Source organism: Crotalus tigris, unplaced genomic scaffold, assembly GCF_016545835.1.
Source record: "Crotalus tigris isolate CLP2741 ecotype Arizona unplaced genomic scaffold, ASM1654583v1 scf7180000019007.31208882:3723066, whole genome shotgun sequence".
Lineage (NCBI taxonomy): Eukaryota > Metazoa > Chordata > Lepidosauria > Squamata > Viperidae > Crotalus > Crotalus tigris.
The window spans coordinates 1-140,876 of NW_024097321.1; the positions used below are offsets into that span (position 1 = coordinate 1).

General features: G+C 38.1%; 2 protein-coding genes and 1 long non-coding RNA gene across 4 annotated transcripts; 2 read left to right on the top strand and 1 right to left on the bottom strand.

Moving 5' to 3' along the window:
* Window positions 1-7,244: 7,244 nt before the first annotated feature.
* Window positions 7,245-50,977, bottom strand: LOC120314822. 2 transcript variants are annotated; one of them, XR_005558533.1, is made up of 3 exons: window positions 50,263-50,975; window positions 35,321-35,590; window positions 7,245-7,497 (listed from the first exon to the last, which is right to left on the bottom strand). It is a non-coding gene; the product is annotated as an uncharacterized LOC120314822 (long non-coding RNA). The 2 variants fall into 2 exon arrangements; XR_005558534.1 differs by lacking the exon at window positions 7,245-7,497 and adding an exon at window positions 31,785-32,017 and having other exon boundaries at window positions 50,263-50,977.
* Window positions 50,978-68,186: 17,209 nt separating this feature from the next.
* MYCT1 (MYC target 1) lies at window positions 68,187-84,963 on the top strand. The gene is made up of 2 exons (XM_039358316.1): window positions 68,187-68,360; window positions 82,805-84,963. The coding sequence occupies exons 1-2, from the start codon at window positions 68,309-68,311 to the stop codon at window positions 83,332-83,334; spliced, it is 582 nt and encodes a 193-aa protein (XP_039214250.1). The 5' UTR covers window positions 68,187-68,308; the 3' UTR covers window positions 83,335-84,963.
* A 17,376-nt stretch (window positions 84,964-102,339) lies between these two features.
* On the top strand, window positions 102,340-114,576 carry LOC120314818 (vasoactive intestinal peptide). The gene is made up of 7 exons (XM_039358308.1): window positions 102,340-102,533; window positions 104,114-104,230; window positions 108,306-108,446; window positions 108,668-108,772; window positions 109,992-110,126; window positions 110,606-110,726; window positions 114,265-114,576. The coding sequence occupies exons 2-7, from the start codon at window positions 104,124-104,126 to the stop codon at window positions 114,271-114,273; spliced, it is 618 nt and encodes a 205-aa protein (XP_039214242.1). The 5' UTR covers window positions 102,340-102,533; window positions 104,114-104,123; the 3' UTR covers window positions 114,274-114,576.
* The last annotated feature ends 26,300 nt before the right edge of the window (window positions 114,577-140,876 follow it).

Sequence of the window (140,876 nt, forward strand, 5' to 3'; positions counted from 1 at the left end):
ATTATTATACAGAAAATAAAAATTAGTCTAAAAAGAAATATATCCAGAAAACTTTTCCTCACGCAACAAAATGATCCCGGAGAATTCTCTTGTGTACCCTTAATATTTTCTGAGTACAGTTTTATTTTCCTTATAGCATATAAAGACACATACAGTCACTTTGCGTGAAATGAGTATCCGTTTGATGAATGAATGAATGAATGAAATAGAAAAAAGGCGCTTCAGGTATTAGTCTTCCAATATATCTTTACTTACAGTGAAAGCAATATTTCTTATATATATTCCTTCCCAAGCAACACCTGTAAGAGATTAACTAACTGTATGTCTTTATATAGCAAGAATGGTTTTTATTGGCCTAATTTTTCTCACTCAATTTTCCCCTTATTTTCTCACGTTTGGTTTGTGCATTTCCTCTTAATGCTTTTATTTTTGTTTTTATGTAGCACCTCTCTTCAACTTGTCCTTCCCAGGCAAACATTGCTGGAGTATAATTGTGGGACAAGCAATGTTTGGAAATTTCGTCATCTCTCTAACCCAGTCTTTCAAATATTGAAAACACCAAAAAGCAATACAGAGTTCTTCTACTTTAAATGTCAGCAAGTACTGCAGGACACACACATATCTGTACCACACATATTCTCTGTATCACACACATTCTATTTTAGATTTGGAATAACTTTGGAGATGCATTCCCCAGTAGGATATTATTCTACCTTAATACTTCTACCTTTTGCTCTGTGGCATAATAACTATCTGCCACAATCACAATATTGAAATATTTTTCTTACAATAATATCTAAAATAGCACAAGAATTGGTGAGAAACTAAAAGGCTGTAATGAGCAACAGTGATGCCATTTTGCAGGGAGGGGTAGCTCTGTCAAGGATAAATGAGCATGTCAGAAAAGTTACACGAAAGGAATATTATAGATGTAGCCATTGTTGTTTAATGCAGGCACTGTCTCTGTAGCCCATTGTGGCTAACCATCAATAAGAAGGGAAGGGAACTACACATGAGGCTTCATATTCAGAAAGAGTATATAGCTTTTATGTGTCTCTCTATGTGTGTTTATATGCCTGTATCTCTGTGTGTAATTGGTTAATGCCATATACTCTCATTGTTAAAGATTGACTTAAACCTTTGAATTAGAGAATAACTGCTCAGCACTGCTTATTTGTTGATTTGGGCTGTATTACAATGAACAATTTCCCAATCTTCTTGCTTTTTATTGTACCCTGGCTTGGGAACAAACTTCCAACTTCTAACAACAATGACCTCAAATTATGTTGTTGCAGCAGCAAAACAGATTCCACTTAAGAAGCAAATATTATTTTAAACCTGTCAATCTAAGACTGAAAAGTCTAGATGGAAATACGACTCTTAAAATATGAACTTTATGCATAGCTAGGCTGTAAATTTGCTTAGCTTTTCACTAGAAGGGAAAGTGCAATGGAGATGATTTTTTAAAAAGTATACTGTCCTATAACAGAAGCAAACAAACAACAGGCCCTAAATCAGAACCAAACCAACAATATGTTTTGAAACAGTACGATGTTTCCATTTTCGTATGATACATCAAGATACTTTTCTCAGCAGCAAAAAGCATGAGGCCTATGAAGAGAATGCAAGTTATTCAGCCACATTTGGCTAACAAATCAATTTTGTAAAATTCAATTTTTTACTCTATGTAATGTTCAACTTTCACTAATTCACATATATGATTAATAATAAATCATCAGTTCATATGCCCTCACCATTTATTGCACCCATTTCTCTTCTTATGTTCCAAGATGCCAAGTGATTTGACTTACCTCAGCACTTGGCTTAATTCAAGTAATGATTTCTAAATATATGCAGTATACATTTTTTCCTTTTTTTTTGCTTCTCATTAGCTAATAGCACATACCAGCCATAAAACTTTAAAAGTTTACCTCATTATTAGTATAAATCTATACCTTCTACCTTTTTAGCTGGTTCACTTCCTAGCGATTAAAGCTAGAAAGTTGGAGGTCAAATACAAGTCTCCTTTTTTAAAATGTTCAAATGACTAAATATAACAGGAGAGATATAATATTCCTGTCCTTAAGGGCCCATAAAACTAAAAATATACCCACCTCCCCTCACCAATAGGTTCATGTTTTTGTTGCAAGGTATGATACTTTCTGATACTTGCTGCCTCCATTCCATAAATTCCATAAATATAAGAGCATATGGTTGCTTATTTTGGAAATGTACGAACTGTTTCAATTCTAAAATGATTCCAAGCAGCGTGCACGAGGTGACAGAAATATAATACAAATACAACATATTATTAAAGTAATAAATCATTATTCAAAATCAGCAGTAAATCACTCATCCATCTGTGCCAAGAACCCACTATATTAAAACACTAATTATCCTCCTAAAGGACTTCTGAAACATGAGAGGTAGGAAAATGGGAATTACTTTAGCCTTGAACTGATAATCTGTCTCAAAGGAAGCAAAGCTACTCAGACCAGGCCTATTTCTTTTTGCCCCAAGATGTGTGGGGAGAAGGACTGCAGCAGTCGTTTCTTGGAGACTTAGACTTAGCCAGGATCTATCTGGGAGAGGCAGCCTTGTATATGCACAAAACATGCACTACAGGGTTTTGTACAAGCATCTCTAGCTGCATTTAAAACCACAGAGTTAGGGCAGCTCTCATATCAGCACACAAGCACAGGAGTTGCTGGATTTTGTATCACTTGAAGTGATCTTCAAGGAAAGCCCTATATTAAGTGATTTAGAGTAATCTAGATAAAACTAGCAAGAGTAATAGTGACCCTTTTCAGTGCTTCTTGTTCTAGGTGAAGCTGCAGCTGATACCCTAAACACTGCTATCCAAAGGCCTTTCTGATCATTGCTACTTTTATGTAGATCTTAAATGGGAAAGGGAAGGAGACCAAGCCTGGGATAACCATAATGGAGTACTGAAGGGCCTGATTTCTCCCCCTCAATTCCAGGCTGCTTCTCTCTTTGATTAGTTTCCATCCATTGTTTCTTGTCTTGCCTACTGGTGCTTTGGAGAATTAGTTGACCCCCTCTTCTTTGTTGCAGCCCCTCAAATACCGGAATACTGCTATCGTGTCACTCCTAGTCCTTCTTTTCGCTAGACTAGCCAAACCAATTCCTGCAACTGTTCATCATGTTTTGTCTCCAGGCCCTTATTGTCTTAGCTGCTCTTCTCTGCACTTTTTCCAAAGTCTCAACATCTTTTTTATAATGACCAAAACTGGATGCAGTATTCTAGGTATGGTTAACTAAGGATTTATAAAGCAGCACTAATATTTCACGTGATCTTGATTCTATGCCATTGTTTATACCACCAAGGATTGTATTAGCTTCTTTGGCTGCTGCTGCACACTGCTGGCCCATCCACTAGGACTCCAAGCTCCCTCTCATAGTTGCTGGTTTTGAACCAGGTTTCGCCTACTCTGTACTGTAATTTCTGTCAAAAATAATAAAATGCAATGATATTATGTAAGAAGTATTGATATTATCCCAATAACCTTAAACATATGGTTTGTGATTTTCATTTTAACACCATGATATTTTAAAATTGTATAATGAAATGTAAAATATTATTAATGATTATTTCTATGCATAATAGCGAGCATAAAAAAAGGAACAGGGAACCTTTTAAAAGGTTATTAAATTGATTCCCCACCTCTCACTGGTATTTATCAGTTTAATTAATGCTAATTCAGAAATGTTTAATAAGTAAACATGTGGAGTGTGATAACTTGGCAGTGGTGATGCTCTCAAATAACATGGTTTTAAGAGTGAGTAGGAATCAGACGGGCACATTTATTGATGAAATAAAATTAACCAGGATAATAAAAAATTTTAAAAAGCAAAAAACAAAGCTCCAAGAAGAAAGTGCATGAAAATACCAAATGCAATTCAAAGTGCAAAATATAAAAGCTGTTACATTATTATACATAAATATAAAATATTTATATAGTAAACATATTAAAATGTTATAGATAAATACTAATGGAAACTTCACTAGCAAAGAGAGACCAGGAAATTGGTCTTGGAAGCGAGGTAAAAAATTTAGAGAAAATGTCAACCCACTCTGCAGCCCTTTTAAAAAGCTAAATAGGCCATGTAACATTAGCAAAGAAACCAATACTAAATTTGCCAGGGTTGTCATGTCTTTATAACTATCTACAGTACGATACAGTCATACTTACAATTACTGTAGAACTCTGTATAATATAGACTGCTGTTTCTCAAAAGGATTGAAAGAGTAGAGAAAGATGGCCAAAGATCTCATTTTAAGAGGTAAAACAAATTCATGGAGGATATACAGGTAGTCCTTGACTTAAAACAGTTCTCTTAGTGACCATTTAAAGTTACAACAGCATTTTCACACATATGAACTTTGCAGTATCCCCATAGTCACGTGATTTATATTTGAATGCTTGACAACTAACTCACATTTATGATGGTTGCAATGTCCTGGGGGATCATGTGATCCCTTTTTGCAACTTTCTGACAAGGAAAGTCAATGGGAAAACCAGCTTCACTTAACAACTGTGTTACTAATTTAACAACTGCAGTGATTCATTTAACGAATGTTGCAAGAAAAGTCATAAAATGGGGCAAAACTCACTTAACCAATTTCTCACTTAACAACATAAATTTTGGTCTCAATTGTGGTCATAAGTTGAGGACTACCTGTATCTTAATTCTTACTCCTTTAACATCTAGATCTAATGGTATGGATGGTCCAATATTCAATGTACCCTTAATTGAGACTTTTTTATCTTAAGTTCCAATAGACATTTCCCACTGAACTCAGAATCAGAAGATGGATTTCTCCAGGTTTTATCCATAATCAATCAATTCCAGGACACCCAATACAGCCCAAAATTCAGTCCTCTATATCTGCTTTATTTAAGAACTATATTAACAATTCAGTTGGTTCTTCCCTGATGATAAAGCATAACTGTCATGGAAGATTTATGTCTCTTGTTTATCTCTTCCAAGTTCCTGTCTTATCTTTATGTTATGTTTTTTTTCCTTGGCTTCACACCTCTCATACCCTCTCCTATTTTGCTTTATGTTATGAATTCCAAATTTCTATCCTCTATTATGGATTCCAAGTATAACAAATCTGTTAGTGAGTACTAACCGTAATCTCCAACTGCTCTAAATATCCTCTAAGATCAGAGACAACATTTCTTCTGAAATGAAACCTATGAATGAACATCTTTTGGAACAATCTGCCCCTGATATATGACTGTCCTTTTAGAAAGGTAGTTAAGAATCAGCATCTTTCCATGAGTGAATTCCAGTGTAGGTGAATTGGCAATGAGGGGAGACATTAACCAAGGCAAACGCTGAAGAACCAAGATGGAACCTCTCCAGATAAGGAGAGAACTGGATATTACCCACGTGTGCTCCTCAAAAGGAAACCACAAGACAATGGTCTCCCACAGGTTTGAATGTATTCCATGAATGATCAGGTTTGAATGAACTCTATTCCCAGAGATCTTTAAAGAATGGATTCAGAGTTTAGCAGTTACAATGTCACAATGTTGTCTGTTTCTATGGATAGATTATGTCCACAATACATTAATGAAGGAATGACAAATGTGAAACAAATTTTGCCTGATATTAGAAGCAGAAACACTGGATAATAAAAAGCATAGTTTATAAGACAAAGAAATGACTAGCCAAGAGAATGATCTGGATAGGGACTTTCTACTGGAGATACAAAAGACGTTGGTTAAAGTTTGAAGATTAAATGGAAATACAAATGATAAACCAAGAGAAAAATCCAGATAACAACTTTTATTGGATTTACAAAAGAGATTGGCTGAAACCTCAAAGGAATCTTTGAGATGGGAAAAATAAAAACTGAAAAGGGAAAAAATTCTATGATAGCATCAGAATGAATTAAAGACCATGGTTGTTAGAAGTAAGAGGAAGGAAAATAAAAATGGATTATTTGACCAAGGTTAAAATAAGACATGTTTCTATAAAGCTCTGGGAACTCTTTTCAGACTTTTCATCAACACTAGGACTGAAAATTTGATGACTGATGGACTTGCATGGAGATAAGGCCTGGATAAATGCATTCCCAATTGTTTGAGTTGTTATGTATTTTAGATGGGTTGCCATTGTATTGTTTTATCTGGCTTTATGTATTATACTGATTTTCAATGGGTGGGGTATATTTTTGTTGACATTTGTATATACTGCCAAAGGTCATGGTGAGTTGGGTGGCACTGTGTGTGTGTATGTGCATGTGTGTGTGATAAATAAAATAATTGGACAGACAGGACAGACAAAAATTCTTCATGGTTCTATGGGATAAATTAATCAGAATTCCAATTTTCTGAAGATAAGATGAAATCAGTACTATGCATATACAATCTATACACCAGCCAGCAATTCCTCTTGTTGTCATTTCACATATAGCTCTGTCATGTTTAGCAATAGTAATAGTACTTAGACTTATATATTGCCCCATAGTGCTTTATATCTCTCTCTGGACAGTTTAAATGCCAGCATATTGCCACCAACAATTGGAGTCTTCATTTTACTGAACTCGGAGGGATGGAAGGCTGAGTTAACTTGGAACCCCATCAGGACTGAACTACAGACTGTGGGCAGAGTTAGCCTGCAGTACTGCATTCTAACCACTGTGCCACCAGGGCTCTTGTTCCAGGGCTATTTCTCCAAAAATATTCTCCAGAAGATTGGAAAATTATCCTGAGCCATTTTTAAAATGGAAAAATTGCCTTCACTGTTGGATTCATTCACTACATGTTCCCAGTTTCATCCCTCTAAAAAGTGAGAGTATGATTTCAATAATGATATTTGTTCTTAATCTTATTAAAAGATGAGGGAAGTATTCAATAAGCGAATGAAAATCCACAGCTTGTTTCCAATCTCTGAGCAAAGATATGGCTACTTTCAATTTCTAAGCAGGAGTGTGAGGTGTTAAAATTTCAAAAACTAAAAGCAAAATTTTGTATACTTTCTAGAAGAAAATACTATTATAATCTGATATTCTGAAAATACAAGCTGGAAAAATTCTGGTATCATTTTGTTTGCTTTTTAAAATCAACATAATTAATAATTAATCAAAACAATTACACTTTTCTAAGATTTTTTTTTAAAAAAAGAGAATAATAGTTTTGTAACACAAGTACATATAAATTTTCCTTTTCCTTTTTAGTTTCCTGTCCAGCATTATTCAGGAAACACATGTTGTAGTGATAATAGCTCTTTCTTTTGCTATACAGTTTTGGTTCTAAATCACTTCAAAAGGCAGAGCAATATTATCCATTTTATCCAGTTTTCCTTCAGAGATAATGCTCTCTTTTTACAAGTGGTAGATCTTGTTTCTGATTTACTACTTAAGCATTTTTACTATATAAAAAGCAGAATAATGTGTTACCTTGGCTAGATGTGTGTTGATCCACTTTGTGAAAGTCCGCTTTTGCACAGATTCTTGTTCATCTTAAAAAGGAAGAAAAAATGAAAAGTAATGATAAATTGGTCTTTCAGATACATTTCTCTATGTAAAGGGTCTTCAAAAATTGGCCCTTTTATGACCTGTGGACTTCAACTCCCAGAATTTCTCAGCCAGGCATGCTGGCTGAGCAATTCTGGGAGTTGAAGTCCACAAGTCATAAAAGGGCCAAGTTTGAATACCCATGCTCTATGTCTTGAGCAGACATAATCAATTTAGCTCCTTATGATGCATGTATGGTAAGAACAGAGGAAGATGGCACATGGCCCTCTGTAGTTTTTATGTCAGTACCACTACAGGTAGTCCTCAACTAATGACTGGTCACTTATAACAGTCTTTCCCAGAGCTATGTATGATTAAGTTATAATCATTGCACCTACCACTGTAGAGGCTGCAATGAGAAGAGGCTGCCCCAACATTCTGTGACTTGACATAGCTCTATGGCAGCCATTTTCTCAAACAGGGGATGTTAAAATATGTTAAAGGCTTTACTGTAAGCCTTTAAGCAAAATCACAACTGATTTAACTAAAGCTGCAGAACATTTTAGTTGGTCCTGTATCAGGCTGAATTATTTATTTTACCTTGCTTTTATTTAAGCTGAATAAACTATACCTAGGAGACTTTACCACATACTAAACAAATACCAAATACGCTGCAAAGCAGCTTATTGTATTATTTTTTTTAAAATATCAGGTAACAAGACATGAATAGGAGAAAATTATTCCAGCAACCAACAACTTGACACTGAAAGTTATTAAGCTTGAGATCTTAACATCCTGCTCAGATTTAGCTGTCATTCGTCAGAAAAGCACTTGCTGAGTTCCTCCATATAAGAAATATTGTTCTCATTCACAAGAAGCCCTATTTTGAGTTCCTTAAATAACATTTCCGTGTGTGATAATCAGCTTTTTATACACCATTTGATAGCTTCATTCCCTAGGATTGCTGGTACTTCAACTTCACTTTGAGATCAGACAAAGCTCTTTACATCCACAGGGGATGAGGCCAAGCTGATTTTCCTTGAAAAATTGGAATTTATCAGCTTATCCTCAGAATTCTGAGAAACACACTGTTTTCAAATTTTCTTTTGAGCAGAGCCAAAATAAAATTTACTTTCTGAAGCAGCTTGTTCTAATGTTACTGTCATTTTGATATAATGTCTGGAGGTTTTCCAAAACTTGGGCAATGTTATGCTATCCATCCTTAATTAACTGCTTGAAGGTCACAACAAAAATAAAGTGCATTTGAGGGAAGTATCCATCGCTTCTTTTCTCAGCAAAGTATATAAGTAGATAAAAGTAGATAAAACCAGTACAGAAAGCACGTGATTGGGACTTTGGCTAATTAAAAGGGTAAAATCATCATAACCATTTTCATTCATTCACTTCTGCAATTGTCCTCAGACTTTCCTTTCTTAAGCTCCCTATCTCTATCAAAACTGAAATCATTTGGTTATAATTTCAATAGTTAAGCCTATGCCTTACCCATGGTAGATTTTTTATGAATCTCAACTCTGATAAACATATAACTGATTCAGAGTGACTGCCTTAATGTATAATATCTCAGTGCATTCCCAGAGTTCAAAAGTCAAGTAATGAATTAAAATAAACTAACTGAACTAGGAGCATGCACAAAGAGGAAATCATCTTTGCCCCCTCCCCCAATTTATTTTTTTTTGTTTTTTCGGCAGACAATTACCATATTTAGATGTTGAATAGATACATTAAAATCTCCTTCTAGTCAAGCTTAGCTCTTTGTGTATGTAAGGACACTTCCACATACTTTTCGTGGAAACAGTATAGAAGTGATTTATTTATTTCTGGGATGTTGTTAATGTGATATTTCCTAATGGTCTCTCATCTAACTAAGTAGGTCTGGCTCTGCTTAACTTTCTGAAGTTCGCCAAAGTCGGTTGCAATGTCCACGAGTAAAATGCCTTCTATAATGGAGAACTTCTATTATAGGCAGTGCTCAACTTATAACAGTAGTAGAACTCGGAATTATGGTCATAAGTCTTCACATCATTAAGCAGGTCATCATGTGGCCACACCCAATGTTATGACCTTTTTTGCAGTAGTTGTTAAATGAATCCTTTTTTATCCAATGGGCATTTTTTGCCGGAACTGGAAATAAATGTCACAAACTGGCAAAAATCATCAGAAATTGCAGTTACGTGACCATAGGCCATTGCAAATGGCCCAAAGAGTCAGCTGATTGCCAAGTGCCCAAAATGTGATCATGTGGTTTATGTGGCCATCATAACTTCAAAATGGGTTATAAGTAGCTTTTGGGCAGGGGTCTGTTGTAACTTTGCATGATTACTAAGCAACCGGTCCTACATCAATAATTATCTGTAGAAAACACAGATTTTTTTTAGCATAGTTTTTAATGCTGTATAATTTCTGTATCCCAGTACAGATAGTTGATCCATGACCACAATTGAATCCAAAATTTATATATTGCTAAACGAGACAGTTAAGTGGATTTTGCTCCATTTTACGACTTTCCTTGCCCCAGCTGTTAAGTGAATCAATGCAGTTAAGTTCGTAATACATTTGTTAAGAGAACCTGGCTTTCTCATTGACTTTGCCTGTTAGAAGATTGCAAAAGGTGATCACATGAAAGAAGCTTCTTTCTCTTTCGGAGCATAAATAAAAAAAAACAAAAAAACCCCCTAAATTACTTTTTTTCCTGACCACACTGTATTTTCATTGACTTTGATACTTTGAAAACTGTCCTATAAACAGACTCTAAATCAGACAGAAGATTTTACCAAGGAAACCAGGGAAATTCCTTTCTAGGTGTTGCCATGACAATAAGCGTCTCTATCATTGCTTTCGTTCTTATTGCTTTTCAGCGAAGGGAGCAAGTTTCGCAGGTTTCCTTCCTGACTAATAGCACTGCATCCATAGCCTGTTCAGTTGATCAGGATCTCGATATAACTGGGCCCTGAAATACGCAGGTAAGAACTTAAAAAAATAGTTCTTGCCTTGATCCGATACCAGACCTTAATACTAGGGAGGAAAACAACAAGCCAATGAAAGGAGAATCTAGTAAATGACCCTGTCTAACAAAAATGAAACACAAGTATAAAAATTAGGTTCATATTTTATAATATTCATAATCATTTAACAAATATCTTCTATTTGAAGAATGGAATATCTAATATTAAAATAATCATAAATGCTTTATGTATAGTACATAATGTCGCACAGAATCGAGGCTTATTTTGGAAAATAATGACTGAACCAATAACTCATGTTCTGAAAACATTACACAATTATTTTCATAAGAAAAATAATTTTCTTAATTTTTTTAAACCCAATTGTAGCCCAACACTATGGTTCAATACAGATAGTCCTCAACTTACAAAAGTTCATTTAGTGACCATTCAAAGTTACAATGACACTGAAAAAAGTGACTAATGACCATTTTTCACAGTTATAACCTTTGCGGCATCCCCATGATCGTGAATCAAAATTCAGATGCTTCACAATTGGTTTATATATATGACCGTTGCTGTGTCCCAAGGTCATGTGATCACCTTTTGTGACCTTCTGACAAGCAAAGTCAAGGGGGAAACCAGATTCACTTAATAACTGGGTTACTAACATATCAACTGCGGTGATTCACCTAACAACTGAGGCAAGAAAGGTCATAAAATGGGGCAAACCTCACTTAACAAATATCTCACTGGCTCAAGGTTGACTCAGCCTTCCATCCTTCCGGGGTAGGTAAAATGAGGACCCAGATTGTTGGGGGCAATGTAAATATATATATACATTGTTTACTGGTGTACACCGCTTAGAGAGTGCTTGCACTTAAAGCGGTATATAAGTCTCATAAATAAATAAATAAAATAAATAAATAAATAAAATCTCATTTAATAACAGAAAATTTGGGCTCACTTGTGGTCGTAAGTCAAGGACTACCTGTATATCAGAGTGGAATGGTTAAAAGACATGAAACGGAAACTAAACATCAGCTGATCCAGAATGCAGTAGCACATAGGAGGCACTCCATGATGTACCCATTTAACATTGCAGCCATATGAGCTGCAATGGCCTCTCACTAGGCTTCCAGGTGCAGTTCACAGTGCTGGTTGTCCTACATGGCATGAGGCCAGTGACTTGCAGGAACACCTCTCCCCAATGGTTTCTGCCCATCCCAATAGATTCAGCAGAATGGGCATGCTCCGGGCCCCATTGCTGAAACAGAGTCACTTGGTGGGTCCCCAGAAGCATCCCTTCTCTGTTATGTGGAATAATTTCCCCTTCTCTGGCAGCCCCATGTCTGCTTGCCTTTTAGAAGGTCACAAAGATCTGGATCTTGCTCCAAGCAAGAATTATGAACCAAGATATGAATGGACTTAATGGACTTCTGTAGTGGGTTTATCAGTTATGAGACTTCAATGTATTTTTTTTCCCTGTAAAGGATTGTGACTTTGGTTCTGGTTTGTTCATTGCCTCAGTGCTTTGCTCAAAATACATAAAACTGTGCCAAGTCAGTGTTGATTTCTGACATCTGTCTGAATGAATCCCTGTAGATTTTTGGGGGGGAGATTTTGGAACTGGTTTGCTCTTGCCTTATTCCTACAGCTGAGGGAGTAATGGCCCAAGGTCATCCAGCTGGCTTCTTGTCAAAGATGGGACTAAACCGTATGGCTCCCAGTTCCCATCTCAGTGCTTTTATCATTAGACCACCTGGCTCTTAAATATACTAATATTGATGGCATTTTTACTAACTGTACAGAATATGATTGTCCCAGGAACAGTTTACTCTTTGAGATAAGATTGTAGGGTGGTGGAGCATTTTGAGTAAATTAGTTTATTTAATTTATAGTAAATCAGCACTGACTACATACATGAATATAATATTCATGCTGGTTTTACTCAGTGATTACTCTGGATATCTTCCAGCTTTCTGAAAACGAAACTTACTATGTAATATATTCACAACATAATAAAAAAATTGAGAAACTGCAACTGACAATCTGAGTGTGTATTTTGAATTCCAGATGCTGCAATGTGTAAATTCTAAGCTTACTTAAATGAATTAATCTAGAAAACAATTTTTCCCCTTTTCTAACAATATAAATAGGTGTTTACTGCACAATGCTGTATTTATTGTGGTTACATTCTAGTAATAGTTTAGCATGTATAAACATTATAGATTTCATTGTTAACTCTTACCAGAAATGAGTGAGTTATAAAAATACTTAAAATGAACAATCTACCTATTATTGAGCACAGGTGAAATCAATGATTACTACCCACTGATGGAATCAAATAAACAAGGGAGTGCATTTGTTTTGCTTAGGAAAAAATTTCACTCTGGGATTTTCAACATCAGAAGTTGAAGATATGTACTGTAGAAGAAGTGGCACAATACTAAAAAAAAGTATTATGTTCTACATCCTGAATTTCAACTTTTGCTTTACTATGCATGTTCTTCTATCTAGATTGTCTGTATGCACAAGTAAATAAAATAGAAGAGAATATTTGAAAATCAGGGTTGAATTGTAGAGTCTGTGGTGCTCTTTGAATGTTGTGGTTTATGTTGCAGAGGTTTCATTACCAAACTAAGTAACATCATCAGTGATGGTAGTGAAATATCTGCAAGAAAACCAAGCTCAGAGAACACTAAAGACCTGGCACAAAGAAGTATACATGCACATAATTGCAATGTTTATTTAAATAAGTAAATGTCTGCTGCAGTTCAAAATATTTCTTGAATAGGAATGCACCTAGTCCATTATCTTTACAAATTATCAACTTTTGATAGAAGTATTTTATCTGTTCTACTGTATTTGATCTATTTACAACTCAAGAATGCATCAAAATTATTTGCACTGTGAATTATTTTTTAATGGAACTGAATCAATGTTTACTTTCTGTTTTAAAGTGCTATTTTGATAGATTCCCAAGTGTACATTACCCTATCTAAATAATAGTCTCCTATTTTTTTGAGGCTATTGCTACCAATTACAAATTAATTCAAGCAGATCATTCATTGTTTTTGAAAATGGAAGTTTGAACAATAACGGAATATTCTGAAGGATGTTTAGGTAAAAATATAACAGCAGAAGTTATTTTTTCCAAGGTACCAATCGTCACTTTTATTTTCTGGTACAGGTAGTCCTCGATTTACAAAATTCATTTGGTAACCATTTGAAGTTACAACAGCACTTTAAAAAGTGATTTATGAAAGTTTTTCACAAAACCATTACAGCATCACCATGGTCACATGATCAAAATTCAGAAGCTTGGCAACTGATTCATATTTATGACAGTTGTAGTATCCTGGGATCATGTGATCATCTTTTGCAATCTTCTAACAAGCAAAGTCAATGAGGAAGCAAGGTTCCCTTAACAATGGTATTACGAGCCTAACTGCAGTGATTCACTTAACAACTGTGGCAAGGAAGGTCGTAAAATGGAGCAAAATTCCCTTAACTGTCTCATTTAGCAATATAAATTTTGGGCTCAATTGTGCTCATAAGTCAACTTTCCTGTATTGGGATACAGAAATTATATACAGTATTAAAAACCACGCTAATTTCAATAATGTGGAGTTCTAGGCTAAAGAAGTTATGCATAAATGCATACAAAAGCCATTCTTCACCATAGCTCTGACACAATGCTGATATATTTTATGTAACTTATATGAAATGATAAACAGCCTGTTTCTAAGTAGCAAGGATGAATCACAGAAGGTAGAGTGATTTTATATCACTTCCTCTGTTGTTGGAAACAAAGACTATCAAACCACAACTCATAGTCAGGATATAGTTGTTGCCCACTTTCATGGACCAGCAAGAGATAAAAAGATTTTCAGCACATGCTATATTTCTAGATAATGGCAAACATACTTGTCTATTTTAGCTTCCTTATATTTCTTTTACTTCAAACTATAGAGGGCTAAATAGCTTTGACAATCAACACATAAAACAGTAATATAAATGAACACTTCCAAGAAACTGCATTTTAAGGACTCAGAAAAACTGAACTCAAGGTGCTATTGTGGAATTTTGAAAACCTTGGAACATTAGGGATCAAATCATTTTTAAGGAAATATTTTAGTGCTATAGCATAATATCTAAATAATTAAAATAAACCCAATAGTTATATTTTATTTACTTTTTTATTTATATATTAAATTTCTATGCTGGCCAGCTCACAGAGGTGACTCTAATGGGTATAGTTCTGTTCCCCACTTCTCTCATCCTTTCTTCAATTGGAAATTGAACTTAATTTTTAAGAGATAAGAAGGACATTTTGAATGTTGAAATGAAACCAGAAATTAATAGAAAGCAATGTTAAAGTTACACATTTTCTAATTTCTGAGCAATCTTCAGAGGTGACATGGCACAAAAAGCATATTTCCCTGTCTATATTATATGTAACAAAAGCATGGATTACAATGGCTGCATTTTTTTTAGCAAGTAAAGGTCACAACAGACATGTCAATCAAACTTTTAAAGACATGCATGACATTTATAAATATTTGATCATTCACCAATAGAACCAAATCCAATCACATGCTCAGTTATTAAATTCATCTGGGAAAAAAATCATAAAAAGATGCTCTCAATATGAATAAAAGCAATGACAGATTTGACTCCATTAGCTGATTTTGGCCAGTCAGCCTACTGAGAGTTTAGTCAACAAATTCCCATAGTGGGAAGAATTCTGATAAAAATCGTAATGGTTGTGCATGTGAAAAATTCACATGATGAATGAATGAATTGAAACATCTGCAGATATGTGTGGGGAACAACAGAAGTAGTTAGTAATCTTGACTTCTGGAACAGAGAGAACTGAGAATTATTTAAATTAACTAAGGTAGGATGTATCCCTTGTAAAGATGGCAGATGCTGCTGCCTGCAATGCTAATGGGATGCCAGATTTGTTGTACAGCTGCATCTATTCACAGTTCAAGTGTCAGTCATGTTAATTTGTGTGTTTAATTTTACAAAGTCATAACCTATCCAGTACTTTTTTAACAAAACTAAACTTCATAGTGCTGTCTGGAATATCATTTGTGAGACAGTTAAGATCCTGATTTTCCTAACAACTACTGTATATATTGTACCTTTTCATTTCTCAGTGTTAAAAAAGATTTTCTAACTGTCCTCAATTATTTGAAGACAAGCTGTTCTTTCAGTATTTAGCTAATGTGGGAAAGTACTCTTTCTTATTGTCACTGTTAGAAAAACAAACAGTATTTCATAAACAAACATGCCCAAACATGTCTTCCTGGACATAATGCCATGGTAGGCAGAGCACAGATATTTTATGCTTCTATTGTATGCTTCCAGTACTTCTGAGCTTTGTTAGCACTCCATGTATCAACACTTTTATTTGCCATACAGAATATGATGGATTTAATCTTTCATAATAGAATACTTTCTTGGATAATATAGTGCCATTTTGTCAAATTTAAAGTATCTTGACTCTCTGTGTCTAAAAGTAGATGGAACTGGGGGGAAGGGAAAGCAAAAGAAATGGCATCTTAGAAACAGATTAAGCATGGTACACTTGTAAATGGCTAACCATTTTAGTAGTTCTATAAAATATAACGTGAGATAAAAAGCAAATCAGTCAAGATATACTGAATCAGGTACCATGGAAATATATATTTAGTTCAACAAGTTTAATGCTCAAATAGACGTCTTTCTAGTAGGTTAGTATGCTTTTACTTCAATGGAAGCTTTATTCCACAAAACAAACATTGGGAAGGGATGGATATAATACAAATTGGGATTCCAGTTAAATAAATGGAAGCGATTAAAGTTTCTTAATCCACATATGGAAGCAATCTGGACTGAATCATGACGCATGTAGTATACTTTAAAAAAAAAAAACCTGGTGATTGTACAAATGGCTTCCAGTTAGGGGATAGGGGCATGACAAACTGGATGGAGGATTATCCTATTCAGATCCTAAAATGATTTCCAAAATATCCCTTTTAGGGGAGGGAGGGAAGGAGGGAGGGAGGGAGGGAGACAGACAGACAGGAAGACAGACAGACAGATAGAGGATAGATCTCACTGACAAATTATTGTCTCTGCTACCCCCATGATTCTCTGAAACTAAAATTAAAAAGAGAGAATGTGATTTCAGAATTTTCTCTTTGTTTCTAACGGTAAGTGAAAAACTGATTGTAATCTCAAAAATAAATCACTTCCTGCAGTTTGAATTATATGATTCAGTCTTAAAAACATTTTACCAGAAAACTCCCCAATGCTCTCCCTGCCAATATTTTTGGAATTGTATGAAGATTTAACATGGAGAGTCAGTTCAATTAAGTTCAAAGTGATGTAATCAAATCCCTACATCAAACTGATTCACCAACTCAAATCATCAAAATGCTTTAGTGAATTCATGAACTAAATTGACTGAATGGTTTAACATTTCTAAAATGTTAAAAAGACGCCATGGAAGAAGATGAGATTGTAAGATTTAAATAATTTATATGATTGTTTTGGACAGTATTTAGTTTTAGCTTACTCTATGAGAGAATTGAATAAATATTTAGCCCTATTTTTCTATATGTAATATGATATATTTCTTGGCCACATCACCCCAGTCCACTAAACTGTTTCTCTAATGATGTAGAATAGAGGAGGGATCACCTGGTGATCTAGTTCCTATCCCTATTTTTGCTACTGCTATGTAAAAAGGTTTAAACATGGAATAACTAAAGCTACTCCTTTTGAAATTGTCCATGCTAATTACTTATAGCATTATATTCAATGCTCTGGAAAACCAGAGATAATGTAGATCATTATCCACATTATTCAAACACATCTCAATGTAGATCATTGATATTAAGTTCTGTATCCTTCTAATCTCTTGCTTGTTCATTTCCTTCTCTTTCTCCCTGGTTCTTGCACCATTATTCTTGTTGTGTTTGCTGATGCTTAATGAATAAACATCAACCTATATTTGTTGCTAGCTGAGCTGAATGGTACATTTGCTCTAATCTAAATATAGGACTTATGGAGAGTGTTTTGGTTGCCAACTAGAGTGGAAATTATCTCATAATTTTCAATTTTAAATGACTGAGATTAAACACTGATGAATCACTGAGAGGAAACTACAAAGGTAGACTGAATCACTAACTGAGTATTTGCAATCCACATACAGAGAACCCATAAGCCGTATTTTTCACCATGATTTCTAAAATAAGTCATAGAAGCTTAGTCTACAGCTAACTATAAACTGGAAACAGATTCACATTTTACTGCTAATCTCAAAATAAATCAGGAACACTATAAATTTTTCTACTGACTTATTCTAGTAGGAAGTGAGATAATGTGTTTGTTGCGTCCTTGGCGGGAAAACAGACACGAGAAGCAGCTGGAGTTCTCAGTTTCTTTTATTCAGCGTTCAGCTTACAGGAAGATGGCTTCAGCCTCGCCCAAACGCCTCGCAGCCTCTTATATAGGCAACTCCCGGGTACAAGGGTTACTTTTCCCGCGCCAGCACCCGCGCATGCGCACGGCGCTGGCGACAGCCTGGCTGGTCCCGGGCAGCTTTGCACCTGCCCGGGACTGCCTGCAAACGCCCGAGCCGTTTGCAAGGCTCGGGACATAACACCCCTTTCCCCCGGGCTAAAACTACTACAAACATACAACATTTATTTTATATGACATTTTGCTCCCCAGTGCTCCCACTGTTTACTGGCCTTTGCCTTGCCAGCAATGTTATGTAGTCTTCTAGGTACTTAGGAGATTTCTTTGCTCTCTGTGACCTTCTTAGCTGTGGGTTACTGGCATAAGTCCCCTGACTGGAGGGAGGCGTGAGCCTGTTCTCTCTATTGTGTCCTGGTGTCTTCCAAGGACTGTGCCCCGATGCCTGGCCTTCTTGCTTGCCCACCGGGCTCGTCAGGCCAGGGCTTCTGTTACTTTGTGACCTGGTTGACCTACCTAGCTGTAGACCCTCAGGCCCCTTGAAGTGATAGCCGCTGCTGGGCGTCTCTGTAGAACCTCCTAGGTCAGTCCAAGACCTGTCAGGAGGCTGTCCAGTCCCTGAACCCCATTCTGTGTTCGGGCTCGTGTGGGTTTCTGTACTTTCCCCAAACTCAGGTGTTCCCTGATTTGTGCTAGGGTTGTTGTAGTCGGGACTTGGTTCCTCGACTAACTCTGTGTATGTTTGACCCCCTGTAGGATTTGGGGTAAGGTCAGGCCAACCTTGGGAATTGTGTGCCAGTTCTCTTGCGGGGAATGATTTGTTGGGATGCCCCCGGGTATCCTCCGTTGCTGGAGTGCTGTGTGATGTGTGTGGAAAGTGAGTATGCCCCCGGGGTGACTCCCTGGCTGGAGTAGGCGTGAGTGCCTGTTGTGTGGGTAAGCTCCATGACTTTCTTTTCGGAGCAATTGCAGAACCCTTGGGACGAGCCGTTTGTGGCTCCCTCAGTGGAGGTGGGCAGTAGCTCTTGCCCTTCCCTTTGCTCCAAAGGGTCCCCCTCCCCCCCTGGAAAAGACCCAGGAGTCTCAGCAGAAAAGTCTCGCCTAGAGCGAAGTTGGTCGATGTGCCGACGCAGGACACGACCGTTGTCCAGGGCAACCTCGTAGGAGAGAGGACCTGTGATCCTGGACACAGAAGCGGGGACCCATGTATGACCAGGCCCGTAATTGCGAGCCCAAACCGGGGCACCCACAAGTAGTTGTCTAGGTGCCCTAGGATGTGAGGTAGATGAAGGCAGTCTGTCCGGATGCAACCGGTCAAGTCTAGTAGTAAGTTGGCGCCCCAACGAAGTTCAGCTGGACTTCTCCCTGTAGAAGTGGACGGTGTGGTGCGATAAGAAAGGAGAAAGTCAGCCAACCTGTGATGCCAGTCCCCGTAGGTGAGTCTCTTCAAGGCGTCCTTTGCGATGCGCACCATGCGTTCAGCCATACCGTTGGTGGACGGGTGAAAAGGCGCAGACGTGGCATGACGGATCAGGTTTGCCTGTAAGAAAGCTTTCAGGCGTTCTTCTTGGGGTTGTGCCCTTCGTCGGCTCAGACACACAGCTGCAATATGCCCCTGCTTGCCGCATGCCCGGCAGGTAGCGGAGCGGAACTTGCAGTCGGTTCTCCTGTGGCGACCTCCACAGCCGATGCACTTGAGCAGAGCCGAAGAGCTTCCCTTCTGGTTCTCTTCCTTCGCGGGGTGTAGACGGTCGACTTCCTCGTCCGGATCCTCCTCGGAGTTTCGTCGGACGTCTTCCTGGTGCACGGACGCACCCTCTGCACTGTTTCTGATCGGCCGCATGTTTTTGATGGCGCCGCCTGCTGCTTCTTCTGCGGTGACTTCCCTTAAGGCGTCTTGGAAGGATAATTCTTCCTTGGCAAAAAGTCTCTGTTGTAGCTCTCGATGCCTTAGCCCGCACACGAATCGGTCCCTCAGTCGTTCCTCGAGGTCCTTGAACTCGCAGGGCTTGGCGGCCTTCCGTAGCGCGGCGATGTATTCCTTGGCTGTTTCACCGGACCGTTGATCCCTCTGCTCGAAGGTGTGGCGCCATGAGATAACGGACACCTTGGGGTGGAAGTGCTCTTTCAGCAGCTTCTTCAGGTCTGCGTAGCTTACAGACTCTACTGGAACAGGTGCTACAAGATTTTCTGCGATTTCGAAGGCGTCTTGGCCGCAAACGCAAAGCAGGGTGGCGGCCTTCAAGCTATCTTCCCTCACTTGGTTTGCCTTGAAGTAGTTCTCCATTCTGGATACGTAGGACTCCCACCGCTCTGGATGTGAGACGTCGAATTCCGAAAGCCTTCCGATTTTCGCCATCTTCGGATCTTCAGGAGACGGGTCTATCAGCCAGCCTACCCCCGAATGCGCACCGGATTGGCGGGCAGCTGCCGAGTCGACGCCGTTCCTCTTCCGCCGCTCAGGACTCCTTGGGTAAGCTTACACTTTTTCCTTTCCAGGTAGTGCAAGGCATCCCACCCTCGTCGCCAGTGTTGCGTCCTTGGCGGGAAAACAGACACGAGAAGCAGCTGGAGTTCTCAGTTTCTTTTATTCAGCGTTCAGCTTACAGGAAGATGGCTTCAGCCTCGCCCAAACGCCTCGCAGCCTCTTATATAGGCAACTCCCGGGTAAATGGGTTACTTTTCCCGCGCCAGCACCCGCGCATGCGCACGGCGCTGGCGACAGCCTGTCTGGTCCCGGGCAGCTTTGCACCTGCCCGGGACTGCCTGCAAACGCCCGAGCCGTTTGCAAAGGCTCGGGACATAACAGTGTTCTTGGCTATTTTATTTAGATGGTAGAAATAGAATTCACTTAATCCTTAGAGAGTGGTCTCCATGTTTTGTAATTCTCCCCCCGCCCCAAGATCCATAGCACTGTAAGTGAAGAATTATTACCTAACTCTCTCTTTCCTTCCTTTCTGCCTGCCTGCCTGCCTCCCTGCATTTCCCCTAAACTGCTTTTCAGTGTGACATATGAGCAAAGAACACTACTTGGCAAAAAAAGAAAGAAACTCTGTGGAACATGTATACCAGGGGTGTCAAGCTCAATTTCACTGAGGGCCGCATCAGCATTGCAGATGCCCTTGGGGGGGCGAGTGGGTGTGACCAGAGTGGGTACAGCCTACTGGATGGGCGTGGATAGAGTGGGTATGGCCTACTGGGTGAGCGTAGCCAGTTCTACATCATTCACGTCAAGGGGGCCTGTGGGGGCCTGGGCAGGAGTGGGACAGATCTGAGGGTCTCTGGCAGAAGGGGGTGGGAATGGGGCAAGTGCCAAGGCATAGTCCACCGGGGCAAGTGCCAAGATGGCCAACACAAAATTGTACATTGGCTCCTGGCTGGCCTGGGCCAGGGCCAAGGCAGCGGGGGCTGTTCCCTCACTGTTTCCAGGATGGCTTCGCGGGCCACATGAAACCACTTCGCGGGCCGCATCTGGCCCCTGGGCCTTGTGTTTGACATGTCTGATGTATACTTTTCAGCCAGAATAAGATTTTCTGAACCACTCAGGAATGTCACACTGCACAGCCATATGATTTAACAAGTCTGCCAACTAATATAAAATTCATTATTCAAACCACTCACCCTATAACAATAAGCTAATACAAAAACTTTTGAAATATTATATTGAAAATATTTTGGAGAGAATAAGAATAAGCTTTTCTATTAAGTTTGAAAAACCTATAAATAAAAATATATTAATACATTCTAAAAGATGGTACCTTGGGAACTAATTTGGGAACTCATGTAAATCTGATCCCTGTCATCTTGGTTTTATGCAGCATTTTATAAGTTTGAGGAAGCACATTTGCATGCTGTTAGAGGACATTTTCCATTTGCAGAACAAAAGAAAATGAAGGTGTCCTTGGTTTCTTTTGCCTGCCTTTATTTATGGGCAGATCAATACAAATATCAACAGTAGAACTGATTATTTTAGGCTTATCAAGTGTGACTTTCCTTCTTAAAATAGTCCCTAAGTGAATAACTTCTAAGTAGTGCAGAACTGATTATTTGAGACAGTGAAGTTTAGCAAAGAGAGGCCTACATATCAATTGGGATCAGAGAGGGCAACAATCAGGGAATGACTGTAGTCAACATATTATCACAATGCAAAGTGCAAAATCAGGACACACATCATTGTATGAAGTGCACATAAAAATCCTGAGTCATGTACAATGTATTTTTAATCAGGACCAATCTTGACAGTAAAAATGGAATTCTGGAATATTATAATAACGTGCATTCATGTAACAGTATTCAATATTCAAATACACTACTTTAAAAAGAATCTGCAGTATACAGTTACCACAGTAATTATATTTTATGTTCTAATTTGGCTATGGAACATTGTTGATGGGTGGAGATCTATGGAAACTACCAAAAAACATGACAATGACTTCATCTTTTGTTCTTGGATTCCCTTCAATGTGTGTCAACATTTTTACAGTATACTTTAAAAACATAGAAGCAAAACAAAGTATAATAATATATTTATTGCATTTCGCAATAAATATATTATTATACTTCACAACTAACAGAAGACAATGTAAAGTCAAGTTTAGGACTCCATATCATCATCTGCATTTTAATAGATTCATTGTAAATTTACAAAATTTAATACTCAGTATAAATTTCTTCATATTTTTTGGCAGCAAATTGTAAATCAATGCAATAATAAAATATAATAAATACTGTACATTTCCTAAAATTAAGCAGCCTTTCAATTTTTTAAAAATGCACATAATTCAATACAAGAACAACAATGATTTTCACCTTTACATTTACAAGATTTAGTGTATTAACTATTGCAAAACTAAAACCCTATCAAATAATCCTATGAAATAATCACTGATTATTAGTAAACCATTCCTTTTTTTCCTTCAACAAATTTATAAATTTAATACAAATGGAAATATGTTTGGATTTTTATATTGCTATCCTTTCCATATACTATTACAATTAATAGCAAATAGCCTTGAAAAATGGAAAAATACAACATTTCTTGGGTTCTCTTAGTACAGTGAGCTATAAACTAATGTTAAGATGACCAACCATCCTCCTTTAGGGAGGACAGTTCTCCTTTTGTAAGTTCTGTCCTCTCGAAAAAAATGTCTTCCTACATGTCCAAAAAAAAAAAAAAAAGCAGGGCTTTTTTTTTCTCATAGAACGCTCAGAACGATGTTCCGGCACCTTTTTTTGATGGGTTTTTTTCAACTTTTGCATGAACTGTGCTACTTCCCCTATTGGCTTTCGAAAGCCAATAGGAATTGCTGCTGAGTGCGCCAAAACACCGGGGCGGCAAAATTTGCACATGTAAGTTGTCTGCAGCGAAGGCGAATTGGCAGGAACTTTGCACCCCTCCCTGCTACCCAACTACACCATCTCCTAGTTAGTCCCGAAGATACCTGCAGGAGACAGGAGCAGCGATGCCACAGTAACTTCCTCTTGATCTTCGGCCCTGCTAGGGCAATAATGGCTGCGGGCGTAAGAGGCAGAGGCTGCGGGGCTGCTGCGGGCTGGGGTGTGAGGGGCGGCGGTCGCCGGCTGCCCCCCGTGCTGTGGGAGCTGCGGGGCCTGCTCTACACGGGGCTGTGCAGGGTAGGCGGTGTGCTGGCGGGGCGACTGCAGGCGGGGTGTGTTGATGGCGGGCTGCCCCCCAGGGCCGGAGCCGTGCAGCTAGTGCTTTGGGAGCTGCGGGGCCCGCTCTACATGGTGGGGCAGCAGTGCTGGTGGGGCAGCTGCAGGCAGGGGCGAAGCATAATTACAATATAAAACGTTATTGTTACAAATGTTTTTTATTTTGCATTTATCATTTTATAGTGTATTCTGTATTATTGTTGCAATGAATAAAATGTTTCTTTTATTTACAATATTTTTTTCTTCAATTTATTTGTGTCCTCCTTTTCATTGTAAAAAAGTTGGTGCATCTTAGAACATGAAATTGATTTTCTTAGCCATTTGAAACAGGATTCCTTTTGGTTAAAAAAATAGTTTTACAGTTCATGAGATTAAAAAAGGCACACATTAAAGGATAAGGCACACCAAGATCTTCTATAGTTTTATAAGATTAGGACCATGATACGGTAACTTATTTGTGAACTTGACACAACAGATTTATCACATAAAGATTATCCATCCCCATCTCATTAGCTTGAAATTCATACAGACATTTGGATAATGTGGGTAGACATCTATACATACTTGGCATGTTTTAAACCTGAGTCTATCATTGCCTAGATCAGGATTTTTTAAGCTGTGTTTTCAGAGGAGAATTTAATGGGCTTCAGTGAAAGACTAAGGGCAGAAAAAGAATGTACTTGAACAAAAGTAGGGACATCCACTGCACATTTTTTTCTACAGTGAAAAGGATAGCATTTCTCAGCTAATGTTCAAAAGCATTTGTTTTCATGATGACTCATTATTTTGTGTGTAGCTGAAAGGCAGAAAGCTGATCCAGGAAACTGGTATTTTTAACTAGCAGGTTTTGTGGTCTGAAAAAGTTTTTAAAAAATTTCCCAGAACTAATACCTATAAAATACACCAGATATAGATTGATACGGTTGTGCTATGTAGTGATTACATTATAGGCAGAAAACAGAAAGCAACAGTCAAGGTGTCATTGGTAATAAGGTTATGCTTTGATGGGTAAATTCTCAAATTAAATAATTTGGAATGGGGAACAACTCTCAGCAACTACATAAATAAATTATCACGGACAGAATCCATCCCAATTTGGTTGTTCAGGTCTTCCAATGGTTTATTCATTACCATTGTAATTTTTAATATTTTTAATATTTCTAATTTCATAATTGGTCTTTTTCCACCGGAAGGAACATTGCAATAAGATAGCCAATCAAAATAACCCTAATATCAGGTTTAGATCTCTTTTTCATTATGTATCTGAAGAACAGATAAGCAGCAGATTGTTAAATATATTATATCTCACTCAATCTGACCACTTTATATCACTAGCATAAGAATTATTGTGTATGACTGTTGGTTTATCAAAAAGCTCAGAGAAATGACTCAGCTGTAGAGATATCCAAGCAGAAGTGGGATTCAGCCAGTTTGCACCACTTCGGCAGAACCGGTAGCTAATTTTTTGTTGCCCAGGCTTAGAATGTAATGGTGGTGAAAAATGAGGACTGAATCTGTCCAACTGCAAGCATGAACCCATAGCATATTTATTTCTTTACCCTTACTGCATCCACGAATCCTCATCCAGAAATTTTGTTTAGGGTAACTTGATCCACTCTGTGAAAAAACAGTGGAGTTAACTATTCAACTGGATGTTAGGACATGTTTTCCAGATTCTTTGAAGAAAAAAATATTCACATATTGGAGTTAAAAGCATCTTGGACTGTCATTTCTTATGAAACTATCAGAAACTATTATTTCTGCTTCTAGAGACCAATAAAACAGATTGGTACTGGGCTGTGGACCATAGGTTGGAAATCCCTTCCCTAGATGGATTGTTCTCCATCTGAAGGATGGAGAGCCTGGTCTCCTACCCTTGGGAGCTATCTGTACTGAGCAAGACCTGAAGAGGTGAAGCATATGCTTCTCAGAACAGCTTAACTAGCAGCTGCCATCCCATCAGACACTGGTTGGCTTCCCCGGGAATAAAATTTTGCCACCAATTGGGTTGTTTGTTTTTTATTACAAATCCTTACAGCTTCACTTCTAACTTGCTTAGCAAGCAAATTGAGAATGATAGGAGTTGACATCTTATGAAGGGAATTAAGAGCTGATCTTGGGGAAAATGCGAGAGAGACATTAAGGACAAGAGATTACACAGTCTGGAGACTGAAGGAAGCATGAGGAAGAAATTCAAAATAACCTGTCCTGGTTTGGTTTAGGACAAGATGGGACAGAAATAAACTTAGGCAGGCTTTCAAGATTTTCTTAAAATACTCTGCAACAATAAAGTAGCATTCTTGCAATCCCTGAAGTGTCTGTTTCACTATTCTGAACCTTTACTGGCCTTGCTTCAAGGACAGAGTCCAACACAATGTGCATCCAAAAGATTTTATCCCTCAGAGGCTTAACATATATTTTTAAAATCTATTCTTATAACAAAACTAATTTGATTTTTTTCCATTACTGTAAGATTTTATTGAGAATATTTAAACTTTCATTATCTTTTGAAACTGCAGAAAATATTGCAGAATGCCTTTTTCAACTCCAGTAACTATACTGAATTTTCAGCCTCTGTAAATCTAATATCCCAGCATGAATTTAATATTGTTTGTTTCTAATTGTATTTATTTCTTATGTACTATTAAATGTTTAAAAAAGGGAGACTATTTTGGATATTTTATAATAATTTCCAAATCACTAAGCCTGTGGTGGCGAACCTATGGCACGGGTGCCAGAGGTGGCACTCAGAACCCTCTCTGTGGGCACGTACACCGTCGCCCCAGTCCTAGGCCTTCAGCTGGGTTTTATAAAACCTTTTTTGCTTTAGGCCCCTGCTGCCGTGTGCAAAAAAAAAAAAAAAAGGTTCAATCAATCAGTCAATTTCAACTTCTCATGAGAAAAAAAGATCTTGCAAAGTTGGAATTGATTGAACTTTTTAGTCCCACCCAGTCTGCCATTACCACCACAGCCATGCCCACCCAATGGGCCACACCCACCCAATGGGCCACACCCACCTGGCACCCAACAATGCATAAGTGGGTTTTAGGTTGCAGCTTGGGCACATGTCTCTAAAAGGTTCGCCATCAGTGCACTAAGCCTTTGTGTGTGAAATAGTTTTAAAAAGCAGAATAAAACCATTGCCCTTTTGGTGGTAGTATGAAGACATAACTGCCTATTTATTCTCAAAATATTTTATTGTATGTGCATTTCTACCATGTGATGAAAATTAAATCCATAAAAGATATTTGTAGTTGGCAGTTGTCATAGTTAAATTCTATCTAATTACTGGAAAAAGCAGTAGCTTTTAGAGCCCAACTGGATCATAATAAACCTTTAAAAAAACCACATCTGCAAATTACTGCATCACAGTTTAGGCTGAGATGTTGTGAACTGCCAATTTCTATTTATATATGAGACATCGCAACTATGTCTACCAGCACCTAAAAGTTCAGACTAAGCATTTCTTGTCTTTCTACTATTCTTGACATAATTTGGAATAAAATGAGTACTCATTTCTACAGACTAAATAAATTGCAGCAAACTTTCAGCTCTGAAATTTTCCATGTAACCCTTCTCCGAGAAGAGGCAAGTAAATATTTTCTTGAAGGTTAACTAAATCGTATTTTGTATTTTGCTCAAATTTTACCAACTCTGTTTAATTTCAAACATGCTTTGCTGAAACAAGCTTCTTTCATGCTCACCATCATAATTAGTCAGGTTAATTATGTTAATAATCTTGGTCATGCCACACTCTTTGTATGTATATTTGGCATCAATTAATAGGAAAGATTTTTCTGGCACCCACTTCATGTAACCTTCCATTATAGGTAAAATCTTGTGACAATTCATTCTCATGATGAATGGAATGGAAACAAGTATACTCACTTTGGCATTCATGATTTATACCGCGTTTTAATGATGGAATTTTAGTCCAAAACATATAGAAGGCACCAGTTATGTAATCAGCCATGCTTAACATCACATCATAATAATTCATTCTAAAAATACTTTCCTTTAAGTTACATGTATTTTTTAAAAAGTGATATCATTTTAAAAGAAGATTCATAAAAAAAAAACAATGTGTGTGTGTGAGAGAGAGAGAGAGGAAGAGGGAGGGAGGGAGGGAGTGAGAGAGAAAGAGAGAGAGAGAGAGAGTAATTTGCCAATTTTCTTCGAAACTTGCCGTATTAAGGTTCCCCTTGCCTGCCCATATAAACTAAGCCAAAGTATATCAATAATCCAAATGCTTATTAATATTATGAGAAACAAAACAAAATAAAGAAGACCTTGACAGAAAAAAGGGAAATACAAAAGGCAGTAAAGGCATTTGCAGTAAGGTGCCAGCTGCAAAGAAAAAAAAACCCTTAAGGTTTTGCTCTCTAAAATGCTGAAGATGTTGGTATACTTGTAAGATCTTCCAAGAAAAGATACTATTTATATCCAAAGCTTAATATTACTGAAAATTTATTTTCCTTGTTCTGCTTGTCTGAAACCCCAACCAGAAGAGACAGAGAACCTTATTCTTTTTGTAAGGTTTACATCATGCTTTAATGTATCACTTAAAGAGTTTGATATTTATATGTTCATAAATTTTTGCTCTTGGTCTGGGGCCAGAATGGAAGTGTGCCATTCTGGGAGTGGCTAGTAGACTAAATAGAAGAGCCCACCCCCACTCTATTGTGTATCTTAGCTATCTATTCCTTTGTTAATTTTAATGTATTTGTCTTACTGCTTTAATCTTTTATAATATCATTTTATCAGACTGTAAACTGCCCAGAGTCATGTGACAGCGAGAAGGGCCGCAAATAAATTTAATAAATAAATAAATAAAAATAAAACATTTCTCAAAATATTTTATGTATATATTCTTCCAAGTTTTAATAGATGTATTTTATGTACCTTGTATTTTATATACAGAATACCATAACTCCAGAAAATTCATTATCACCATATTGCAATAAAGTCGGCCATTTCACAGCAATACAGGTAATCCCTGACTTAACAACAACAATTTCTATTACTACGTGATGTAACCTCCCCATCAAAGGCCCCTCACAAAACTCCCACTGATGAGTCACACCTGACCTACCACAAGACCAATTATAAGATTCACACCTGACTCATCACAAAACCCATCACAAGACCCTCATTTGCCACACCCACACCTGACCCATTACAAGATTTGCTGACCACATGAAGCCCTTATAAACAGAAGAAAACTGATACTGACTTCCCCTAAACTCCGCTGAAGATGTTATCTAGCCCGATAACGAAATGTTCGGAAACCAACCCACAAGCTCGGAGAACGAACCTTCACCCTCAAGTGATGCAATCATAAAGTGGCATGTCACATGACTGCATTGCTTAGAGACTGAAATCCCAGCACTTCCAGTTGTGAATGTAACTCGATACAGGGGTCATTAAGTGTGGGAAGTCCCACCTAAGGAGCACAAGGATGCTGCAAGGGGATGGGGGAAATGCCAAACACCAGGAAGCCCAAACACCATGACCAAAGCATCTTGCCCCAGCTCAACCATCCTCACTTCCCTGCACTAGTGAAATGGGATGTGATTTTATATTCTTATATATATGCTGAATTCTGTATGGATTTTCTGACTAATCATTAATTTATAAACATTAACATATAACTGACTATTTATGGTTTCTAAACTTCTCACATTTAATATTAATCTGGGTTGTTCTTGTGGCATAATCAAAAAGAGAAAATTATATAAAAAGGACTGTTAAACTATAATGAATCAATGTATCTCAGATCATATGTAATCTTCTTAGTGTCATGGTTCTGACAGATGAAACTTCAAAAGAACTTCGAGGCATTGTTTATCTTAAAGAATCTTTATTTTGATTAGCATAACATCGGCACTGCATAATCAAAACCAAAAACTGAATTCCCCTCCCCTGAGCACATAGTATCAAAGCACAATTCCCTCCTCCAATTGACAGTCATAAATCAACATTTCCCAATTAGCTTGAAGTGCAGGTTTCCTCTCCAGTTCTTCAGACCTTCAGTTCTTTATCAGCTCTGGTTACAATAACCTTGTTTCTCACACTAGGTCCAATGTTGTTATGTCTAGCTGGACTCTCATTCACATTCCCCCTCCCAGCATCATCTAACTCTAAAAGTAAAAGGTAAAAGATGGCTACATTTCCATCTGTTGTCAATGCAAAAACATCTGATGTTAGCAGCGCTGACACTTAGTCACTGAACCAGCTTTATGCTCTAGCAATAAAGATGAAGCTAATAGGAATAGTTCATAATACCTAATTTAATTTTGCTTAGTTATAAAATATTTCAAACTAATAAGGTATTTTTTAAAACCAGGACACTTATATCCAATTTTAAACTATGCAAAGCAGCTGACTAAAGTGTCTTGCAACTTCACACTCAAACTATTTAATAATATTGCAACAGCTGCTTTAGTCATTTGTTTTCACACTTCTTTAATTTTTACTTTTATTTACAACCAAATCACATCAAGATAGCTTTGTGGTTTCTTGTAAGCTATGATATTTAATGTAAACATGTTTAGGAATCAAAAACATAAAAGGAGGTTAATAAATATTCTTGGGAGAATATTTTTCTTACTACTTCATGTGTAAAATGTTAAGAACATTTCCTGCTACTAATTACACTCATTTCTAATCACTACATTCTAGATCTAGATTCCCCAAAGTTGACTTATACAAAGTAAAGAAGGAATTAGCATATTTAAACAACTTTAATGATATACTTTGTTCTGCAATATAGATTTCCATGCTAAGTTTGTTCATCATGCAACAATCATGGTTTTTAAAGAGTGCATAGTTATTTGTTTTTACGATTTAGAAATAATGATTTATGCATCATGCTAAGCCAATCCATCACCCAATAACTTACTAGAATATTGTATGAACTTGAACATTGTTATTTGTGTTTCATCAATGTGCTACTTGGTACTGGCAGTTCTCTACAATTCTTCTGTCTAGCATGTCATGTTCTTAGATAAACTGAGCCAATCTCCTTTTTGCCCTTTTCCTTTCTATCATACTCATATTGAGTTGCTAGCTATGTTTAGCTTTTTCCATAAAAAAATATAGACCTTGGTTTTCTCTTATCAGTATGATGCCTGAGTACTTTGTTATATTTTCTTGGCCATTATATTATACATTCTTACATTAGAGCTTACGGCTGAATTGATATCTATAGCAGTGATGGCGAATCTTTTAGACACCGAGTACCCAAAAATCGCCCCACCCCCCACCCTCCCCTGCCCACCCCACCCCCACTCTGCTCCCTGCCCTGCCCCCTGCCCCACCACCCGCAGGGCCACCTATCACCTCCACAGCCCACCACAGATCGCCCTGGTGGCCCTGCAACACCATAGTGGCCATGCCCTCCGCCCGCGCCCCACAGCATCATCTGCATGCGATGGGGCACGAGGGCGAAGTCTTGTCCCTACTGCCCAGCTCCCATGCCCTTGACTGTGCTGCTCCGTGTGGGCTGCACCTGGGGGCGACTCTCCTCCAGAAGGGCTGCTGGTGAGGAGGGTCTAAGGGGGGGAGGCAGTCCTGGGGCGACAGCGTGCGTGCCCACAGAAAGGGCTCTGAGTGCCGCCTCTGGCACGCATGTCATAGGTTCGCCACCACTGATCTATAAGATCACACCATATAACATCTATAAAAACAGAATTTTGAAATCTAAATTCTAGCCTATAATTCCATAGTTTTGCGTTTAATGCTACTAAACATCTTGCATAAATAATGACAGTATAATCAGTTAAATCAATGTGAATAAAACTATGATTAATATAAGAAATAAACCATATGCAATGGGTCACCTTTGGTAAAAACATAAAACAATTCTATGAATTAAAATCTATGTACCTATTGAGATTTTGTAATCAATTTTAAATATGCTAACTCATAAATTAATTGAATGAGGCTTGTTATTAGCAAGACTGTTATTTGTTAATCTTTCACTCTTTTTTGTATTTAACAATTAAGTATGTCATCTGCCCTGGGAAGCAGACAACGATCTAATGTCAGCAGCAACTTACTAGTGTTCCCATACAATATATATTTTAAAATAAACAAAAATGAAATAGGTGTTTTATTGTGTATTACACAAAATTATACTGGTATATAAAATCAAGTATAAAGAATAAGTGATTTTTTTTTCATTTTTGTTTAGAGAGCTTCTTAGAATAACAGAATTAGGCAAATGGATTCAAATGCCTTACAAACCACAATATACAATCAGTTATCTTTGGCCTAATAGGGTACAAATTGTCATTTTCAGATTTATAAATTCCGTCTCCAGTTTTATGTTTGATGTCTCCAGAAGATGAAATTCCTAAGCCAGAAACAGTCTGTTCTACAGATTGTCTGCTCATCAATAATTCAGGACTATAGACTAAAAAGAAAAGTATTGTACATAAGCACAACAGAAATGAAATCTTTTAAAACTCCTGCTTGATCTGCTTGACTTGCAGGAGAAATCAGCTATTACAAACTGAACCCTTTTTGTTTTGAGTAGTGAGAAAATAAACAAAAAGATTTAGAATATACTAATAAATAAATGCCTGTATGTCTCTCCCATCTTTGTTCTTAAAACAGTATGAATTATTTAATAAATACTATTCAATATGAGTAATTTGAATTACAAATTAGAACCTTTCAAATATTTAAAGAAACCAATTTGTAAATATACTACAAAATATTATCCTCAATTTCTTCTTCATGGCCAACAATATTCCAATAGATAATGACAAGAATTTAGAAATCTAGGGGACTTCCGGTGGATCTGCGCGTGCGATGGCGGCTACTTTGTAGCGTCCTCCTGGGAAAGTGTTAGAACCGCTATGAACAGCAGACATGAGCTGTTCTGCGGTTCAAAATCTCCCTCCCGGGCAAAGGGAGGGAGAAGAGTATCATCTGAATAGTGGTAGAGCCTCTTATGCACCCCAAGGAGTTCGGATTGTCTGCTCTTCCCAGCTGTTTTTGTCTCTAGGGACAAAACAAGCCGCTGCAACCACCTCCGCGATTAAAGTGATCTGGTGAGTTTTCTTAAAAAAGCGGACAGAGCTGAGTAGAGGATTTTGTTTTTTCCGATCTTATTTGGATTTTAGATTTAAAGATTTACTTTTATTCCCTCTTTTTGTTTTCTTCTTTGGTTGAAAGGGAAAGTAAAATGGCGATCGGTAGGCTTTTTGGTGTTTTTTTTTTTTGGACTGGAACGGAACGGAATGGAACGGATTTGATTATTTATAATGATTTTTTGATGTTGGGTTTGGATTTTAGGAGGATTACTTTCCCTTTCTGTTTAACTTTTTTTTATTTCTTGAAGGATTTTTTTTGTTTTTTGTACTTTAAAAAAAAACAGAACGGATTTTTTTTATTTAATTATTTTTTTCTCTTTTCTTTTCCTTCTTTTTCTTAACTTTTTTTATTATAATGATCTCCTTTTGAAGGAGTTTTTGATTTATTGGAGTTAATCTCTCTTTTTTTGCTTAATTTTTCTTTTCCCTTTTTTGGGGGTAATTTTTAAGAAGGAGTAAAGATTTTCTAAGATGGCTCCAAAGCGTCCAGTAATTCCCACAGCTCCTAAGGTGGTTTCTTCTTCAGTGATATCATCAGTGCAACAATCTAAATTAATAGCTTCACCCTCTCCTTTGGCACAGTTATTAACGGTAAAGGATTTGCAAGATATAATGGGAAATGCTATATCTCAAATCAGGGGAGAAGTGAAAGAGATTTTAGTGGAAAATAATAGGAGGCAAGATATAGTTTTGGCTTTAAAAGGAGTTGCCTCTGTTCTTGAAAAGCTGAATTTTCGTGTAGAAGAGGTTGCAGACAAACTGGAGCTGTTGGAGGGAAAATTTGAAGGCATGGAAAAAGAGATGGAAAATTTTCAAATGAGATTCTTATGCTTCAATATAGAGAAATGGAATATGCTTTAAGAATTAGAGGCTTGAGAGAGTCTCTGCAAGGAGTTCTGAGAGAGATGGTGGCAAATGACTTTGCTGTGATTTTGGATAGAAAAAAAGAGGAAATATTTAGTGAAATTGAAAAAACATTTAGAGTTAACTCTGTGGTGGCAAAGCAAAGAAAACTGCCAAGAGATGTAGTAATTTATTTTGGGAAAAGATCCCTGCGTAACGAAATTATACAAGCTTTTTACAATAAGAGGTTTCAGATTGCTTCATAAGACGTTATAATTTTAAAGGAGAGCCCATCTAAAATTTTAAGAAGAAGAAAGGAGTTTGCTTTTTTAGCAGATGAACTTAAAAAGAGGCAAATGTTGTTCAGATGGGATGTCCCGACTGGAATGGTGGTGAATTATCTGGGGACATGTTATAGACTTAATACTGTTTTCAAAGCAAAAGAGTTTTACACTTCGGTCCTGGGGGTATGTTTATCGCCACCTATTATGTCTAAAGCTTCGGAAGAGAAGGTGGCAGAATTGCAGTCTGAAGAGCCTATATTGATGAAAATTGCGAAATTTCAGACTGAAGGGCCTCAACAAGTTGAGATGAAGGAGCAGAGGATAACCTGTGTAACACATAAACGCAAAGAAAAGGAGCAACAGAAGAAGGAGGTTAAGGAAGCCTCACAAGTATTGGTTTCTGAGTCTGCGGGAGAAGCAAGATTTATAAACTTTTTGGAGCAACCTTTAAGGGCAGATTTCCAAGCACTTCTCTCGAGGTTTTTGGACAAGAGAGATTGATAAAGAATGTATAGATTGTTTTCAGGTTATTGATAGATTACAGTTCACTGTGGATGGAATTGGTTATTGGTAAAGAGGAGAGAATATTATGGAGATCGAATGAAAATTTTAGATAAGAAATTTAAGTTTAGCAATTTAAGGAGTATTCAAAAGAGTATCTTGTTTTAATGGTATAACTAATGTTCATATGTTTATTTTCGTGTTGGATGATAAAGAAAGAGGGAGAGATTAGATTCTATATAATATAAGTATGATATTATGGAGATTGAATGAAAATTTTAGATAGGTAGTGCATGTTTAGATATCTAAGGAGTATTTAAAGGAATATTTTGCTTTAAATATGTATAAGAGAATTTTAATGTTATAAGTAATGTTTATATGTGTGTTTTTGAGGGTCTTTATAAAGGATGATGGATAAATTTTAAATAATATAAATATGACATTAGAAAATGTTTAGAGTATTTTATAATGTGTCTAATGATTGTAATCATAATTTTTTTTGCTTTTTATATATTGGTCTTAAAGTATTTTATAATTTGTTTAATTATTGTAATTAATTGTTTATGGTGTTTAAATTTTTTTCTTTTAAGTTTTAACTAAGCCTGTACTCAGCTCTGGGAAGGTTGGGGGAGGGTTGGGGTAGGTTGGGAGGATTTGGGCAGGGGAATTTATTTTTTTTTGTAAAATTTTAAAAATTTTCAATAAAAAAAAAGAATTTAGAAATCTAAATAGGCAAAATTAAAGACTAGCAAACCTCTTCAAAACTAAGTTTCTTCAAAACTAAGTTCTCTCTATGTCTGTTCTTATTATTCTTTGTTTGTCATATCAAAATTTAAGACTATGAATGCTAGTGTTGCAGGAAGGACTAATCAAATTTTAAACTCTCAGGTTAGATGCTTAAAGTATTTAGTCTCTTTCTAGACACAACAGATCCCTATTTTTCATTGAAAACTCAAAAGAAACCTTTTATGTTCTGTTTTAATCACTTACCTTGGAGTCTCTGCATCACTCCAGCAATATCCCGGGATGTTCTTCCTCCTAATCTTGAGGATGCCATTGCGCCACGTGGCAACGGTGTTGTTTTTTTCTGCATGATTGTCTATCTGAAGTGCAACGTTTCAACAGTTCTCTTTATAAAGCATCATTAGTTGCAGAATGGCACGCCATAGCAAGTCATGGCAGCTTTAAATGGTAGGCATATAACTGTCTGGCTTGCCACTGTTTTAGGACTGTTCTCATTCAATTGCTTGCAATTCAGGCCTGAAAAGATATAGAAATACACAAGAAAGTTTGAGAGAACACCTGTACTTTGGTATTAAAAACACCTCCTCTTACTTTCACTGGATCAGATATTTAGAAATCTGATTGATTGGCTACCATGTGACTAATGATTTAATACTATGAATTGCATTGGTAAAATAGAACAAGAAATCACGCCCTATATCAACACTAAGATTTACAAATTTTTGTGAGCTAATATGTTTGAGCAAACCTTAGAATTCACATTAATGCAACACAGTCGGTTAAAATGTGAAGTTTAATGTTATTACTGCAGAAAGGTTTAAGTGGTTAGAAAATGAATATACTAGAACACACTATTTAATGGAGATCTCAATTATTTTGAGATTGCAATCCAGGCTACTGTAACAACAATACCAACACATTTTGTAGCTTAAACAATATTTATTTGTTTCCAAAAAGTGATCGATGCTTACACATTTTCACAGAAAATTTGTTATGGTCTGAAATACTAGGTTGTTTACTTAGGAAACTCTCCTGGTTTCCTATCCTAGGTGAGATGAGACCTAGCAGAGATACTGAACAAATGCCTCATAAAAATCAATATAATGATGCTAGAAGAAAACAAGTTCCTTCGAAAAGGTTCACAGGTTATAAATGTCTTCATTCGCTTTACAATTTCACATGCTTTTACCACATATTTGCTAGCCTTAGGGAAGTGGTAGGACTATCAGGTAAGGAGTGTGGGGGAGCTGGAGAGGAATGGAGGAACCTGGGGAAGGCTAGGGAGCCTGACACAGCCTGCATGCAAACTCAGGGAGGCCATGGAAGACCTGATGCAGGTCGTTCATGAGTCGAGGGAGGGCTACTAGAGGTTGCACACAGACCGGAGAATGCTACAGGCAGAAGTGATCCTGGAGCGATTTGCAATCATCACTGCTGGCTTCCCCATTGATTTTGCTTGTGAGAAGCCAGCAGGGAAGATTGTCAGTGGCAATCTTGTGACTGTAGTTCTTTGCAAAGTTGTAACCGTGAGCCTGTCACCTGAGCACCCAGATTGCAATTGCGTGACCCTGCCCCCCACTAGAGCTGCAAATAGCCAGAAAGTTGAGAACTGGTCATTTTTTCAGCGCTGCTATGCAGATAGTCCATGACTAACGACCACAACTGAGCCCAAAATTTATGTTGCTAAGCGAGACATTTGCTAAGTGAATTTTGCCCCATTTAGCAACCTTTCTTGCCACAGTTTTTCAGTGAATCATTGCAGTTGTTAAATTAGTAACGCGGTTAAGTGGATCTGGTTTTCCCATTGACTTTGCTTGTCAGAAAGTTGCAAAAGGGGATCACATGACCCCGGGACACTGCAGCCGTCATAAATATGAACCGGTTGCCAAGCATCCAAATTTTTACCACATGACCGTGGGGATGCTGCAACGGTCATAATGTGAAAAACAGTCATAAGTCACTTTTTTCAGTGCTGTTGTAACTTTGAATGGTCACTGAATGAACCGTTGTATGACAAGGACTACCTGTAATTTTGATCAGGCACTGAAAAATGGATACAATTTGAAGATTACCTGTATTTATTTACTTTATTAAGATGAGCTGTTGATAGTTAATTTTTTTCAAGTTTATCCACTTTACTCAAGTGTACTAAGGGTCTTTACCACCTGCTACTACGGGTCTTCCCCACCCACCTCCTTTCTCTCAATCAACAGAAAACTGTACTGGTATGAAACTGCTGACTTCCATGTTTATTTCTATCCAGCCTCCACTGTCTTTGTTGCTAATCACTGCTTAGTCCTGCTAGCAAAGCTGAACTGATTAACACCTTATGGCTGGTTAAAACAGTTTAAGGAAGGGCTGAAAGGGCAGTGCCTTTGTTAGATACTACATTTATAGCAATACTACTAAGAACGACTTAAGATTAACTCACTTATGGGCTGCGGATAAGATGAGGGCAATTGTGAAAACAAGACAGAAAATAAACTTTTTCAGGACACAATTGTGCCAGCATTACGTACAAACAACAACAACAACAACAACAACAACAACAGAATTGGAATGGATGTTGGAGGTCTTCCTGTCCAACCCCTGCTCAGGCAGGAAACCCTATATACCATTTCAGACAAATGGTTGTCCAGTCTCTTCTTAAAAACTTGGAAATTACCAGGACATTATAAATTTATATTTAGTCTTGTTTATATTATTTTATTTGATACAAAATACAACTGATTTTATAAGATGAAATATTGCATATACATGTGGCCAATTCTGTATGGTACATAAACTCCTACAGTACTTTAAAGCTACTCATTAGAAGAGTCACAGGTAATTAGAATATCAGATCTAATGTTAACTAATCCAACTCCTTGTTCAATGCAAAAATCTACTAAACCATCTCCAACAGGTGGAAATCTCCAACAGACAAGATTTTATCTCAGGGATTTCTTGAGTCAGCTGAAGTATTCAATTTCAACTCCTTTGACTGGTCTAGCCTTCTATTTCAAGAGAAAACAGGTCTACAACCTCTTGCACATGACATTTTCTATTTTGCAAGTTAAAGAATATTTTTATAGGATTTTGGTTTTTGGTTTTTTTGCATGATAAACTCTAGCTCTTTGATGATTCTTCATAGGGCTTAGATCTATTCCAGCTATCAATCTGGTATCCTGTGAACCATCTTTAGATTTTATATATCCCTTTTAAAGGGTAACGCCCGTAAGAGGACATAATTTATTTTTATTTATTTATTCATCAAATTTATATAGCCGTCCATCTCACCAAAACCGACTCTGGACAGTGCACAACAATGAATACTGCTCCATTCATTGCTACCTAAACCCTTTAAAATATAAGGAAACTGTATGAGATAGTTAGCCACCTAACTCTTGAGTATACAAATAAAGCAACCAAGGAAATTATACTGTAAATTGCTGCCCATTAGCTGGACTCAGTGTTTCTGATACACTGCATTGCAGCACATAGCCCTTTTCAATTACTGTGTAATTCTATTCATTCATGTTCAGCAGATGGTCAGCTAAAACCCCTAGATCCCCCCTTCACAGCCAGGTTTCCCCAATCCTGTGTCCATGTATTTGACTTTTCCTGCTGCCTGATCTTACACCTAATATAACTGAGTATCATCCTGTTTGGATATGGCCCAATGTTCAAGACTGTAGGGGTCATTTTGAATCATGATTTTGTCCTCTAAACAGTTATTGCTTGGCATCATCTGCAAAATTCATAAATATTTCATCTTCTAGGTCATTTAGAAAGTTGCTGAACCACACAGATTGATAGGCCATTTACAAGCACCTTCTGGGTACGCTCCAGCCTACATTTATACATCCTATCCTCAAAAATATCATGAGGTACTTTGTCAAACACTTTACAGGTAGTCCTCATTTAACGATCACTTGAAGTGAATGAGTGGCTGCAATGGCCCCGTTGGAGCTGGTTGGTAGGAGGAATTGGAACCAAGACAGGGATGGCATGTCTCTCCAGGGACATCCGGAGAGCCCAGGGGCTGAGGATGATGCAATGCCAGGCCTGTCTGGCATTGGGGGAAGTACTCGACCAGACGGGGAGCCACCTGCTTTAATGAAAACAGGGGAGAATTGGCTACCAACAATCAGCAGTGAGAAAAGGCAACAGATCACCTCCAATGAGGAACAGTTACCTCCCTCACCAGATATGCAGGCTTAGAGAGCAAAGCAGAAGCACAGAGGAAGCAGCCCTGCCCCTCCACACAAGGAACATCTGGTTAGGTTTGGGGTGACTTAGCCAGATGCAGGGGGAAGCTGCATTTGTCAGGAACAACCATTTGCTTTAGCATGCGTGAATTACAAAATGTGCTTTGTGGACTCTGAACCTTGTTTGCAGACTTCACTTTGTGGACTCTGAACCTTGTTTGCAGAGTCCACTTGTTTTATGGACTCTGAACCTTGTTTGTGGATTCAAGACTTCCTCTTTGCCTTGTGGATCAGCTCTGGCAGCTACTAGACATAGATTGTGGGACAGGGTTGCACTAACTGTGGATGGCTGCCTTTGGAGAAAGTTGGGGTGGAGCTTTACCAGCACCATTGGAGGGCCATCTATCACTATATAGCTGTGCAATAAACAGACTGTATTGGTACCTGCACCTGCCAGCATGACTCAGGTCAGAACAGTGGTATTTACAACTAGTTCTGGCCATCCAAGCCCTCCCACAGTCCTGATTGTGATTCAGATGCTTGGCAACTAGCTTGCACTTATGACAGTGGCAGTAACCCACAATCATATGATTACCATTGTGATTTTCACTGTTGGTTTCCCAGAAGCAAAGCCAGTGGGAAAGCCAGCAGGGAAAGTCATAAGATGCTCTAGTAAGTCACTTATACCCTACTCAGCAACAGCCACTAATAGCCTTGCCACACTTGTACCTGTCATGATCTAGGGATCAAATAATCATATAGTTCATATAGTTATGAAAAAGGTGCTGGAACAGGACCTCTAAAATGTCAGCCTCAAGAGACACAAAGCCAAGAGGCTGATCAAACATAGGCCTCACCTGAGCAGCTGGAGAAGATGTTTAAGATGATGTAAGCCCTCCCAGCCCCACCCTAGGCAAGTAGAGAGAACAGGAAATCAGACATTTTCTATGAAGGTCCTTGACAAACAAGTAAATATATCTCTTGATTAGTAACAGCTGGTTGCAGATTGATTTAAGAGGCAGTCTTGACCCATGATCCCTCATTGAAAGTAACTGTCTAATCTCTGGCTATTGTATGTGATGTTTGTTTGGAGTCTGTGGTATTCCAGATGAAAACTTTAACTAGGCTCTCTGAATCTTGGACTGGATTTTGCGCATTTTTCTGCACACTCCTGTTAAATGCAACCTTTCAGGGAAGCTCTTTTTAGAGACTCTGTTTTGGTTTCCATTCCTTGTCTGCTGCTATCTCTGTGACCTTGAATAAACTACTAATTACCATAGCAACTGTGTGTGTGAGCTTGCACGCATTTGAAACCAGAAGCTGGATATAACCTGTGCACCCTCCCTTGTCTTGCTGGTAGTCTCCATGCTCTTCCCTGCCCAGCAGCAGCCATCTACCTGCTTGTAAGCTGCTTGGGACTTGCTTAATGACCTCACTTAACAAGGACAATGGGGAGTGCCAGAATTACTGTACCAAGCATCACATTTTATGACTGCATGGCTTAGCAATGAAGATTATGGTCCCAATTATCATTGCTAACTGAGGATTGTCTGCACTGAGCAGTATACTACATCCAAAGAATTTCCTTGGTTTATATTTTCAAATAACTATAAATTTTGTCAATATTTTAGGTTGACTTCCGGTGGATTTTGCGTGCGTGATGGCGGCTACTTTGTAGCCGTCCTCCTGGGTAAGTGTAAGAACCGCTATGAACAGCAGATATCAGCTGTTCAGCGGTTCAAAATCCCCCTCCCGGGCAAAGGGGGGGGGTAGAGAGTGTCTGAATAGTGGTAGAGCCTCTTTCGCACCCCCCAAGTTTTTTTTTGGGGGGGGTGAAAGGAGTGCTCCCACGGAGTTCAGACTTGTCTCCGCTTCCCAGCTGTTTTTGTCCTCAGGGACAAAACGAGCCGCCGCAAACACCTCCGTGCTTAAAGAGAACTGGTGAGTTTTTTTTTTTTTAAATGGACAGAGCTGAGTAGAGGATTTAGTTTTTGCTTTCTTTGACTTATTTGGATTTTAAGTTTTAAGATTTGTTTCTATTTTTATTCTCTCTTTTTATTTTTTTTCTTTGTTGAAAGGGAAAGTAAAATGGCGATCGGCAAACTCCTCGGTGTTTTTTTTTCTGGAAGTTAGAATGCTGACCGGCAGGCTTTTTGGTGTTTTTCTTTCTTTCCTTTCCCTTTCTCTTTTTATTTCCTTATGATTGGAATGGTTGTTTTTGGTATCTCTAAGTATTTTTTTTGGAACGGACTTTTTTTATTTAATTATTTTTTTTTTCCCCTTCTCCCTTTTTTTTCCTTTGAACTCCCCTTTTTTTTTTTATTGTAATGACCCTTTTTTGAAGGACTTTTTTTCTGTTTAATTTTTTGTAATTTTTAAGAAGGAGTAAAACTTTTTTTTAATTCTTTTTCTCTTCCTTTTTTTCCCTTTTTTCTTTTTATTATAATGACCTTCTTTGGAGGGAGTTATATTTTTGAAGGAATTTTTATAATTGCTTAAGAAGGACTAAAGGTTTTTCTTTAAGATGGCTCCAAAGCGTCCAGGGATTTCTACAGTTTCTAAATCAACAGTTTCACCCTCTTCTGGGGGTCAGCTAATAACTATGAAGGACTTGCAAGACATGATGGGAGATGTTATAATTCAAATTAGGGCAGAAATGAAAAAGATTTTAGAGGAAAACAATAAGATCTTGAGACAAGATTTTGTTTTGGCTTTAGAAGGTGTTGCTTCTGTTCTTGAAAAGGTGAACTCCCATGTGGAAGAGGTAGCTGAAAAAGTGGACATAATGGAGGGGAAAATTGAAAGTATGGAAAAAGAAATGGAAAATGAGATTCTTATGCTTCAATATGGACAAATGGAATATGCCTTAAGAATTAGAGGCCTGGGAGAGTCTTTGCAAGGAGATCTGAAGGAGATGGTTGCAAAGGACTTTGCATTGATTTTGAATAAAGAAAAAGAGGGAATACTTAATGAAATTGAAAAATTATTTAGGGTTAACTCTGTGGTGGCAGCACAGAAGAATCTGCCAAGAGATGTGGTAATTTACTTTGGTAAAAGATCTTTACGCAATGAAATTGTGCAAGCCTATTATAAGAAGAGATTTCAAATTGCTTCACAAGATGTTATAATTTTTAAGAGATCCCATCTAAAATTTTAAGAAGAAGAAAGGAGTTTGCTTTTTTAGCAAATGAACTTAAAAAGAGAAAAATTTCATTCAGATGGGATGTTCCGATTGGAATGGTGGTGAATTACCTGGGGACATGTTATAGACTTAATACTGTTTCTCAAGCAAAAGATTTTTATACTTCGGTCCTGGGGGTATGTGCATCGCCATCAATTAAGTTTAAAGCTTTGGAAGAAAAGAATGTAGAATCACAGTTTGAAGAGCCTATATTTATGAAAACTGGAGAATCTTTGTGTGAGAGGCCTCAACAAGTCCAGGTTGAGGAGCAGAAGACAACTTGTGTAGTATATAATCCCAAAGAAAAGCAGCAACAGAAGAAGGTTAAGGAAGTTTCATATTTAGTGGTTTCTGAATCTCTGGGAGATGTTAGACCTACAAAGTCTTTGGAGCAATCTTTAAGGGTGGAATTGTTGCCTGAAATGGAAACTGGGAAATCTCAGTCTGAGGGGCATCAACAAGAGAGGAATGGGCAGAGGATAACTTGTACAACTTACAATTGTAAAGATCAATACAAGGAGGAATTTAAGGAACCCTTATTGGCTTCGGAGTCGATGGGAGATTCAGGAATTTTGGAGCAGTCTCCTAAGGCAGAACTTGCAGCATTTCTTACGAGTTTGATACAAGAATGGAGAAGGGAAATGGAAGAATGGAAGAATGGAGAATGGAAAAAACTGGAATGTGAATAATTAATAATATTAATATAATTGAGATTGATAAGGATGTAGTTTTTTACGGATGGAATTAGTTATTGGTGAAGATTGAAATGTTTAATGTGTTTATTAACTTTGTTGTTTTAAGTTTTGAACCTTTAATGATAATATTGTTTAAATTTGTGTTTTGAAGGGATTATAATTTGCTTATTTTAGTGAGTGGATTCTAATATTTTAAATTTTAAAAATTTGTGGTTTTGGAGGGAGTTTATATAGAGTGATGATTGTATTTAGATTTGTTTAGGATTTAAAAGTGTTTTTAGTTTTTAAATATTATTATTAATATTTTTAAGACAAAATAATTTGTTTAATTAAATGTGCTTAGATTTGTTTAGGACTTATAGGTTTTTTAAGTTTTTGTTTTTTGTTTTTTTTTTTTTTTTTTCTTCTTTTTGGATAGGAGAGAAGATTATGAAGATTGAAGGAAATATGTACTTACTTTAAGTTCTTTAAGAGTATTTAGCTTTAATGGTATAACAAAGATTTGTATGTTTATTTTTTCGTTTTAGGATAAAGAAAGAGGGAGAAATTAGATTTTATATTATAGATATAGATATTCAAAGAAAGTAATGTTTAAATTTGTGTTTTTGGAGGGAGCTTATATAGAATGATGATTGTATTTAAATTTGTTTAGGTTTTAAAAGTGTTTTAAGTTTTTTTTTTTTTTTTTAATTAAGCCTGTACTCAGCTCTGGGAAGTCCAGGGGAGGGTTTGGGAGGTTGGGAAGGGGGGGGGGTGAGGTAGGGGGGGGTATGGGAAGGGGATTTGTTTTTGTAAAATGTAAAAATTTTCAATAAAAAAAAAAAAAAATATTTTAGGTTGTAATTTCTCTCGCTCTGGAGACCAATTTGATTAAAATAGCTAGGTGAGTTTTTAATCAATTTGAAGAGATGTCCCACTTCAGCCATATTAAGAATCATGTTCTCAGAGATGATAGATGCAAATAAGGCATTAAACAATCTTATGTCTCGACCTTCCTGCGAGATCAAAAGTTTCCTTAATTCTTTGTTGCTGTTGTTTTTGTTTGTTTTGGACATGCTTCCCAAAAATCTTTATTCCATTTTGTATTATCTTAATTTCATGCTGAACTACCTGACTCAATTCCTACCAACTCACTCTTCATCTAAACAGGTTTCCTAAAGCTTCCGGTTTGCATTTTTTTCAGATGAGTTTATGCTTTCATTTTCTAATTTCTATAATTTCCCATCCCTATTGGTTTTGTCTATATAATAGGATAAATGGCCTTCCTTAAATCAAGATGTATGACTGACTTGGCTCAGTTTTTTTTCTCATAGATATATTGAATCTAAATGTGATATGGTTATTTTTTCCTAAGATGCCTAATATCTTAGGTTCACTGCCCAATAGAGTTTGACTGTTGTCATTTAAAATCTGGTCTTTGAAATAAAAAATAATTTTATATACTCATTATGGTTGAAAAATAGGGATTTTTTTCTTGTAAAAGGTAGGCAGATTATTCTAGGTGAACAAGACTGTTGTTAATGACTCACAAGTCTTTTACAAAGGCAAAAATAGAGTCTATTCACAAGTTATAGTCACCAAGCCCAATCCTGCATTTCTGGGATAAGATGAGGTGTAAGTAATCAGTTATTACAATAATTGTGTTACATGATGCCCTTTAGATGCTTAAATTAAATGACTGAATATTCCTGATACTAATTTAAAGCAATTATCTTCATTAGAATGGAAATTATGTTCATCATCACATGAATAACGTGCAAATGGACATCTGAGTTCACACAATATTTTTCTCCAGTCATGTTTTCTTCTTACCCCCAATAATCTGGAGACACAGGATGAGAACAAGGTGATCAAAAATATTAGCAGGTGTTTAAAAATAATGAAACGTGAAATATAGCATATTTCATTTATGAGTCACAGAGTGGGAAAGAGATATTTGGGCCATCAAGTCTACCTCCTTCCATTCCAATACAGGAATTCAAATTAAAGCATCACCAAAATGTCTATCTGGCCTCTCTGTGATCATATCTATTGAAGAATTTATCACCACTCTAGGTAAACTGCTTTTTCCATTAGGAATTTTTCCTACCCTTCTCATGAAACCTGCCTTCCATAATTTATGAACATTATTCCATATCCCATACTCTAGAACAGCCTTTCTCAACCATTTTATCCAAAGGAATCCAGGAAAAGAATGTTCAGGTCTCAGAGAAGCTCATGCATAAAAATATGAAACCACAACACAATTCTAGCATTGCATGGTGCATGAAGTTCAAAAAACTATTTTTTTTCAATCCCTATCTCGTGAGAATTCCTAGCAACCTCTTGTAAAACCTAAAACTTCCATGGAGCCCAGTTGAGAAAGGTTACAGGGATGGGCAATTAATGTTCTCAAAGGCCACATGAGAAACTGGGACTGTTGTGGAGAGCCAAATCAATAGGACCAACACATTACTGTGAAGATGTGTAGGCACTCATGCACATACATAAATTGGAAAAAAAAAGTAGCAGTCAAATTCAAAATAAAAGCAATGCAGTTGTGTTGCCTATATGCCATTTGCTTATTTACATTCATTTCTAATTTCAGAGTGATTTTATGCAGGGCTGACAGAAAGAGCCAAAGGGCTACATATGCTCTGAGGCCTATAAAATGCCCAGGTCAGCTTTAGAATAATGCAGAAACAAGTCAGGCCCTTCCTTCTTCAATGTGACATATTTTCATGTATTCAAAAAGTGCCATCATCTCCCTAAAATTATTCCCTCTGAAGGCTAAACATATCAAGCCCTTCAGTCTCAATTTCCATTCCTATTTGATAAGCAGAGGAGCATATAATGCCTTGTGGCATCATGTCCTAAAGCAGTATCAAATGCCTGAAAATAGAGACAATCTAACTTGCTGTCTATACATATATCACTGCCTATCTTGACCACCTTTGGAGAAAGGCTTTGCACACAATTGCACATGCCATAATTTAGCCCAAGAGCCAAAATACTATACTGTTACAAAGTGCTACTCTGTATATTGTTGATGTCCAGACCTCTTGACCACATGTTGTTAATTCAGGACAAGATAATCATGCTACTGTACCAAACGAACATAAATCCAAACCAATAACATTAGTTTTGGCACTGCATTAGTAAAAAAAAAAAAAAAAAGATTCCTCCAACCATAATATAAAATCAAAGGAGTGCTAAGAGCTTCAGCATATTAAGAAGTTCATTTATTTTCTATTGCTACTCATTGGTAATAATCTTCAAACCTTTTGATTTATCTGTAATTTTTTTCTCCACAAGCAGTGAAAGTATAAAAGCAATTTCTAGTGCAAGAGCTATGTCGGAACAAAATATCAATACAAAAAGTATTGTGGCAATCAGGGCAAAGAATTGGTTTATTATAACATAAGCTTTTCTAAAGATGGAAATAGAGATTATACCCTAACAGTAAACGAGTCTCACACTCACGTGCATACAAAAACACAAGTTCAGCAGTGTTAAAATTTTCTAGCAACCTGTTCAAGTGTTTTAAGTTTACCAAAAATGAAGGTTTAAATTAATAAAAAATATTATTTTCTGCCCCTAAGCATGATTACTTCTGGTAATACTAGTAATTTCACTAGTATTTTCCTATGACCTAAATACTAAATTCAAAGGAACACATGCAAGTAAATATATGACTGCAGCCATAAATGGTAATCCCGCTATTATAGCCTATTTGTCATAATCAAAGATGATTGATGCAGAAATGTATGGTAATAAGACATAATGTGAGAATTACATATGAATATTAATAAGGCAGCATATGATAAATTTGTTTCTAGTACATATCTTGAGATAGAGGGTTAAACACAGTTACAGCACTTAACAATTTTTTTCTCTTACCTTTCAAATAGAAAGTATTTTATTTTCCTTAACTAGGGCACATATTATATCATCTTACATAATTTAATAATACAGGTAGTCTTTGATCTACAACAACTTGTTTAGTGACAGTTCAAAGTTACAAAGGCACTGAAAAAAGTGACATGACCATTGTTCACAGCTACGACCTTTCCAGCATCCCTATGTTCATGTGATCCAAATTCAGATGTTTGGCAACTGATTTATATTTATGACGGTTGCAGTGTTCCAAGATCACGTGATCATCTTTTACGACCTTCTGACAAGCAAAGTCTATGGAGAAGCCAGATGGACTTTTAACAACCGTGTTACTAACTTATCAACTGCAGAGATTCATTTAACAAGAGTGGCAAAGAAAGGTGGTAAAATGGGGCAAAACTCACTAACTGTCTCAGTTAGCAACAAAAATCTGGGGCTCAACTGAGACTGTAAGTCGAGGACTGCCTATATAGTGGAACTGAGCTGAGACTTAAAATAACTGAATACATTTACTCTGAATTTGAGGGAACCTCTTTCTGCCCTATTATCCCAAGGTGGTTTAGGAAGAAAGGCATTCAGAAACAATTCTTTTGTTCTTTTTTATCCTTCTTCCCAACTCCAGAGAATGTTTGAAAGGAATTATGTAAAAGAGGTCAAAATTCTGTCAGTCTGACAATCAGAACAAAATGTGATCTAGTTTGGTATGGTAAGACAAGTCAACAAAAGAAAGACCAAATTCAAAAATGACCCAGATTTGGTTGGAGGCTGTAGAGCAAAAAATCCAGAAACAAATTTCACAGTGCATCACTGTGGGAAAGGGAGCTGGCATTGGCCACAAGGTAATAATGATGATGATGATAATAATAATGATGATGATGATGATGTTGGAAGGGACCTTGGAAGTCATCTAGTCCAACCCCTGCACAGGCAGGAAACCCTATACCATTTCAGACAAATGGCTGTCCAGTCTCTTCTTAAAAACTTCCAGCGTTGGAGCATTCACAGCTTCTGGAGGCAGGTTGTTCCACTGGTTAATTGTTCTGTTAGAAAATTTTTCCTTAGTTCTAGGCTGCTTCTCCCTTTGGTTAGTTTCCTTCCGTTGCTTCTTGTCCTGCCTTCAGGCGCTTTGGAGAATAGCTTGACTCCCTCTTCTTTGTGGCAGCCCCTGAGATATTGGAAAACTGCTATCATGTCCCCCCTCGTCCTTCTCTTCATTAAACTAGGCATGCCCAGTTCCAGCAACCATTCTTTATGTTTTAGCCTCCAGTCCCCTGATCGTCTTTGTTGCTCTTCTCTGTACTCTTTCTAGAGCAGCGGTTCTCAACCTATGGGTCGCGACCCCATTTGGGGTCGAATGACCATTTTACGGGGGTCGCCAAACAACGCGATCTGCCATTTTTCCCCCTCAGGGGGCGGCGCCGCGCATGCGCGCCGCGTCCGTGTGACCAGGGGTCGCCGTATAAAAAGGTTGAGAACCGCTGTTCTAGAGTCTCAACATCTTGTTGATCACTGTTCCATTATAAGCTCCTCCCTTCAGGTCACATAACCCCAGACAGGATTGATTGAAAAGAATTTCAGTACAGTAGTCATGATCTGCATGTTTTCCCTAATTTGTTCTTTTTCTATAAATGGCTTAAAACAGAATTTAGAGATACCCAGTTCTAATCTTGTTTTAGTCCAAGGGTGGGATTGTTTCATCTCTTTTTCACAGAAGCAGCCTATGTTCAATAATTATCTCCAAATATCTCTTCACAGTAGCTAGTAGATAAATATATTGGTTCCCATATTGAGGCCTCAAAAGTTCTATTAAATTTATTATTTATACTAAGCAACCTATTTCTATTTTTAATAAAAACATTTCCTTGTAATGTATACTTACTTCCAATGTTTATTTATTTATTTATTAAATTGGGTACTTACTTTCATTCACCCCACTGAATTGGATATGAACTTACTTTAAATAAGCATACAGAATATCAGCTTGCATTTCAGCCATGTGAAGCTCCAACTTAAACGTAGTTATTCAGAGATAATTCTTGAGACTTTCAAACTTTATTAATGGTTTAACTCTAAGTTAGGGATAGTTTTGTGTTCTTCAAAAATATTTTTTTGAAATCTGTTAGGGCCTCTCCCCTTATTTGGTAGATGTTTTTCTACTGAAAATTATTGAATTAATTATAGATGCTGACTCATATTAGTACTGTTTTGTGTTTTAATCACAACAAAAAACTCTAAACATAATAGGTGTCCACAACTCTGTGTCTAAAAATAAAAAGACACATAAATGCTTTTGAAACTTTGATAATTCCTGAAAATTACTTAAAAGTTATTTTATAGGTGGAGCTAGTTACTACTGTTACAACCTTCTGTATATTACATATTACAGTAATTCACAGATAAGGTTTTTTTTTAAATATTAGTTGATAAAAATGTTTCATGGATGCTCTGATCAAAATAAATTTAAACAGCTGAGATAACATTCTACAAAGCTGAATTGCATTAAATGGATTGATCTTTGAACTTTCAGAGGCAAGTAGGTCAACAATTAGATGTCAGTTACTACCTGTATGTCTGCTTAAATGTGAATATGCATTACTAGTCCCATCTAGTACCAATCTAACACTTCTTGTTGAAATTCAACAGCCGTTTAATAAAACGAAAATAAGCAGGGGGGAAAGTGAGTCAGTTCTTCCTCAGCAAAAGTTGTCCTGTTTTCAGTTACATGAGTTGAATGCAAAGATTCAGAACTACAGGTGCATCTACTGTGCAACTGCCCATCTTGGCAACCTTCCTGCCTCTCCTTTTTTTTTTTCAAAAAATTTTTTTTACTCAATTTGGAACCCAATACTCCTACACTCCGGATTTAGTTTTACAACCCAATTACGTCAATCATCCTAAATACATTATTTTCCCCCGCATTCCCTCGCCGTTAGCCGTTCATCTTGGGTCCAACTAGACACGGGCTTAACTGCTTTGGGGAATCGCTGGAGCAGCGATAGATTAAGTGCTTTGGGGATCGCTGGAGCAACTATAGATTTCGTTTACGAGGTACAGTATATCACATGCACGCGTGCACATTTCTAACCGCAACTCACTCAACTCCGGAAATGCCCAAAGCGCGCTGTACCTGCCCCAATTCACACGCTCATCTCTCTATCCTTCACGGACATGACAGCGCAGAAAGCAGAAGCATCGTCTCGCAAGCAAGGCAGGCAGACAGAAACCGCGAGCTCGCATCGCCTGTACCTTCTTCACGTTCCCGGGCGGCTGGCGGCGGTTGCAGTCCCTCGCTGCCTCTCCAAACTGTCCTCTAAAAACAACAAGCCTGACCCACCACGTCCCGCCTGAATCTCCCAGAGCTCCGGTGCGGCCGGAAAGCCTCGGACAGGTTCCCTGGTTACCGAGGGCAACAATCCTACCCCAGCGACAGCCGCGTTTACATACAGAGACAGACACAGACACATACAAACGAACGCACAGACGCGCGCGCGCAGCCACCGAGAGGTGTATGCACTACTGCACCTAGCAGTAGCCAGCGGGTCTCGGGAAGCCCCGCCTCTTTCTCGCCGCCTTCAGCGGAGTACGCAGGGCTCTTCCTCAGCTGCTGGGTGGTTTTTTTTTTTGTTTTTTGTTTTGTTTTTTTTTTTACTTCCGCGTCTGGAGGGAGGCTAGAAAGGAAGGCAGGAAAGGGAGCAGGTGCGTGCGCGTCTACTGGAATGGAGGGAGGGAGAGAGAGGTGAACTCGGCGGCCGCTCCAGGATCCGGCCGAGCAGAGATGCTGCGCCAGAGTCAGGCCAGATGGGCCTGGGCGGGCACGCGCGAGGCAGGATCGGGGCGCCCTCTTTGAGTCCGAGGACCCGAGCGCGCGCCTGCCCGAGAAAGTCTGCCTCTGGCCATTCGCCAGAGGCAGACTTTCTTGCCAGGAGCAGCTATTGGGGCATTTGTGCCTCTCTCTCTCTCTCCCTCTCTCTTCCCCTCACTTTCTCCCTCCCTCCCCTCCCCTCTCTCTCTCTCTCTCTCTCTCTCTCTCCCCCCTTACCTTTCGCCATCTCCCTCTCCCTCCCTCCCTCCGTTTCCCTCCCTTCCTCTCTCTCTCTCTCTCTCTCTCTCTCTCTCTCTCTCTCCCTGCCTCCCACTCCGCAAAAATATTCCCCAGCCCTCTTGTTAATAGAAGGGTTTAGCCGCAGCGCGTACGGCCGAATTTGTGGAAAGGGCGAGCGTGTAACGTGTCTAGGGGAAAGGGTGATGTACTGTATACTATGGGGGCGGCGGCGGAGGAGGTGAAGAAGAGCCTCCATTTTTTTCAAGGACAGAACCTCTCACGTGATCGAGCTAAAATCGAAAAGAAGCGAGTTACGGTTTGGGTAGCAAACGTGTGCCTCGCTTCATGACGGCCCACCCAAAAGGAACCTGTGCAAAAATGCAATTCATTTCTTTTCCCTTGCACTTGAGATGTCAGATGCACATCACGTATTTTCACTCCGCTTAAGTCGTGACATCTTAAATCTCATACATCTTAAATCTCACATACATTTATAGGTAGACCTGGCGATGTCCCCTGATCTGGCTCTCGTGAAACTTATGCAGGTAGCCCTCGACTTAAACCACCACAATTGGGAACATAATTTCCCTTGGTAAGCAAGGCAGTTGCTGAGTCTCATCCAATTTGATGACCTTTTTTGACATGTTGTTAAGTGAATTGTTGCAGTTGTTAAGTGACTCACACAGTTATTAACCAAACTCAGCTGCCCCCATTGACTTTGCTTGTCAGAAGCTAGCTGGGAAGGACGCTGCAGCCATCCTAAATAAATGCTAGTTGCCAAGTACCTGAATTTTGATCATGTAACTGGGAGGATGCTACAACTCGCCTAGGTGCAAGGACCAGTTGTCAGCCACTTTTTTCATTGCCACTGTCGCTAAAAAAAATGATGGTAAGTCGATCCACTCTGCAGCCTTCCCTTTCTGAGATTTTTTTCCCCCAATTTTGTATTTGCTTATTTTGCATTTTCTATTTTTTCTATAAAATTTGTTAAGATAAATATATATTTATTGGTAATAAAACTGTTCTGCAGATGGTTGTGTTTCTATACTTTCATATGACATATGTTCTTGCAATGCTTGATAAAAGGATTGCTTGACTGCCATGAGTTCTCAGTTCCAGTCAAAACTATTGGGCTATTTGGATCATCATCATCATCATTATTATTATTAATCTGTGTTTTCCAATAAAGCACTTCAGCCAGAGATTCACTCATTTGTGATTTTAAAACTATACTACTAATACTGGAATATGCTTTATTGGTAGTTATTACGATAATTTGCAAGTACTCCTTGCTATAGCTAGAGATGCCTTACTGGGAACATCTTCTAAAACAGTATCCCTCAACTCTCTTAATGGACACATCCTAGTAGTTTTCTAGGCAGCAATACAGAAATTTGTTCTAGAATTTCCCAATTTTGGTATTCCTTGGGAAGTCCCAACCAAGAACTAACCAGGACAAACTCTGCTGGGTCTTCCAGTCCTAACAATTTCCCACTTTGTTAGTGCTGCCACCTACTAAGCGGGATCAGATCCAGTTTCCCTACTTGGTATGCTCCAGATGTTTGGTTACCACACTCATCAGCATGGCTGTTGCTCAACTGGAATATTCGTTCGGCACCATTCTTAGCAGTATGAGGAATCTAAAACATTCCATTTGAGTTTTAAAACTAACTTGTTACTCAGAAGCAGAGGGGAGGTGGGAGGTAATCAACTAAGGGAAGCTGTCAACATTCGGAAGGGATGGTATTGTTTGCCTCGAAAAAGACAGTGATTGGGTGTCTTTGGAAAAGGCTGTTCCTGTGTTAGACAACTTCGACCCAGTGTGCGGCCTTTCCTTTCTGAGATTCTCTTGCCCCTGACTTTGTTTTTGTTTGTTTTGCATTTTCTATTTTTTCTATAAAACTTGTTAAGATAAATATATATTTTAATGATCTTTTAAAATCGGAGTTTAGGTTGGTCTGAGGTGGAATTTAAGCAGGTCATTGACTCCTGGTCCTCCTAAATCTCCTGGTGGCATTTCATACTACTGGCCACACCTATAAAAGTTTCAGGCCACCCAGAAGGGTTGAGATTCTATTTTATCACTGAATATAGTAGTTGTTTATAGCATGTGTGTGATGGAACACTTTTCTTTCTCCACCTCTGTTTAACATTTGCTGGGAGAGTGTCAGCTAGTAATTTGAATTGAGATTTAGCAATACATCAATGATATTCTAGCTGCTGATGTAATGGAAATCCAGAACTGGTGTCTGAAGGCTGTGAGAATTTGAAAGGGAAAAAAAATATTTAAAATTGAATTCGAACTAGAAAGAATTAACAGAATGACAGAGTTGGAAGGGATCTTGGGGATCTTCTAGTCCAGCCCCCTGCTCAAGCAGGAAAGCCTATACCAATAATGGCGAACCTTTTAGAGACTGAGTGTCCAAAATCCAGCCCTGCCTCACCCTGCCTGCCCCAGGCCACTCACTGCCTCCATGGCTCACCACAGATCATTCAGGCAGCCCAGCAGCACCATATGAGCCATGGCCTCTGCCTGCACCCCACAGCATCAACTGCATGCAATGGAGCGCAAGGGCGGAGTCTTGTCCCTGCTGCCCGGCTGACATGTTCTTGGCTGCTCTGCTCCGTGCGGGCCACGCTCAGGGCCAACTCTCATCCGGGGGGGGGCTGCTGGTGAGGAGAGAACCGTGGGGGAAGTGGGGCTGGGGCAACAGCGCATGGGCCCACCTCCTGCACATGTGCCATAGGTTTGCCACCATTGCCGTATACCATTTCAGACAAATGGTTGTCCAATCTCTTATTAAAAATCTCCAGGGTTGAAGCACCCACTGTCTGTCTCTTTCGACTCCAGCAGTAACTCTGGATGAGATAGCATTACTTGGGAGTAGCAGGTGTGTAACTTGAAGGTTGTTACAGACTTAAACAGCTACTGCTGAATAAGATGAAGACTGTTTATTTAGAGAGAAACCTTTGCTCAGCTTTGGCTTTCCTGGAGAATGAGGTCCTGCTTGACAACATCAAGTTATGGTCCTGTAAACTCCCAGTTAGATTACTGAAATATGGCATACATGGAGTTACTTTTGAAATCAACCAAAACATGCAATTAGTAATTTGCACTTTTTGCAGTTAATAGTCCCTGTTCACACATAATACTACTGCTGAGGCTTCTACATTAGGCTACCAGTAGTGCTGTTTTTTTTTTAAACTTCAAATTACACATTGCTTGGCACCAGCCCAAATACAGGATTTCAAATAAATCCTGCTTGTACAAGTAGATGGATCTTGAATGTGGTTGTTTTTCTAATTGTAATTTAAGATTCGGGTTGACTATTTTTAGGATTAGCAACTATCCCTTTCACATTTCTGTTATTTTAACTTTATTTAATTTATTGTACACTACCATTAATTTATGTGGATACTGATTTATGATATATACATAAAATAATTGCAAATAAATATACATAAATCCTTTTTTTGAGTCTCCAATGTGTTTCTGTTGCCTTTGGTTGTTGACCCTCTGGGTCACATTTTTAGAGGGAGGGATTAGGAAAAGTCATCTCCTCCCTCTGCCCCCCTCCTATAGTGGCTCCTTCTTTCAGATGGGAAATGTATTCCATTAATAGAGAGTAATCACTGATTTGTGGATTCATAACCTTTATAACATTTAGTTGGTGGATCAAAATCCCTACTGTTTGGGGATCTAGTATTAATTGACTAACTATTTAAACTGTTAGATCCAGATTTGAGTTCTGTGGAATTCTACTTGCATTCTTAGAAGCTGGTGAGTGGAAATATTTGCCAATTTCTCATTCCATCTGTACTCCTCTATGCTTGATTAGACACTGAAAATGAAGCTTAAATACTTTGGCCACCTTATGAGAAGAGGGGACTCAGTGGAAAAGACCCTGATGTTGGGAAAGATTGAAAGCAAAAGAGAAGGGAATGGCAGAAAATGTGAGGGTTAGAGAGTGTCATATACACAATGAACGTGAATTTGGGCAAACTCTGGGAGACAATAGAGGACAGGATCATGAAGAGTCAGATCGGATGTATCTTAGCAACTAAACAACATGCTTCCCAAAAAGTAGCTCCAGAAGGCTACAGGATCTTCTAGAAAATTATAAGGCAGATGCCTTATGTAATTGGTTAATGAGATTTAGAAAATGTATCACCTGCATAGGATTCCAAGGGTTTTTTTTCTACAAGTGGAAGGAGTTATGAATATAAATCTAAATTTCAGCCATTGTGGCCAAACAATGAATGGTAGATATTAAGACAGGGTCCCCAATCCCCAGGCTGCAGCCCACTAGTGAACTGGACCGTGCAAGCAGTGGGCGAGCACATATGTGCAGTTCCTTTGGCATGAGTGGCAGGCGCTTGACCTTGTGCGCAAAGCTCCATTGGTGCAAGCGGCACACATGCGCACATGCTGCATACACAAATGGAGCTATGTGCATTTGCACATATGCCTGCCATTCATACAGAATCATTCCCTCTCCCCCACACACTGGGCCGTCAAGCCGGGGACTGCTGTATTGAGCCATATGTGAAAAGAATATCTTTGCTCAGGTTTTGATGATATGCCAATTTGTTCAAATATAATAAAACCAGCTTAATACATGATTAAACATTTTTGAATAATTTATAATCCATAGCTAAACATTCTTCAGCATTTCAGTCTTCCACTAGTTGAGTAGTCTTCAAATTATGTATCTGTGTGCTACTGATGGACCCTGAAGACTAAGCTATCATTAATTATTCCAGTACATCTTGTTTTGTTCTTTTTGTCCAGAATGCCTTAATTGTAGATTAAGCAACTCTTAATTATTTTCTGCTAAGGATTATTCACAGTTCTGCAGGCTATGAGGACAACAGTTCCTTTGTCCAGTATTTACATAACTTTGAACTATCTTTTCAGTGGAGTCCTTTTCAGTTCCTCTCTTTTAACAATCAGTCAAGCGTTGGAAAAAGGAAGCTGCAGTAATGGGTGATTAGTGACAGGTGGAAGTGTACACAAGAGCTAAAAATAAAATAACTAACCTCTTTTCTCTGACTCTTGCTTATGCGTTGGAAGCAAGAAAATACTTTTTCTTTTATCATATTTCACTATTTGTGACAAATAGCAAAGTTTCCAATGCTTTGTATTTCACTGGCTGTATTTTGCATAACATAATTTGGCCCAATTAGCCACTCCTCCAATTAAAAGACTCACATGCACAATCTCTGGCAGCCCAATCAGCTGGGCAATTCCTGAGCCCTCCCAGGCATCAAAACCAATCTTCAATGTTGCCATTTCCCTGGGTTTCCATTCCTTTTGGCAGAATGTTTTGCTGAAATAGAAAATCTATGGTAACTTCATTGTGGGTCAGTACTACTGTGGATGGAGTGACTGGGTTTATCAATTCCTTTCGGCCTTTTTTTCCATGCTGCATGTTACCACAGGAGTGTAAAATAAATAAATAAATAAAACCAGGCGTTGTGTTCTTAATGAAGGCCCATTTTGTAGTGCCTGAAACATTTTGTCTTTATTCTTAAAGAGAGTTTGGGCGACCAGTTATCTGAGAAATCAAATATTTTCATAATGTAAATTATATGGAAGCAGTTGTTTTAGTTCCAAGCAACCCTGAAGCTAGAAATAACTCCTCTGGGTTCATTGTCTATATCAGTTAACTAGATGAGATGAGGTAAGACAAGACAAGATGATTGGCATGTAAATTTAATGCAATATTTGTGTGTTTTAGCAGAGAACCTATGAGCTGTATTGTGGAGCACTTGGCTCAAGACCTGAGTGCATCATCCTCTAAAATAGTGTACATCCTCTAAAATAGTTGTCATTTTTCAATCTTGCTTTTTATGCAATCTCCACATTGACAGGCCACATCAGCTAGAAGATTTAATATGATATGCCAATAACAGCGTATGCTATAGAAATGCCTGAGTGAAATCTATGTAAGCCTGGCACAGACCGAGATAATTAAATTAACATAATAATCTTGAAGAAGATCCCCATGCTGCACTAACCACATGGGATTCTTGAGAAAACATACAATTTTTTCCAGTACCTGGTCTCCTGTTGAGCCTTACTCTAAGGAAGGTTGATTTCATATTGCCTAAATTGCCTGTTTCTAAATATTTCCCTCAAGGCTATCTCCATTGCTCTCTGCCCACAGGTGCAAAATAGAAATAGAAAAAATAGACTATGGTTTGAAATGTTTTTATTCTTGCATTTCATTTTTGATGGTCTAAGCCAGTGTTTCCCAAACTTGACAATTTTAAGGCATGAGGACTTCAACTCCCAGAATTCCACAGCCAGCAACGCTGGCTGTGGAATTCTGGGAGTTGAAGTCCACATGCCTTAAAATTGTCAAGTTTGGGAAACACTGGACTCTAAGCTAAAATTATGATCTCTCTCTCTCACACACACATACACAAATATATTTATTGCTTTTGCTTTTGTTGTTTGTAGGCATTAATCCTTTGTTCGATACACAGAACTTCAAAATGGCTATAAAATCAATATAATTAACAGTAAATAGAGAACAGAGAACAGAGAAAAAGGATCATGGTGGTTAGCTGTAAATAACATATTGTGCACTACATGCCTCATTTTACCAGATAAACCATATGTAGTATTTAAGTCAGGAACTGACATATCAGCTGACATACCAAAATGTGTAATAAAATGTGCTGCAGGTCATAGTTTCTGAATCCTAAAGAAAAGTAGCAATATATTGCCACCTTCTGGACAATAGTGAAGTCATTATATAACAACTCTAGCTAGGAATTGAAATTACCTGAAAATAAATCCATGTGGACATTTTATTTTTTATTTAATTGTTTATTAATTTTTATGCTATCAATCTCCCTTACAAGGGGACTCTGGGTGGCTTACAGTTATAAATTTGTTTCAAAATAAATATTCTGAAGACCCAATGGAAGAAAATGCCACTGTATTCAATAATATTGATGACTGACTATTGATTTGTTGAAGCAGAGCTCTTGTTATTAGTTCCATCTCAACTCCCAATATTTTGTTTCATTTGATTCAGGGTGATAATTCTATCATATAAACATTTTGCCTTTTAAACAAAATTCAGTTACCATACCTGAAAGATGTGTTGTTTAAGTGAAGGGACTTGGAGTGCTTTCACTTTACAGGATTTCACTTTCACTGTATCTGATGGGCGTAAACCAGGGGTCTTCAAACTTGGCCCTTTTATGACTTGTGGACTTCAACTCCCAGAATTCCTCAGCCAGGCATGCTGGCTGAGGAATTCTAGAGTTGACGTCCACAAGTCATAAAAGGGCCAAGTTTGAAGACCCCTGGCATAAACCATGTAAGATAGGTAGTCCCTCATAGCCAGGCACTGTGACTGAAGAGTCTTCTGGTTTTGGTTTTGTTGTAATAACAAATACCTTGAAATACATAAAGAAATGCACTGACAACTAATGTAGCTCACAGAACAGAGGTGTAATATGATCCAGCTCATCACTGCTCTCATCACTGAATTCTGGATCAATTGAAATCTCCAAGTGATCCTCAAAGGTAGCTTGATGTAGAATGTGTTACAGTAGTTGTGCTGTAAGGTGACAAGACATGAGTGTCTAGAGCAGGGGTAGGCAACTTTGGCTCTTTTATGACTTGTGGACTTCAACTCCCAGAATTCCTGAGCCAGGTTCAGGTTCAGCAGCCATCTGTTCTTCAAATAGGAGCTATGACTCCAAGAGAATCCCAAGTTGTGCACCCCACTCTTACTAGGGATGTAACTCCATAAGTAAAGATAGAAGATTGGGACAAAAACATCAAGAGCTTCACTTGGCCAGCTTGGGATTAATTGTTGTGATTCCTTGCAGCTGAGTTTGAGGACTCAGGTGAGAAGGAGGGGCCTGAAGTGACATTAGAGTCAGAGGATGGCTCTGAGGAGCTCCAAGACTCACAGTCTGAGGAGGAGCCTGGGCCCTCTAATCGCACTCAGGCTGAGACAAAGCTGTGCTGGGAGTCTGAGTTGGACAGTGATGAAGCACAGCTGGGAAATATCCAGGATGCACGACAGCACTGGCAAGAAAAGAGAGCAGGACAGAGGAATGCAATGGGGCAGCTCCAAAGGCAAAGGAGCAGGCATTAGGAAAGCCACGCCTTGGCTGCATAATAAAAGGGAAGGTGTGAGGTTCTGGTTGCCAAAGGCAACCGTTGGTATTGAGGATTGAGTTTCTGTGAACTGTGTTTGTTTGCCTTGGACATTGACTCAGGTCTGTGAATAATAAAAGGGGTTTGGGTTTTTCCTGTGGTTCCTGCCTGCTTGATTGGAAGAGGGGTTTCTCCTTGTGAGCATAACAAGGACTCACGTGGATACTGATGCCAAATCCCAAACTGGCCTATGCCTTCACACAGTGATTTCCTTTAGATGTTAAATAGAAGGGGAGAAAATGTGGAGGCCTGTGTTACCCCACAAAGGAGAGAGTTCTTCATCCCACCAACACTGTGTGGAATTGACCATGAAAGAAGGAAATGCACCTCTATAAAATGATGAGTCCAATTCCCATATTCACCAAAAATATTTGCTAGGACTTCCAACGAAGTGGCAGTGCATATACACACCATACCAGTGAAGCTGGAGGCAATCTTTAAAGCAGCCATAGAAGATTTAAGACAGAGAGCTCTATAAAGCACCATCTTTGAATGCTTTGCACTGCTTTGGGAGCCATGTAGCATAACCTCCAATCTCTCCACCTTACCCCTCTCATTTATCCATAACAGCTACTGTATATTTAATTATTTAGGCAGCTAATCTCCATCTGTAATTGTGAAATTTCGTAGAATTGGAATTCAGAAAGTAGAGAGACTAGTCCAGTTCTGTCTGCCTATACGTAAAATAAATACAGCAATTGTTCAAAACACTGGTGGCAGATGGTAACACAAATAGCTTTGCAGTGCTGAGTGAGTTAAGCATCTGTTAGAGAACAGGAATATATATATTTTTTGTAGTCAAAGATTTAAATAATAGAATTTCAATACCGTGTTTCTCCAAAAATAAGACCGGGTTTTATATTATTTTTTCCTCCAAAAGATGCCTTAGGGATTATTTTCCGGTTAGGGTTTATATTCGGGGAAATACGAAGCTAAATGTGTCCGTCTGGCTGGCAATCTTAACTGGGGCTTATTTTGGGAGTGGGGCTTATATTACGAGTGTCCTGAAAAATCATGCTAGGATTTATTTTCCGGGTGGTTCTTATTTTGGGGGAAACATGGTACTCTCTAAACTGTAGTTCAGTGGTTTCAGACTACAGCAAGTGTTTGTCAGCCTTGGCAATTTTAAGATGCGTGGATTTCAACTCCCAGTTTTCCCCAGCCAGCCAAGGATGAGAAACCCTGGGTTACAGAATGACTTCAAAATAAAGTCAGCAATTTCATCCTTGCTGTCCAAAGATCACACAATCGGCTGCTAGGTGAGTCAGTGAAATGAACGCCAAGAATCCCAGCAACCTGTGGCTTCCTGGGTTGTGCCCAGTGGTGGGATTCAGCTGGTTTGCACCAGTTCAGCAGAACCGGTAGCTAATTTTTTGTTGCCCAGGCCCAGAATGGGCTTCTGGAAGCGGCATCCACACAGAGAACTGGTTGTTCACATATTTGAATCCCACCACTGGTTGTGCCTTAACATCGGACAGCTTTCTTTGACTGCATCAAGGCACATTCACTTTAGTTCGAAACAATAATAAAAAGAAGAATTAATCATTCTTTAAAATTTTTTACTCTTTTCTTCTATCTAATAACCAAGGAAACGTACCCCAGAAACTCCAGTACCTACAAAAATCACAAAACAATATAATCCGTTAAAACCAATACTCACATTAATAAATGCAACAGTAAAATAATAAACAAGCAAACACAAACAAACTTATCATCATCCCCAGCAGTGAAATATAAAGCTGTACTTCAGAATAATGCTTTGTATCTGTGTAACTAGAAATTCAGGGTGCAACTATGGTTGTAAGCCAGGAGATGCCACTCTTGGTGCAACTTCCATTGTGCCTCCTCTCAACAGGGTTGCAAAGGGAAATACGATCATGACATTAGTTTCATACACACACATGCACATGATTTGTTTGCAGGTATGATGTCCCCACTTACCAATACCCATTTGATGCTGATCTCTCTAAATGATTCATTTCAATTGCCTCACTTGTTTTATCTAAAAAGATTGAACACTAATAATGTAATCAGCTGGAGCAGTTGGCAACTGTGAAAGAGACAATGCATGTAAAGGAAAATCCATATGATTATTAGTAAAGATGGTAGCAGTTTCCATAGATATATGCATGCTTCATGGAAGGGGCTAGCAAAGTGACTGAGAAGCTATTCTCTACACTTTGTATTTTTTATTAAAGGAAAGAGATAAAGTGAGACAGGCCACTTTTGATCTTTTCTAGGGTCTGCAGACCAGACCAGTCTTTCTCATATTATTATTATTATTATTATTATTATTATTATTATTATTATTATTATTATTATTATTATTATTATCATCATTGCACAGTCGGCCAGATGTTCAGACTGGATTTGGCATTTTGTCTACCTATCGAGTCCTTACCCAGGACCTGGGATAGGCAGATGTGGATGTTTGATGGTATTACAGGTATCGTCGCAGGATGGAAGCAGTTCCTAATAAGGCCGCCTTTTGCAATTGACTAATAGCGAATTTGTCAATGCCAATGGTGTTCAAGTGGTGCTCCAGTTGTTTTGGGATTGCACCCAAGGAGCCTATGACTATTGGTACTACCCTTGCTTGCTTTTGCCACAGTCTTTCTATTTCTATTTGTAGGTCTTTGTATTTTGTTATCTTCTCCAGTTCTTTCTCTTCTATTCTGCTGTCTCCAGGCACTGCCACGTCCACTATCCAGACTTTTTTGTCTTTCTTATCGACAATTGTTAAGTCTGGGGTGTTATGTTGCAGGTGCTTGTCTGTTTGAATTCTGAAGTCCCAGAGCAGTTTAATTTTATCATTTTCTATGACTTTCTCTATTTTATGATCCCACCAGTTTTTGCTTACAGGCAAATGATATTTTTTGCAGATCTTCCAATGCACCATTGTTGCTACTTTGTCATGCCGCTGCTTGTAATCAGTCTGTGCAATCTTCTTGCAACAGCTTACCAAGTGGTCCACTGTTTCTTCAGCTTCTTTGCATAGGCGGCACTTACTGTCTGTTGCTGTCTTCTCAATTTTGACTTTGTATGCATTTGTCCTTAAGGCTTGGTCTTGTGCAGCCAGAATTAGTCCCTCGGTCTCTTTCTTCAATTTTCCTGCTCTTAGCCATTGCCAGGTCTTTATTATTATCTGCTTTCCCAGCTATTTTTTTCATGTATTGGCCATGTAGTGCTTTGTCTTCCCATGCCTCTATTCTGTTCTTCATTTGGTCTTTCTTGTAGGCCAGTTTGGTCTCTCCAGTAGTCAGTAAGCCTTCCTGATATACTAATTTCAGTGCATCTTCATCATTGTTCTTCAGATATTCTTCCAAAGCCATTTTTTCTTCTTCAACCATCTGATGTACTTGTAGCATTCCACGCCCACCTATTTGCCTTGATAGATAAAGTCTATCAATGTCACTGCGTGGATGAAGGGCATGATTCATTGTCATTATTTTTCTGGTCTGCCTATCCATTGCTTTTAGTTCTGCTTGAGTCCAGTCCACTATTCCAGCTGTGTACCTAATGACTGGGATTGCCCAGGTGTTGATTGCCTTTATGGTATTTCCTCCATTGAGTTTGGATTTTAAGATCTTCTTCACTCTCTTGATGTATTCACCTCTAATCTTTTTCTTGACTTCAGTGTGCTTGATGTTGTCAGCTTGAAGGATACCCAAGTATTTGTAGTACTCTTCCTCATCCAGACTCTTAATGTTATTTTCGTGGGGCATCTTGATTCCTTCAGTTTTCACTATTTTTCCTTGTTTGATAGTAAGTGTGGCACATTTGTCCAAGCCAAACTCCATTACAATATCTTGGCTATATATACGGACAGTGTTGAGCAGCGATTCTATTTCAGATGATGTTTTTCCATACAGCTTCAGATCATCCATGTAAAGGAGGTGGGATAGTCTGGCAGATGTTTTTGATGTTTGATAGCCATGTCCTGAGTTATTCAGTATTGTTGACAGAGGAAACAGTGCAATAACAAATAGTAATGGTGATAATGAATCTCCTTGAAATATTCCTCTCTTGATATTAACCTCTCCCAGCTTCTCACCATTGATCTGCAACTGTGTCTTCCATTGTGCCATCGATTTTTGCACAAATTTTCTGATGTTTCTACTTACTCCTGTTATTTCTAGGCACTTGATTATCCAATCATGTGGCAGAGAGTCAAATGCCTTTTTGTAGTCAATCCATGCCACATTCAGGTTGGTCTTCCTTCTCTTGCAGTTTTCCAAGATCATTTTGTCTATTAGGAGTTGATCTTTTGTTCCTCTGCTATTGGGGCGGTTTCCTTTCTGCTCAGGTGGAAAGAGATTGTTTTCAACTAGATGCTGTTGTACTGCATCAGCTACCACACCAGTTAGTAATTTGAAAGTTGTTGGTAAGCAGGTAATTGGCCTGTAGTTACCTGGTGTTGCCCCTTTTGCTGGATTTTTCATTATTAGGTAGGTTTTCCCAGTTGTTAGCCACTTTTCAATTTCTCCTCCTTGTAGTATATTGTTGAACTGTTTGGCAATGAGTGGGTGTATAACAGTTAGATGTTTCAACCAAAACCCATGCAGTTCATCTTCACCTGGTGCTGACCAATTTTTGATTTTCTTTGCTCTTTTTTCTACCATTTTTGTTGTTATTACTAGTTCTTTCATTTCAACTTCTGTTTTATTTGCATCCACCTCTTTTAACCAAGCTGCATCCTTGTTGTATTTCTTTGGGTTATCCCATATCTGCTTCCAGAATTGCACTGTTTCTTCCTTGTCAGGTACTGACTGATTCCTTGCAGTTTCTCCATTGATGGATTGGTAGAAACGTTTCTGATTGGATTGAAATTGGAGGTTCTGCCTATAGTTTGCAATTCGAGCTTCATATCTACTGATTTTCCTGGCTATAGCTGTTATTTGTTGCTTTATTATTTCCAGTGCTTCCTTGATCTTCCTTGTTTCTAAGTGGTATTTCTTGATTAGGTATTCTTTGGTCTTCTTGTTCTTCAGCTTCTTTTCTTTCATCTGTTCTAGCTTGCTTGCATGTGATCTTAACTTGCTGATCTTATTTTCTAGTCTAACCTTCCATTTTTGTGGTGCACTGTTTGTTTGTTTTTCTTTTTGTTGATTTTGCATCCCAGGTATTCTGTTATAACTGCAGCTGTGCTGTACATTAGTTGGTTTGTTTCTTGCAGTGAATTGGTGCTTATACTTGCTATTGCAGTATTTGCATCTTTTAATGCTTGTGCTAGCTGTTTCTTTGGAACAAGCTTCAATGCAGGCAGCCTTATTCTGTTGTTTTTGTGCTGTTCTAGATGCTCAGTTATTCTTTGTTTCAATTCTTTTATTTCTTTAGTTAGAGGGTTTTGTTCTTCCTGAGGAAGAGGTGCCTGGTTTCCAAATGAGAACAGTTGTATATCTCTGCTGGATTCTTTCACTGCCAACTCCCCCTGGTTTGCCTCTACATTCTGAATTACTTCTTGTAAGGCTTTGATTTCTTTGCCCTGGGTAAACCTTTGCAGTTCGTCCAATTCTGTTTCTGTGAATACTTTATTTCGTGTTATAAATCGGCGTTGATCTGCTAGTCTCTGTTCTGTTATTTCTGATTCTGGATGTTGTTCTTTCCAGAACTGGTGCATTCGTTTTAGATATCCTCTCTTGTTGGACTTGATCTGTAGTAACAGATCATTATTTCTTTGTTTTCCATTACTGTGTATCTGCGACGGGTAAACACCTTTTCTTCCAGTAGTTCTGCAGCTGCTGGCCCTGGTTGCTCAGCCAACAGTCCTGAGTCCTGTAACCCATTTTTCACCAGATATCCAGGAACTCCAATATCTAGCGCGGACCTTGTTAACCCGGGCGACGTCCGAGCCGGTATGGCATTCTGCAATTTACGTCTCACCATATTTTTTATGGGAGAGACACTCTTTGTCTGACTCCTCTGATGAGACCTGTCCAGTATGGTTGAACCTCTGGCATAGCTCTCATCTTCCTCAGAGTACACAAGCCCCACAACCACGTCAAGGTGCCTCACTTATTATTATTATTATTATTATTATTATTATTATTATTATTATTATTATTATTATTATTGATCATCGCACAGTCAGCCAGATGTTCAGACTGGATTTGGCATTTTGTCTACCTATCGAGTCCTTACCCAGGACCTGGGATAGGCAGATGTGGATGTTTGATGGTATTACAGATATCGTCGCAGGATGGAAGCAGTTCCTAATAAGGCCGCCTTTTGCAATTGACTAATAGCGAATTTGTCAATGCCAATGGTGTTCAAGTGGTGCTCCAGTTGTTTTGGGATTGCACCTAAGGAGCCTATTACTATTGGTACTACCCTTGCTTGCTTTTGCCACAGTCTTTCTATTTCTATTTGTAGGTCTTTGTATTTTGTTATCTTCTCCAGTTCTTTCTCTTCTATTCTGCTATCTCCAGGCACTGCCACGTCCACTATCCAGACTTTTTTGTCTTTCTTATCGACAATTGTTAAGTCTGGGGTGTTATGTTGCAGGTGCTTGTCTGTTTGAATTCTGAAGTCCCAGAGCAGTTTAATTTTATCATTTTCTATGACTTTCTCTATTTTATGATCCCACCAGTTTTTGCTTACAGGCAAATGATATTTTTTGCAGATCTTCCAATGCACCATTGTTGCTACTTTGTCATGCCGCTGCTTGTAATCAGTTTGTGCAATCTTCTTGCAACAGCTTACCAAGTGGTCCACTGTTTCTTCAGCTTCTTTGCATAGGCGGCACTTACTGTCTGTTGCTGTCTTCTCAATTTTGACTTTGTATGCATTTGTCCTTAAGGCTTGGTCTTGTGCAACCAGAATTAGTCCCTCGGTCTCTTTCTTCAATTTTCCTGCTCTTAGCCATTGCCAGGTTTTATTATTATCTGCTTTCCCAGCTAATTTTTTCATGTATTGGCCATGTAGTGCTTTGTCTTCCCATGCCTCTATTCTGTTCTTCATTTGGTCTTTCTTGTAGGCCAGTTTGGTCTCTCCAGTAGTCAGTAAGCCTTCCTGATATACTAATTTCAGTGCATCTTCATCATTGTTCTTCAGATATTCTTCCAAAGCCATTTTTTCTTCTTCAACCATCTGATGTACTTGTAGCATTCCACGCCCACCTATTTGCCTTGGTAGATAAAGTCTGTCAATGTCACTGCGTGGATGAAGGGCATGAATCATTGTCATTATTTTTCTGGTCTGCCTATTCATTGCTTTTAGTTCTGCTTGAGTCCAATCCACTATTCCAGCTCTGTACCTAATGCCTGGGATTGCCCAGGTGTTGATTGCCTTTATGGTATTTCCTCCCTTGAGTTTGTACTTTAAGATCTTCTTCACTCTCTTGATGTATTCACCTCTAATCTTTTTCTTGACTTCAGTGTGCTTGATGTTGTCAGCTTGAAGGATACCCAAGTATTGCTAGTACTCTTCCTCATACAGACTCTTAATGTTGTTATTATTATTATTATTATTATTATTATTATTATTATTATTATTATTTTAGAAAAGTGAAAAGGAAAACTAGTCTCTGATTGTTGGTATTAAACAACAATTTAACATTTTCTAATTGTTGGTTAGACAGTATTAGCTTACTCAATTTTGTTTTCTCTGATGAAGAAAGATTTAGTACTTGCAAACTTTCACATATATTACTTATACTTTTGCAAAAGTAGTCTTCAGTTTACCTGTTGAGTAAAGAAATATGAGACAAAAAGTAAATAATAAATAATTCGACAGTGTTTAGCTAAAATGTGAATATTTCCAATAGGATTTAGAGCAGTGGTTCTCAACCTTTTTAATGCCGCAACCCCCAACCGGTCATCAGCTGAGGACTACTCAACCGGTCATAAGTCGAGGACTACTCAACTGGTGCAGCACCATTTGCAGAATGGGACTTTTCGCGGGCTCAGCAGGGCAGAGACAGCCTGGACAATTCCTATTGGATTTTGATATCCAATAGAATTAGACTCTATTCAAGAGAGTCTATTCTATTGGCTTTCAAAAGCCAATAGAATAAAAGGGAGTAGCACAGCTAAGGAAAAGGGGGAAAAATGGCAGACTGCGTTGTTTGGCGTGAAATGGTCGTTCGACCCCAAATGGGGTCCCAACCCACAGGTTGAGAACCACTGTTTTAGAGTTTCTTAGTCTTTTATCTATACTTCTTTCCTGCAAAGTAGGCTTTCTGATGTTTGAATGTTTATTATTTTTTTAAGTTATGGTTGTAAATTTAACTGCATTATAAATTGCAATTTAGTGCTTAGTGAGCCTTTTTTAGTGCCAGCTGTTGGTGGAAAAATGAGGTAAATAAATGCATTCCTCAGTGAGGCACATGGAATGGTTTTGTGTTTATTTTTAATTAAAATATTATGTTTGTTGGAATATTTTGAAGCTGATCTCAACCCTCCAGAGGGGACTTATATAATTAATATCAAAATAAAGTGTACCAGCACTTAAACTTTCCTATTACAGCAATTAGAGCGGGAAAAAACCCAAAGCAAAACAAAATAACAAGAAGAGCTATCTTATTAGGGACCCAATCTCAAACACAAGAGAAGGAAAATGCAATAAAAAAAAAATAAGGTAAGCACAACACCAGATAAAGTTTTAAAATGGCTCCATCGTCATGAAGAAAATAGTAAGTCCCCTGTGTCCTCTTGCTCATGTCAGAGTGCAGGATGAACCGCTCCATTTATAGAAATATTCTGGAGGAGGGATGGAAACCTTTCTGCCTCTCTTAGAGATGAGCTGGATCCAACAACAAGCTGAACACAAAAGATTGAGATACTGTTCACACTTGATACACTGACTAGCCAAGGAAATGACGAGAAGGAAATTGTTCCCTGTCTCAGGAAACATGTGGCAACGCAAGATAAGGGAAACAGTTGCTAATTGGAGTATAAAAGCAGGAAATCTGATACACTGATTTCCTTTCATGCAAACAGAACAAGTTTGGGGAATGTGTTAACGAATTTTTTTGTTTTCCCAAATCAAAATTCTAATACACTCCCCATTTACTCTGAATACAACACTTCTTAAAATTGCTTTCTTTGTCCATCTTGAATGCTATGGATAACAACGGCACAAGCCCTGAGAACTTCTGGCCCCCCAATTTCTGGAGTAAGTATCCTAGTTGACTTGTTTCTTATACAAACAATGTGGATAAAAATATTTTCTATATCATATGCTTCTCTGAATTCTCTCTGCTATGCAATTAAATGGTATCCAGCATAGATAGTGTATTCAGTATAAACCAGAATATTTTATGATTAAAAAAAAGCATTTGCAAAGTAGATTTTTTTTTAACATTGCTATCCCACTTTTTGGAGTAATAATAATGACAACAATCATAAACTGGCCAGATATTGACAAATTACCAGTCTTATATTAAGCTCAATTTGTTTCTAGATATAAATGTGTCACGAACCTTCAAGGGACATTTCATGCTGGCAGCAAAAAAAGCAGGATTGCTACTTTCCTGTTCATTAGATCTACTGAGGTGAATCCAGTAGAGAAGTAGGCTATTTTTTTGCCCACAAACTAAGAGCCTAAACTGAAAACTATAAAAATAATGGAATATTTTCAGTTGCAATCTTGTTTTTTAAGGCAGGGATAATTTGTGATATTCTTAGGCATCCTCATTACTGTTATTCTTTCTCTGCTTTTATCCAACCAGCGTGGCATCAGCTGGCACTTCTGTTCAAGAAGGTATTGTCGTTGTTTGTTTTGGAAAGTATGGCCATATTTCTCGGTTACTGGGCCCACCTATTGATTTATTCCAGCTGCTTTGTTGCTCTTATACTGTGTTCTGCCTTTTGTTGTCCTGGGCAAAGATCAGACAGAAACAGGCAAGGAAGTTGTGGGCTGGTGATCCAGAACCACACTGCCCTGTCTTTGCCAGTCTTGGGAACCTGTAAAGAGATGGATATTTAGACAGGATGTTTGATGCATAAAGAAGCATGGCCAGTGAATGTGCTCTTACTATAAATAATATTGATTAGTAGTCATGAAGGACCTTTATTTTGAGCTCTTATTATTAAACGCTTCAGATTAATTTTCATTCTGATAGAACAGAACAGAATAACAGAGTTAGAAGGGACCTTGGAGGTCATCTAGTCCAACCCCCTGCTCAAGCAGGAAACCCTACACTATTTGATAGAAAACTGAGCTGCACAGAGTTCGATTAATTTACTTCACTGAACATGGGACTTATTACAGCATTGTCTGAAAATCTTGTTGCAAATGAATACAACCTATTTTGAGGTAGTAGGTGTGAATAGTAGCTATAAAGGGAGCTTGCCCATCATGGTCGCAAATCATGACAGTTGTTAAGGGAGGGACCAAGGGATTGCCTTGCTTAACAACCTCAATCAGTGTTCTCCCCATACCAATCATTAAGCAGAGGACATGGTGCTTCAGGGATAGGGGAGACCCTGAGAAGCCTAGCGCAAGCCCATTGCAGCACCTTCTCAGCTTCCCAGATATCATGTTTTGGAAGCAGAACCAGCTGATCTACACCTCGGCTTCTCTATACATTACAGAGGCTGCATGGCTGCATGACACTGTCCCAGAAGTGTGTGCCATTTTGCAGTGACCATAATTTATTTGCAGAAACTCCCAAAATGGCATCTGCTTCCAGGATGGCACATGCGGTCTCCATGTAGGAAGGTCCTTTGGTAGATCAGCTGCTTCCCGAAAGAGATCTATGAAAAAGGTAAATGACCAAAGTGTGACAGAGGATCAGGAGGTGGTTGTGGGACCCAGAAGGGTGGGAAGCAAGTCCAAGGCCTGAGGGGAACCAGCAGAGAAAGATGAGGAGGAGTTTGGGGGGGAGAGGGTTACTGCAGCATCTCTGAAGTCAGTCGTAAGGTGATTGGATTCCCAAGAACTGAAAATTTGTTCATGTGACTATAGGGGCATTGCAGGAACCATAACTACAAGCAGGGGTGATAAGTCCCTTCATTCAGAGCCATTGTGATTTCTAACTGTCGCTGAAAAAACAATCATAAGTCAAGTACCACCTGTAATGTCTTCTTTGAAAGCATCTCCAAGCATCAAGGTAATCAGTCATCAAAGAAATGGAAGAACAGAAATTCTATTAAGCATAATACTTGTCAAACAAAATGGCATCAGGCATTTGGAGGGAGCTAGAAATTCAAACAATGACATGTTGAAGATCATCAAGAAGACCACGAAGTACAGATTGTGAGAGATAATTATCCTGCTATACCCTGTCGTGGTCAGCTCTCACCTGGATATTGCATTCAGTTTTGCACAACTCACTTTAAAAAAGACACTGAAAAACTGGATCAGGTCCAGAGAAGGGCTACCAATATATTCTCCCCTAGTCCCATTTGTGTTAGAGTTACCATTTAAGACACTTCCGTGTTGCAAGGATTAGCCAATGACATCACCATTGCTGTGGGGGAGTGCCTCTGGGGCTCCTTGCATGTCTCCATCAAGGAGCTGGAGCAAATGACAGGACTCACCCTGCCACGCAGTAGTACTTTGGTCTCAAATACTGGCTTGCCAAGCTCCAACCCAGGGTCCAAACCATGTGATCCACCATGCTTTCCTACCAATATAGTGAAAGACTGGAAATCAAGTCTTAGAGAAATGGCTAAAAGTTCTACAGCTTGTAGAAAAGAAGGTTGAGTGAGGTTACAATAGTTGTCTTTAAATATCTGAAGTGCTGTTACATTATAGAGGATTCTGACTTATTCTTACTTGGTCCAGTGGATAAAATTAGAACTAAAGGAATAAAACTTCATGGACATCAGGAAAACCTCTTGACAGTGAGAGCTGTGGATCAGTGTAATAAATTTTACTGCAGGGTTTCTTCACTGGAGATTTTCAAACAGAGGCTGGGTAGTTATCTATGGAAGATATTGTAAAGAATCCTGCATTGTGCAAGGAGTTGGACTTGATGTCCTCTTAGGTCCCTTCCAACTCTGTAATTTTATAAATATCTTCCTTGTAGGTGACTCCTTGAAAGAGATGGACCTTTTCCTGGGCTGATTTCATAAGGGAACTTTATATTTCCTATCCTCCTGACCCTAGGTGACTACTATACAAGGTGTAGCTCCCTTAAGAAGGAGGCCACAGGTACAAAGAGGATGATCACTCTACTTCTATTACATGGTTCCTCACTTCAAGTCCAAAGTCCAAGTTTGAATATTGCACATTGATAGAGAAAAACTGTTGAGTTTTGTGCTATGTGATATCTTTGTGGGTATTTGAAGATAACTGAGTTTCAGTCTTCTCTTCTGAAAGTTCCCAGTTTCTTCATTTTCATAATAATAGAAGTAATAAAATACTTTATTGGCCAAGTGTGATTAGATACTTGTCTCTGGCTCAAATGCTCTCAGTGTGCATGCAGAGCAACAGAGTAATAATAATAATCATAATAGTGACACCAGTAAGAAGGGATAGTAAAGAAGATGGGATACAGTTGTACAACATTGGCAAATAGATGTAAGACAGCACTGTAGGTGTTCAGCAATATGATGGCCTAAGGGAAAAAACTGTCTCTGTGTCTAGTTGTTTTGGCATGCAATGCCCTATAGCAGTGGTGGCAAACCTATGGCACGCATGCCAGAGGCAGCACTCAAGCCCTCTCTGTGGGCACTTCTCTGAACTGCTGGTGGTTGGCTGCGGAGCCCCAGAATGCGCCAGTCGAGGGGCCGGCAGGCTGTGACTGCTGACGGACACTGTTGGCCCCCATGCAGTCGCTGGCCTCTGTGTGCGGGGACCAATGGTGTCAGGCAGCAGCTTCCCCGGCCCCTGCTTTGCCTTGCCCTGAGATAATGGCACCCCCACCCTGCCTCGCCTCACCCCGCAGGACAAGCCTCCTACCCACCACCCCACCTGCCAGAGACCCCCTGGATCTCCCCCAACCCTGCCCGGCTCCCACAGGTGTCCCTCCCCATGAGCAACATCAAGGTGACCACACCTACATTGGCCATACCCACCCAGTCTGCCATGACTACACCCACCCAATGGGCCATGCCCACCTGGCACCCGGCAATAAATAAGTGGGTTTTGAGTTGCAGTTTGGGCACTCGGTCTCTAAAAGTTTTGCCATCACTGCCCTATAGCAGCATCCCAAGGGGAGAAGTTGAAACAGTTTGTCTGAGATGTGACGGGTGTCTGGGTATCTTTCTCGACTTTTCTTGTCCATTCTGTCTGAATCTTTGAGACGAATTAGAGATGAGGACTAGATAAAGATGAATAGTAAAGATGAGTCTGACTACTTGAGAATGAATGGGACTTTTATTTTGCACAATTTGGAAACGATATTTCTGTAGATACAAGCTAAAATTACATTTGCTGACTCATATTCAGTTTGCAAAACTATTTCCAAGAACTATTAGCAATCCATGTATCATTTGCTAAATCTGTAAATTTGATTTCTGTCTTCTACCTGAATATTTTCACTTCATTTCTGTAAGTTGTCAAGATCATTTTGATTTTATTTCTGTGTTCTAAAATATTAATATGACGCTCCATGAGATGTCATCAAGTAATTTGGCAAGCACTGTTTAACCTCTTTGTCCAGTGACAAAAAAAACCCTCCACAACTCAGTGTCTCAGACAGAAATTAAAATAAATCTTATTTCTAATTGTGAAGGACCAACCTTACCCATTTCTTCAAAATAGTTTGTACTGCCATTTTTTTCAAAGAAAAAGGGGGGAAATGTTTAAAGCATCTGTTAGATGACATGCCTCAAAGGCATGAATTAAATGCAAGTGGCATTAAAGAACATAAGGACAACCTTTGTTCAAACTCATAGTAGAATGTCACTGAATGCAGACTGTTAAAGTTTTTCATTAAGTAATTCAGCTACTCAAATGAAATTAAAAACAAAGCATGCACACAAGAGAGTGAGAGAAGTCCCCTCCCCTTATCACAATTCAGTCAAGGATGCCACCTTTGTTTGTACAGGTTTCTATGTCTTAAAAGCTGTCTATCACACAGCAAATAAGCAGGAAGTAAAAATGTCTACTTTCTCAAAGGATCTGCTTGCTAATTTCACATGCAGAGTGTCTGCTTGCTATGATAAAGAGGCAGGATTTCTGCAAGATACATTGAGTCACTGATGATTTCCATAACTTCTGTTGGTCCCATTCAATTTATAAGATCCTATAGATCAGTAATTCTCAACCTTTCTAATGCCGTGACCCCATAATACAGTTCCCCATGTTGTGGTGACCCCCAAGTGGGTGTGGACACCAATAAGAGGGAGTAGGACAGCTAGGGAAAAGGGGAAAAAATGGCGGACAGCGTGGTTTGGCGACCCCCGTGAAATGGTCATTCGACCCCAAATGGGGTCCCGACCCACAGGTTGAGAACCACTGCTATAGATGTTCATGGCAAACATGCATAGATCTGAACTTTAGGTAACAGGAACTACCAAAACTGAAAGAGCTCTTCAGTGATGCCTACAGGAGATAGAAGGGGGAAAATGGTCACAACTACATTGTCATTCTTTGCAGATACAAGAGGTGTTTCATGGAGGCTGGCCATGAAAGAGAGGAAAACTATTAGATCTCTTCCTGTCCCCTTTAGTTCTACCCTATTATGTCAGGGGAGATGTCCAGAAGGTGGGGAATTTAGAAATGGGTTGGGGAGGAGATAGCTCTGCTTTGCATAGCAGGGCATAACTCTGAAGCTCAAATGGCTATGTTATTCTGTTTAGACACAATCAGATTCAGAGCAAGTGTGACTAATTCTTCCCTGCTGCTGAACAGCTATAGTTGTCAATAAAGGGGGGGGGGGAACACATGAATTCAAACACTTGCTGAACTGTTCCCAATAGCTTTTGGTCTAGCTGTCAGAAGTTAAGAGGTGCTAGGATGCAACAGAAAAGAAGGAAGCTACAATTATAGTACTGATTACTTGACTGACTGACTGCATTTTTGCTGCCAGATTCCAAAGATGACTCCCAACAGCTTACATCAGAAAAATGACAACATATAAAATCATATAGGTGAAACCTGGCTCAAAAACTGTAACTGTGACAGGGACCTTGGAGTCCTAGTGGACGATCACTTAAACATGAGCCAGCAGTGTGTGGCAGCAGCCCAAAAAGCTAATACAGTCCTGGGTTGTATAAACAGAGGCATAGAATCAAAATCATGTGAAATATTAATACTGCTTTATAAAGTCTTAGTAAGGCCACACCTAGAATAATGCATCCAGTTTTGGTCACCACATTAGAAAAAAGATGTTGAGACTTTGGAAAAAGTGCAAAGAAGAGCACCTAAGGCCCCGGAGACAAAAACATATGAAGAACAATTGCAGGAATTGGGTATGGCCAATCTAGAGAAAAGAAGGACTAGGGGGGGCATGATAACAATTTTCTAGTATTTGAGGGACTGCCACAAAGAAGAGGGGTTCAACTTATTTTCCAAAGCACCAGAAGGCAAGACAAAGAACAATGGATGGAAAATAATCAAGGAAAGAAGCAACCTGGAATTAAGGAGAAACTTCCTAACAGTGAAGACAATTAATCAGTGGAACAGCTTGCCTTCAGAAGTTGTAGGTGCTTCATCACTGGCAGTTTTTAAGAAAAGACTGGACAGCCACCTGTCTGAAATGGTACAGGGTCTTCTGCTTGAGCAGGGGGGTTGGACCCTTCCAGCTCTATTCTGATTGATTGATTGATATACATAATCAAAAAAATCATCATGCACTGATGGCATCGGTGGCCATTCATTCTGCAAATGTTGCTGCCTAATAACATGGACTATCTGACAGCTATTGCTATGATGGTGAATAACATATTTTATTCTTTAAAAAAATCAAAGTTTTTCACTTCAAAGCTTCAGACTCAACATCTGTTTGAGCAATATTAGCAGCTTCCATCCCATGACTTGTATGTCCAATTTAGGTTTACCAGTTCATGTTAATACCAAAGGAGCATACCAGCAGCAGCTGTTTGTTTTGGGGCTTATGATGCAATTACATATCCTATGACCTATGGTATGGCAACAGATGTAACGAATATAGAACAAGAAAGTCAAATTGGGGGACAGAAAGTGGGAAGAGAGAATCTGCATCGAATTTATTTTTTAGATGAAGATAGAATCATTTTCCATTTTCCTACAAGCTGATCTTCCATTTAAGAAGACGAGCTTAAGGAGATGCCTCATTGTTCATGGAGATTCTCAGTCATCCAGGTCATAGTTATCCCAAAGATGCTTTTTCACAAGAATAGAATAGAATAGAATAGAATAGAATAGAATAGAATAGAATAGAATAGAATAGAATAGAACCTTGACAGTCTTCTAGTCCAGCCCCCTGCTCAAGCAGGAGAATCTATACCATCTTAGACAAGTGACTGTCTAGTTTCTTCTTAAAAACCTCCAGTGATGGAGCCCCCACGATTTCTGAAGGCAAGCTGTCCTCACTGTTAGGAAGTTTTTCCTTAATTCCAGGTTGCTTCTCTCTTTTTCAATTTCCAACCATTGTTTCTTATCCTGCCCTCTGATGCTTTGGAGAATAATTTGACCCCCTCTTCTTTGTGGCAGCCCCTCAAATACTAGAATATTGCTATCATATCGCCCCTGTTTCTTCTTTTCTTTAGACTAGCCCAACCCAAGTCCAGCAACCATTCTTCATATGTTTTAATCTTCAGGCCTTTGATCATTTTAGTTGCTCTTCTCTGAACTTTTTCCAAAGTCTCAACATCTTTTTTGTAGTATGGTGAACAAAATTGGCTGCAGTATTCCAGCTGTGGTCTTACTAGGGTTTTATAAAGCGCTACTAATACTTTGCATGATCTTGATTCTATGCCTCTGTTTATACAACCCAGGATTGTATTAGCTTTTCTTTGAAGATGTTTCACTTGTCATCCAAGAAGCTTCTTCAGCTCTGACTGGATGGTGGGGAATAGAAAGATTTATACTCCTGCAGATAGCTGTTCATTTGCATTCTTTTAGTGAGTCGTTAAAGCTACCTGGAGGCTTATCTATATCTTCAGGATCACCTGAGTAATGTAAATGGGTGTGGAACTGTTCCTGGAACTGTTGAAAGAACTGTATTGTAGACTGGAGATAGATGATGTTGTCCCGTCCCCCCCCCCCGTTGAGAGATGGCTGTTCAATTTTGACATAGATGGCTTCTTTGACCCCTCTTTTAAACCAGCGGTCCTTTCTGTCCAAAATGTGGACTTTGCTGTCTTCGAAAGAGTGTCTTTTAAATGAAGATGGACTGTCCTTCTGCATTTAAAAGACAAAGGCCAGTCAAAGGCTGCTGCGCAAGCAGTATGGGTGCCTCTAGAATTGTGCATGTAACACCTCTGTTTTATTATTGCTTCTGACTTCAATTCAAGGTATTGCTTGTCACATTTAAAGTTCTTCATCCCAATTTGTCCCACCCAGTCAGGCAGGAAGGGCATCCTGTGGATTCTGTCAATTAAAGAATTTTGACTGACAGAATGTAGGAAGAGGCCCTTTCCACTACCCCCCCCCCACCCTTTGGAATATCTTATCCCCAAAGATGAAGTGAGCCTCTACTCTCCTGGCCTTCTGGAGGAGTGTTAAGACCCGACTTTGCCAATTAGCATGAGGGTCTTAACAGAATAAATGAAATGAAATAAATGAGAAAAAAAAACTCCGTAAATATGTGCAGGCCATAATTTATCAACCTTGTTTTCTAAATCAATATATTGATTTATAAAAATAAATATATTGAAGAAAAAGAACAAAAAAGAGATAGTTATTTTTACTTTTAACATGTAATTTTTAATCTTGTTTTTAAACTCTGTTTTTAACTGTGCGTTTGGTCACATTTTTATATTATTTTATGATGTTGTTTGTAAACTGCCCAGAGTTACGTAGGTGAAGTAAACAGCAAATAAATAAAATACATTGTAAAATGTTGAGTCTTTTAACTTCAGTTAAAGATTAGGGAGATCTGGGAAAGGTTATTATGGCCTTTTCTGCTATGTGATTAATATTCTTTTTCATGATCATTCCATCATTTAAAGCAAAACCTTCCACAAATCACACAAATTTTATAAATGAATTAGAAATACCCATTCATGCATAATAAGAAAAAAAAACCCAGAGTTTATTTTACAGTTCCAATTTTTAAAATGTATGGCTTTTCACCATGCCTAAGGTGGAGGGGGTCTGGAAAAAAACTGTTGATCGGATTTATAATGTATTTACCAAATGTTTCAGCAGGATATTTTGCAGACTGCAGTGCTGTTGAATTTCCTTGTTATTAAGGGACACCTGAAGCAGCCTGGCTCCACAGCAAGCTTCGTGCTTGCCAACTTTTGCAAAACCTCTTTTTACTGGTGGCTGCTCAACAACAGCAGGAAACTGCTACTTCCATCTAATTTAATTTTGTATATAACCGAAAATAATAAATCAAGATCTGTTTGAATACAGACACCATTTTCTAGGAGAGGAACATAGGTCTTGATGATGTTTCTGTAATTTTTCTTAGAGCACTAATATTTTAGTGCTCACACATATTAGTTACTTTTTATTTTGATTGATAATGTACTGACTGATTCTCTAATGATTCTATTTAAATAATGCAGAAGGAAATGTCTGATGTTGAATAGTGGTTGAAATCCAAAGAAACTATCCAGGCCCGAGCATTTTAGTATAAGGCCCTTCAAGACCCAACACAAAATTACAATAACATATAGTACAAAGACTCAGTCTATTCTGAAAGTTATGTAGAAAATAAAGTGCAATTTGGCTTGCAAAAGTAATGTGGGCTGCATTACTTTAGGGCAGTGGTTCTCAACCTTTTTAATGCCGCGACCCCCAACTGGTCGTAAGTCGAGGACTACTCAACCAGTCGTAAGTCGAGGACTACTCAACTGGTGCAGCACCGTTTGCAGAATGGGACTTTTGGCGGGCTCAGCAGGGCAGAGACAGCCTGGACAATCCTATTGGCTTTTGAAAGCCAATAGAATTAGACTCTATTCAAGAGAGTCTATTCTATTGGCTTTCAAAAGCCAATAGAATAAAAGGGAGTAGCACAGCTAAGGAAAAGGGGAAAAAATGGCGGACTGCATTGTTTGGCGACCCCCATGAAATGGTCGTTCGACCCCAAATGGGGTCCCGACCCACAGGTTGAGAACCACTGCTTTAGGGAAAGCAGCAGCTTCTGAAATAAATCCTTCAGCCACTGCGTACAATGAGAAGTTAACAATTTTGGGGGAAGGCTGCCATCTAATGGCCATCCTGATTTTTACAGCTGAAATAGGGAACCCAACTATAGTGCTAAAGTTGCCAATGAAAAGAAGAGATCTTGCCTGTTTGGGGGGCCTGGATCGTATGTTGCTACTCAGGATGTTTTCAAATGTATCTCAGTAAGCAGAACCATATCTAGGCTAGAAATGCTTAAGTAACCACTAGATAGCAATAAAAAGAAACAGAAAATTCGGTTCCTGCTTTCATTAAATGGTCATCTGGATTTGGGCAGTGCAGATATGAAAGCACTAACACTTAAATGGTGTAATTATCTTGCGTGATTAGTAGAATTTCATGAGATAAAGAAATGCTCTCATTTTCCATTTGTAACCTGTAATTTTCCATTTGTAATCTGTTTCCCCCCCCCATCACTTCTGTCTTGCTGAAAAATAAAACAGTTTTACTGTACAGTGGCATCAGACAGGTAGCATTAGGAATGTTAACAAAGAAAACTTATCTGTTACATTGTTGTCTAAGACGAGATATAACAAGCTTCTGAATTACATTAGAAGGCTAAGGAAACCAATTTCTTTCTAGATAATAGCATTTGTTACTATTTCATACAGCTTTAAACACCTCATTGCTTTATTCAAGCATATTTCCAGTAGAGGGCAGTGTTGCCATAAACATATCACAGAGAAATGGTTCGTTGAACATTCTCCGATTTTTAGGACCCTGTATAAATCCCTTAGATGATAGAGGACGGAAGACCTGGAGGAACATTGTCCATGGGGTCGCGATGGATCGGACACGACTTCGCAGTTAACAACAACAACAACAAATAAATCCCTTACATTGCAGAGCAAATTGATCGAAGGATCTTGTGGCACATATTTGTTTTATCTAAACAGTTTTGCTGTAGTAGATTAGCACGCCTAATTTCTGCAAAGTGAAAGGTGAATTCTACTCATGAAAGGCAGTCAATATTTTTATTTCCTTTTTAAATTCCTGGGTCATAGCTAGTAAACTATCGTGCGCAAGTGATGCATATTAAAGGTGGTGAGTTTAAATGCACAGCTTTAAATGCAAAAGGAACAGAGTTTTTAAATGCTATTGCAAATTAGAGTAGATTTATATTTGTTTGGTTGGATCAATGGTTTGGCAGTATACACAAATAGTGTGTTTAGTGGCTTGATTTGTGATCTCATTAAGCTTAATTTCCACTGTAGCCACTTCCAACAGAACAGTGTTACATTTTCAGACTTCAGACTTTTAAAGTAGCATATTTATTACAGCTTTCCTAAAAAATTGATAACTGCAGTGCACTGTACCTAAGGCTACTTTTGTAGAAAGTTAAAAAACAATGTAACAGCAAATAGCAAGGCAACATTATTGACTAGAAGTGGGTAAAGCAAAAGGAACACCTCACACTTTGGGTCTTTAGGATGTTCATTAGCTCCTGTTCATTTCCAGATGCAATTCAAGATGCTGATATTAAGTATAAAAGCTCTCCGTAGTTCAGATCCCAGGAGCTGAAAGACTGCAGGTAGTTCTCGGCTTAACCACGGTTTGTTGAACGGTTCATATTTATGACCGTTGCTGTCTCCCGGGGTCATGTGATCTCCTTTTGTGACTTTCTGACTGGCAAAGTCAGTGGGGAAGCCAGACTCACTTAAAACAACTGGGTTGCTATTAGTAATGCAATAGCAATTATATTATTGCATTACTGTTACTGGTGGAAAAACAAGATATAAATGAAGCAAAAAAAAGGAACTGATTGTAAATTTGATAATGGCAGCTAGATTAGTGATGGCTAAATATTGGAGACGGAATTGGGTTAGTCAGAGAAATGAGTGGTGTAATGAAATATGGAATGTGGTAATGATAAATTAACAACAGACATTAAATTTTAAAAGGGGATGATTAAAGAAAATAATTATAATGAAATATGGGAGGATTTTATAAAAACAGTGTTGGTGGAAGGCAAAGGGAATAAACCTACTCAAGAATATAAATATGCTGTTTTGGAGGTGATAAGGGCACATTGAAATATATTGTATATTGTTAGTTGTTATATGAGAAGAAATACAGGTAATAAAAATATTCTCCGGAGGGTGCACTGTAATATTTGTATTTTTATATTGTTTTTTAATTTAGACTAATAATAATAATTGATGATGATGATGATAAAGCTGGAAGGGACTTGGAGGTCATCTAGTCCAACCCCCTGCTCAGGCAGGAAACCCTACACCACTTTGGATAAATGGCTGTCCAGTTTCTTCTTAAAAACTTCCAGTGTTGGTGCATTCACTGCTTCTGGAGGCAGGTTGTTCCACTGGTTAATTGTTCTAATTGTCAGGAAATTTCTCCTTAGTTCTAGGTTGCTTCTCTCTTTGATTAGTTTCCACCCGTTGCTTGTTGTCCTGCCTTCAGGCACTTTGGAAAATAGCTTGACTCCCTCTTCTTTGTGTCAGCCCTTGAGATATTGGAACACTTATATGTATTATGTTTGTATTATTTGTATTTGAATAAAAACAAAAAAAAACCAACTGGGTTGCTATCTTATCAACTGCAGAGATTCACTTAACAACTGTGGCAAGAAAGATGGCGCAAAACTGACTTAACAAATGTCTTACTTAACAAAAGAAATTTTGGGCTCAGTTGGGGTCATAGTCAAGGACAACCTGTACCACGTCCCATAGAATCCTGCTATATATGAAGGGCCACTTTAGTGCTCCCATTTATGATGGATGAAGAGCGCCTATAAAAAGCAAATATTTTCAGTGGCAGTTCCTAGACTTTGAAATGGATCATCATTTGGAGTTACTGTCATAGTTTTTCAAGCCCACAGAAAGGTATTTTATTGACTTTTTAAATAATGTGCTAATGCTGCTAGTTTTAAACTTTTTACTGCTGCTTTGACTTTCTGAAATTGCTTTATAGACTGTTTTAGCTAATACTTTGGGCTGCATATTTTATACAGTGTATTAATGTGTGAGTGTGTGTATAACTATTATATTTTATCTTATTTTATTTGATATGATTCTTAGACTAACCGTTAAAGAATAAACTAAATGACTTTTATCAATTATTTTACCCTGGAGTTCTAATTGTTTGAAAGTTGTTATAAACTGCACTGAATTTTGTAAGGAGAAATGGTATAGATATGGGAAATGGTACAGAAATATTTTAAATAATAAAATAAATAAAACAAAGGAGAGCTCTTTTATTTGAAATCATGCTAATTTATTTGTGCTTTCCTCATAGCTTAGTAAAACTTTTGAATATAAATGTAAACAATTTCATATTTCTCTTTAAGAGTACATATTTTCTCAGCTATCCATATTCCCAAGTTTATTTTCCCCTCTCTTTTCCTTATTCTTAATTTATTATTTTGTCATTGCAACAAATAAGGGAAAAAAATAAAAAAATCTATCTAAATAAATACATCAACAAGCCATGAAAAATATAAATGACAGGGGGCACTACCTTTAATATAAATTAATCTTTAATAGAAATTAATATAAATAATCCATCATTTTAAGATAAAATGTAGCAAATATCTCATTTTCGTTATTTGTCTTCAACATATTCATTTATAAAATAAGTTTGATGAATTATGGCCTGTATATATTTATAGAGTTTTTTCATGTCCATATATTCCATTAAGTGACAAGAAACTTAGCAAAATTAATAATTCTAGAGCAGTGTTTCTCAGAAATTCTCTCAGAATTCCTTAGTCAGCATATTGCATCCTCCTTCCTTCTTAAGTATATTAAATCTATAAATTTTCTCCTAATCTGGAGTCCTTTAGCTCAGTAGTTCCAAACTTTCTTTTTATGTGATCACTACAAGATTACTGAAAGCTTTTAAAGGACTCAGAGACCATGACACATGTTTTTTCTCTAAATTGCATCAACATTTCCCCTAATTTGATGATGATGATGATGATGATGATGATGATGATGGGTGGCTGAAATCTTACAAGATTATATCTTGACAATTTGCAGCCAAAGCTTGGGAGACAGTCAATTTTCAGTATGACTATTAAAAACAAAACAAAAACTATTTTTTTAATTTGGCCCCAGAAAGGACTAATCCTCATGATTCTCCAAAGATTTTAGATTGGCCTGGAAATCTTTCCTCTCTGTATATTGGGAATAATTCTCTGGATTCTCAGTTAGCATAATTATTGGCCAAGGTAGGAAGGAAATCTTTGAACTTTTAATCTCAACGCATCTAAAGAGAAATAGGTTGGACAAATCTGGTCTATTCATTTGAAAAAAATCATTTCTTCAGGAGAGCTGTACTTACTATTGACCACTGCATGCTTTTTGCAAAAATGTATTTTTTTTTCCACTGAATTTGTGATTAATTGTCTTGCCATTGTTTTTCCTTTCTAGATCAAATAATAATAGCATTTTCGGTTTCTATGGTGATTGGACTTGTCATTGGAAGCATAATCTGGGCCCTTTTGACTTGCCTGTCTGGCCGCAGAGCCAGTGCCCACATTTCCCATTGGAGCAACTCATCATCCAGCCGACGTACCAGAGCTGCTCATGGATGTGTTGCCAGCAGGCCTGGATTCTACCGCAACAGCAGCTGTGAGGGCCGAAGCAATCTCAGTTTAGCTAGCCTCACCTTCCAAAGGCAAGCATCTTTAGATCAGGCTAACTCTTTCCCAAGGAAATCAAGTTTTCGGGCCTCTACATTTCATCCTTTTCTCCAATGCCCTCCGCTTCCTGTGGAAACTGAGAGTCAGTTGATTACTGTGGTCCCCACCAGTACGACCACCACACTTGCTAGCACTCCCACCAACAGCTTTTCTCATCCAGAATTCACTTGGCCAAATAACAGTCTTCGGGTCTGTCATTCAACACAAACTCCGCCTCCCGCTTATGACTCTATCATAAAGGCTTTTCCAGACTCTTGACTTCAATTCTACGATTTTCTGTGGGCTGTGAAGATATCTGGGAAGCTTACTGTGGCCAAAAAGAACTACAGTGCTGGAACAGAAAGAATATAGTGAAACCTGAGCAGATGGCGTGGAAACTGGATGTTCTTCAGCTTTGAAGATCTTTCTCACAAGTGTAGCTATGTCTGCAGTGTTAATGCATTTTTATAACTAACTTTGCTTGTTGAGCATTGTCTTTCATTTAGACAATACAAAATGGCTTGCCGTAAAGACCCAAAGCATAAACACAATGGTAAATATCCTGCTATTAATTAGAAGGTAGCGGTGTTTTCTCTTTTAAGATGGGATTTTAATTTCAAAGACTTTTCCCTGGGAATGTAAATTTCCAGACTTGATTTCTCCTATGACTTGTATATCAGTTGCCAATTTGGTATATGAATGCAGGGTCTTCACTTACTCTTCAGCAGAAATCTAGGTTACTTTATGTATTAGTTTTACGGAACCAAAAGGTTTTTGATTTATATGATTAGAAATAGCTACTTCAAATCACACCCTGATTAAGACTAGGAGCTAATTTCCACTTCCCTCGTGTAAATTTTATTGAGTCTAGACATTTTTGCTTCTGAGGAACTGAGGAACTGCTGTTAGAAAACCAATGCAATGCCCTACATTTCTTTTTGCTTTTTTTTTTCAACCCAGTTTGAAAATTACTGTGGGATCTTTTTCCCCAAAGGAGAAAAGTATTTCAGAGAAACACTGGTATAGCCTTGTATAGATTCCTGTACATATTCCAGTAATGAGGAAGCTGAGAGGTATGTCTTTCATTATGCCCTTTCTCTGGTCGTTTGCATCATGCAAGGCCTTCCATGCCTCACTTCAATCCGCATTCTGCCCATTTGCAACAGCCTTCAAACGTGTTTGAAAACATCAGTTTTAAAAAAAACCAAATGACTCTCGAGGATGGGAGTAAAAAAGGAAATATGTTGAGATCCCTTTTCCTATGTGTGATGACTTGGAAATACACTTCATATACACCTTATGATATTTACAGAGTAGAGTACAGAATAGCAGAGTTGAAAGGGACCTTGGAGGTCTTCTAGTCCAATCTCCTGGAGACCCTATACTAGAGGTCCCCAATCTTTTGGGCACCAGGTACCGTTTATGTGGAGAGAAGCTTTTCCACGGACCGGAATATCCACAACTTTGGCAGCATTCTGCTGAATTTAAGGGAGCTTGGTGCTGAACATGGGCACAAGGCTGTAATCTTAGCACAATTTCACCCCACCATGTTCTGTATTGCCAGTCCCTCCAAAAACAGTTGAAGAAAACTTGCCAATCTCTTTTTTGAAATGCAGAGAGCCATAATTTTGGTCCAGCACAATAGCTGAACTTTTACCCTCAAAGGGGGTTGGAGAGCAGGAGAAGCAAAATAGTTGGAAGGCAGAAAACGCTTCCTGAAAAATAGCAATAATAATAGCACTTAGACTTATATAGCGCTTTATAATGCTTGACAGCCTTTTTGCTAAGCCAGTGGTTCTCAACCTTTTTAATGCCGCAACCCCCAACCGGTCGTAAGTCGAGGACTACTCAACTGGTCGTAAGTCAAGGACTACTCAACTGGTGCAGCACCATTTGCAGAATGGGACTTTTGGCGGGCTCAGCAGGGCAGAAACAGCCTGGACAATTCCTATTGGCTTTTGAAAGCCAATAGAATTAGACTCTATTCAAGAGAGTCTATTCTACTGGCTTTCAAAAGCCAATAGAATAAAAGGGAGTAGCACAGCTAAGGAAAAGGGGGAAAAAATAGCGGACTGCATTGTTTGGTGACCCCCGTGAAATGGTCGTTCGACCCCAAATGGGGTCCCGACCCACAGGTTGAGAACCACTGCGCTAAGCGGTTTATAGAACCAGCATATTGCCCGCCCCAACAATCTGGCTCCTCATTTTACCAACCTTCGAAGGAGGGAAGATTGAGTCAACCTTGATGATCTTGCAGCACTTCCAGTGAAAAACTCAGCATGGCTGCAGTTTCAGATATCTCACAGCTGAGCTATCAAACCCATTCCCAAAAGTGAGCCTATATCATGAGATCAGGTACATCCGAAGCGCATTCTGACTTGTCCCTGTGTGGCATGAGAAAAATGAATGGAAGAGTTTTCTCAAATATTTCTTTTCAGAACACCTAGACATGCAAATGCCATTCTTTGTTGTTGAAGAAGAGGTTTATTTTTCCCAGGGCTTCCTTTACTACCAATGAAAATGAACTCTAATGAACCTACTGTAAATCTAAAGTTGCTTTCTCTGACCACTGTCAGCTTTAGTTGGGTGATCTGAAGGAGATGTGCCTGCATTTGCTTGAATGACAAGATCTTTTTTGTAGAATTATGCTCTATTAAACATTCAAATCACATTGAAAGATGTTTTTATGTTCAAGCAAGCTTCTGTCATTCAGACCCCCCCCCAGCTGAACATATGAAATATGGAAAAAACGTATAGTAGGGCCACTTCTGGGACTGAGCCCTTGATTTATTCATACCTGAGAAGGGCAAACTCACCTTCACATCCTAAACTGCTTTGCCCATGATTGAGAAATAGCAAGTATGCATGTTGGTATTAGGATGTGCCTATCAAATCACATACTTCCCTCTGGTGTGAGTGTAATTTGATCTTGTAAAAGGACAATGGTCCTTGTTAATGCTAGAATCCTTTATGCATTATAAAAATGGGAGCCTTTTATTGTCCAATGAGCTGAAAGGTATTCTCAAGGAGAATGCTAAATACTTGAGGCAAGTATTATTTTTTTTTTTTGCTGATCATGAAGAGTAATTTAAAATTACAATTGATATTATTCTACATGTAACTTCTAATTTTCATAAGCAGCATATGGGAAGATATTTTCCCTTATTATAATTCAGCCCAAATACTGATACAAATCTCCCTTTATGTGTATAGTCAAGTTAGGAAAGCTGAAGTATACATTCTTTATTTCATAACAATTTGTGAAATAATTGATATATGTTTAAAACTTGTTTGAATCTGTATTTCATGAGTGCTGTGGAAATGATGCAATTTAAATAAACTCCTGACTCTTGTATCTGTGTTGTAAGTTGATTATTTTTTCTACATTATATTTTAAAGGAATTTTACTTTGGGAAAGGGAAGAGATAGGTATTGCATTTTGTTAGATCCCCAAACACTTACAATTCTTTCCCTAGCACGGCACTGACACAATGTCTCTGATGTCTTGCCCTGTGGTGTTCTTTTTAGAATACTTGAGGCAAGTATTATTGTAACGTTACACCTTGTGGTGTCATTTGCAATACATTTCTTCGAAAAGTCTTGATTTGCTATTATTATTATTTTTTTGCAGGAAGGTACCAAAGGATAGAAAGACTAGTGACTTGATCGGTATTCAGATCCTTTTCGGTTCCTAACTTTCTGTGCTTGTTTTGTTTATTTTGGCTTACATGCTGCTCCATTTCCAAAATAGAGGAAAAGTGATTTGTCCAATGGTATTTTCCAACTGTGGTTAAAAATCATGGTACTTTCTCATTGTGCCTAAAAGATGGTATTTTTTCACAGTGCTTAAAAATCACGAAACACAAAATTCGGTTTCTCTGATACATTTATTTTTTGGCAAGTATAACTTACAACTATAGTTTCAACATAGTTCTAAAGATCCACTTTCTTTTCCTTTCACAAAATATTTGAGTTTTTGCATGTATGGATGATCTAATCCAATTTCCAAGAAAGGACAGAAACACAAAATTGTTTATTGTAGAGGCAGAACCAGTGATACATCAACAGATATGACTGCTTCTAAAGAAAAGTCACATGGTTTCTGACACCTAGGACAGGGGCAGGCCTAGCTGATTTTCAGTGGTGCTGAATCAATCATCCTGATTTTTAGGACAGGAAGGATATGGCAATTTGGTGGTGTCCACCTTCTGAAATCATAGCAACATGACTGATTTCAGAAACTGGGTCTCACAATGACCCCTCACAATGACTGCAAAACTTTTCATAGAGAAGCAGAGGCTTTGTTGTATAAGGTTACCAGATAGCTGAATGAGGACAAATGAGGACAAAGGATGACACACTAATTGTTTCACTTTCATGGCATCTGTTACAAAAATTACAGGGAGAAAAGGCCCCAAAACGTAAACCTGCACATACAAGTATATGAAAATACTTTTCCAACATCAGAAAGACTCGTTTTTCAATTGCACAGAGTGCTAGAGGCATATAACTGATTAAGGTCTTGTCAGTTTCCCCTCAGATGGCTGGCTCAGGAATTCTGGGAGTTGAAGTCCACGAGTCATAAAAGATCCAAGGTTGCCTATCCCTGGACTAGGAGAAGGAAACTGGCTACTGCCAGCCTGGCATTTCTGAAAGCTTCACTGTGTTCCTGACCCAGGGCAGCATCATCCACTGCATGACCACTTCACATGCAAGAGTTCTGGAGGTCTAATGTGATCATCGTGTAAAAGGAGAAGAGTTTGAATATTTTCAGTTAAAGTTTTCTGTTTTCGAGTTTTGTCAATGCTTAAGAAGTGAGGGTGAAGAGAAATGAATCCAATCATATACCTCGGTACTCATCATTAATTGGTTCCAGAACACACAATAAGTACCAGACAAAATTTTTCCCATAAGGAATAATGTAGTGAGTCACAAGGCAGCTGACACTGACATGTTCTGGCTTGTGTGTTGAGTACCAAACCAACAATGGTGGAAAAAATTTCACGACAAAATGCATTGAGTACCAAATTTGATGAGTTTCAAAGCAGTTAAGTACCAAGGTACTACTGTACTATTAAAAAATTTTCTTTGATTAAATGGTTCCAGGTGGAAAAGTGGGCTGTTGCTCCTCAAACATGTGCATAAAATACCCCAGGTACAAAAAAAAATCTATTGTGCGTATGATGTTAAAAAACACATGCAGTAAATTGGAGCATAGTTCATTTGTATTAACTAAAGTTATTCCAGAAGTCAATAGACCAATCTTTTGGCATGCTAATTAATTAATGGCAGTCTAGCACAAGATCCTAGATTTCAGGTAGTCCTTGACTTATGACCACAACTGAGCCCAAAATTTCCACTGCTGAGATAGTTGTTAAGTGGGTTTTGCCCCATTTTACAACCACTCTTGCCACAGTTGTTAAGTTAGTAACATGGTTCTAATGCGAATCTGGCTCACCCATTGACTTCCCTTGTCAGAAGGTCACAAAAGGTGATCACATGTCCCCGGGACATTGCAACCGTCATACTGTAAATTTGAGCCAGTTGACAAGCATCTGAATTTTTGATCATGTAACCATGGGGATGCTGCAACAGTCATATGTGTGAAAAATGGTCCTAGGTCACTTTTTTCAACGCCATTGTAACTTTGAATGGTCGCTAAATGAAAAGTTGTAAACCCAGAATTACCTATAATATATTAGAAAATGAAAATACTATCAGTATGTGGTTGGCTAAATGTCTATGGAGATTCTCAGTCACCAAGGTGTGGTTGGCTGTTTGAAGGGCAGGAGGAAGAGCCACTACCAAGGCAACAGTCAGATAAGTGAGACTTGAGCCAGGACCAACAAAAGGAAAAAAAAACGTGAAAAAAAATCTCCAACAAGCTGCTTCTTAATTCACACAAAGATAAAGTGACTTGCAAGAGTCTGCTATTAGAGCTGTTTACGGGTATAAATCATAATCATAATCATAATATGGAACTGCTTCCATCCTGCAATGATATTTGTAATACCATCAAACATCCACATCTGCCTATCCCAGGTCCTTGGTAAGGACTCGATAGGTAGACAAAAATGCCAAATCCAGTCTGAACATCTGGCTAGCTGTGCAATGAATAATAATAATAATAATAATAATAATAATAATAATAATAATAATAATAATAATAATAATAATAATAGTTGGAAGGGACCTTGGATGTCATCTAGTCCAACCCCAGCCTTGGTTTCTTAGTCAAATCTATCTGGTTGGGCTGACAGGATGGTTCCCGTTAAAAAGAATATGACATGAGAGCTAGTGTGGTTTAGTGGTTAAAGCACCAGGCTAGAAAGCAGGAAGCCATGAGATCTAGTCTCACCTTAGCCATGAAAGCCAGCTGGGTGACTTGGGACCAGTCATTCTGTCTCAGCCCAAACCACCTCACAGGGTTGTTCTGAGGAAAACTAGAGGGGGAAGGTGTGTAGGATATGTTCACCACCTTGAGTTATTTGTAAAAATAATAAAGGCGGGATTCAAATAAATAAATAAAATAATAAACAAGAACAGGGAATAAAAAACAACAAACTGGACAAGAGCAAAACAAAAAAGAAAAAGAAAAACACTGCCACATCTTCTAAAGGAGCCTCCAATCAATCTCTCTAAAGCAGTGGTTCTCAACCTTTTTAATGTCGCGACCCCCAACCGGTCGTAAGTCGAGGACTACTCAACTGGTGCAGCACCGTTTCCAGAATGGGACTTTTGGCGGGCTCAGCAGGGCAGAGACAGCCTGGACAATTCCTATTGGCTTTTGAAAGCCAATAGAATTAGACTCTATTCAAGAGAGTCTATTCTATTGGCTTTCAAAAGCCAAGAGAATAAAAGGGAGTAGCACAGCTAAGGAAAAGGGGAAAAAATGGCGGACTGCGTTGTTTGGCGACCCCCGTGAAATGGTCGTTCGACCCCAAATGGGGTCCCGACCCACAGGTTGAGAACCTCTGCTCTAAAGGCTGAACAAGAAGCAAGACTCTTTGAAAAAGCAGGTGGGGGTGCCATCTGGATCTTAGGGGAGAACTTTGCTCCAGAGGACAGACACTGCAGATAATTGTGGTTACACCTATATCTTGTACACCAAGGTTTCTTTGAATGTATTAATCTTTAGCATATAAAGCCAATCTTTTTTTAAAAATATTTCATCTCTAGACCAAGGGATTCAGAATTTCTTATTACATCTATTTGTAATTTTACATGTTCTTAGGTCCTAAACAAAAAAAAGTACTTTTCTTGGATAACTGATTACAAATATCATTTTAATAGAGCAAAGCTGAATTGCAATAAATTACAATCCTGGTATAAAAATATTTTGCAGATGTTGATGTATAATTGATGGAAAAGTCATCAGGTAGATTATCTGAACTTAGATAAAATTGGATTTTTAAAGTTCACGAGAAAATCACTACATGTTTTTTTGACTCATCTCAGTTACTTCTTTTTAAAAGTAAAATGAAAACTGCATTTACTGGAAGCTGCCCAGTTATGCATCAACCCGTGCCAGATTTTCGCCTACAAATACTTCAGGAGATTACAAATGCTAGTGATATGATTCAGCTTCTACAGCAATTAATGAAAACAGAGATAGGAAGTATCTCTCTGGCAAAGCCAAAAGAGTAAAGTTAATCAGTTCATGTATGGGAGAGAGGGAAAGGGAGAGGGCATTAAATGTGATTCAAAGAGTCCATATATTCTCTTTCACATAATATAAATTAAATACATATTTATGAAATGTGAGTGTGACACACCACTAAAATGAGGAGTGTCTCTACTTGTTAAAGACAATGGGAATGTGACATTTGGAATTTGGGTCCTATCACAAAGGGGCAATCCTCAAAGCTGCTGCTTCTGTTCCTTTACTGTAACATCATTTTTCTTTATCCCATACCCCAAGAGAGGAGGTCATCTGACTGCAAGCCACCAGGTTATGCAATAAGACAGGCTTTTCAACCTTTTCACCCATTGTACCACTTTTGAGGTATGGCAATATCCGAATACCACCAGTCGCCTAGCAAGGTGCCAAAAACCTGATGACCCTCCCCCAAAAAAGGAAAAAAAGTGATAAATTACAGGTAGTCTTCGAGTTACAACAGTTCGCTTAGTGACTGTTCAAAGTTACAATGGCACTGAAAAAAGGACCCCCAAGCCACAGCTGAGCAAGACACCTGCCTGCCTACCCAGCGGCGCTCTTCCTCCTGTCCTAGGTTTTCATTGTTGTGAGCATTTCTGCTAAGGATTGGCAGCAGGGATGGGATGGGGGGGGGGTGTTTGGTTTTTATTCCCCCCATCTGCTGGGTGGTTGCAACAGGTTTTGGTCACTTTACATGACCCTGGGACACTGACCATCATAAATATGAATCAGTTGCCAAGCATCTGAATGTAAATCGCAAGACCCTGGAGATGCTGCAACATTTCAGCTGATCGGCACTTCTTCTGGACTCAGCAGAAGTGCCAGGATCAATGCCGAGCTCCAGCTGGAGCCTGGTGCTGATCCTGGCACTTCCACTGAGCCCTCACAGCCCCGAAGAAGTGCCAATCAGCTGAAAGCAGCACTGATCCTGGCGCTTCCTCTGAGCCTGACAGCCTGCAGCTCCAGCCGTCTCTCACTCAGGCTTATGCGGTGCTGCGCTGGTTCAGCTCATTCCCCTCCCCTGCTACCACTTTTCTAGGATGGTCATGTACTACCTGCCAGGTGCCAATGTACCACAGGGGTTACCTGTACCACTGGTTGAAAAGCCCTGCAATAAGAAACCAATAGGGAGTAGCAGAGGGATCAAGGCAAGACATGTATAATTAAAGCAAACTATTATTTTTCAAGACAAGCATTCTGTAGGCTTCAAGGAGTAACAGACCACAATAACTCTCTACTCTCCTATTTGAGAATCAACCTGGGGGTTTCCTTTGAAGTAGAATAGACTTTTGTGCATCTTGCTTGTGAGAGATTTACCACTGCAGCTTAATGCGCTTTTATTTCGTTGTTCACCTTTAGTCTGTCTTTATGAAACATCACATTTGCATATAAATGATTTAGTAAGCATGATAAGCCCAGATATCTGAATAGCAAAAACTGTTCTATAAATATCATATACATTTCATAGTGCAAATACATTCCAGGCTGTTTCACTTCAAGAAAGAAAAGAGGCCACCCTTGTGACTATGGAGAAAAACAAAGGCGTAATTTGTTAGGTAGGAGACTAGGGAGGAAAGAAAAAAGACTCAGATCCTTTATGGTTTCTGGAACTGTAGATTCAAATGATGCTAAGCCCTCACGTCTATCAAATCCACTAAAACTAAGGTAGTTCTAAGGCAGTGGTTCTCAACCTGTGGGTCGGGACCCCATTTGGGGTCGAACGACCATTTCACGGGGGTCGCCAAACAACGCAATCCGCCATTTTTTTCCCCTTTTCCTTAGCTGTGCTACTCCCTTTTATTCTATTGGCTTTTGAAAGCCAATAGAATAGACTCTCTTGAATAGAGTCTAATTCTATTGGCTTTCAAAAGCCAATAGGAATTGTCCAGGCTGTCTCTGCCCTGCTGAGCCCGCCAAAAGTCCCATTCTGCAAACGGTGCTGCACCAGTTGAGTAGTCCTTGACTTACGACCGGTTGAGTAGTCCTCGACTTACGACCGGTTGGGGGGGTCACAACATTAAAAAGGTTGAGAACCACTGTTCTAAGGAGATGGGGAACAAGAAAAGCTCCCCATCCTGTGTAAGATAGAATATTTGAAATGACTGGGTTTGTTTTTCCTTAAAGACATTTTGCTTCTTCAGTTCAATACGCTTTCTCATGAACTGAAGAATGAGGAAAGGAAATGTCTTCAAAGAGAAACAAAGTCCAGGTGCCTCTTGAAAAAAGCACCTTTGGAACAACCATGACCTGGATGATTGAGAATCTCCATAGATGAAATGACTGGATTGATTTTCCTTTTTATTCCAAGTATAGTTTTAAGAATTAATTCATTTTTTTAGATTTCCCCACAAATCGGTCCCCTCCTTGGGCCTTTAAAATGTTAAAAGATTTGTCTGAGAGAAAAAAAGTCAGAAAATGGTCAGATCCATGCATGACTGCTGTTAAAAATATCAAAGAGAGAGAAAACGTTGGTAGATCTAATTCTCTTTTATTGCTTTGTTTGACAAACCAAGTTGTCTGTCTCAAACTTTGTGATATTGTGTGATATAGTGATAAATGAACTGATGCAATGCCATTGAAAAGATATAAAGCTGTGGATACTTTGATGGAGACTAGACTTATAGCACTGAGAAAAGAGAACAATCGGCATTAAGGTGGATAGGCTCAATTACAGTAGTGATGGGTGCCCCATTGGAAGGGCTGAAGGACCAGGTTAGGGACAGATCATTATGGAGAAAGTCTGTGTGTTTCTAAGAATTGACAATGACCTTATGGCATATAATCAATTAATCAGTCAATCAATCAGACCTATAATATTAGCCATTTCTTAAAGATCAGTTGAACCTCTGTTTTCCACTTTGCCAGTCGAAACCTGATCAGGATTCACAAACTTCTGTGGCCTCTTGTGAGTTCTTTAACAAACTATTGTGTGTGAACCCAGCTCTGTGGTTTGAATCATGCAGCATACAGAAGTAATTAATTTCCAATAATATAGATGATTGCTTTGATCTAACAATGCATGTGGCATCAGATACAACATCTACTTCTAGCAAGGGTTTAGGTAGATCTTCCTAGTCTTCCTTAGGTCCCTTACTAGTCTTCCAGGCCCTGGATCAACGTTGTATTATTATTATTGTTGTTGTTGTTGTTGTCTTAGTCTCCTTTTTATTTGTTTATATTTATATATTTCAGTCAAGATGATGAAATATTTAACATTCCTCTCTCTTATTTTCCCCACAACAATCTTGTGAAGTGGGTTAGGCTGAGAGAGAGTGTGTGACTGTCCTATAGTCCAGGGCTTTTCAACCAGTGGTATGGGTACCACCTGTGGTACATTGGCACCTGGCAGGTGGTACGTGACCATCCTAGAAAAGTGGTAGTGGGGGAGGGGAATGAGCTGAACTAGTGGCAGCACCGCAAAGCCTGAGCGAGAGATGGCTGGAGCTGCAGGGCTGTCAGCGGAAGCGCCAGGATCAGTGCCGCTTTCCAGCTGATCGGCACTTTTCGGGACTGTCAGGGCTCAGTGGAAGCGGCAGGATCAGCGCCAGGCTCCAGCTGGAGCTCGGCGCTGATCCTGGCGCTTCTGCTGAGCCCAGAAGAAGTGCCGATCAGCTGGAATGTTGCAGCATCTCCAGGGTCTTGTGATTTACATTCAGCTGCTTGGCAACTGATTCGTATTTATGATGGTCACAGTGTCCCAGGGTCATGTGAAGTGACCAAAACCTGCTGCAACCACTCAGCAGACGGGGGGAATAAAAACCAAACACCTCCCACCCCACCTCCCCGCCAATCCTCAACAGAAATGCTCACAACAATGAAAACCTCGGACAGGAGGAAGAGCGCCAGTGGCTGGGCAGGCAAGTGTCTTGCTCAGCTGTGGCTTGAGGGGCACTTTTTTCAGTGCCATTGTAACTTCAAACAGTCACTAAGTGAACTGTTGTAAGTTGAGGACTACCTCTATTTTATCACTTTTTTCCTTTTTGGGGGGGTCATCAAGTTTTTGACACTTTGCTAGGCGACTGTTGGTACTCGGATGTTGCCCTGTCCTAAAAGTGATACAATGGGTGAAAAAGTTGAAAAGTCCTGCCATAGTCAACCAACCAGCTTTCATGTATAAAGTGGGACTACAATTTATGGTCTCTTGATTTCTAGGCCAGTACATTAACCAGTGCACCAAACTGGTTCTTGTTATATCTTCATATAATGATAGAACTACCACAAATACTTTCTTTCAACTTTTTTCATTCAATAAAACTGCATTAAACAATAAATTAATTAGGGGACTTTTTTCAATAAATAAGTTCCAGTACTCAATGGAGTTGAGTAATACTCTAGGGTAATACCTTCATATACCAACAGTATATGATCATAAATGACCTATTAAATCAGGAAATAGACACTTTTGGTGTCTTGTCAGTTGACACAAAGACAGTGAGGAAGCTGTCACATTCTGCTTTATTGTAGTATTGTAAATTAAAACAAAAACAAAAAAAAGTATGGTGACCTGTCTAAGACTGGGTTGGAGGAAGCTTACTCATTTTGATCCTCTAATGTGAAAGCAGGGTAAAATGGAGAAAAAGTGCCTCCTGTAGACAAGCCCCATTCTTTTGTGTCCAGTCAAGGGCTTTGTCTCTGTGGGAAATGGCATGAAAGGAAAGGAAAGCTTCAGTTTCTCCTATTTATGGAAATAATTTAAGGAATTATTTTAACTCTAAACAATCCTAATTCTGTTTTAAGACAACCTTCTCTAACCCTATAATTGGCTGGATTAGGAGCCGTGGTGGTGCAGTGGTTATAATGCAGCATTGTAGGCTATCTCTGCCCGTAGCCAGCAGTTTGATCCTGACTGGTTCAAGATTGACTCAGCCTTTCATCCTTCTGAGGTTGGTAAAATGAGGAACCAGATCGTTGGGGGCAATATGCTGACTCTGCAAACCACTTAGAGAGGGCTGTAAAGCGCTATGAAGTGGTGTATATAATGTAAGTGCCATTGCTATTGAAAATACACATCTGTGGGGGCAGGCAAGGGGGCCACCCATTATGTGAGCAGCCCCATGCTGATGCAATGCAAGCTCTGTCACTTTTGTACATGCATTGAGACATTGCATGCCCATATGAAAAAGGTGGAGCTTCCATTGTGATGATGCAATGCTGCTCATGTCATTTTAATTGAAGTGCTGGATCCTGTGCTTAAAATAGCTGGAGCAGCTGGACATATTGTAGTTAGCTAATATCTATAGTTCCGGAGGATGTTTCTTCAGAGTCATCTCCCAATTGCTTCTCAAAGGGCAGTTGTATCACCCCTACATGCAATTATATATTAACTAACTCTCTCTCTCTCTCTCTCTCTCTCTCTCTCTCTCTCTCTCTCTCTCTCTGTATATATATAAACACACACACACACACACACACACACACACATATATATATATATATGATCCCTAATTATGCTAAAAATGTGAATCCTGGGTAAATCCATATCATAGAAATAAAATAGTCTGAGCACCAGCACAATATTAAAACAAAAACTGTTTAATATAAAAGTTAAAGCTGAGCTTTCGTCGGCCAGCACTACCGACATCATCAGAGCATAATGCAAGATTGCTGGGAGTCCTTTTTATACTGCTGGGCAGCTCTGCGCCTGGCTCTTTGATCTAGTTATCGGTCCGTCCATTTTCTCTACTTGGTTTGTTCTTAAAGGGCACACATCTCTTACTATACTGGTGCTTTCCGCGGTTGCTGTTTTCTTTTCCTTGGATCCAATCACTCTCTGTCTACTAGTGTGAGCCGGCTGCTTTCGCTCACTTGCCCTTGTCCCCTTTTCTGGTTCACAAATTATTGCACAAGGTGTAGTAAATGTTGCAAAATGATAATATCTATAGTGGCTTCCCCCTTCCTCCTCAGTCTCTGTCCCTGAAACCTTCTTCAGAGAATCACAGATCCCAACAAAGTAGATTTGGGGATACATTGCAGACTGAAGGTTGCACAAGAGGTATAGGACAGAGACAGGGACAGTAGCAGCTTCATCTACCCAATGCCTCATGGCATGATTGAGTACAAACCAACCAGAGGAGGTAGAAGCCCACTTCATCAGGGTGTTTCATCAGAAAGTTCAATGATTGACCACCCTGTCAATCCAGACAACTCAGACCAGAATAAAACAAACAAGAATCCAATAAGACGTTCCATTAGAATGAATACGAATCTGGCTGTGGGTTTCTCCCATGCATTCAACTGATGGAGTAAACATTGTAGGGACATGAAAACTTACTGCTATCCATAAACCCTTGGTGCTTAATCCCGGATGTCAGAAAGGACATTTAAATGTATTTACTAGGATCAAAAGAGACAGAAATAGATGTTTCTTTTCTGTTAGTGCTGGACGTGACATTGATCTGCAGGTTGATATAAATGGTCTTTCAGTGTAAGAAGAGCAAAAAGATTTGGAAAAGAGATAACATTTGAAGAATATTTGGGAGGAGGAGCTGACACACATGCCACAGCTTATTTACGAGTGATAAAAGACAATTCAAGGTTAGCATCCTCAGTATGGATCAATTGTAGGTAGGCAGCAAAATGCATTTCAGATACCAGGAACTGATTAAGGAGAGTGGTAGAAACTAAAAGTTATAAACATTCATTCCATGGTCTTAAAGTCATGTCCAAGTATACTTTTGGGAGAGGGGCATGGATTGATTTTTGGAAGTTATCAAAATAGTATGCCTTTCCTCTTTATGCGTAATGACTATGGAATTGACCAAGTTTAATGCAGAATGCCTTAAAAACCTTACTACATGTAGTCCTTGACTTATAACAGTTCATTTAGTGACCATTTGAAATTACACGGCACTGAAAAAAGTGACTTATGACCGTTTTTCACACTTACGACTGTTGCAGCCTTCCCATGGTCACGTGATCAAAATTCAGATGCTTAGCAACTGATTCACATTTATGATGGTTGCAGTGTCTTGGAGTCAAGTGATCATCACTTGTGACTGTCTGACAACCAAAGTCAACTGGGGAAGCCAGATTCACTTAACAATCGTTTTACTAACTTAACAGCTGCAGTAATCCACTAAACAGCTGTGGCAATAAAGATTGTTAAATGGGGCAAAAATCACTTAAGAATTGTCCCACTTAGCAACAGAAATTTGGGGCTCAATTGTGGTCATAAGTCGAGGAGTACTGGTACTCCATCCTAAGAAAATTATACCCTTCTACTCTTTAATTAAGTATATTCAGAGGGTACTACCCTGGAATCAAGAGCCTTCCCTGTGATGGTTCCAGGATTCCCCCTCCTCTGATGTACAGTTTTTCATCCCTTTTAAATTGTACTTGAAATGTAGTTTTATATTCTGGTATTCCCTTTCTGAGGAGCACTTTATTTTATTTATTGATGGCTGTTTTCATAATGTGGCATAGAGTTTTATTGAACGGCTTGTTGATTTTAACTAAAGATATTACTGATAATTTATGTTGTAAATCCCGCAGGCAGTTTTGCCAGGAATAAAACACTTAATTTAATAGCTAGATGGTGCTGTTAAGCTATATGGAAGCACAATTGTTCCTTTCTTTGCATGCTTTCTGAAAGCCGTGGAACTTAATTTGTGGCTATTAGCAAACGGAAAAGTGACAAATATGCTGCTATTCCTCTTTTTCTCCTCCCTGTTTGATTCACTGTGTTCTTTAATTTCTTATATTCTCTTTTCATTAGCATGTATCTTTTTACTTATGGGTGAAAGTTTGTTCTTGAGCCTGTGAGTTGGTTTCTGAATGTTGTTACCAGGTTAGATAACATCTTCAGCTGAGTTTAGGGCAGGGGTGTCAAACTGCCGGACTGCGGGCTGGATGCGTCACCAGGAAACCACGCTCACCCCATTGCCGGCAATGGAAAAAAAGCTCTGATACGTCGCACGACGTCACATGACATCACAGTTTGACATGTCTGGTTTAGGGGATGTCAATGCCATTTTACTTGTGTTTGCTTCTATGTCTATCACCTCCTTGCTAACTTATTCCATGCTCTTCTAATAGTCTTTAAAACAAACAGAAAGTAAATATACAAATAATTAAATGCAGGTTATTAGTCCATTTCTGTATATGGCTAAAAACAACTTCCATTTACAGAGGTACATTAATGTTGACCATGAAATCACATCTATCCAGCCATGGATATTAGCCATGAGAGCTAAATGAAACATACACATTGAAAAATGTGTACCTCAGTACAAGAAACTAGACATGTATAACAAGCAAGAGTTCTCAAAGACCGCAATAGGAAAGAGGATGCAGAAGATTTTCTGTTATTATGTGAATCATGGAAGAGTAGGATATATTTATTAATTTAATTAGTAGGGGAAATCTAGAGGAAATCTATTTCCCTTAGATTGTGATCTTGATTTGAATCCTGACAGCTGCCACCTTACGCTATGCTTGTGCTAAATTACTATGCGGTGACAGACTGCCATGAACTGTACAGAGGGGGGAATGCTTTGGGAAACGAAAGTAAACGCTGTATCTCCTTGAGATGTTGCCTCAAGATTACCCAGTTGGAAGAAGGAGGGGCTGCATATGCTTGCACTGTCTGTTTAGGAAAACAGATTGCCTGAATTAGATTGGTTACACCGAGGGGAACAATGAGAGACAGTTAAGGGAGGAAAAAGTAGAACTTTGGGATTTTGGCAGGCCATTTTCAGTTCTGACTTTGCTTTACTGCAATACACCTAACCTCTAATTAATTATACCTCTCTCAACAAATGGAGCCAAGGATCATTTCTAATTACAGGTTTAAGCTGTGGCAGGTTTGACAAATCCATTGTTTACCCCACCCTCTTCTTTTTTTCTCTTTCCACTTCTTACTTCCATGTGATAAGGAGAACCTGGATGACTGCAAGAGATAAATTCTGTTCCCCTAAGATAGAACAAGTTTTTTTTTTTATTTTCCCTACCAGTCATGAAATAAGAAGAGAAACAAGCTTCCTGGGGAATTAGTATTTTGTAAACACTCTGGTTTAGGTCAGAGCTGTCAACTTGGAAAGAGATTTCCAGACATTTCTTCTAAGGCTTACTTCATTTAATTTTTACATTAAATGAATTAGAAAATATGATTAAACATCACTGAACGTTCTCCACCAAGTTTGTCTAAACTTACAAACCCATGAATCATAGGCAAAATAAAAAGTTGAAAACTTTATGAGAAGGAAGATCTTCTCTGTTTGGTAGGCTTTGAGACGAAACTGATTTAACTTTGGAATATGTTCTTCTAATTTCTTTGGTATTTTATTTATGAGTATTTGAATTTAACTTTCAACATTTACTGGCCAAACATTTGGTGGAAATTAGTTTTCCACTGAAAAAAAGAAAAAAAAAATCTCCAGTCCAAAGTAATTGCTTAGCTTCATGCTTATTTTTTTCCATTAGAATTGATGGAATTTAGTATTTTAATTTGGCTGGATCATGCTTTCATCTTGAAACAAAACTAATTAGTGACTGTTTATTGCAGCTTTCATAAGTGGTTTCTTCATGAGGGTTAAATTCAAAATATACATTTTGTGGGAGTGAACATTGGAGAGGGAAAGCACTTGTTCATGATTGGTTAATTGTGTAATATAGATATCACATACTTATTATTTCTAAATATTAAGACCATAATTGTTTAAAAGAGTATCACAGTTTTCTATTTTTATTCCAGATTCGCCACAAGTAATATTTTTATCTCATTAATTCACCTCTTCTACCTCAACGTAAAATCAAAGATGCTCTTGATAGAATTAATCTAAGCAGTTTTTCCTAATTGTCTATCAACTGTGGCTTTGTCCTGAAACCCCAGATTAGGAATTATTTGTGAATACTAAATACCCAGCTACATACAAACACACACACACACTTCAAAGCATTTATATAAAACTGTACCAATTAACAATGTAACTTGCAATAAGGCCTCTGTTGCTATGTAGGGTGATACTTGCATTCCTTTGTAACAAATATGTCAGACAAAGGAAATACTGCTGATGCTACTTGGGACAATTTCTTCTGTCAGGTTTCTCAGATTAGGGGAAAAAGTAAACCTGACTGAGCCTTACATGCCTAACTTGTGGATATGTGTGCTTGATGAAATTCCCATCATTAAAATACAACAATTTATTTTATTGCTCTAACAGATACTGTCCTGAACAGATAAACATTACGGTAGCTGTAGGAATTACAAAATTCCCTTCCTGGTGGCAACCTTACATTTCAGAAAGCCTCTCTTTTATGCCTCTAGAATATATTTGCAAATGTATTGAGAAAGTATTTTGTTTAAAGTAGTAGGTACATTTATATATCATACATATTTTCATCTGTATCTCAAATTAATTACATCTTTATTCTATGATTAGACATTTAATAGGAATTAAATGAACATTCTAATGTTCATTTAATTCATTTAAATGTTTTAAAGGAACATTTTCTTGAATTCCTGTTATTTTTGTTGCTGTTGTTGTTTTCTTTAAATTGTTTTAGGTGTGACTAGATGATTCTAGCAAGTCTGATGTGTAAATTTAATAATAAATTACCATTATTTGGTTTGACTTGTAGATACAAGGTCCAGTTTATGTTCTATTGATGGAATGATAAAAAAAATACTGTAGTTAAAATGAGAAAGCAGATGATGACAAACATTTATACCTGTAGGAATACACCAGGATTCAAAGCATGACAAATATCAGTCATGTTCCATATAAACTCAGCAGATAGCTTAAACTTACATTTCAGATCTTAGAACAATTGCGATGGCATTTTCAAAGAAATAAGCTACATATAACTCTAGAAAGACTAGAACAAATATTCTCAAAATATTCAAGAGGGTTTAAGTAACCATTTAGCATTGTTACTTGAATATGGCCTACTGATAATTCCAAAAGAAAGAAAGGCCAGTCCTCTCTTTAATTCTGTTCATGAACCATAAAAATTAAAAGGGAACATTCTCTCTGGTAAAACTGAGAAAAGTAGGGAATTCTACTGAGGGAGATAATCCTTTTTCTTCCCCATGCATCTTTAAAGTCACATATAGATTACTCCAAGACTGTTTTGCAAGCTAGAATGCTTGGGCTTATTTTCATATCATATTTGTTTAATTTCCTAAAAATCATCTTAATATATACTCCAACTCTGGATCACGGCATTTAAACAAATGCAATGCTATTGAATATATATCAAATTTCGCTCAATTCTTCTGACAGTTCTGATGAACGCTTGTAACCATCTTTTTTTCTCAAGGGAATTTGGAAAGGGGTACCCATCACAATTAATATTAGTTGATAAGGTTTCTGTCTTACCAGCCTAATTCCACGTTTCCTAAAGCAGTTGAACACTTTGCCTGGCCCAATGTTACTCATCTTGAGTTGTTCACAGTCAAGTGATAAATCGACTAATCAGAGAAGGAGGGGGGGTGCCTTCCCTTGAATTAAGTATGAACTTCCTTTGTCTCATAATATCCTTAACAAAACCATGATGGATATTTCCATATACCCCCTGGGGAATGTGACGTCTCCTGCATAATGCGATCGCTGTTTCTGAAGTGGAAAAGTGGTCCTGTGTATATAAACCTATTAAATGAGGCAGCTGGAAAGGCTGCAGTAAGCCTGCAAAGAAAAGCAGGCTGGTAAACTTCAGACCAGCAGACCAGATACTTGCCTTTGAATACTCTGCTCAGTATCTGAAGAAGAAAGTGTGGCACACCGAAGAGAAATTCAGCACCTAGGAGAGCTCCAAGTGTCCCTTGTGCAAAAATCACCATTATCGTATTTTTGAGGAATCCAAAAGTCCATCTTCTGGCTTGGTAAGTAAAAGTTGATAGGTGTTCATTTTAGTCTAGAGAAATATTTTTTCCCTAAATTCATTTTTAGATTTTTTTTATGTATGTTGATACGTTGGTATGACTAAATAATAATGCAAACAGTTTTCGCAACGAATTCAAAATATGAATTTCTCTTTGGGGATGATTTTCTGATTTCTCTCTCAAATAACAAAAGTTTTTCTTTTAAAAATGCCTATTTCATAATCAGTAGTTCATATTCATTTTGAATTGTCTCTTTTCCTTGAATACAAGGGAATGTTCATTAGTCACCTTCTTCTGATCACTTAAACTATTTGCTTTATATGCAATTTAAGAGTTTTTAAATAAATCATGAAGACTTTTTTCCCATCGTTTTTCACATTCACTACTAGTTAAGAAATATGTAATTTCTCTAAAATTATTCACTTAAATTTCAGTGGTAATCTCTCTCTCTATTTTTTATATTAACTCTGTTTTTGTGGTCAGATAAAATGAATAGTTTTCAGTTGCAGAACAATGTGAACATATTCCTGAGTGGAAGCTGTGTTAGACTGTGACAGTAAAAACAATAGACAATTTTGTAGCAGCTTGAAGATTTATATGTTTTTTATAGCAGAAGCTTTGTTTGGTCACACTCTCCCTTGGATAAATATTTTCAGGAGAATGGATCACCATCACCATATAAGTTCTTTCTTGTCTCTAATCTCAGAGCTCTTTATGTGGATGTTATGGACTAATTTTCAGTGAGTTTAGTGTTGTTTTAAATGTTTGGCTCTATTTTCTGTTATAACTTCAAAACAAGCGCAGCCAGTGCAAGTTCTTTGATGCTATTTTTAACAACAGGATAAAATTACTTTGAAAATCAAGATGATCTTAGTTAATATTTTGACACTTTAATTATATATAATTAGCAAAATTGTTTATCTGTCAATCACTCTATTTCCGCCCCTTCCCCCATATTCTCTGAACCTCAACTTCTGCTTTTTTATGTCAGGATTCATTTAAAATTTCTCTGCATGCCATATGCTTAACTTCAAGAAAGAAAGCATTTATCAAGTAGCAGAGCATAGCTATGATATTCAATATATTATCAATATTATTCATATTACTAGGAACATTTTTTCTTATAAATCAGCAGATTCTTCTGTGTAGACCTGCATAATAATTCCTATTGCAGATATTCACCATGAAGAAATTTCTGGCCTCTGAGTAGTTTAATGAAAATGTCTAGTCCACATTCTTAATTCATAATTTGAGCTATAAATGAGCACAGGTATAAATACACACACACACGCACATGCACACGCACATACATGCGCACACACCTCTCTCTATCTATATATCTAAACCTATATTTATATCTATATCTATTGCAGATCTCATTTACTGTAGATGTACATCTCTCTCTCTCTCTCTCTCCCTCTCTCTCTCTCTCTCCCTCCCTCCCTCCCTCTCTCCCTCCCTCCCTCTCTCTCTCTTTCTCTCAGTGGTACTGATTTTCCAAAACAACCTCCTTCTGACAAGATCTTTATTTCTCAAGCATTGGACACTGATAGTGTGTTCTGTTGTTTTTGCCAATCCAGGTCAAAAGAGATGGAACACAGAAGTAGCTCCCATCTTCTCCTCTTTTTCACATTCCTGTGTGTTTTCTGCTCTCAAGTCATTGCATTGCCTCCTTTAGGAACATATTCAGCTATAAGGTAAGAAAACCCTAAGCAATCTTTTCTACAGCTGATAACATGAGTTGCAAATTTAAGAAGTACTTGAATCCTATGGACTGAAATAAGACAACTGTTACTTATGTTGATAGCCAAATCTAATGGCAAATATTATTGCTTCCACTGTCAGAAAATCATCTAAAGAATGTTATACTACTTTTTACTCTTTAACAAATAGAAACTGGAATATTTATTTTGGTAAATACATTAGGCATTTTTGAGCTGTTGCAATTGGACTTTACCTGTATACATGGATTAGGGTAGAAAAGACAAATTAATTCAGTAAATATTAAAAATAATAATAATAAAGATTTAATCAAGGAATTTATCACCCTTCAATTTGGGTGTCTTTAAACTATTAAACTCAAGGCTTGGGTTAGTGGGGGGGGGGAGATAGATTTCCATATATGCAAATGCACATGCAACTGTAACCAGGTAATGTCATTATGCTTGTGAATATAAAGAATATGATCTTAGTTATTTGGAAAAATTTTAATGTACTCATTATATTTGTTTATGAGAAACTTGGAACAGTTATCATAAATTTGGTGCTCTAGGATCTGAATTCTGAGGTTGTTTTACATGGTTCCATTCATATAAAAGAGTACACTTTATTATATCACACATAAGAAAACAGACACACCTTCACTTGGGAACTTCTCTTAGCAATAAGTCTCAGAGATTAAAAAAAAACAACAATATTTGAGATATTCAGAAAGCATTTTATTATCATTCTTAAGAAGTGAAGCAGGGTTGGCCTAGTTAGTACTTACATGGCAGACCAAAAGGAAATATTAGTGTTATAATCTAGCCTGGAATTAGGAAAAAATCATTCCGAAAGGTGTACTACTTTATCAAGAAAACCATATATTATTCATATAATCACTCTGCATCCAGTTTTGGTCTCCACAATATTTAAAAAGATGTTGAGATTCCTGAAACAATGCAGAGAAGAGCAAGATAAATGATTAGAAGACTGGAGGCTAAAACATATGAAGAATGATTGCAGGAACTGGGTGTGTTTAATGAAAAGAACTAGGACTAGAGATGACATGTTCCAATATCTAGGGGGCTGCCACAAAGAGGAGGAAAGGTCAACCTATTCTCTTAAAGGCAGAACAGGAAGCAATAGGTGGAAATTAATCAGAGAGAGCCAACCTATAAATAAGGAGAAATTTCCTGACAGTTAGAAGAATTAAACAGTGGAATGGATTGCTTTCAGAAGTTGTGGTTGCTCCATCACTGGACGCTTTTAAGAAGAGATTGGACAATCATTTGTCTGAACTAGTATAGGGTCTCCTGCTTGAGCACGGGGTTGGATTAGAAGACCTCCAAGGTCCCTTCCATCTCTGTTATTCTGTTATGTAGTGGTATGTGGGAATGACTTTGACAGACAGGAGGGAAGAGGCACAGCCAAAATAACAGTGGGATAACTAAAATTTGAATCTGAAGGAAAGTGTCTCAAAAGGAATCCCTTAGATTTTTCAGAGAGCAAAACTGTTCTGAAAAATACTTTCAGACTTGCAAGAGTCTATAGCCCTATAATTAAGATAGAACTAGTATTCCTGGTTGTACTTGTCTGGATTAGTTAACCTCAATGTTGCATGTATAACCTTCTCTTTCACATGTTCATATGTATGATCCACAAATTGACTGGAGGCCTATTTATTTAAACCCACCATGGTAAGTGAACAAATAGGAAGTAGGATGGGGCAAATAATTGCTAGCTCACAGTTACTTTATATATTCCATTCTTTGAAGTAATGAGCATGAGAAAGCTGGGACTAAAAATAACAGAGTTGCCATAACTCATGTAACCATTGTTAGTGGTAAATGCCACCCATTATAACTCAGAAGAACATTTTATTTTCTAAAATCTTGAGAACATCATCATTAGATCCTCATTAGAATGTTTAAAGTAGAAATCCATCCAATGAAATGCACAGATTAACTGAAATGCAGGAGATATGCAGGAGAAAAATGATCAAATAAATATTTCATATTTTTACATCATGCAAATTTCACCCAAAACAACACATGAAAATGGTAAAAGATTAAGAAATCTACATTTTATAACCAATTATTTCATACATGGGATATCATCAAATGAAAAGGTATTTTAAATTACTAATTTATTAGTAATTTGAAGAGTCAGGCAAAAGATATTCTAAGAGAGTATTATGTGAGGGTGGAATAATTTTGAAATGCCATAATTGCCTTCAAAAGAAATATTTTTCCAGATTTTTTTTTGATACAGAAAAGAATTTCCCATGAAAAGGAAATTATTGCTATATTATGGCTATATTATATCAAATCACCTATTAGTTTTTTATTAGTTCTAGGAAAGGTGTTAAGGAAATATTTAGGATTATTAATCTGTCTTTCATCCATCTGTCTATCGTCCGTCTGTCCGTTCATCTGTCTGTCTCGCTGGCTAGCTGGCTATCTACTTTTATGAAATTCGTAACAAAGAATCAGGATTCGTAACAAAGAATTCCTGATCTAATATGATCCCAGAAATCAGCCCCTTTCCTGTTTTATTGTAAGATTAACCAAAATTAGTAGCCTTTGCAGCCATCAAAAGAAGAGTTCCTTGAATCAAACTTTGTCTCTACGAAGGGGAAAATCTGCATTCTGTGGCTCCAGCGATGTTCTCCTTATGATCACAGAATTGCATATTTAATAACTAGGGGAAAGTTAAAAAGAAATAGACATTATAAGAAGTTCCCTGTTTCAGGCAAAACATTCAAGGAAAGCAATAGAATCTTATAAACATGGGTAGTAGTTAACAACTAAATGTCATGACATTCAGTCTGTAAAAAAAGAAGCATATGCCAATTTCTCTAAGCCTAAGCTTCAAATGGGCATTTTCCTAATCATATTATCAACTGACAAATTAGTAGAACATTAATTGGAAGAAAGCACATTGAATTATTGATAAAACAAAGGTCTTTGCTTGCCCAAATGTTACAGAAAGTAATATACACATTTTAATAAGACTGAAAAATTTGTAACTGAATTAAGTATAAGAGCAGAGAAGCAAATATTTGGAAGACTTTAAAACAAGTCATACTTTCCCAACGTAAGGCTAATTAGCAACTTCCAGCCAAGGAACTTTCTGAGTGAGTTTGGGAAAACTAATCATTCTCGTGTAGGAACATTGGCATCCTTCTCACCATTAGTTTCTACTGTCCAACATGAGCTTTCCAAGCACTATTATTTTACATCTTTATTGCAAACCTTATCTTGGTCCCTCTTGTCAGGTAAGGAGGAGAAGGAGGAGAGACCTAATCAATTTATATTAAGAGCTGATTCATGGCTACCACCAAGGACCATATGTCCCAAAACTGGCACTTCATTTCTTCCAATAGCATATTGAAAATAAATAGATGTAAACATGTTAGAGCTAAATTTTCAAGGTCATCTTATATCATCCCCTTTTTCCACCTCTCACTGTGGGAACAATGGAACAAAAGAAGGATGTAACAGGAAAGCAGTATTAAGGGCAGCAAAGTGTAAGTTCTGCTTATATTTTTGGTTTGTGTACTCAGTGGAAAATTTTTAGAATCCTTATTCATAGAGTAACATGCTGAAGTCTGATGAAGATACTTTCTACAAGGAAATTTTGTACTGTATGTTTTGACAACCTGGCTTCCACATTCATATTTTAATATTTTTACGTTCATCCTGTTATTATATATAATGAAATGATAGAATGGGGACCTCAGTTCATATCTATTTACTGTCAGATGTATGTGTTGTTTTTCCACATAGCCCATCTGAATGAAATTGTCCATATTTAATTAACCGATCTATATCACTCAGTTAAGCAAATGATTCAAAATCTCACATTGTTTCAGTTCTGTTTGGAATATTCTGGTGTGAGAGCACAGCATGTTTCCCTTCTGCTTTTAGACAATGGAGAAATATGCCACCATTATGATATGAGTAGGTGACTTTAAAGTATCTTCGAAGTCCTTGTCTGTAAGAATGCTCTCCTTCCAAATCATTCTCAACATTTTTACCACCCTATTTCCCCTCCTTCAACCTTTCTCAGATTAGGAAACAGAATACCATTTGATGGACAAAGTGAATCTGATCACACCCAAAATTCATTAAAACCTGAGGCTGACATTCTTCAAACTACCGTACCTGAAAATGAGAAGTTCTATTTTGATATGTCCAGAGCTATTGACAGGTAAAACTTTTGATCTCTAATAAACACTGAAAAAAAGTCTTTGTGAACTAATGTTGATAAGTTCATTGAGGCTTTCTGCTCTGAAGTTCTACATGTCCTATTTGAAATAAAGACTTTGCAATAAGGAGTCAATTCACAGCATTTTTTGTGCATATCACCAATACATATTCATTTTTATTTCTGTATAATAATATTGATCATACATTTTAAATCCATTATAGAAATACAAGACATGCTGATGGGCTCTTTACAAGTGGCTACAGCAAACTTTTGGGTCAACTTTCTGCAAGAAAGTATTTGGAGTCCCTAGTTGGAAAAAGGATTGGGTAAGTGATTGTACCTTGTGTTTCCCTAATGCAAGTTACCTTTAAATACTCCTATATATTTAATATAATCCAGAATATTTGTAACTTTTTATATTTTGTATTAATGATAAAGAGGTTTGTGATGGTGAAGAAGAAACCTTTATTTGAACCTAGTAATGAAATTAGAAATATGAATTATAACTGACGAGATATTTACAGTATATTACTACACCGTATCTTTGTTATTGCAAAGAGAAGAAGTAGCAGATGTGGCAAGGAAGACCACACAGCTCCATCTGGTACAACTGTCATGAACTTTCCAGGAATGGGAGGACCTTCTCTCAGTTACTCATGTCTTGACTACATGCTGCAATAGACTATATGTAGGGTTGGCTTTGAAGACCATTTGGAAACTGTTGGTTATTTCACAAAGGATCTGCCCGACACCACTGATGTAGGAGATGACTAGTCTGAGCTTGAGAGGAAAAAAAAATTAGAGGATTGTTCTACATGATTCTTTGAACACCTGGGGAAAAAGATGGGATATAAACCTAACAGATGAATACATGTATTAGAGAAGTTGAGGTGAGAAAAAAATAAATAAAGAGAGCTGCTGGAAATTTCTGAAGCTAGGACATAACTTAAGAAAAACTCTGATAGTGTGCCATATACAAAATATGGCCGGTAATGACATGAAAACCTGCCCACTGTGACTTTGCAATTGGTACAAACAAGTTACTTTGAATAAATTGTGAACAAATGAACTAAACTGTGAACAAATCAATTCAGAACACAGATGCCTCTGGTAAAGCAGAACACCAGAAACACCCTGTGCCTTGGGTCACCTGCCTTTTATCCTGAAAAAGTGATATCAATAATTCATTTGCAGTGATTTCACTGCTGCACTTAAATATGCGGGATACTTTGTGGATGGCACCTATTGATGACTATTTCAAGACCAATAAAAAAAATAATTATTTGCCACATTGCCAAAACTCCACATTTTATACTTGGACATTCCTTCTAGCTATAATTTTCCTTCAGGGTCAATGTGTTCACTAACCGAAGAAACATTTAATCAAGTGTCATCCATTAGAGCAGAGGGTAAGATCAAGACAAGTGATTTTGTTGTTGTTGTTTTAAAAATGAGAATTACAATAAAAGTATGAGTGTTGACTAGCTTAGTCTTTGAGAGGCTTGTGCATTAATATGCTTCTTGCAACTCCATTTTTACTTGAAGAAACAACAACCCCCTTGATGAGCAGATGCCAGTCAAACGTCACTCCGATGCTGTCTTCACTGACAACTACAGCCGTTTACGAAAACAGATGGCGGTGAAGAAGTACCTGGACTCTGTTTTAACTGGGAAAAGAAGGTAGACAGAGGAAGTGCCTAAAAATATCTGGGTTTTAAAAGGATCCGACAGCTATAACCCATTAACAAAATCTTCTTTTTAATGTATTGAAAAACAATTAGCAACAGTGGCTTTCTTCTGGGGACAAATTATCATAAAAATAGTTTTAAAGCACAGCAAACTGTGTACTGAAAAGAAAGGGGAGCATGACCCGTGCGTGTTTTCTATTTGTTATTTTTTGACATCTTTCTGCATGCAAAGGAATTAATTAGCAAAGAATTGGTGACCTAACTCTCAAATGGTTTTATAATTACTAAATAAAAAGCTTTGCATTGTGTTTCCATAAAATAGCTATACATTATTTTATATGACAAAATTATTTGAGATGTATCCTTTCAGTAAAAAGACCTATAATGTTCGGCACAATAAAAAGCAGAAGCACGAAGATTATTACGCTCCTGGGATTGAACAAAATGTGCATTGTTTCTCTGCCATTTTAGTCAAGAAGATCTCAACCCACCCAATCTTCGGGATGAAGTAGAATTGCTTGAACCAGCCTTCTCAGAAAATTATGATGATGTGACTGTAGATGATATGGGTCTTCTGAACCGCCTCCCACTGGTAGGTTGAAATTTGTTCCCAATAAGAGAAATCACCTGACCTTCAATCATTGACACCCATGACATGGCTACTCCTCTGCAAAAAAAACTCTCTTAAATTATATAACTTCATATCACAAGAAGATAATTGCAGGGCTTAAAAATATGTAAGCTAATGAAAATTAGTAGTTTGACATGGTTAACTTGCTCAGTTTGCTGGGATTTTTCTTAAACTGTTAATATTAAGCTGAAGCTCAGGCAAGAATAATCTCTTTGAATATGATTGCACAAGTGCTTCCCTTTAATGAGATAGATAGAAGATAGATGATAGATGATAGATCAGGGGTCCCCAATCAACGGTCCATGGACCAGTACCGTGGACCAGCATGCCAGCAACCCATCCGCACAAACAAGCAAAGCGCCATCTGCGGGATGCAGGCAGTACACTAAACCTTGTACCCTCTGGTCTGTGGAAAAAACTCTCTCCACAGAACCAGTCTAGTGCCCAAAAGGTTGTGGACCTCTGTGATAGATGATAGATAGATAGTCCATAGCTTTTTTCTTCATATCCTTCTGATTAGTTGAAATTGAATTTGTAGCTGACAATCCCCAAAGTTTATCCTGACATACCACACCTGCACTTCCATTGTCTCATAGCTTGATTAGCTGTCACTGTCAGACTGAGTTCCCATACATATGAAACTGAAATTATGTAATAGTGCTGAAATTATGTAATAGTGAGTTGCTCTGCATTAAGCCAGTCAAAAGTGATCTATGAAGGAAAATACAAGACTCTCTTCGGTGGGTTATGAAGTTAAAATGGATCTCCTTGCCTAGATCTTTTGTTGGAGATGGAATTTAGTGAGACAAAGAACCTTATGAGACATAAATGGTGGGAAATGACATATCTTGAGAAGGTATGTACAATATATGTGGACAGACAATGGGAAATACAATTTGTACTTAGTTCAAAATATTGGCTATGCAATATCTTAACAAGCATATGCCTATTTAGGATACCAGCCAGCTAGGCATGCTTTCTCTCAGGATGACATTGATTAATTTAGTTCTAAGCATGTTCTATACCCTTTGAGTTGCTTCCCCTTGATATAATGTTCTATTATCCTTTTGGGGATCACTTTGAGGTAACCAGGGTAGGGAAGAGGCATGTCTTGACAAGTGGAGAAATATCAGATCCTACTTGAAAGACATTAAACTAGACTATACATGTAGCATTGGAACATAAAAAGCAGCAATGGTGGATCAGGCTTAAACCCTGTCTAAGGGTTTAAACCCTATCCAAGGTGATCAATTTAATCCCTCTATAAATCATAACAACTGCTTCTAAGCATTCCTAGTCTTGTTCCTGAGCAACAAGTATTGAACAAACAGATATCTGATACTGGATGGAATATATGGCAATGGCCAGTAATAGCCTTATCATCCATGAATTTGTTTAATCCATTTTTAAAGCTGCCTGGTGGTAACCATCAAGACCACTCTTTCTAGTAAGTTTCTGAATACAACTCTATACACTGGGAGCAGCATTTTTTTCAGCTCCTTTGAATCTTCCACCATCCAGTTTTATTTGAAGAACTTTAATATTTATTTTTTGTACTGTAATATTTTAATATTACAGTACAGAAAATAAACAACCTCTATAATAAAATAATACTCTATATTTTCTCCCTGTTCCAAAAGAGAGGTTAATCTTTCAGCAGCTGCCATGAAAGCCAACCTATAGGATCAACAGGTCAGAACAATGTTATATAAATGGGACAAACAATAAACAAAATGCAGGCAATTAGTACTTTTATATTTAAAGATAGTGATGTTGAGAATATTGCAGATGTCAGAACAGAATCTTTCAAGAATTTATTTAGTTTCTACCATCCTTCAGCTACCTTCTACTAAAGGTCCTATAAAAACTATCCATGTTCAGAATTCTAAGGAGTCCTAGGAGAGATGAAAATAAGCAACTTTGGCCTCCAGAAATGAAAGGAAGAATGAAATGAATTTTCTCCTTTTTGCCTGGAAAACAGAGTAGCTTCTTATGGATACTACTTTCCCCAGATTTTGTCCAAACCGTGGTTCTTCCTTTATTTCAATGTGAGGGTCCAGAATCTAATTATACTGTAGATACAATGATTTATACAGAGGCATCAATTGTTTTGGACTGTGGCTTCCATCAACCCAATTAGCATGATCAATGGCTAGACATCTGTTGTCATTAGAAGGTGTTTAGTCCATTATCCCAGTCTATTTATGACAAAGCATCCAGAAGAAGCATTATGATCTAAGAGCATCCTTAGAAGTGTATTGCCTGTATTCCCATATTGAGGCCATCAGCACTATAAAAGACTTTGCGTGCAAACTTGGGGAAATCATACATAAAGTAGGATATTCTAGCTCAGGGGTCTTCAAACTTGGCCTTTTTATGACTTGTGGACTGGTGTGCCTCTGAGGAATTCTGGGAATTTAAGTCCACAAGTCACAAAAAGGCCAAGTTTGAAGATCCCTTTTCTAGCTGATCATAGATCTCCTTATAATGCAATTTGCACAATTTCTCTATTGGCTGAATTACAGACAACCTAAGAAAGTATTTTTTTTATTGAATTGACTTTTATTCTAGAGCACAAGCAACATGTCATAATATTATTGTTGTTGTTAGTACTACTGCTATGGATAAAATCTCTTAGTCTAATAGAAGAGTTGTATATCAACAGAAGTATGGAGCTTGCAAGTTTTATAACATTAAGTAAGAAAACTTGGCTCAAAAAGTTGACTTAAGAAAACCTCTCACCCTACAGTAAAACTGTATCAAGGGACGTTTTTATTTACTTATATAGTTTGTTTTAAATATCATTTTCCTGTTGACATGAAATGGAATTGATCCAGCACACAATTTCTACTAGTTAAGCAGGAGAGGTGGCACACATTAACAAATCTCTCCTAACTCTGCAACCCATCACATCCCCCAAACCCACTTGACAGAATTAGAATAAGAATATCTGACTGTTTGGTTGCCAGGAGTTCTGTTATTTGTCCTTGCAGCTGAGGACTGCATGCAATATGACTGTAGTGCAATTATATCATCACAGAGGTGGGGCTGGAATTCTCATCCCTTTTCCTTAACTTGATGGGTTTCATTTTTTAAAAAAAAAATAAAATAATCAGATTAAACATTACTGGCATAATATATATTTTTAACTTCTTATTTTGAGAAAAATAGAACACAGCAGAAAATCATGGTGTAGTTTGTCAAGACATTTCAGGCAGGGGATCATGGGGAGTGTCCCATGGGGAGGGACCCATGTGATCTGGCCTTTATGATTTTGCACCCACCTTTATTCTAGGGGAAACATTGCAGTCAGAATCAAAAATCAGCTGATGAATATTTCTTTCAATTTCTGGAAATACGTAAAAATCTGAACCCAAGCTAACAACGCTCAATTAGTGAGACCAAATTTTTAAGAAATGTTCATTAAAATGTCTTGCACATTTAAGCTTATATATATATATATATATTGTTTTCTTCCTTTCTTTTTCTCTCTCTCCAGAATCTCTGAAGACGACTCATTTTAAAAAAAAAAAAACTTCAAAAAGTCCTGGAAAAAAAAATCCTAAAAAAAAAAAAGATCAAGCTATTTTTTTGAGTTTCTCATGGTATTTGTTTTGATTTAAATAATGATTTTATTATTTAAATCAAAACAAATATATATTGTGGAGTGAAATTTGTGATATTTATGTTTCTTATATAATAAAAATGGATGTTTACACTGTAAATAATAACTTAGAGTGATCTGACTGTACATACTGTATGTATGCTGATTTAACTCATGCAAATTCTCTGTCTTCTGATGCTGTAAGTCTGTTACTTTGATGCCTGCAGTTTCAGTAAAGACAAATAATGCAGAGAAGCAAAATATATCAAGTTGCTGTTTATACCCGATACAGAAAAAGGATTAGGCTCTTTGCTGGATAATTCAGGGATTTCTGTGTTGTCCTTTCCTCATCCTTGCTATCTCTGCCTTAAGGGAGATGCAGCCAGGTATTTCAGAAATATGCTGCAATAAAGCACGAAGGTATCCATACAAAACCTGGCAGCATTTGTCTACCTCCCACCATCTACAGTTCATTTAGTAACCATTCAAAGTAACAGCATCACTGAAAAAAGTGACTTATGACCGTTTTTCACACTTACGACTGTTGCTGCCTGGTCACGTGATCAGAATTTGGATGCTGAACAACCGATTCATTTTTGTGACGGTTGCTATGTCCCGGGATCACTTCACCTTTCTCAACCTTCTGACAAGCAAAGCCAGATTCACTTAACAGCCATGTTACTAACTGAACAAGTGTGGCAAGAAAGATCGTAAAAATGGGGCAAAATTCGATAAACAACTGTTTCACTTAGCAACAAAAAATTTAGGCTCAGTTGTGGTCGTACATTGAGGACTACCTGTATAATAAAAGCTTGCAGTCCTGATTTTTAGCAGGTCAAGGTCCTGCCCAAGCTTGGATGGAAGCAAGGTTTTTCACCAGATCAAATAGATGGTGTTTCCTTCATGTCAGCAGGCAAATGGTGTCCCTAAAGCACAGGGTATCACTCAAGACAATAAGAAAATAAGTTAATTGAATTTGGATGGAACATTGGCTTGTCACTGGGAGCAATATTTAAAACCCTAGCAAGATATAGTAAATAAGAGAGTATTTTGATGGGATAAGAATGTGAATACAAACACACACACACACACACACAGATACACAGACCCATAGTAGGTTGGTCATGAAATTACTTTCCCAGAAAGTGGCAAACCAGAAGATGGGAAGTAGAAATCTTGTGTATACACTCTCTCTGCCTGATTCCCAAGTGCTTCTCCAGCTTGACAAACTTTGGTTTACTGACTTAGGCAGCATACTGACCTTTTCAAGGGATAAGCCTAGCTTCTGTGGAGCCAGCAAGTGAAGCCTCTTGAGACATGACTTACTCAAATAGTCATTGATTGTTTTCACCTGGAAAAAGCCCAGCATCCATAAATAAACCACTTGCCAGTTCAAGGCCGGAAACTGACAAGCTAAATATTGTTTCAGCTAAATTATTTTTCAACATAGGTAGCCCTGGCTTCAGTTTCTAATATTGACAGCTGCTAGCAACCATATTTTATAGTTATATTTTGTATTCTGATGGTGCTCTGCTTATCTTCAGTGGGAGAATGTTAGCCCCTTGCATCTTCTTTCATATGTAGATGCTAGCTAACTTCCAGGCAGATAGCAAGTGAGCAATGAAGTAAACTGTAAACTGTAGACTTTTCCTCTCCTTCCTTCCTGGAATTTGAAATAAAAACCATCCCAGGCTTTTTTAAAAAGCAATGTCCCAAAGCTTCTAGCATCTGGACATCTTTATACCCTAAGTGTTACAAAAAGTGGGTGAGACTTATAGGAAAATAAGAAGGGGGCATTGGAACAGGTTAGAATTGCCTGGAAAGATATTCCTTCCCAGCGTGCCTGGCTGAGGAATTCTGGGAATTGAAGTCCACAAGTCATAAAAGGACCAAGTTTGAAGACCCCTGGTATAGTGAGTGGTAAGCTGGCCAAATTCATATCCCAGATTGTTGCTTAGGCAACCAGGTTGGTCTCATGTTGTAGTTGCTATCATTATTACCAGCAGCAATCAGGCAACATCCTTATTCCAGTAAGGGTATATTTAAAAAAATTACCCCTCTTTCTTTCCTAACACAGTTAGTATTAGCATGCGTTCAAGACTTTCTGGAGCCTTCTCCAGTATAAGGGAGAAATTGATGCATGAGACAAGCTACAGGGAAGACTTCGCCTGATGGAGCTGCTGTCATTCATTTACAAGATCTGAACCAGCATATAGTATGTTAGCATTTGATCAGGACTCAGAAACCATAATATGGTTGGCATTTGATTATGTAGTCTTGAGCACTCTGATTTATTTTTTTAAAAAATATTAAATTAACATGATATAACAGCAATAGTATTTGTGCAAATCATGAACACTGATTCAATGCTCAGTACCAGTAAAATTGGAACATTGCATTCAGTGCATATGTTTGGGTACATGTATATTTTGGTTGGATTTGCTGTACATACAGTACTTCAAATATAGTCTTTGAAAAAAACCAACAGCTATAGTTGGATGGAAATTCCTCTGTCCAAATAAACAATGACACTGCCATGAATGTTGTAGAAACTTCTCCAGCATCCTGCTGCAAGGAATTTTCTTTTCCAAAGGCTATCAAATTTCTACTTGCAGCAGAAAATCAGACCAAACACACATTTATCGCTTCCATGAAAACTTATTTATAAGAGTAGCAGTTTTTTTCTTTGTTGTTCTTTCAGGCATCTATTGGAATTGTTGCATTGTCATCAGAGGCCTGCATAAGGAATGGACAGAAGATAACAATAGGAATAGCACTCTGGTTTATATACCACCCCCTAGTGCTTTACAGCACTCTTTAGGCCAGACATGTCAAACTTGCGATGTCACGTGATGTCATGCAATGTATTGGAGCTTTTCCCCCATTGTTGGCAATGGAGTGGGCGTGGTTTCCCGGTGACGCATCCAGTCTGCGGGCCGGCAGTTTGACACCCCTGTTCTAGGCGGTTTACAATGTCAGCATATTGTCCTCAACAATATGGGTTCTCATTTCATTAACCTCAGAAGGATGGAAGGCTGAATCAACCTTGAACCCCATCAGAATCGAACTCCTGGCTTGCGGGCAGTGTTTGCCTGTAATGCTGCATTCTAATCACTGCTCCTTTTATCAATTTACCAAGCAAATTGTTAGCAGATTTCAGGAATTCTTAGTAGAGATGGTTTTCACTAGAACCGTGAGTGTTTCTGACTCTCAATCTTCTTACTATCACCGTAACCAATATTTCATCCTTAAGTTCAATTATTGGGGGAAAAATTGGGGAAAACTTACGAGCTTCCTGAAATGTTAACATAGATATTATTGGGTGCTGCAAATTTCCCTCTGTAGAGCTGGAAGCCCTCCTTTAACAATAAGGTCCTCTCATGACGGCGTACTAGCACTGAGCCAAAACTGAAGTGGCTGCATGGATTTCAGGAGAAATGAGGCTCTCGCCTTAAGGAGTGCTGCTTGACAGATTATCACATGGATTACCTATTGAATAATTAGCTTGCTGCTGGGTGGCTATAAAGAAATCCAGTTGAAACTACAGCTTGCATTATTACTCCGTGATTCATTCCATACTCCACAAGTTCCTATTCAGCCTTCATCCTCTGAGCCAACTTTTCAAAGAGTCAGTGTGGTTACGCATACTGGGTTCTGTAGTGCAAATCTCTATTCCACAATATTTTCCTTCAAGGCTGAGTAACTGGAAAAGGAGACTTATAGTATACTATACTAGTAGACAATCACTTAAATATGAGCCAGCAGTGTGCTGCAGATGCCAAAAAAGCCAACACAGTGCTGGGCTGCATTAACAGAGGGATAAAATCAAAATCACATGAAGTATTAATACCACTCTACAATGCCTTGGTAAGGCCACACTTGGAATACTGCATCCAGTTTTGGTCACCATGATGTAAAAAAGATGTTGTGACTCTAGAAAGAGTACAGAGAAGAGCAACAAAGATGATTAGGGGACTGGAGGCTAAAGCATATAAGGAACGGTTGCTGGAATTGGGTATGTCTAGTTTAATGAAAAGAAGGACGAGGGGGGACATGATAGCAGTGTTCCAATATCTCAGGGGCTGCCACAAAGAAGAGGGAGTCAAGCTATTCTCCAAGGCTCCTGAAGGCAGGACAAGAAGCAACAGATGGAAACTGATCAAGGAGAGAAGCAACTTAGAACTAAGGAGAAACTTCCTGACAGTTAGAACAATTAACCAGTGGAACAACCTGTCTCCAGAAGCGGTGAATGCTCCAACACTGGAAGTTTTGAAGAAGAGACTGGACAGCCATTTGTCTGAAATGGTGTAGGGTTCCTTCCTGAGCAGGGGGTTGGACTCGATGACCTCCAAGATCCCTTCAACTTTTATTATTATTATTATTATTATTATTATTATTATTATTATTATTATTATTGTTGTTGTTGTTGTTGTTGTTGTTGTTGCTGCTGTTGTTAGTTATTGTTATTGTTTTTGTTGTTGTTGTCGTCAGGTTACTTGCTTTTTTGAGAGTACTACTAATGGACAGTATCTTAACTAACGAGGCAGCTTTTTGATACTGGATCATGCATAATATTACCTAAGAAGAACAAAGGAGCATTTCACACACACACACACACACACACACACACACACACACACATGTACAACCAATGCTTTTCTTCTCTATATATTTTTTAATGATCTAATTAATCCTCCAGAAATATTGACCATTTGAAGTGGTATTTAATTACAGGTAAGTCCTCGACTTATGACCACAACTGAGCCCAAAATTTCTATGGCTGAACGAGACAGTGGTTAAGTGAGTCTTGCCCCATTTTACGACCTTTCTTGCCACAGTTGTTAAGTGAACCACTGCAGTTGTCAGAAGGTCACAAAAGGTGATTACATGACCCCGGGACACTGCATAAATATGGCCTCTGAATTTTGATCACATGACTGTGGGGATGCTGCAATGGTCATCAGTGTGAAACATGGTCATCTCATTTTTTTTCAGTGCTGTTGCAACTTCAAATGGCCACTAAACAAAATGTGGACTACCTTTATACACTTCTAGTTGTGGAATGACTCACAGAAGTCTGGCAGTAGAAGGAAGTACCAGGATCATGTAGTCCAACCCTCTGTTCAGGAACACCAGTTAAACCATCCTTGAGAGGTGACTATGCAGTCTCTTCTTTGAATCCAGCAGAATGATAGAAATGGCCCGTATAAAACATAAATAATTGTCCTACTAAAAAAATATCAAAATTTGCCAACATATGAAACAATCCACTGCACTGAAAACTTCATTCATGAATTCTGCTGTAGCAATATTAGAACTGACTAGAGAGTGGGCCATTTCAGGATCAGCTTACATTTGTTGGGGGGCAAAGTATTCCAAAATTTTATTTATTTATTTATTTATGAGACTTATATACCGCTTTAAGTGCAAGCACTCTCTAAGCGGTGTACACCAGTAAGCAATGTATATATATATTTACATTGCCCCCAACAATCTGGGTCCTCATTTTACCTACCTCGGGAGGATGGAAGGCTGAGTCAACCTTGAGCCGGTGAGATTTGAACCGCTGACCTGCTGAACACAGTCAGCTAAAGTGGCCTGCAGTACTGCACTCTAACTGCTGTGCCACCTCGGCGCAGCATCCAATAGAAATATTCCTAACCCATCATTACCTGCAAGAGACAATAATGTGCAAGAAATAAAGTGCACACTTTCAAAACACCAGAGCTCTTCTCAGGGTAGATAGCATGTCAGGCAAGGTGAATGATGCCTAGGTGTGAAAATAAACTGACTATTGTTGAAGCTGTAGTATCTGCATAAGTTCACTCTTTCAGCATGAAAAAGCTGAGAACCATCCAAATTAGACTTTATCAAATGCCATTATGGTTTCAGTATCACTTATGACTCCTCTGAGAGCTACTGGGATGAGGAAATCAATCACACCAGAAAATGCTTGGTCCTCTGTTCCTGAGACTTATTTTTTCAAATAAATAAATAAATAAATAAAATAAACCTGTTCCCATTCTTATCTAGAACACGTCATCCTAAAAGAGTCTACTGCTGAGAAAGATGGAAGACAGATGGAAGAAAAGAAGATAGCAGTAGCACTTAGCAATAGCACTCAGACTTATATACCTGCTTCACAGTGCTTTACAGCCCCCTCTAAGTGATTTACAGTATATTGCCCCCAACAATCTGGGTCCTCATTTTACCGACCTTGAAAGGATGGAAGGCTGAGTCAAACTTCCAGTAAGAATTGAACTGCTGAACTGCAGGCAGCCGGCAGTCAGCAGAAGTAGCCTGCAGTACTGCATTCTAACCATTGCGCCACCACGGCTCAAGATCAGCAGCAAGGTGGATGGACTCCATTACGGTAACGATGAGCACCCCAATGGAAGACCTAACAGTAACAGAATTAGAAGGGACCTTGGACTTTCCAATTCTGGTCCTTGGACCTGAACCTTGGACTTGAAGGACCAGGTTAGGGATAGATTGCCATGGTCGAAAACCTAGCCATCTGGCGAACAGAAGTAAGAAATGACTTGATGGCACGTAATCAATCAGCCATGATCAGTCACACTTTTGTCACAGGAAAGTGAATATTTTAGAAAATTAAGCGGATGTTTCATATGAAAGGGATAAATTCTGAAACCAAGTCCTCCAGCCTGAAACTCTAAAGATATGTCTGCAGATCTAATACTTCAGAGAGCACCAAGTTAGAAAAGACTACATTTAAGGATTGGGGAAAGATAGTGTCTCATATTATTTGTGCCTGTGGATTAAGGCTATGACACAAGCAGCATAGCTAAAGCCAAGGACAAATAAAAGACCAATATTATCCCTCGAGTCCTGTTCCACAGCTATCTGGATTGTGCAAGAGTTATAGCAACCACAAATCACTGCTGGCTGGTTAAACCTGTTGTAGCACTTTTCCTCTTTGGCTGATTTCAGAAAAGCTAAACATGGTTTCATCTTGCTTAATACCTGGATGGGAGATCACTGGGACAGCCCAAGACTGTCACCTAAACTGGGAAGAAAATAAAGCAAAAGCATCATACATCCTACAAACCACTGCACTCATTGGAAAAGTATATTAATTTCAGGGCTACAGGTAGTCCTCACTTACTGACCTGTTGACTTATTCAGTGACTGTTCAAAATTATGATGACACTGAATAACATTATTGAACTGAATGGGAAATCCCTCTCTTCTTCCTGAATCCTACCCAGTGGTGGGATTCAGCCAATTTGCACCAGTTCGGCCGAACCGATAGCTAATTTTTTGTTACCCAGGCCCAGAGTGGACTTCCAGAAGTGACATCCACACAGAGAACCGGTTGTTCACATATTTGAATCCCAGCACTGATCCTACCCCATGAATTGCCAGCAAGAAGGAGTGTTCAGATTAGGTAGAGATGAAAGCCTGTCCCCAGGTTAGGATCACTGGCAATTTATGAACAATATCATCATCAGCAAGAACAAAACCATCTGGCATTCAAAAGGAAACCAAGTGATTGACATTTTATCAGAGGAAATTTGAATGTAACTTCTTTTGTTGGCTACATCATCCCTATTCATCAAATTGTTACTTTAATGGTGCAGAATAGAGGTGGGATCACCTGGTGTCCTACTTTCCATTGTTATTCTGTTGCTATTATTGACATAAAAGGATTAAAGCTGAAATAACCAAAAGTCACTCCCTTTTGGGACTATCCAAGCAAACTATCCTCAGGATTGTTTTTAGGAGCTGCTTTTGATATATAGATTTAAGTATAGATGTATATAGTAGATTTTTGCCTATCCTTCCATCCTATCCTTATTTTTATTGTCTTTATTGTTGCCTATCCTTCCATTCCCCCCCCCCCACCATCCAGTCTCAACTATTGTGGAAAATGGAAGGACTCTTACCAATTCCAGAGGGTTTTAGCAGAGAGATTTATTGCGCAGGTTCAGAAGTAATAGCAACAGCAATTCTGAACCCCGAGGGCAGGTTCAGACTTCAGTTTTATACTTCCCTTTTCTCAGGAACAAAGGAATATACATTGAAATATACATTGTAATACATTAGATTCGTTTCTCACGGGTATACAATGGAGAGTTTGCTACATACATTGTATCCAAGTACAATGTGCATTAGGTTAGTCACATACTACTAACACAGCACTATTTCAGTAATTATGCAGACACATCATTATTCTAGTGATTGTTCACATTATTCCACATTACAACCATCAGTGCCTATCCTTCCATCCCGCTCACCATCACAACTGATGAAGCTGGATGAGAAGCGAAACATTTTCTTCATCTTCCTCAAGAAAAAAGCAGTCCAGCTGCCTTTTGAAAAAAAGCACCTTTGAGATTGTTGCCTATAGTTCATGCTTTTACTTGTTTTTATCCTGGTTTGTCCCATTTTGCCAGTGCTTGATTTGATCTGGATGTAGGAGCTGAATGTGTATGCATGATGCAAGTCAGAGTCCGTTGCTGAGATGGGCAGTATAGAAAAAATAATATAAAATATAAATATAAAAATAAATAAATAAATAAATAAAATAGGACTGGACATTGTCCATAGCAATTTTACAACACTTTTCTAGTTCAAGCTCTATGCCTATCTCTATATTTTGGACTCCTGTTTACTTCTTCAGAAATTATAGGGAGAAAAAGCAGCTCAAAGAAATGATAATATGAGTAGCAAGACTGGCTCTGTAATAGTTTAACTGACTTTAATTAATCACAGGGGCTCCATCCTTCTTTACTCACCAGTTTATGGAAAACTTTGCAGCATTTACAGCAGGTGTGGCCAGCCTGTGGCCCACAGGTGGCATGTGGCCCTGGACAATTAGTAATGTGGCCCCACAAAGTCGTTATAAAGATATAAAAAAGTAAAAGATTTTTTTATTTATAAACATTTACTATACTCTATATTTTACATGCAGCCTAAGGCAAGTGTGGCTCAGGCAAGCCAAAAGGTTGGACACGCCTGATTTATGGAGTTACTTTGCCTTGTTGCAAAACTCCGGCTGCAGTAGAATTTTACATTTCCTTCATGATCTTTTTCAGCTTTAATTACTATCATTTTTTCCCTTTTAATTTTATTAGTACATTTATCAAATTTTACTTCTTTTCTCCTATAATGGAAAAATCCAGCAATCCACAGAGACTGATAGACTTTTTTTTGTATGATGACAATCTCGGAATTTATTCAAGCTAAGGGCTGTTCTAGTACAATAATATTATTATACTGCTTTCGGCATTGAAAATATTTCCCATGTTTTTCATGCCTTCTTTTAAAGCCTGAAGAGAGTTTGCTTCTGGATGCAGCATTACTACCAATATTTTGTCTTGGCATTTTTAATGAGGACCCAGACTGCTGTGGGCAATATGGTGACTCTGTAAACTGCTTGAAGAGGGCTGCAAAGCACTGTGAAGCGGTAGATAAGTCTAAGTGCTATATAGGAGAGTCAGTTTGGTGTAATGGTTAAAGGGACCATACTAGAAACTGGGAGACCATGAATTCATGCCTTAGGCATGAAGCTGGCTGGGTAACCTTGGGCCAGTCCTTCTCTCTCAGCTCTAGGAAGAATGCAAGGGCAAACCATTTCCAAAATCCTGGTATGGAAACTGAAGGGACTTGTTAACAAGAGTTAAGATTAATCTGAAGGCTGTGCTGGCTCAAGAATATATGGCATTCTTAGGTCACACTGACTGATGGTGCCACCACCTGCTGATACAAAATATTCACTCATGGTATTTGGCCTTAGCCTAAAATTGGACCTGTGTAGAGGCTATATATATTTGCATATGCGATGCTGCCATTTCAACTGGTTGTTCTTGCTGTCATCGTCCCTGTCCATGTTGGTTCCAAGTCTTTTGCTGTCACTCATCGGCACCATCTGCCTCCTCTCAATCATTTGCTGTGACCCTAAGTCCATTGAGGAAGGGATACGATCCTCTATTGAACTCTTTGTATCAGTGAGGATCTGTGGCTGTTTCATGATGCAACAAAGGGTGGCCGTCTGCTAAAAGAGGCATGGCTATCCAACCGGCATATTGAACTGTTACCAGCTTATCAGATGTTACGCTGGCAGATATCTTTAAATAAGAAAACTGCAAGGATGAAACAGCCACAGGTCCTCACGGATACGAACAGGTCAACAGTCTAAAGGAATATCCTTGGGAGACAGGAGGAGGAAAAGACACAGTGTGGCCAATGAACATATAAGGGACATCTCATCCTATAGAAGGAATGGGAGTGTAGAAAGTGTCTCAGAAGGGATCTTCCCTAATTCCCTGGAAAATAAAAGCAAGAGTGAAGTGCTGTTACTGTAACCTTGCAATAAAGACTCCTGAGAATATTACAGACCCACCCCACCCCAATTAAATAGATGATAGAATAAAGTTTTCCCTCAAGGCTCAAATTATCATATTTGGGACAAATTATGTGAAGATTTTACCGTACTTCCTTGAGAAGTTCATAATACTGAAAAAGTGAAAGAAAAGAGAAGGATACCTGGCAGCAAGAGGATGGTCTCAATAGCAACAATTGCACAGTTGGAAAACCTGAAAGATCCACATTAGGGACAAATCTATCAGTGTGGTGACTAGAATAGACAGCAACTTGATGACACATAATTGTTTGATCTGCCAATCAATCAAAGTCTAAATGGCCTAACAGCCAATTTTTTTATTGTGTCTGTTAGTTGAGCTTTTTTATTGCAAATATCTGTTTCTGTTTTGGCATAATTATGTATTTATAATGCTATCTAGAAATCTCTAAAGATATTTTGACAATAAATGATCAGGATAATCAAGCTTCTGATGTAAATTAATCAAATATACTTAACTAGCAGTAATTTCAAGGGTAAAGAAGTTGTGACAGCAAGATCTAAAAAAAAACAAACAACCAAAACAGACTGGAGTAACTTATCTCTACTTTTTTAAAGTAGAGATAAGTTCAAAGATTTATTTGCTTATTGGGGAAAGAGAAGTTTGAGACCAGTAAGAGATAAATTGAATAAATCAACTCCTTCCTTTACAAGTATTTTTTTAATCAGGAAATCCATATGTCTTTTCATATTCCATTTCAGTCTGTAATCTTCTTTATTTTACTGTTTCTGTATTTCCTGGGAGCTTAACAGGGTGGTCCTATCTGAAAGTCCAATAATGCAAAAATAATGCATTCAGCTGTTCATCCATGAATTACATTGTAAGGCAAAGCAATAAAGCATGCTAATCCTTGTTTTATGTATTTTCACATTTTTAATGATAGACTGCATGATCTCATTTTCAAAATGCAAATATCTTACTCCATCTTGCCTGAGTTTTTTCTGGAGTACCAATGACTCAGGACCTTCAGCTTGATTTAGCTTATGAAATTTCTCTCTGTATCCTCTGTGTTGATTAGTTCTGCATCATGAATCAAAGGATAAAAACGTGGCCCTATTTTTTAAAAAACAAACATACAAGCAAACATTCGACTTTTTCTGTCATTTAGCTATATAAGGAGAGGTGACAATTTGGGTGCCACTAGGCCAGCCAGCTGTTTGATGTCAGAAGTCACTATTAGCTTTCAAATCACAATGTTCATCTGTCTTATCTTGTCCTAATTGCCCTTGAATAGATTCACAGGAACTTCTATTACAAGTGAATGCAGAATTATAGAAAGCAACTTAGTCTCCAGTGAATTGCTTATTATTGCTGGAATGTATGCATTTTCATTTACTTTTTATTTTTTACCTTTTTCAATGGTGGTTCCAATGCATTTGTAAGCCAACTGGAAAAAACTTGGTTTAGTAATAGGCAAATCTTCAAAAACTTACTATAGATGAGGAGGGAGAGGGGGGCATGTCTTGATTTGTAAATTGTTCTGAGAACACCATGAAATTGATAAATACATGCATATCCACAAGTCAAAACTCAATGGCTTTTCTCAGCTCAGCTACTAAATATGAAGAGGTTACAAATTAGGCAGCAGATCTAGCAAGCTCCGATATACTCCAAGAAAATGGCTATAGTTTGTGGATGTGAAAATATTTTTTTGAAACTGCCCAACTGGTATGTTCAAACTTTGTCTTCCTAACGGTTTTCATCAGTAATCCTTTACAAAACTTTGGCTGATGATCAACAGAAACACGAGAATTAAATCATTCTTGATTCCATTCTGGAATCAAGGTTTACTCACTTGAAAATAATATGCAGCTGGTTGTAAAAAGCAGAATAATTCTCCAAAATTGTGAATTAAGAAAAGAGATGGAGTATATTATTTGTGGCTTTCCATTACAAATAATTTTGATTAATTTTAATAACTTTGATTAAAAACATATTTTGAGATGCAATGGGTCTTTTAAAAGTCTCTCATTAAGTTTGTCTCCCATAATCCATTTGCTGAGAGCAGTCATGTTACTGAATTGAACTTAAAAATAAGATTTTTCTCTTGCTAAGAAAATGCATGTTGAGATCCTCTTCCTGGCCTCCCCTCTCAGGACCACCTTGTTCTTGACTGACATATTTGTTTCTGCCTTTGTTCTGGCTGCTTCCACAGTGTAGGGGAGAACTTCCCAAAGATGGCTAAACCAAATTATGACTGAAATGACCCAAAACTTAGGCAGGTGAACGTTTGTTTGCTTGTTTTAATGCAGTGGTTCCCAACCTTTTCTATACCCCGCACCCCTAGAATGCTTCTGATATATCCTCGCAGGCCTTACAAAAGCTCGAAATAACAGCAATGAATTATGCATATATATTATAATTTTGAAAACCCAAGTTTCCGCAGCCCCCTGGAATATCATCTCGGACCCCCAGGGGGTGCGAGTATCCCTGGTTGGGAGCCCTGTTTTAATGGAACAACTGTTCAATTTCCTGAGCCAATTCAAGGGACTAGATCTTATGGTCTCACCCCTTTCCTGACAGCTGCTGAATCACTTTTGTCAATGTCCCCTTTATGCAGGGAGAGGAAAGGAAGCAGTGGCAGCAATAGGAAGGCTTTGAGGAATAACTGGGGTATGTGGGATCAAGATAACACTTAGTGTCTGAAGAGCAGCAGAATATAATACAGAATAACAGAATTGGAAGAGACTTTATAGGCATTCTAGTCCAGAGGTCCCCAACCTTTTGGGCCCCATGGACCGGTTCCATGGAGAGAGGTTTTTCTACAGACCGGAGGGTGCGTGGTTTTGTGTGCTGCCTGCATCCTACAAATGGGGCTTTGCTTGTTTGTGTGGACCAATTGCTGGCATGCTGCGGGCCAGTACTGGTCCACGGACCAGGGGTTGGGGACCCCTGTTCTAGTCCAAGCCCCTGGGTGTCTTACAACTAAAAATTCAGTAATTAAAATTAAAAGATAACAGACCAGAAAACTGAAATAAAAAAACAAAGCTACATGAAACAAAAACAAAACAAAACAAATAGGGAACTCCATAAACTAAACACTCTTTCTTCAAGACCTGGGAGAACAACCAAGTCTGTGACAATTTCCTGAGTGCCATAAGGATGGGAGACTGAAACAGTGTGCCAAGGCATTGCCCTGGCCCATAAAGAAAGCCAAAGAACTGTCAAGGATTGTCTGAATGAGAGTTTGATGATTTAGAGGTGATAGGTAAAATTATTCTTGGCAGAGCCTGGTTCTGGTGGCTTTCAAAAAGATATAAACCTTGATTTGTCATTTTCACTGGGCTTAAGGTGTTGTTGAAAGGGATTTACAAAAACTATCTGACATCTGTTTCTCATGTCTTTACTGGCATTTCAAAATCTGAAAACACAGTGACAATGCTAAAAAAAAATTCTCATGAATTGAGAAAGCATCTCTTTTAGGTACAATTGTAAAAACTTCATTTCACACTGGTAACATTTATTTTTAATAAACAGTTCAGCTCTCTCCTATATCTACTGTGCTCTAAACCGACCGCATAACAGGATGACTGTTCACATTTCATGAAGGAGGAAAATGGGAAAAGAGGAACAAGACTAGATAAATGTAAATGTACATATAGAAAGAGATGGCTGATATTTCATCTTATTTTATACAGCTTAGGTGGATTCTGCTCCTTCTTATATTTCTTCTTTTGTGATTATTGATTTATTTATCCACATTTAGAGGCTATCCAACTCCTCTTTGGTGTACTTATAACAAATAACCCTATGTAGAGATGCTAAGTAAAGGTCTCTGAACAACTGGAGAAACAAAATATTTTTTGTATATTATTATATTTATTCTTTAGGTTTTTCACTAAACTAAATCAAACCTCAACTCAAAGTTCCTGCTAGTTCTAGCTGTGTCATTGTAGTAATCCATGGATGTTTGGGCTCTTCCTTCCACCAGAACTTCTGCTGCTGCATGTCCAGACATCCTTCACATTATCACTGCAATATTAAAGTAGACCGTTGGACAGCGTACCTCAAAGACAACAGCATTAAAAGAAGATTCCTTTATTTTTTTTTCTATTTCAATTTTATAAGGAGATTCCACATAAGAAAGTTGTTGTGATATTCAGAGAATAATGACAGAGGAAGGGGACTCATTTATTGATATGGATTTTGAATTTTGTGGAGATAAATTGGAACAGAATTGTCTTACTTTCTCCTTTCTAGTCTTTAATGAGTTGGAGATACAAGTACATATTTTCACTACCAGTAGTTAGAATCTTGTGAAATAGATTTAATGTTTACAAATACTGAATAATGCCACGGTGCAAACAGGGCTCTAACACTTTATTTCATAGCAGTAATTGAAATTTGTCAAATGGAACAGCATTGGAAGATAAACAAGAGAGAGAAAGTATTTTCATGGAGACTGCAAAAAATAATATATTCTCTTATTTAATTTTAGTTCTTCCAAAAGACATCGTTCTTGCTCTCAAAAAAAAAAAAAAATTTGACATGGCTCATAGAATACCTAATACATTGCCTAGAGTTGAATAGTAATTGCTAATATTCTCCCAAATATCTGTCTATGTAGTTGAAGCAGATAGACCTCTTTGCTCAGAAGCTGAATGCATCCTCCCATTTTTAACATTAAAGGCCTGATTTTTTCTCTTTTAATCAGGGCTAGAATTTCTTTTCTTCCTTGTTAGAATTTGATGTTCTCTAGCTGGAGCCAAATTCTAAAAACATAGAATTAAAGAATTTTACAGGGCAGCAATGTTCGTAGGAAGCATGATTGACACTTATACATAAGATATGAGACTTGGACATGCTGTCAAGGCACCCATACTATCTATTTTGACACACACACACACACACACACACCTCAGATACTGCTGGCACAGTTCTGGACAGGCAAAGGAGAACAAATGGGGGAAAGGAGGATACAGTAACTATTAAATATTTTTATTTATATACTGATGAGAGAGAAAAGGATGACAAGTGAGTTAAAAGCTCACAATGGGGCATATACGTGGAGAGGAACATGCTAGCTCCAGCTGTTTGCTCGGTTAGGAGGCAAAAGCGTTTAGGTGTAATTGATTAATAACAGAATAACAGAGTTAAAAGGGAACTTGAAGGTACTCTAGTTCAACCCCCACCATGGAGACTCTATACCATTCCAGACAAGTGGTTGTCCAATCTCTTCTTAAAAGCCCCCAGTGATGGAGCACCCACAACTTCTGAAGGCAAGCGATTCCACTGGTTAATTGTTCTCAGTGTTAGGAAATTTCTCCTTAATTCTAGGTTGCTTCTTTCTTTGATTAGTTTCCATCCATTGTTTCTTGTCTTGCCTTCTGGTGCTTTAGGAAATAGGTTGACCCCCTTTTCTTTGTGGTAGCCCCTCAAATATTGGAACATTGTTATCATGTCACTCCAGTCCTTTTCACTAGACTAGACATACTCAATTCCTACAATCGTTCTTCATAAGTATTAGCCTCCAAGCCCCTAATCATCTTTGTTGATTAAGGTCAATTTCAAATTGAGCTCGTTAACTTGCCCATAACAATCATCAGGAAACTCAGAGAAAACTGCCCAGTTCAATTCTCAAAAATTCAGACAATATTTGTTTTGAATGGATGCCATGAGGATAACCACAAGGAGATATCCTTATTTGTCTAGTAACCTTAGGCAAATAAGTTTGACCTGAGAACTAGATTCACCTGAAATCTCAGTCAGAGATTTGATACATAAAAGTCCATTCATGTATTGATGACTTTCCATTCTAGCTTATTTTAAACTCCCTTCAATCCTATACTCTATTTCTATTTGGGGGGGAGGGGCTTGGAAAGGGCATGGAGAGCTGTGCCATCTAGTTATTATTGCTTTTAAACAGCAAGGCATCATTGCATTCTTATGATTGATTGCAAAACATTCAGAAATCTATCAGCAGACCCTAATCTACTATAAGGCACTCCTGCTTTAAATGTCTGCGGAGACTTAATTTAGCTCTCTATAAATAACTTTCAAAATATTTACTGTCTTGAATTGCTGATACAAATTACAGATATTTTTGGTGCATGTTTCTTAAATATATGAAAGTAACTCTCCAAGTGACATTGACACATGGCATGAGACTTAGTGTGCTTTTTTGAGCCAATGCAAAACAACAACAGCAAACACTAGCTCTTTTTGACGTGTGTTACCTCTTACTGTTATCCCGATTCTATTAATCACATGGAACATAAAGTGGACTTGATTCATTTTACATTTAACAAGTCCAGAATGTTGTATTATAGGTTTTCCAAATGAAAATCTTTTCATTCCTCTCTCTTTGTTATTTCCTCTCATTAAAGTGAACTTGTAAACTAAATAGTTCCTTCTACATTAAGAAAGCTAGTTGTCCCTCCAGCTAAAGTATTAATTTTAAAAAGCTGGCCAAAATACTGAGCAATATTAGAATCATCAAATTACAATTTCTTCTAAAGACTGGACTGCAAACAGTTGGCCTTTGACATGGAAGACCACAACCTCTTTACATATTTACAAAAATCTTCCTGATTAAATCATATGATTTGTATTTTTGAAAAATTACATGTGTACAATATTGTTCTTTGGAAGAGGGACCGGATGCAAACATAAATAATACCTACTAAATAGAATAAAAATAGAAGTTACAAGCCTTGAAGTCCTGCAGCGCAGTGATGTATAGATTCAGTTTGGATCCAGTCTGATGATTCAGGTAATAGCCCAGCTTAACTCAGAATTTGAGAGAATATAAAACCAGACAGAAATTCTAATCCAAAGCAGGATTCAGGCCTGTGACTTTTTATGCCTCCCACTGCCAAATCCATATGTGGCAGCTTTCTGTATTTTAAATTCATTTTCTATACAGTATATGAGAGGTGAAATCTTTAAACCCATGAGATTGTTAGAGAACAATATGAACAATTTAAAACAAATACCTACGTTTCACTTTATATAGCTACTGGACATATTATTAACTAATTTTGTTTGTCCAGACAATTTTCAAAAGAAGATCCAAGACTAAGCCTATGTTAGTATCCCTGTGAATAAATCCCACCAAGTTTAGTAAGGCTGTCTTGTTAAAACCTGGGTGCTCTTTCAATTTGAAACAATTCTCAATTTCAGTGTGCAATCATTTTTGCCTTTGAGCCTTTCATCAGGATCACAGCTTGTAACAGTGAATATAAAGAAAACAACGTGCGCTCCCTGGTTTGACACCTGCAGAAGGGAAAAGCAACAGTGGCACTCTAAAAAATATTTCTCATATGATATCTTTTGGCAGAAAATCAACTGTCTTGGACTGTAATGATGTCACTGATAAAATGGGCCATCAGACCATCTCCAGGTGTGGTACTCTTTAATATAACCTATGTACTCTTTGTTCTTGAAAAAGAACAAATAGGTGATAAGGCACACCAGGCACAAAGGATTGGGATCATACGTTAAGTCACAGCACAGATGATTTATTCAAGCCTATACACAAGAATCTAGTCAACTAACAGTCAACATTTAATTGGAACTAGATAAGGATCAACAGAATTCAAGGGAGGCTGAACTTGGACCATTTATGGCAATGTAAGGACTCTAAGCTGATGATATATTTAATTCTGTCTCCCTTTCCTCCCCCCCCCCCAACTCTGCCTTCTTTTTTCCTACAGGATCCCAAATGCTTTGGACTGTGGCATAGATCAAAGACCCAGAAAGATGCAACTCAGAAGCCAGCTGCTTCCAGAGGATATAGGATGTGTGTGTGGAGACTGGAAATGACTTTGCCCTTCTTGGTCTAACATTTTAACCATTACATCTGCATTTTCTTGAACCATGAGGGTGATGGAATATATTCATTGGAAAAGAAAAAAAAACTGTTGTGTACTTCTTCCCCCAGCTACATAATGTCTAAAAATAGTTTCCATGCACACAGGGGGAGAAGTACACAATCCCAGAGTCATTCTACTATGCCTTGAGAATAGGGACTCAATGAGTATTTGGAAAGTATTTGGGCATTGGCTGATAAAGGAGAAATAATTGAAAAGAATATATCCTTTCTACCAAAATGATGGCAGTGAATGTTCATACAATATTATCACCATTTTTCAGTTTGCATGCTGGCTCTAACAACCCTAATAGATGTGAAGGTGATCCCTGCACTTTAATACCAAGGTTGCGTTTGTGGTTTTAAATTAGTGTGAATAGAATGAATCATATAAATTATAGAGAAGATCAAACAAGGCACACTGAAATAATAATAAAAAACTATAAATATATCTCTTTAAGGCAATTCTAATAGAATAGTCCCTTTGAAGCATTGCTGTATTATTATTGCAGAGACTTCAAAAAATTGTAGCAGGCAGGTTTTGATTATAAACAACCTCCATTAATGTGATAGCTCATTGCTTTATAAAGTATAACAGAATGAAATATCAATCTTATCCAGTGAAGTCTGTTCGTATAGAATAACAGAGTTGGAAAGCATAATTTTAAGCTGTTGAATCCAAATCCATGCTCAATTCTCAATGACAGGATCCAAATTAAATTCTTCCTAACAGATACCCATCCAATTTCTGCATGAATAGCTCTGTGGTGGATTGCAGCTCTGTGTCTGCAAAGGAGGAGATGGTGTGATGGACTACAATGAAGCAGCAGTTTCCCAAGAAGAGGAAACATGTTCCATGGAGAGGGACGAAACAAGAGATAACACAGCCTGGAGCTAGACTGGAGACTGGAGGAAGAGATTTAGCATAGCCAGTTCATAGAATCTCCCAGAGTAAATCAGTTAGGGTAAGAACAGTAAGGATTTACCAATAAAGGACAATATTTGTAGCTCACTGCATTGCACTGATGATGTCACCTAGTTTGAGTAATGAAACATCTGCAAGAAAACAAGCAAGCTCAGAGAGAACCAAGGACCCCTCAATAGGGATTTAGTCTGGCAAGACTAATGTCAGGCCCAGCCCAAGAATGACATAGGCACGCTGGCTGAGGAATTCTGGGAGTTGAAGTCCACAAGTCATAAAAGGACCAAGTTTGAAGATCCCCGACATAGAACAATCCAGCCAAGGTTCTGTTCTTTATTTGCTCACACCATGTAGACAGAATCTTACTTTGTGAAATTTATTGTGAGAGTCTGATTGATGTAGAAAGAAATACAGAAATATAGCACATATGTGCAGAAAATTAATAAAGGCACATGTTGAATTTGTGGTTATTTAGCTATAGTTTGGAAGAGTTGTCACATCGCCTTTTTCACCCATTGTAATAGTTACTATTCACCATTTCACTTTCTCTTCAAAGCAATCTTCCTTACCATGATGTCCACCAGATGAGATATTGTCCCATAAAAAATTAGCCCAGTTTTCATGAATGTTTGTTTGCACTCCATCCTATTTTTATCAGGAACAAGCTTCTCTTCCATCTACTCCAATAGCTGCAATGACTGAATAAAAGAAAAAGAAAAAAATCAGGTTCTATAACATGTATCCATATCAGATATGAGTCAGATAAGAACGATGAAAAGGAATGGGCCAAATTCAGCACACAGAAAAATGCTGATTGTGCATGCCAATTCATATCTGTAATCGTCATTCAGAAGGCAATGGTCATCTGGAAGCTTGTTACAGTGCAAAGATTGTTTATCTAGATGAAAATGACAACATTCAAGCATCTGGACAAACTTTTGTAAGGATAAACAAGGGAGAATTCATGTTAAGGACAACATAAAAGCTTTAATAACCTTTTTAGACTCTTGAATGAGCTTTGGACTCTTGAACTGATGAGCTTTGAATTCTTGAATGATGATGATGATAATAATAATGATGATGATGATAATAATAATGTTGGAATGGACCTTGGAGGTCATCTAGTCCATTAAAATTAGACTGCAATGTTTCATTGCTGGTATTCCTATATGTGAGATGTTTTAATGACTAGTGAAATAAACATGTCTTTTTGCTTTCACCCTTAAGTGCTGATGCATTTTTGGAACAGCCCCATTCCCAAATCTAGCATGATATGTAAAGCAAATTCAATCAGAGTAGTTGACAGAGCAGAAAATTCCCCCTAAGTACTGATCTGAAGGCTACAGGGCAGTCATGAATGTTAAGCTTGATATCCTGTGTAATCAAAATGTAAAATGTCAATCCCTAGTTCTCTGCATTAATCTTTTTTTCTCAATAACCATCTATACAACTAGCATGAGCACTGTAGCTAAACTAAGAACACTTATTTTTTTCCTAAATACTTCCAAATAGAAAGAATGAACCCAACTAAAACCATAGTTTTCAAATACTGATGACCTGGCAGTCAACATGTTAGATTTGACTGATAAATTGTAATGGTTATTTAATTTAATTAGCTCATATAATCACTTGAACTCTTACTGAAATTCTTGGACATAAAGCTGAGGTACTGGAGATAAAGGTTTTTTTTTTAACATGTGCAAACTACATTTTCTTTTCTACTTCTCAAGCATAGATACTCCCAGATGGTTGAGCTTCAAGCTTCTTACCAGCAGTCAAATAATCTGGTTCTACTTTACGTAAAATTAAAATAAAATACAGTAAAATAGTTAAGATATTTTTAAATTTAGTAGCTGGAGCAGTAGGGTTGTGCAGTGAGCTAGAACACACAGTTGTGATTGGTTGCTGTGGGTGGAGAGTGCTGGCTCCTGCATGAGGCAATCTGTGCTGTGATTGGTTGCTGTAGGTATGGAGGAGGAATTTCCCTTTTTCCCCACCTTTTTCTTCTGTGTGCCCTGTGTGCTCTGTGATTTACGATGCTCCTGCTTCTGCTCCTGACTATCTAGTTTGCTGTACATATATATTTATTTATATAAAATTACAAGTTTGTTTAATTGTCTCTATGACTTCATTTAGACAGCTTCTGCACAATTCCCTGACAAAATAAAATAAAATAAATAAAATAATAACATAAAATAAATAAAATAAAACCTTGCATTGTTTTTGCTTTATCCCCTGCTGTAATTATTAAATAAATTCTCAGATTATAAATATTCAGATTAGTAAACAGTAAATCTGATCTATTTTACTGCCTAATTTACAGGGTAGATTTTAATCCCAGAGAGGTGTGGATTTTTAATTTAAAGAATATCTATATAGATTCCATAATATACTTAAGGGTATGAATTAGTAAGTGATTACTCTTGGTTATTTTTTCTTTTCTTTGCAAAAAATATGCTGTTCACTCATTGCAAAGCTTTCTAGAATGACTGTCTGTTCTGAACATGTGGACTTTATAGCTGTGGGAAGAGAGAAGGAAGGAAGGAAGGGAGGGAGGGAGGGAGGGAGGGAGGAAGGAAGGAAGGAAGGAAGGAAAGAGGGAAGGAGGGAAGGAGGAAAGGGAGGAGTAGGATGAGTTCAAAAATCATACATCACAAAAGTTCACATATCTGTTTTCCAATCTAGCTATCCATTGAAAAGTTTATACACAAATTGTGGCATGGCTTCTCCATTACAACCCCATTATATCATTCATTTGTTTGAGGCCTGGTGAATTCCCTCAGGTAGTTTTTATAGTCTCATGGGGGTTACAGCCTAAAATAATTATTTGGGAAGAAAAACACACACTGAGGATTTAAAAAAATCCTTTCCTTATATCTGAAAACGTTGAATGTGCTCTGGCTGATTAACTAGTGCTAAATCTAATTACAAAATATCTCTATTGTTTATTTTACCCTTTCTGATTTGAGCCAACTGTTCAATTGAGTGCTAATCAAATTTTCCAACCTGAAGAAAGGCGTGTGGCTCGGCAAAAGACTGGCTGGCAATATATCACAAAACAACCCAGAATAAACTGACAGGTTATTCTTCCAGTATGGCAATTTCAGGAGAAATTGTGATACAAAAATCCCACCCTGGCCTTATACAATGTGGAAGGCAATACAGTCATTTGATATTGCAAAAAGTGCTAAACAGATAAAGATACATGACTAAAGGTCTGGAAATGCCAAAGCAATGGTATCCCCCAGTCTAACAGTGGTATAAAAAATATAGACAGCTTTGTTTCTTTATTCTGAATTATGCATCTTTTTAGTGTTTCAGATTAATTCCACTCAGGTTTATAGAATGTAAAAAATAGTGTATTCAAAGTCAGAATGTTGGGTCAGAGGATGAACTATTATTAATAGGCTGGTAGTCTATTACTGCAGTAGGTAAATTTGAAGCACCAGCTGATGCACAGTTTTAGGCCCTAACTCAGTTAAGATGCCTTTGTGGCAGTAATGCCTTTGGAGCCCAATTCAAAATACTTCTCATTATTTTGAAGGCCTTTATAGTAAGGCACAGTACGGGTCATATCAGGCAAAACCCAGTTGACTCTACCCATTTGGTTTGGACACTACAAGAGGGCTTGCTACCTGGGGATATTTTTTTTCAAATATTGTCTGCATTTCCTCCTCAGCTATCTTGCCAAACTTAAATAATTTAAATCTAAAAATCACAGAGTGAAATATTCTATGGTGCCAAAATAAGACTATAAAGATTATTTGCATAGTCACTTGAAACAAAATGTGTAATTAGGTGGGCTGCTATTAGGAGAGCAATGTTCTAAAAAGGATCCAACAACCATGAAAACCTTATAAAATAAGGGTTTGAGGGTTAGACAACTTCTGGAGACACATGTGTTTTAAAAAATTAGTGGTGAGAGCTTTCATATAACAGGTGACATAGGAGACTTTTGTATTTGTCACCAAGCATGCATTTAACAGAAAGTGAACTAATTTCTCAGACTGCTCTTTACCAGCCTGATGGGACCTAAACACACTGCTGCAAATAAATGGGTTGTTAGAAGTTAGTACTCGGCTTTGCAGCTTGCCAGCCTTGTGTATTTTTATTAAAAGAATCTTTTGAATAGTCAGTTGGGACAAAAGTGTCTGAGGAGACATTAGTTCCTACAGTTGCCTAACCTGCAGTAGATTACAGAAATCTGATTTCAGAACATTTATTCCATTGTATCTCCTGAGTTAAAACTCAAATACTTTGGCCACCTAATGAGAAGGAAGAACTCAATGGAGAAGAGTCTAATGCTGGGAAAGATTGAGGGCAATAGAAGAAGGGGATGACAGAGAATGAGGTAGCTGGATGGAGTCACTAAAGCAGTAAGCGTGAGCTTAAATGGACTCCAGAAGATGGTAGAGGACAGGAAGGCCTGGAGGAACATTGTCCATGGGGTCATGATGAGTCAGACACAACTTTGCAACTAACAACAACAACAAATCTCCAATAGCTGCTTCTCTTTTAAAACAGATTTGGGAAAAAATGATCTATCAAAAATCCATGCTTGATTTCAGATGTCTTCATTCAATGAGGGCTAGAAAATGCCGTCACTGAATACTCATACTGGAAGAGAATGTTACAAAATATAAACCCTAATCCTAATTTTAACCAAGGTGTAGATTTGTTTGGGGCATTAATAAATGGAGTGCCAATTGTCCAGGTTGCCTGGAGTGGCAGAGTTGGGAGAAGTTCCATTTTTGACCTATATTGTCAAACAGTAACAAAAGGTTTATGACAGACAGGAAACTGGAATACTCCTTTCAGTCAACCAAGTACTGTATATACAGTAGTTGTTGGGATGCTTCCTTGCTCTTCTCTTCCCAATAATGTATTAATCTGTTTTATTTTTCAGGACCTATATGGTTTACAGAAAACAAAATAGGTTTCCTGATGAATAATGATGCTAACAATAATATGTATAATTTGAATAACCAGAATATTTAAGCGGCTGTTCCTTCCTTCCTCTTCTTTCTTTTTCCAGTTCTCTGAAACCAGATGCCACAGGAAATTATTTCAGAAATTGCTGGCAAGCAGAGAACCACTGAGAATGATTTTAATGTCAAGTAAATAAAATAGTTCACTTCAAGTGGCCAATTCTGATAAACAGAACCTGTGAGGATATGGCAAAAATCATCAGCTCCAGGCAATGTCTTCGATTAGCATTCTCCAAACTCGTATTCTCCAAATGTTTCCTTTTACAGCTCTCCTGGATGGATATAGTGTGAGTTATTGTCTAAGATATCTATGTTTAAAAAGGCTACTTTAGAACATTAACAGAACAATGGACAATCCTCTGTTTTTTAAAAAATCCCTTTTTAATATAAAATGAGATGACTAGAATTATTCAAAGGTTCATGACCTTCCATACTTGTTGGAATGATGCCGCATGGATCATTCTAATTTTTTGGTCTTATCATTGTGTTTGTCACATTATGGGTGACCATGGGATTCATATAGTTGCCTGACCATGCCAAAAGCCGCTGCTGACTTTAAACTTGCAACAAAGAGTTCATGATGCCACATGATCATAGAGAACAGGGGTAGGCAACCTTGGCTCTTTTATGACTCGTGGACTTCAACTCCCAGAATTCCTGAGCCAGCCATGCTGAGGGGAAAGGGAAAGGTTTCCAAGCTGAGCCATGCTGGCTCAGGAATTCTGGGAATTGAAGTCCACGAGTCATAAAAGAGCCAAGGTTGCCTAACCCTGATATAGAACATTTTAGTGTACAATGGAGACACAGTCCTTCTGTCTCCTGCTGTAAAAGCAGGACACCGTGTTCAGCTCAACCTCAAAGAAAACCAGAGAGTTAAAAAAAAAAGAGTCGACCCAGCTTTATATTCATCAGTTGATACATTATTTTTAGAAAATGATTGTTACATTAAAGAAAAAGATACAAAAGTAATAATATTTTGGTAGTGTGCAAGGCACACAATATGATAAAAGTTGGTCACTTTGTAATACATAATAAAATAAAGCCATAGATTAAATTTGAAGATTAGATTTGAAGAGGTTAAAATAGCAAGCTGTACTGCACACATGGTACAGCTTGATTCAGAGTCTAACAGATATTATCTAAACTATGAAAAGCCCAGCTGAATGAAAAGAGAGATAATAGTCTTCAGCTGAATTCAAACATTGAATTCAATAAAACAATGCTTAGCGATGAAATATATGGGAAAAAAATGAATCTCTGCTGTTCCTCAGTAGTAGACTTAATCAAGTTTAAACCAAGCAAAACAAATGCCTCACCCAACACAGGAGACAAATGATTGAAAGTGATATAATGAATCTATCACTTTTTGTGATGTAGACTTAAGGCTTGCATTCCATTAGTATCTCTTGTTCACTGTTTTTTAAAGTTGGCAACTTTAAGATGTACAGTATGGTCTTCAACTCTCAGCATTCATGCATGCTGGCTGGGATTAATGTAAAATTACATTACATCTTGCAAGTGTGAAAGAACATTTCCTCCCCCCCCCCTTGCTTTTATCATCCCCACAACTAGGAAGGGTCCCTTCTGAGACCTGTTGCCATGTCTGCATTCTTTTTGTGGAGTAAGCAGCCTCTTATTCAACCATTCTCTATCATTTGCCACTCTTTCTTCTGTCTCCCTAGCTTATTCCCACATTACCATTACATTATTTGATCCCATCCTTCACCTTCCACCCACTCCCACTTTATTTAGTCTTAAAGCAACTTTTCTTTGTGTGTGTGTGCCTTTGAATCAGTGTTGACTCCTGATTAGTCCCCGCAGTTTTCTTGGCAAATTCCAGATGTGGGCCTCCTTGCTAGGTCTGAGAGAGAAAAAGACAAAGATTACAGAGAAAGAGAAAGACTAGCCCAAAGTCACCTAGCTGGCTTTGTTGACTAAGGCAGCACTAGAACATATGATCTCCTGGTTCTAACTTGGTGCCTTAACCACTACACCAAACTGGCTCTCTTAAAGTAACTTACTTCAAGTTTTAATTAAGTGATAATTGACAGCAGCCAATGGAAGGTTACTTACTGCACAAAAAGCTTTTAAGGGGGCTTTACAGGGCACTGCTATGCCTTACTGGGAAGTGTTAGTTCCAGGGGCATTCATGGGGAAGGTGTAAAAAAAATCAAGATGGTTGTTGTGACTATGTGATTGAAGCGCTGCTGTGAGGCCAAAAAACCAAGAACAACCCCTGAAGTTATTTCTGTGTAATAGTAATAGTAGTAAAGTTGGAAGGGACCTTGGAGGTCATCTAGTCCAACCCCCTGCTCAGGCAGGAAACCCTACACCATTTCGGACAAATGGCTGTCCAGTCTCTTCTTAAAAACTTCCAGTGTTGGAGCATTTACTGCTTCTGG

What these genes read in the sequence shown, in the direction of transcription:
- MYCT1 (XM_039358316.1), top strand. Translation starts at nt 68,309, where the DNA reads ATGGATAACAACGGCACAAGCCCTGAGAACTTCTGGCCCCCCAATTTC. An exon ending in CTGGCCCCCCAATTTCTGGA is followed by an intron (nt 68,361 to 82,804) that starts GTAAGTATCCTA and finishes TTTCCTTTCTAG; the next exon opens with ATCAAATAATAATAGCATTT.
- LOC120314818 (XM_039358308.1), top strand. Translation starts at nt 104,124, where the DNA reads ATGGAACACAGAAGTAGCTCCCATCTTCTCCTCTTTTTCACATTCCTG. An exon ending in CTAGTTGGAAAAAGGATTGG is followed by an intron (nt 108,773 to 109,991) that starts GTAAGTGATTGT and finishes TTTTACTTGAAG; the next exon opens with AAACAACAACCCCCTTGATG. An exon ending in GTTTTAACTGGGAAAAGAAG is followed by an intron (nt 110,127 to 110,605) that starts GTAGACAGAGGA and finishes CTGCCATTTTAG; the next exon opens with TCAAGAAGATCTCAACCCAC.